This window comes from Oncorhynchus mykiss, chromosome 23 (genome assembly GCF_013265735.2).
Source record: "Oncorhynchus mykiss isolate Arlee chromosome 23, USDA_OmykA_1.1, whole genome shotgun sequence".
Lineage (NCBI taxonomy): Eukaryota > Metazoa > Chordata > Actinopteri > Salmoniformes > Salmonidae > Oncorhynchus > Oncorhynchus mykiss.
The window spans coordinates 31,494,181-31,636,265 of record NC_048587.1 but is presented as its reverse complement, the minus strand read 5'-3'; the positions used below and the strand labels follow the sequence as shown (position 1 = coordinate 31,636,265).

Sequence of the window (142,085 nt, the reverse complement as noted above, 5' to 3'; positions counted from 1 at the left end):
TCTGCAGCAAGAGTCTTATGTGCCAGCAATACTTTCCCTGTTTCCACAAATATGCATAGGTAGATACACTATAGATACAGTACATACAAGTATGTGTTGACTCCTTCAAATTAGTCGATTTGGCTATTTCAGCCACACCTGTTGCTGACAGGTGTATACAATCGGGCACACCGCCATGCAATCTCCACAGACAAACATTGGCAGTAGAATGGACTTACTGAAGAGCTCAGTGACATAGGATGCCACCTTTCCAACAAGTCAGTTCGTAAAATTTCTACCCTGTTAGAGCTGCCCTGGATAACTGGAAGTGATGTTATTGTGAAGTGGAAATGTCTGGGAGCGCAAATGGCTCAGCCGCGAAGTGGTAGGCCACACAAGCACACAGAAAGGGACAGCCAAGTGCTGAAGTGCGTAGTGCGTAAAAATCATCTGTCCTCGGTTGCAACACTCACGAATGAGTTCCAAACTGCCTCTGGAAGCAACGTCAGCACAATAACTGTTTGTCGGGAGCTTAACAGGTTTCCATGGCCGAGCAGCCACACACAAGCCTAAGATTATCATGCGCAATGCCAAGCGTCGTCTGGAATGGTGTAAAGCTCGCCGCCACTGGACTCTGGAGCAGTGGCAACGCGTTCTCTGAAGTGATGAATCACGCTTCATCATCTGGCAGTCGGACGAATCTGGGTTTGGAGGATACCAGGAGAATGCTACCTGCCCCAATGCATAGTGCCAAATGTAAAGTTTGGTGTAGGAGGAATAATGGTCTGGGGCTGTTTTTAATGGTTCGGGCTAGGCCCCTTATTCCCAATGAAGGGAAATCTTAACACTACAGCATACAATTACATTTTAAATTATTCTGTGGTTCCAACTTTGTCGCAACAGTTTGGGGAAGGCCCTTTCCTGTTTCAGCATGACAATAACCTTGTGCACGAAGTGAGGTCCATACAGAAATGGTTTGTCTAGATCGGTGTGGAAGAACCTGACTGGCCTGCACAGAGCCCTAACCTCAACCCCATCGAACACCTTTGGGATTAATTGGAACGCCGACTGCGAGCCAGGCCTAATCGCCCAACATCAGTGCCCAACCTCACTAATGCACTTGTGGCTGAATGGAATAAGTCAATGCAGCAATATTCAAACATCTAGTGGAAAGCCTTCCCAGAAGAGTGTTGTTATAGCAGCAAAGGGGGGACCAACTTCATTTGGGCACCTTTGCTACACAGAACCCTACTAATCCATCACGACTGGTCTGCCGACGGAACCGCACGAGGAGGCTCTTCACGAGGAGGCTACAACAGACTTCTTCCGTTGCGACGTACCTCTAAGACCCTTCTGCTAGCTGCTAGCTGCTAGCCCCGGCCCGCTAGCTGTCTGAATCGCTGTGTCTCCAGCCAGCTTAACAATTCACTGGACCCCTCGGCTACGCATGCCTCTCCCTAATGTCAATATGCCTTGTCCATTGCTGTTCTGGTTAGTGAATATTGTCTTATTTCACTGTAGAGCCTCTCGCCCTGCTCAATATGCCTTAGCTAACCCTTCAGTTCCACCTCCCACACATGTGGTGACATCACCTGGTTTAAATGATGTTTCTAGAGACAATTTATCTCTCATCGTCACTCTATGCCTAGGTTTACCTCCACTGTATTCACATCCTACCATACCTTTGTCTATACATTATGCCTTGAATCTATTATATCACGCACAGAAACCTGCTCATTTTACTCTCTGTTCTGAACGTACTAGACAACCAGTTCTTATAGCCTTTAGCCGTACCCTTATCCCACTCCTCCTCTGTTCCTCTGGTGATGTAGAGGTTAATCGAGGCCCAGCAATGCCTAGCTCCACTCCCATTCCCCAGGTGCTCTCATTTGTTGACTTCTGTAACCGTAAAAGCCTTGGTTTCATGCATGTTAACATTAGAAGCCTCCTCCCCAAGTTTGTTTTATTCACTGCCTTAGTACACTCTGCCAACCCAGATGTCCTAGCCGTGTCTGAATCCTGGTTTAGGAAGACCACCAAAAACCCTGAAATTTCCATCCCTAACTATAACATTTTCCGACAAGATATAACTGCCAAAGGGGGTGGAGTGGCAATCTACTACAGAGATAGTCTGCAGAGTTCTGTCATACTATCCAGGTCTGTACCCAAACAATTCAAACTTCTACTTCTAAAAATCCACCTTTCCAAAAACAAATCTCTCACTGTTGCCGCTTGCTATAGACCACCCTCTGCCCCCAGCTGTTCCCTGGACACCATATGTGAATTGATTGCCCCCCATCTATCTTCAGAGCTTGTGCTGCTAGGAGACCTAAACTGGGACATGCTTAACACCCCAGCCATCCTACAATCTAAGCTTGATGCCCTCAATCTCACACAAATTATCAATGAACCTACCAGGTACAACCCCAAATCCGTAAACACGGGCACCCTCATAGATATCATCCTACCCAACTTGCCTTCCAAATACACCTCTGCTGTCTTCAACCAAGATCTCAGTGATCACTGCCTCGTTGCCTACATCCGTAATGGGTCTGCGGTCAAACGACCACCCCTCATCACTGTCAAACGCTCCCTAAAACACTTCAGCGAGCAGGCCTTTCTAATTGACCTGACCCGGGTATCCTGGAAGGATATTGACTTCATCCTGTCAGTAGAGGATGCCTGGTTTTTCTTTAAAAGTGCCTTCCTCACCATCTTAAATAAGCATGCCCCATTCAAAAAATGTATAAACAGGAACAGATATAGCTCTTGGTTCACTCCAGACCTGACTGCCCTTGACCAGCACTAAAACATCCTGTTGCGTACTGCATTAGCATCAAATAGCCCCCGTGATATGCAACTTTTCAGGGAAGTTAGGAACCAATATAAACAAGCAGTTAGGAAAGCTAAGGCTAGCTTCTTCAAACAGAAGTTTGCATCCTGTAGCACAAACTCAAAAAAGTTCTGGGACACTGTAAATCCATGGAGAATAATAGCACCTCCTCCCAGCTGCCCACTGCACTGAGGCTGGGAAACACTGTCACCACCGATAAATCCACGATAATTGAGAATTTCAATAAGCATTTTTCTATGGCTGGCCGTGCTTTCCACCTGGCTACCACTACTCCGGTCAACTGCCCTGCACCCCCCACAGCAACTCGCCCAAGCCTCCCCCATTTCTCCTTCACCCAAATCCAGATAGCTGCTGTACTGAAAGAGCTGCAAAATCTGGACCCTACAAATCAGCCGGGCTAGACAATCTGGACCCTCTCTTTCTAAAGCTGCCGAAATTGTTGCAACCCCTATTTCTAGCCTGTTCAACCTCTCTTTCGTATCATCTGAGATCCCCAAAGATTGGAAAGCTGCCGCGGTCATCCCCCTCTTCAAAGGGGGAGACACTCTAGACCCAAACTGCTACAGACTTATCCCTACCCTGCCTTTCTAAGGTCTTTGAAAGCCAAGTTAACAAACAGACCACGGACCATTTTGTATCCCACCGTACCTTCTCCGCTATGCAATCTGGCTTCCGAGCTGGTCATGGGTGCACTTCAGCCACGCTCAAGGTCCTAAACGATATCATAACTGCCATCGATAAGAGACAATACCGTGCAGCCGTATTAATTGACCTGGCCAAGGCTTTCGACTCTGTCAATCACCACATTCTTATCGGCAGACTCAACAGCCTTGGTTTCTCAAATGACTGCCTCGCCTGGTTCACCAACTACTTCTCTGATAGAGTTCAGTGTGTCAAATCGGAGGGCCTGTTGTCCGGACCACTGGCAGTCTCTATGGGGGTGCCACAGGATTTAATTCTCGGGCCGACTCTCTTCTCTGTATACATCAATGATGTCGCTCTTGCTGCTGGTGACTCTCTGATCCACCTCTACGCTGACGACACCATTCTGTATACTTCTGGCCCTTCTTTGGACACTGTGCTAACTAACCTCCAGACGAGCTTCAATGCCATACAACTCTCCTTCCATGGCCTCCAACTGCTCTTAAATGCAAGTAAAACTAAATGCATGCTCTTCAACCGATCGCTACCCGCACCTGCCCGCCTGTCCAGCAACCATACTCTGGACGGTTCTGTCCTAGAATATGTGGACAACTACAAATACTTAGGTGTCTGGTTAGACTGTAAACTCTCCTTCCAGACCCACATTAAGCATCTCCAATCCAAAATTAAATCTAGAATCGGCTTCCTATTTCGCAACAAAGCATCCTTCGCTCATGCTGCCAAACATGCCCTCTTAAAACTGACTATCCTACCAATCCTCGACTTCGGTGATGTCATTTACAAAATATCCTCCAACACTCTACTAAACAAATTGGATGCGGTCTATCACAGTGCCACCCATTTTGTCACCAAATCCCCATATACTACCCACCACTGCGACCTGTACGCTCTCGTTGGCTGGCCCTCGCTTCATACTCGTCGCCAAACACACTAGCTCCAGTGTTTATTTACTATATTGTAATTACTTCGCCACTATGGCCTATTTTATTGCCTTACCTCCCTTATCCTGTCTAGGACTGGGGTTCCGCTAGAATCATGTAGTAACCAAAAAAGTGTTAAACAAATCAAAATATATGTTATATTTGAGATCCTTCAATGTAGCCACACTTTGCCTTGATGACAACTTTACACACTCTTGGCATTCTCTCAACCAGCTTCATGAGGAAGTCACATGGAATGCATTTATATTATCTTACCTCATTTGCACACACTGTATATATACTTTTTTCTACTGTATTATTGACTGTATGTTTGTTTGTTCCATGTGTTACTCTGTGTTGTTGTATGTGTTTCGAACTGCTTTGCTTTATCTTGGCCAAGTCGCAGTTGTAAATGAGAACTTGTTCTCAACTATCCTACCTGGTTAAATAAAGGTTAAAAAAAATAAAAATAAATGAATGCCCATGATTTTGGAATGAGATGTTCGACGAGCATGTTTCCACATACGTTTGGCCATGTAGTGGATGATGTGTGTGTCAGACCTTCAGGTTTGCCATGGCCTTATAGAGCAGTTTGACAGTCTGGAACCCAGCACCCAGAGACAACAGCCTATACAATTAGCCTGAAGAACAGTTTCATGAGGAATTCTTAACATTTAGAATTCTAAACATTTAGAATTCTAAACATTTAGAGGAATTCTCAACATGTTCCTCTGTAGTTTGGCTGAGGGGCCATTATGATCTACAGATCTTCCACTCTACTAGAACATTGGGGTAATGCTGGCTGTTTGGGTAATTCCGCTAGCCTGACAACCCATCCATATCGCTCCAGTCAAACGCCACGGCCATTAGTGTTTCTGAATTTCCTTTCCTCCCCAACGTCTTGTAGTGAACACAACCCTTCTGATTGGTCACAGAAACCGATGGGTTTGCCAGAGCCGGCCTAAACAAATCATGAATCACATTAAATACAGTACCCGCGAAGGGCCTCCCGAGTGGTGCAGCTGTCTTAGTTGTCACTACAGACCCAGGTTCGATCCCAGGCTGTGTCACAACTAGCTGTGATCGGGAGTCCCATAGGGCGGCGCACAATTGGCCCAGCATCATCTGGGTTAGGGGAGGGTTTGGCCGGGAGGGCTTTACTTTGGCCCATCGCACTCTAGCGACTCCTTGTGGCAGGCCGGGCACCTGCAGGCTGACATCGGGGGTAGGTTGAATGGTGTTTCCTCCAACACATTGGTGCGGTTGGCTTCCGGGTTAAGCGGGCAGGTGTTAAGAAGTGCAGTTTGGCAGTTCATGTTTTGGAGGACACATGACCTTTGACTCCCGAGCAAAATCTGAAATAAAGTCACTCATTAAAATCAAAATCACAGACAAATGGCAAAACGAATGGACAGAAGGGGGAAAAGGAAGGGATCTACACTCCACCCACCCACTGGTTTCAATCAGCAATAACTACAAAGGACTCTTAAGATGATCTGAAACCATAATCACCCATCTGCGAATAGAACACAATCGCCTCAATCTCTCTCTAAAGATAGGAAAACAGCAGCAGAAACTACAGATCACTTCCTTCTTCATTGTCAAACTTATGAACATCATATGCAAACACTCAGAAGAACAATCACATCCCTGGGAATAAGCTTCACCCTCTCCAATTTACTGAAACCCGGACAGAACAAACTGTAATCCATTTAAGCAGTAATTTCCTTCCTTCAGTCATGTAGACTAGTGCAGAATCTAGAACACCTCCATAGTCCCATCACACTCCAGTAGGTGGCGGTCATAAACCTAACACTGGTTTGCACACCGCCATAAAACTCTATGCAGAAGAACAAGACAGACAGTACAGTGTGACCAGAGGAAATCCCTTTTTTTTTGTTTTTTTGTATACATAATGTTTTTATTTAACAACAAATCAATACATAAAGCATATGAGGGAACACAAGCATACATAGATTACAAACAATGGACAATTGAGCTAGGAGGTACAATATCACATTACATTACACAAGGACCTTAAGGGACATACATATACTTACAATTCGAACAGCTTTTTTGATAGTAGAGCATTTAACCGTCTTAAAATACAGTTCAATTTATTTTTGTAGAGTAAGAAAATGTGGTTTTCTGTTTGTAAATTTACATTTGTGTATATGAAATTTGGCCAAAAGAATAATGAAATTAATTACATAAAAATGTTTCAGCTTATTTCTATCATATGTAAAGAATCCAAACAGTACATCTCAACACAATAGTGTAAAATCTTCATAAATGTGTTCAATTATAAACCTACTGATCTCTTGCCACAGTTTTCTTATATGCATACAATGCCAAAAAAGATGCAACACTGTTTCTGGGTGGTCATTACAAAAGGAGCAATTTGAGTTGATGTTTTCCCTAAACTTCTTCATATAGTGGTTGGCAGGATAATATTTATGAATAATTTTAAAGGAAACTTCCTTAATTTAGTTAACAAGTAGGTGTGGCAACATTCAAACTTTTTTCCAACAGATATTATCAATAAATCCATTCAAATAAGGCATGACATAAGGCATAGATAGATACAACATCCTGCTGAAACAAGGGTCGTATCCCTCTGTTGTTGAATGGACCAAAAGAGAAACAAATCTTTCCTCCTGATGAGTCAACCGGGTCAATAGAAGGTAGGCTCTGAGGGTCAGGTCTTGACACGTTCCTGAATAACATAGCAATACCCGAGGGAATGTTATCTAAAACAATTGCAAATTATTTAAGTGTTACAGGGACCTTGCAAAGTGATAAGAATTCCTTATAACTGAGTAAAAGACCCTCTGTGAGAGGAAATCCCTTATCACACTTGTAGGCGATGTCATGGCGTTGGCTAGCTAAAATCATGCTGTAGAAACACGTCATCGGATCTAACGTTCATCTCGCGCCGAAAGCCACTCCTTCGATATAAGGTCGTTTTTATGAAAATGAAATCGCGTCAGTTTGTCACTTTCACGAGGTTGGAGTAAAAACATGTTAAACTACTTAAGACCTTGTCTCGAATCTAGGTTGTGCCTTCAGATTTTGAGGTAAATTAACAACTAAGGAAGAACCTTTCACTCTCTCATTGACTTCTCAAACCGCCGGTGTTTGGTCTGTTTCCCAGCGTTCCCGGAGGTCTTGTGGTGTTGCAACTTTGGGTTTAGAAACGCTGTAATCACGTCATTGGCTTTCATCAAACTCTGTGCTTTCATACTCTGTTTAGAGATGGTCCAGTTGTTGATTAATTTGTTTTGTACAACGCCTCTCATTTAGGCAACCATTTAGCTACCTTTCTCTATTCTCTGCTTCTCTCTCAACCTCATATGTCTCAGAATGTGATGGTGAAACGCACACATCATTAATCACACACAGTGGTTGATGCACGTGTACAGACACAACCCGCCGGTTGGTGTATGATGGAGCTTTGGACGGTGTGACACTGATAAGGAGTGACTGACACCTGTCGCCCGGCCATATGTCACACAGCCAAAGGTCGATCCCATTACACGCTGTCACAAACATTATGTGGCAACACCGCTAGGCAAGAAACAGGAAGTGGGGTGGCCAGGAAGAAGTACTATCCCCCCTTGAAATCAGCAACCCCCCCCTCCCTTCCCCTGAGTCAAGACTGAATCACCACACACTGACCGTATCATTAGAGTGTAAAACTGGTCTAGGAAGAGTGGCCCAACATTCAGCTAAGTATTTACCAAGATATGTTGAGAGCATTCGAAGGGTACACTTATCAGGATGCCAGTCACATTGCGACTGAATATTTGTTTTCCCACATTGAGAAAGAAGTGGTTGGAGGGCTAGGTGGAAAGGCATAGGTACATACTGTAGACACACACTGTCCATTTGTCCATATCTGTAAGGATGGGTCGCTTTAGTGGTAGTGTTCCAATTACTGCCCGGAGCCAGTGAGAGCAGTCAGTTAGAGCTCAGAGTAAAAATGCTGGACCTGACCGTGCTTGAGCCTCTCTATTTTTACACCCAGGGGGCCTGCAGGGGCCATTAAGATCAACAGTAATGAGAGTTAATGAGTCTGGCCTCCACAAGGCAGAGAATAATGACATATCATTCGCTTTACACTGGGGAGTGGACACAAAAACACACATATGCACAGGCCAGTGGTGGCTGGTGACACTTTAAATGGGGAGGATGGAGTTCATAGTAATGGCTGGACCGGAATAAATTAAATGATCTCAAACACATTAAACACCTGGTTTACATGTGTTTGATACCATTCAATTTACTCTACTCCATTCATTATTATGACCCGTCCTTCCCTCATCAGCCTCCTCTGGTGCAGACACGCATACACACACATTATTTTACTTATTGGGGATTGATTGAATAGGGCACTAAGGTTGACCACCCGATTCAACTGAAAATGTTTTTGTCTTTGTTTGCTGTCCTTAGTCACCGCCATGGAGTTTTGCTTCACCCCAAGCACCGTAACGACGGGAATATGATGTGACAAATTGAGATGCATGGAGCCCAGAAGAAACTTTATCAGTGTAAAGTGTATTTGTTTGCCCTGCCTTCAGAAAACATGGTTGTTGGTGATACTGAAAGATGATGGAAAACAAAACCAACCAGTGCACAGCACTGCTGTATTTGATTTATAAGGACATTTGATAATCACAAAAGATAGGTATTGTCAAATTGTGCTTGAAACAGGTGCATGGTTACCACAGCAACGTGGTGAGAGGATAGTTTTGATAATGTGTTGGTCAAAGGAATCATCATGTGATTGTTTTCCATATCTACAATATGTGGATCCCTGTACATACTGTTGGAATTGTTGTTTCCTGGTAATTAAAAGCTTTGACATAGATGCAACTTGACAGTGATTTGAATGTATTTTCTCATTTTAGATCCCACATAAGTCCCTGCTAATAATGTCATTTCATTTGGACCCCCCCCCCCTCTCCCAGCGTATTGCTTATGACATTTATGAGTCAAATATCCTGTGCCATTTCGACACTTGTAAACACACTGAGTCATGACTTTTGTGGCATGTTTTCACACTGGCTTCGATGATTCCAACACAGTGAGTATTCATCCCAAAATAATGTAGTAAATGTGATTGTGTTTTTTGTTCATATGAGTGAAGAATTTAACATCACCATGTAAGAGGGTCAGTGAACACTTTTTTACTTTTCGATGAAGAAAGCACATTCTATTCAAAGAGGTAGGATAGTAGGTCTTATACCTGCCAGAAACTATACAGTGAACTAAGCATTGTACAATTAAGCAATAAGGCACGAGGGGATATGGTATATGGCCAATATACCACGGCTAAGGGATGTTCTTATGCACAACGCAACACAGAGTGCCTGGTACAGCCCTTAGCCGTGGTATATTGGCCATATACCATAAACCACCGAGGTGCCTTATTGCTATTATAAAATGGTTAATAACGTAATTGGAGCAGTAAAAATAAATGTTTTGTCATACTCATGGTATATGGTCTGATATACCATGGCTGTCAGCCAATTAGCATTCAGGGCTCGAACCACCCAGTTTATAATACATTATAGTCAATGACATGGATTGTTTACAGTCCTTTTCACACCCATGATTACACTTAGCTTGTTAGGAGGCCGAGGAGGCCATCAAAATAGCCCTGGCGGCTGGCACGGATTACGATAGTGATTCTACACAGGTTAACATACAGTGAGATGGACACACTACCATACCATATGCAGCCTACGCTGTATACATGCTGAGGCCAATGCATATTACAAAAACAATTTTACCTTGATCAATATGCTTACTATGTATCTGTAAATAACGACCAAAATACACTGCTCAAAAAAATAAAGGGAACACTTAAACAACACAATGTAACTCCAAGTCAATCACACTTCTGTGAAATTAAACTGTCCACTTAGGAAGCAACACTGATTGACAATACATTTCACATGCTGTTGTGCAAATGGAATAGACAACAGGTGGAAATTATAGGCATTTAGCAAGACACCCCCAATAAAGGAGTGGTTCTACTGGTGGGGACCACAGACCACTTCTCAGTTCCTATGCTTCCTGGCTGATGTTTTGGTCACTTTTGAATGCTGCCGGTGCTTTCACTCTAGTGGTAGCATGAGACGGAGTCTACAACCCACACAAGTGGCTCAGGTAGTGCAGCTCATCCAGGATGGCACATCAATGCGAGATGTGGCAAGAAGGTTTGCTGTGTCTGTCAGCGTAGTGTCCAGAGCATGGAGGCGCTACCAGGAGACAGGCCAGTACATCAGGAGACATGGAGGAGGCCGTAGGAGGGCAATAACCCAGCAGCAGGACCGTTACCTCCGCCTTTGTGCAAGGAGGAGCACTGCCAGAGCCCTGCAAAATGACCTCCAGCAGGCCACAAATGTGCATGTGTCTGCTCAAACGGTCAGAAACAGACTCCATGAGGGTGGTATGAGGGCCCGACGTTCACAGGTGGGGGTTGTGCTTACAGCCCAACACCGTGCAGGACATTTGGCATTTGCCAGAGAACACCAAGCCACTGGCTCCCTGTGCTCTTCACATATGAATGCAGGTTCACACTGAGCACATGTGACAGACTGGAGACGCCGTGGAGTACGATCTGCTGCCTGCAACATCCTCCAGCATGACCAGGTTTGGCGGTGGGTCAGTCATGGTGTGGGGTGGCATTTCTTTGGGGGGCCGCACAGCCCTCCATGTGCTCGCCAGAGGTAGCCTGACTGCCATTAGGTACCGAGATGAGATCCTCAGACCCCTTGTGAGACCATATGCTGGTGTGGTTGGCCCTGGGTTCCTCCTAATGCAAAACAATGCTAGACCTCATGTGGCTGGAGTGTGTCAGCAGTTCCTGCAAGAGGAAGGCATTGATGCTATGGACTGGCCCGCCCGTTCTCCAGACCTGAATCCAATTGAGCACATCTGGGACATCATGTCTCGCTCCATCCACCAACGCCACGTTGCACCACGGACTGTCCAGGAGTTGGCAGATGCTTTAGTCCAGGTCTGGGAGAAGATCCCTCAGGAGACCATCCGCCACCTCATCAGGAGCATGCCCAGGCATTGTAGGGAGGTCATACAGGCACGTGGAGGCCACACACACTACTGAGCCTCATTTTGACTTGTTTTAAGGACATTCATCAAAGTTGGATCAGCCTGTAGTGTGGTTTTCCACTTTAATTTTGAGTGTGACTCCAAATCCAGACCTCCATGGGTTGATAAATTTGATTTCCATTGATAATTGTTGTGTGATTTTGTTGTCAGCACATTCAACTATGTAAAGAAAAAAGTATTAAATAAGAATATTTCATTCATTCAGATCTAGGATGTGTTATTTTAGTGTTCCCTTTATTTTTTTGAGCAGTGTATATTTTTAAATAACTATCAAAATATGTCAATGCTTCATAATGCAAATTGGATATGGCCATTGTGATTGAGATTATACTTGTAGAAGTGAGATTAGAGGTGTACACAAATGTCACGTCTGTTCAGGTCCCATTTTTTAAAATATATATATATAAATTGCTCTATCAAAAAGTTAAATGTAGATGTAAAATCCAAGGCTATTCTTTGTTATTCATTATGCCAATTGAATCTTTCTATAATGGCAAGAAGAATCACACATAAAAACAATCGCACAAGTATAGCCTATGTCATTTTATTCATTGAATATATTCGGAGTTACATTCATTTAAAAAATGGAATAATTCTCGCTTTGTGGAAACAATCTTTCTCACAGTCCTCTCATAATTTTGATGATTAGAAGACAGCCTATGACTTATCTATGTCTGTTGAAATAAATCAATGTAAGTGTGTATCTGCTATGCTATTCTTTGTCTCATGTCTTTTGAAGGGAATAAATAAAAAAAATAAGATCCCTGCCAACCTTAATTGAGACACAAGGTAGTTGCTTTCAAGTCCTTCTCTATCTTTTGATGATTTGATCTGATAGCCAATATCATGCTTATTTAGCATGTGTGTTGTCATGAAACTGATCATTTCAAATGGTATGAAGTTGATATGCATGAAATCAAATGTAGTAGTCTTTGCTTACCATCTACATTCAGGTGAGCAGGTCATCAAAGCATGATGTTGAGTGCAACTATAAGTTTGTGGCGTAATTTGTCATTTTTTGCAATACTTTTTCACATGAAAAGAGATAATCAACATCAATATTTACTTACAAAATTACTCAGCTTTGAAAAATAAATGGACATCTTTTATTTGGATGCACGGTTTTACATAACTAAATGCTCTAGGTAAGTTTATGCACAAGGTATAGCATTGTTCCACATGGATATAACGTGATTATATGCATCAGTGTCACTCTAAATGTGGTCCTCTACTGTATGAGCTGATTATACTTTATACCAGTATAAAGTTTGTTTTAGGAATGCATTTATTGAACTACCATTTACAGTCCTGGTCAAAGCAAATCTATCTGATCCCAGGTGGACGTATATAGTATTTACTGTTGTCTACATCTTCAGACCAATATTTGTAGTTTCAGTATATCTTGTATACAATGTAAACATTTACTTTATACTGTAGAGATAACCACACTTGACTTTGAAACATGTCCATTGTTGAAGAACTTAAATATTTGTTTTGGATAGCAAATCGATGAGGTTGACTGATTGAGGTAATCGCACCAGCGGGTCTTCCTCAGAGTGGCTGAAAAAGACAGTTGGAGCAGAGGGAAAGAGTGAGGGAGAGAAAGGTCCAGATAATTGATTATTGATCAGAATAGTGAGAGAATCACAAGTACATGCAACAGAGTTTCAAATCATGGTATGAGAAGACGTGATAAGGGCTTTCATTTAGTAGAAACATCATACTCTACTGCTCATATGTTTTCAATAGCTGAGCTTCTGTAGTAAAATGAAAGTAGCCCTATGGCTATACAGTATGTTCTTAGCAGTACAATGTACTGGAAATGCAGCTACGTTTGTCCACTACAACTCCACTATACAGGTGTCAGGTCTTGCTGTCTCTATGCATAGCAGTGCGACCACATTGTGTTCCATACCTTCTCTATGCAATGACCACCACAGTAACAACCCAATTGAGATGGCGTTCAACTAAACTTAGAAATGAGAGTGGAGTGAAAGTGAATGGAGGAGGAGGAGGAGAGAGACTGAACCTACCAATTGGAAGTTATTGAGAAGGTGATCTACATCGACGTCATCATAGCTCTCTAGAAACGAGGGCTCACTTCTGGATTCTTCTTGCATGGGAGGGTCTTCTTGACTGAAAAGACAAGAAGGGTACATTTGACTTTCCTCACACTGTGGAGGCACACTGCAAAAATGCACATGCGGACATACACATGCATGCACACTGGCAAACACACAATCCATTATTGTGCTCTGTACTTGTTCTCACCTTCTCTTTCCTGTCAGAACTGAGTTAAGGTATTTCTTCACAGCCATCTGTTTGCGGAAGCGACTGTAGTTGTCTGTGAAAATGGCATCTGAGTGGCGCTTCACTGGTACCTGGTCCTCCATCATGTCATCACTGTGACAAATTAACCACAACACATTTTAGTCCATCATTTTTGAGACATTTGCTAACCTGTTTTGGCTTTTACTGAACTTATCCAATAAATAGTTTTTTTTAAAACCAGAAGTAAATCGTAATTGTGATGACAAATCTAATACAATTACAACAAATTCGATTATTAACCGTTTTCAAGGCAGATATGCTAATACAATTTTTTAAAGGATATCCTAATTTTTCAATAAGACTAAAATCACAGAAATAAGCATACAGGAAGACCATTTTGTGGAATATATATTTGTGTCATGCTTCCTGACTCTAAATGTTTTCAATAAACCTGAATGTTCCTGAAAATATGTTATGAATGTTATCATACTGCGCGCTAATCTGAAGGAAAAGCATAAACTACAGTCTACCTGACTCGCTTTCCAATCAAGGATTCCAGGTACCGCCGCGCCGACAGCTGTCCAAGAAGTTTGCTGTATCCACTTGTAAAGAGACCGTCTGCGTGTCTCGTCGGTCTGCCAACAGATTAAAACAGTTGTTAGTCACACTGTCTAGCATACATCTGAAAAGGTGGTTTAGGAGTCATTTATGGGCAGAGCGTTTCAATAGGCTAATATTGGGGTAAAACAAATATGGGCGTATGTGATTACTCTTAGACAATACCAAAACGACATTAAGTCACGAGGCAGACATTTTTTGTATCCTGACATTCAATATTCCATTGGAAGAAATGATTATTCATTATTATTCATTACTTTCTTAATCATCCAGAGAACACAATCAATATTCACTTATATGAAAGTAGCCTGTGGAAAATAATTACATAACATTTCTCAAGACTTAAATGCTATTGTTAGAAAGTACTATTGTTCTAGGATATAGTCGACGAATTAATTGTTGACTGTCTTGTTTATTGATGAACCCAGAGTTAGAATAAGTTAAAACACGTTAACACTATAGCCTATAATGTATTTGTCCATGATGATATAAATTCCTATTGATACACATAAAGTTATTGGTCGATATCCTATAATATAAAAAGTTAGTACATCGTTGCAGTTTTTGAACTCTTTGGCAAAAGTAACTAATGATGCTCTTTTAAACCTTTATGTCCGCATGCGTAATAGCGGTACTATTCCTACCTCATAGATGCATATGGCAAACACTGAGTCCGGGAATATAACACACTGCACAGGGCTATTAGGAAAAGGAGCTGGGAGCCGTTCCTTTGTAACATCGCTTTATACCTGTAAAAAGAGATATGGGTTTCATTCAATAATGTTTCTTTCAGATAGCCTACATTCTTATGGTCAATATGAAAACGACAAGAATTCTTAAAATGATTGCCTCGTCATTCGGTACCCAATAATTCTTTAAATGATTTCCTCGTCATTCGGTACGCCTTTATGCACAGAAAAACAAGTTTATCAACACTTTCTATTGTGCTTCCCAGTGCCACCAGAAAACAAACACGTTGAGAATGAAGACAAATGTGCAGTTGCGCACGTATCCAATTGGTTAGGACTTGTTTTCAACCTTTGTATGAACATTTGTTTATGTGATCAAATGCTATTGCCAATCAAAAATCATTCTTATATTTGGAATCAATAACTATTTACAGTTATTAATTTGCTGGAAGATGGATACAATGACAAAAACTTTAGAATGTAGAATGTGATGTGAAGCCTAACTGAAAAGAATATCTAACAAATATCATAATTATCAAAAACAAATAGCATCATCTGAAAAAAGTCTTACATTGTCTTTAGTAAATGATCTGCTGTTCCTCTTGGGTACCGGGTGCTGTCCAAGGTCCTGGAATGCTTTGTGTTTGTCTCTCCTAGAGAAGTCACGGAACACTGTTCAGTACCTCAGTTGCTTCTTCGCTGGTCAGCGTCTCTTACTATACCTTCAACCCTTCCCTCGTTTTATACATCTGAATACTTTTCATCAAGCAGGAAGGCAATCAGATTAGATCAGGGTTGATACGTCATATAAGTCCCATTGGGAGTGATGCATTCGTCATTGGCTTGTTGGCATGTTCATTCAAACCAACCTTATGGTAAAATTAGGTTTTGCTCATACAATAATTTCTTATTACATATCATGGGGGTTGACTCATCTTATATTATACACATTTTAAATGGTATAGGCCTAATAGTTATGAATAGGGGGAAACAAAGCACTTAGATACATAAACAGTGAAAATACCTTTTGACATTTGGTAAGCAAAGTAAATATAATGTTATACACAATGTAGACACAGTGGCGATTTCCATCTCCCCAGATTGTATTTCCGGTACATAACTTGAAATTGGTTTATGTCATTTTGTGATATCTTGGACTATAACTCCCTCTGAGTGGTTGTACAGTGTCTGCATGATAGTCATGAAGAATAAAACAATTATTGAAACCATGAATAGTCTTTATCAGTTTCAGCACCTACATCTCCTTCCCTTTCTCCTCTTCTACCTCACCTCTCCACCTCTCCCATCTCATCATCTTTCTAATCTATATCACTCTCTCCTCCTAACCACATTGTCTCTCCCAATATAACAACATTAAACATTGACATTCCTTTATACAATGCAGATAAAAGGCTCTGTTGACACAGATGTCAGATACTCTCATGGAATAACTTTGCACACTTCTATTACACAAGAACCAATCACATCCAAATCCCATCATCCCCTCATTAGGTTGAACTAAGTAAAGATGTGCACAGATGTTCTGATTGGAGAGAGTTTATTGAACAGAGTTTATCCCAGAGGGAATTAATACTATAGATTTTGTGATCTTATTTGTAGTCTGGTAGATGAAAGACCGTATGTATGGCTGTTGTGCTGGAATGTTGGTGGTTCCATGGGAAAATAGATCAATCATGTATATCTCTCAAGGCTCAAGTACTGACAAACGTGTTTCTATAACCCATAATGGTTTTTAACTTTAGTGAAATGCTTCAGGTTTGAACCATAGTGTTGCACTTCGGCATCTGGATTCAGTATCAGCATTGGACTCTAGTTTAGCTGTACTGATTCTCAGTGTTGGGTCCTATGTTTGCATCTCATGTCTTCAAGACTGGGTGACATTGTTGAATGCATCTCATATACTCAAGAATGGGTGGCTGTAGCCTTATCTCAACCAGCAGCCTTTGGAAGCCTAATCACAATTGTAATGTAATCATGCCAAACATCAAGTAGATTACAGACAAAGGACTGGGAAACATGCTCATTTAATTGACAGTGATGATTTAAAACAGAGTCTGGAAAGGACCCTGTCATACAGGAAACACATGCATTATTTTGTTGAAATGTGCAGAATTTGCAAGTTCCATTGGATGAGCAAGTTATAGATCCTCATAAACTACTGCGTTGCTGAAACCATACCTTTGGTGTTCTGATGCACAGTCCTCTCAGTCATCCAGCAATAATGTCAGCATCACGTCACATGAATATGGATAATACATTATGTGAGCTATAAATTGACCCTTTGTCATGCTCCAATACCTAATGGACAGAATACACAACAGAAAACACCTGGCCACGAGTCGGATGCTGGGGAATGCCACAGCTTGTTAGAGCCTTTTGTGGTTTAGATTATCTAGCCGCTGAATAATGGAGATGTGTTTGTTGTCAAATTGGCACTGACAGACTGTTTTACGGGTCAGGGTCTAATATGACAGGCAGCCACGCCCTCATGGTGAGTCAGTTTTACATAGTTTGCCTGAGGAACTCACTACCCAGTGGATTAACTTATCCCCATTTATGGGTTCCCTCACCAGGGTAAAGGTCCACCTGGATCTTATGAGTAATGGATCCCAAATAGAGGAAATTAGATGGCAAAACTAGGTCCAATAAATCAAGACTGAGGGAGAGGACTTTTCTCAGAGTGAAGACCATGAATGATACATATCATCTTCCCTTTTGCTGGCAAGCCAAGGGCAAGTTGAACATGGAAATTGAACATTTACAAACATAGATCATTGGTATGTTCTAAACCGTGTACTGAGTTTTATTTAAAGAACAAAATCCACATTTTATTCAAGATCTCGACTTTGCTAAGCTACTGCATTTGAGAAAATATTGAATTTAGGCAATAAAAAACAATAACTTTGAGCCCTGATGGACCCAAATAAAACACACTGTGGGCTGATAGTACACCTTATTTTGGGCCCATGGAGGACCTGTAATCATGGTCCTGTTTTAGGCTGAAATCCCTGCAATGGATCAATTAAGCAAAGTTCTTCTTCATTGCATCCCAACTAATTCTGTAAATACATTTGTGTCTCAAGCCATATGGAAAACATTATGACCAGTAATGGTCTCCGTGCTTCATTAGTCCAGTAATCAAAGCCACAAACCACCCTACAACACTCCTGGGACCACCAGTCATCAGATCCAATCACATTACAGCTTTGCCTCTCTGCACTGCTCTCGGAGGTAGAGCCATGCTTTACATTTCCTTCAATACTAACAAGATAAATAGTGAATTTAACTCTCTGAGGAGTTGGCTCTCTGGATATCATCTACATTGTATATAGTGCATTTGGAAAGTATTCAGACCTTTCCCTTTTTCCACATTTTGTTACGTTATAGCCTTATTCAAAACTGTATTAAATAAAAATGTTCCTCATCAATCTACACACAATACCCCATAATGACAAAAAACAGATATACCTTATTTACTTAAGTATTCATACCATTTGCTATGAGACTAGACATTGAGCTCAGGTGTATCCTGTTTCCATTGATCATCCTTGAGATGCTTCTACAAATTGATTGGAGTCCACCTGTGGTAAATTCAATGGATTGGACATGATTTGGAAAGTCACACACCTGTCTATTTAAGGTCCCACAGTTGGCAGTGCATGTCAGAGCAAAAACCAAGCCATGAGGTCGAAGGAATTGTCCGTAGAGCTCTGAGACAGGATTGTGTCGAGGGAAAGATCTGTGGAAGGGTAACAAAAAATATTTTGCAGCATTGAAGGTCCACAAGAACACAGTGGCCTCCATCAGTTTTAAATGTAAGAAGTTTGGAACTACCAAGACCCTTCCAAGAGCTGATCGCCTGGCCAAACTGAGCAATAGGGGCAGAAGGGCCTTGGTCAGGGAGGTGACCAAGAACCCATTGGTCACTCTGACAGAGCTCCTCTGCGGACCTTCCAGGACAACCATCTCTGCAGCACTCCACCAATCAGGCCTTTATAGTAGAGTGGCCAGACAGAAGCCACACCTCAGTAAAATACACAACAGCCCACTTGCCAAAAGGCACCTAAAGACTCTCAGGCCATGAGAAGCAAGATTCTCTGGTCTGATGAAACCAAGATTGAACTCTTTGACCTGAATGTCAAGCGTCACGTCTGGAGGAAACCTGGCACCAGCCCTACGGTGAAGCATGGTGGTGGCAGCATCATGCTATGGGGATTTCAGTGGCTGGGACTGGGAGACTAGTCAGGATCGAGGCAAAGATGAATGTAGCAATGTACAGAGAGAGATTCTTGATGAAAACTTTCTATATAGCGCTCAGGACCTCAGACTGGGGCGAAGGTTCACCTTCCAACAGGACAACGAACCTAAGAACACAGCCAAGAAGACACAGGATTGGCTTCAGGACAAGTCTCTGAATGTCCTTGAGTGGTCCAGCCAGAGCCCGGACTTTAACTCAATCTAACATCGCTGGAGAGACCTGAAAATAGCTGTGCAGCGACGCTTCCCATCCAACCTCATAGAGTTTCAGAGGATCTACAGAGAAGTATGGGAGAAATTCCCCAAAAACAGATGTGCCAAGCTTGTAGAATCTTATCTAAGAAGACTCGAGGCTGTAATCGCTGCCAAAGGTGCTTCAACAAATACTTATGTAAATGTGATATTTTCGTTTTTACATTTGTTAGACATTTGCAAAAATTTCTAAACACCTGTTTATGCTTTGTTATTATGGGGTATTTTGTGTAGATCGATGATAAAAAAATTATTTAATACATTTTAGAATAAGGCTGTAACATAACAAAATGTGGAAAAAGTCAAAGGTGTGAATACTTTCCGAATGCACTGTATGAAAAATCAATAACAGGTGTGGAGGCACCCTCTTTTGTGATGTACCTCGGGACAAACAGGATTATTGGCAGCGAGGTCTACCTAGTTTAGCAGGCACACTGTGGGAAGGAATAGCTTGCTAAATCTTTCTATTAAACTCATATTGATCAGTCACATCAGTCTCTAGTCCCTATGTCCCCTGCATTTGTGAACATCAATCACAATGAAAAATAATGGCGACAAATATAAGAATTTAGGCATGGCCTATATTAAAATCTCTACGGGATCGGTGTCCCCCCCGCCAGATGGTTGAGCTAACGTAGGCTAATGTGACTAGCATGAGGTTGTAAGTAAAAAAATAAAATCCCAGGACATAGACAAATCTGATATGGGCAGAAAGCTTAAATTCTTGTTAACCTAACTGCACTGTCCAATTTACAGTAGCCATTACAGTGAAATAATACCATGCTATTGTTTGAGGAGAGTGCACAATTATGTATTAACAAACCAATTAGGCACATTTGGGCAATCTTGATACAACATTTTAAACAGGTATGCAATGGTTCATTGGATCAGTCTAAAACTTTGCACATACACTGCTGTCATCTAGTGGGCAAAATCTAAATTGCGCCTGGGCTGGAATAATACATTATGGCCTTTCTCTTGCATTTCAAAGATGATGGTACAAAAAAACACATGTTTTTTCTTTGTATTATCTTTAACAAGATCTAATGTGTTATATTCTCCTACATTAATTTCACATTTCCACAAACTTCAAACTTTCCTTTCAAATGGTATCAAGAGTATGCATATCTTAGCTTCTGGATTTGAGCTACAGGCAGATACATTTGGGTATGTCATTTAAGACAAAATTTTAAATAAAGGGTAAATAAATAAAATAAAAGGTGGCATCCTATGATGGTGCCACGTTGAAAGTCAGTTAGCTCTTCAGTAAGGCCATTCTAATGCCAATGTTTGTCTATGGAGATTGCATGGCTGTGTGCTTGATTTTATACGCCTTTATACGCCTGCCGAATCCACTCATTTGAAGGGGTGTCCACATACTTTTGTATATATAGTGTATGTTCCACAGTCAAACAGGCTTCATATACTTTGTACATTCTCTCTGGCTACAATGTATCTATTGCTTAAACTATAAATATGGAAATATAACCAGTTGACACATCACTTTCCTTCTTCGTACTTGATTGGTTGATAAAGTGAGGAGAAGAATCCCGGGACAGCAAGATGTCCGCGCACATTTGAAAAACTGATGTAGCTAGCTGTATTCTTATTTTATGTGTTGCTTTAAGGTGTTTTTATGTTGACAACACTGACTAGGTGGTACTCGAGGAAGAGTCATATAAAGAAAAGACAAGGACTCCGAGACAAGAGCCAGACTATTCCTTTTTATCAGGTTCGCGCCTGTGCCACGGTAGTATGCTAGCTAGCTAACGTTAGCTAGCCAGCTAGACACTGCATGTATGACAGTATGCTAATCTAAACATGGTTGCTAGCTAGTTAGCCAGACACAAAGATGCGACACTCAACGTTATTTACATGTGTATTTGAAGTTTACGCAGCGTGTCCAGCTAATATTAGCATTCTGTTATAACGTGAATCTTTCATGCTGAACGTTTTGCTACTGAAATAGTTAACCGGCTAGCCTAGCTTCAAGCCAATGGATTGCTAGCAAGTTAGCTTAAGTCGTGATACAACAAAAATAATGATGACCACAGACAGTAGCTAGCTACAAATATTTTCTTACATTCAAGGCTATTGCTAGCTGCAGTATTTTAATAGTTATCTAGCTATTAAGTTGTTGTTATAGTTAGCTACGTGTCTGCCGTTGAGCATGTTCTACCTAAGTTAGCAGTTGAGTTGGCTACCAAAATAAACAACTCACAATGAGCTGCCCAACTAACGTTAGTATAACTTCTTGATTCTGACCAACGTGTTGTCATGTCATTTCACTCAAGTTTCCAGACCTGAGCATCCCTTCAGTCTGGTGAACACTCTGCCTCATCACTGGTCTCATTGGATTTTCGAAGTATTTCACAGCATTCTACAGGTGAAGTGTACCAGGATATCGCTAAGTGATGTACTGTCAGATGTTTATAATGTATTTGAATTCATGCAGTAACATACACTCTCTCTCTCTCTCGCTCAGAAATAATGCTGATATCTGGAACTCATGTCGAACGTCTATGAAGAGAGAGCCACAATGATAGCCGCAGGGGAATTGCAGTCGTTTGGCCCATTTGGCCGTGAGCACTGCAAGAACCACCCAAACGCTGTGAACCTGCAGCTCCGGCAGTTGCAGCCAGCCTCTGAGCTATGGTCCTCAGATGGAGCAGCCGGTCTGGTGGGCTCCCTCCAGGAGGTCACTCTACAGGAGAAGAAGAGGGTAAGACTGGGGGGGGGGGGACTCTTGGTCATCTTCTTTCAGATTTTCAGGGTGCTACTGATAAATATGTATAGCTATATCTGGGATAAATAACATGTTTGTCAGATAGCTTTGTTTTGGTTCAAGTAAGATCTCCTTACTCGGCTTATGGTTTCAGGTGCATACTTTTCTTTAAGGCGCTTTCTCTTGTGTGCTGGATCTGTTTGATACATAAGCCGAGTAAGGAGATTGTTTTCACTATTTTGTGTCTGTTTGCAGGAATGCTGGTTGCTGAGAAAGGGTTCCAGTGTGGACAGTGATGAGATGGAGTATGATGAGGAGCTCTATGCAGCAGGAAACATGGTCATATGGAGCAAAGGGAGCAAGAGTCAAGCCTCCCATGTCTATAAAGCTTTTACCGTGGACAGTCCAGTACAACAGGTAATCCTGTTCCAGATCAAACTAAACATGTCATATTAAACATACATGCATACCTACATATTCTGTGTGTACATTATATGGCATGTCTGTTGTCATCGTCAACATTAAGATATTAGTCAGCTTATCAATAAATACTTATTTTTCAGGATGTATATCCAGTAATATCTCTCTCCCTCCCTTTTCAGGCATTATGGTGTAACTTTGGTTTTCCACAAAAGAAGAAAGATGGTAAGTAGGCCGATGCCACATCCTCATCGTCACAATTTATTTCCATTAAATTCTAGAGCTCATTGATGTACACTACCAGTCAAAAGTTTGGACACACCTACTCATTCAACGTCGTTTCTTTATATTGACTATTTTCTACATTGTATAATAATAGCGAAGACATCAGAATAACACATGGAATCATGTAGCAACCAAAAAGTGTTAAACAAATCAAAATATATTTGAGATTTTTCAAAGTAGCCACCCTTTGCCTTTATGACAGCTTTGCACACTCAACCAGCTTTACCTGGAATGCTTTTCCAACAGTCTTGAAGGAGTTCCCACAAATGATGAGCACTTGTTGGCTGCTTTTCCTTCACTCTGCTGTCCAATTCATCCCAAACCATCTTAATTGGGTTGAGGTCGGGTGATTGTGGAGGCCAGGTCACCTGATGCATTACTCGCCTTCTTGGTGAAATAGCCCTTACACAGCCTCGGTGGAAACCACACATGCGGAGATAATCCGTTAACCTACTCTGCGGCTCACAAAATCTATAATTTGGCCTCATCAGACCAAATGACAGATTTCCACCGGTCTAATGTCCATTGCTCGTGTTTCTTGGCCCAAGCTAGTCTCTTCTTATTATTGGTGTCCTTTAGTAGTGGCTTCTTTGCAGCAATTGGACCATGAAGGCCTGATTCACACAGTCCCCTCTGAACAGTTGATGTTGGGATGTGTCTCTTACTTGAACTCTGAAGCATTTATTTGGGCTGCAATTTCTGAGTCTGGTAACTCGAATGAACATATCCTCTGCAGCAGAAGTAACTCTGGGTCTTCTGCTGGCTCTTGAATGAGTAGGTGTGTCCAAACTTTTGACTTGTACTGTATATTTAAAACACTTTGTTTTGATTTTTTTATGTCTCAGTAATGTTGTGAAGAGGTTAATTTGCTCTATTGTATTCCAGAGCAGGAGATTTTGGAGAAGACCGTGTGTATTGTCCAGAGCAGCTGCGTGAATGTGCACAGTGTGACAGGGAAGGACTTTATCTCCCCTCTACCCTTTCAGGTGAGTTCATCACTGATTGGTATGCTGTTACATTGTCTAAAATGTGTGCTATCATCGCTGGATGATCTGTCATTTGACGTTTCATGGTGTTCATTACGTGTTGAATTTGGTGATGTACTACTTGTGATGAAATGTGATTTACTTTGAACATTTGTTAGAAAAATCCTTATTTGTACATTTTGTAAAATATGTCTCCCAGACCTGGCTGTTTTAATTTCCTTGTTAGAATCCCTTAAGGAGAAGCAGCAGATATGGACAGTAATTATTGTTGCTTACACAGTTATTGATATTCTCCAGGACCAGTCAATTGTCTTTTTAACCAATGGTAATGGGGGATTTGGCTCACTGACAGCTGACAAGAGGCTTCAGATTACAATGAAAAACACCACCATGCAATTAACTGCCTCTGCATTTATGTGTGATTCTGTTTCACATCGAAGTCCTTGATATGATTTGAATTTGGTTTTGTTTTCTTGGTGATTTGCGGGAAAAACACTGCGTCAGTCTACGTTGTGACATGCAGGGTAAATTACGTTGCTTCTTGGTAGCTAATTTAGCTGATGTTGATTGGGTCCACATTTACAGACCAGATTTGTATTGGTGGATGCATTAAACAAAACGAAAAAACAACATTTTGTAACCAGTTCAGTTGTATTTGATAAGACATGACTCACTAGCTGCCGTCAGACTCCACCATTATTCTACTGTAAATAGGGACATGTTTCTTTTCCCACGAGATACAATGAAAATGCAAACTGCCTGTTTCTTTAGTGAGCCATTCAAGTGTTGACAAATCATGTTTATCAAATTTTTCTCCAACATCACCTTGATAGAATTTCATGAAATTAAGTCCTGTGACTCTCGCCTTTTACAGGTCTCTAATCTGTGGCCTACTAAGTTTGGTCTGCTATTAGAACGCAAAAACTCTGCACCTGATGCTTCTCAGAGTCCTCCCAGGTACACAGCAGAAACCTGTAATGCACACACCCTGCTGTTTCTGATATATTTTGGTTCATGCTAGTGTGTCAGTAGAGGTTGTTTTGAACATACCACTGTTTGTTTCTCTGTTTTCAGGGAACCTCTTCCCACAGTATTCAGCATGCTGCACCCTCTGGATGAGATTGCCCCAGTGGTGTGCAGGCCTACAGGTGAGACTCTCAAACACGCATACATAGAAATTGTCACAATTTGTTTGACATTGTGTTTACTAAGAGCACGGCGGAAACCACCATACAAATAAACTATAATGGATGTGGAAACCTGAATGTTGGAGCCAGCATATTGTTGGCCCTCTTGCACTCCTTGGCTGCCCTGTTAGCTGACTACCGGTACCTTAATTGCTGGCCCCATTATGGCTTGTTAATTGCTCATCTCCTGTGTCTCTGGCAGGTCTGTTCGAGGCTGCACGTGTGCAGTACGTCTCTGACAGCACCATGAAAATTGTCTTCTCCAACTGCGAGCCCTCCATAGTCATGACATACGACACCGTGCAGTGCATACACTCTGTGTGGGCGCTGCGCAAAGTCACTCCAGATGTAAGATAACATGCAAGAACTACTGTCCCATTACTGGTTCTTCAGTGGTAGAAAATGTAATGTTTATGGCATCAATGGAATTGGTAAATAATTCTCATCATAGCAAGAGTGATGACTCAAAGGCCTATCTACGACCCCTAAGGGTGGATTTAAATTGGTCCGACTCGGGCCAGGGATAATTACAAAATGACACATTGGTTTCCTTACACCAGTGGTTCCCAAACTTTTTATAGTCCCGTACCCCTTCAAACATTCAACCTCCAGCTGCATACCCCTTCTAGCACCAGGGTCAGCGCACTCTCAAATGTAGTTTTTTTTGCCATCATTGTAAGCCTGCCACACACTATACGATACATTTATTAAACATAATAATGAGTGTGAGTTTTTGTCACAACTCTGCTCGTGGGAAGTGACAAACAGCTCTTATAGGACCAGGGCACAAATACAGTTGAAGTCGGATGTTTACATACACCTTAGCCAAATACATTTAAACTCAGTTTTTCACAATTCCTGACATTTAATCCTAGTAAAAATTCCCTGTCTTAGGTCAGTTAGGATCACTACTTTATTTTAAGAATGTGAAATGTCAGAATAGTAGAGAGTGATTTCTTTCTTTCATCACATTCCCAGTGGGTCAGAAGTTTACATACACTCAATTAGTATTTGATAGCATTGCCTTTAAAATGTTTAACTTGTGTCAAACGTTTCGGGTAGCCTTCCACAAGCTTCTAGGATTGAGGTCAAGGCTTTGTGATAGCCACTCCAATACCTTGACTTTGTTGTCCTTAAAGCCATTTTGCCACAACTTTGGAAGTATGCTTGGGGTCATTGTCCATTTGGAAGACCCATTTGCGACCAAGCTTTAACTTCCTGACTGATGTCTTGAGATGTTGCTTCAATATATCTACATAATTTTACTTCCTCTTGATGCCATCTATTTTGTGAAGTGCACCAGTCCCTCCTGCAGCAAAGCACCCCCACAACATGATGCTGCCACCCCCGTGCTTCACGGTTGGGTTGGTGTTCTTCGGCTTGCAAGCCTCCACCTTTTTCCTCCAAACATAATGATGGTCATTATGGCCAAACAGTTCTATTTTTGTTTCATCATACCAGAGGACATTTCTCCAAAAAGTGCAGTCTTTGTCCCCATGTGCAGTTGCAAACTGTAGTCTGGCTTTTTTTATGGCTGTTTTAGAGCAGTGGCTTCTTCCTTGATGAGCGGCCTTTCAGGTTTTGTTGATATAGGACTTGTTTTACTGTGTATATAGATACTTTTGTACCGGTTTCCTCCAACATCTTCACAAGGTCCTTTGCTGCTGTTCTGGGATTGATTTGCACTTTTCGCACCAAAGTACGTTCATCTCTGAGACACAACACGTCTCCTTCCTGAGCGGTATGACGGCTGCCTGGTCCCATGGTGTTTATACTTGCGTTGAACAGATGAACGTGTTACCTTCAGGTGTTTGGAAATTGCTCCCAAGGATGAACCAGACTTGTGGAGGTCTACAATTTTTTTTCTGAGGTCTTGGCTGATTTCTTTTGATTTTCCCATGATGTCAAGCAAAGAAGCACTGAGTTTGAAGGTAGGCCTTGAAATACATCCACAGGTACACCTCCAATTGACTCAAATTATGTCAATTAGCCTATCAGAAGCTTCTAAAGCCATGAAATCATTTTCTGTAATTTTCCAAGCTATTTAGTGTATGTAAACTTCTGACCCACTGGAATTGTGATACAGTGAAATAATCTGTCTGTAAACAATTGTTTGAAAAATTACTTGTGCCATGCACAAAGTAGATGTCTTAACCGACTTGCCTAACTATAGCCCCTTCTTATTAATGGGATGTTGCTTTTATACTTGTCTTACTACTTGAAAGTCGTCTTAATTCTCGCTCAAAAAACTCCCGAGGCTTATTTTTCAAATTGGCATGTTTTGTTTCTAAATGTCTGCGCAAGCATGGAGGTTTCATTGAAGCACTACTCACAATACAAGTAAACCCCAAATCAATGTAGTTATATTTGCGCCTCTTCAATGGTCCAACGTCCCTGTCCGTTCGGTGCTTTACCGTGTAAGGGGGCAGTAGCTCTTTGGCTGCATCAGATTCACAACTGCCAGTGTCCATGTTAGCTGGGCTAACAACAAATTTAGAATTACTGATGCTAGCATTGGATGTGTGGTCGTGGAAGCAGAAGAACTTGTCGTTTGCAGGTGTAGTACTGCTGGTAGTAGCAGTACTACCAGTAGAGCTGTTATGTGTCTTTATGGACGTGGGCCTTACGTTTTTTTCACCATTTATCAATTTTTGAGCAAATGGAATGATCAGCAGCTACGTTTGGCTACAACAAATGGAATTTCCGCAAGAGAGTAACGGTTGCTGTGATTGGATGTTAATTATTTGACTAGGCTACCTGTATTTGACATTGTGTTGTTATTTCGCTGAACACTAGATGGTTTCATTTTATTTCTGGCAGTGAAACGAGGCTACTCAGGTGAGGGGGGCAAAAAAACCAAATGTATAGCCCCGTTGGAAAATATAAATGGACTGTTTGAAATTGTGACAAAAATCCTAATAATGAAAATTATATATATTTTTTTTTTTTACTTTCACCACCTATTAAAACACACTAATTCCCCTTATCTCAATGATTTGAGATGCTGACATGAATTGACCAGGTGGATGACCTCTTGCAAAGTAGTCACACATTTTTGTCTTAAACATTATTAGGCTACACAGCACACTCTGGATTGGGAGTAATAGATTAAGAGCTCAGTCACAGCAATTGTGTTTTCTGGCCGAGTGTATTTAGCACTTCTGAACCCAATTTAGCGAACCAAGTGAGCACCGATCTAACATTTTAGAATCGTATGAAAAAAGTTGGCAGCCATATGTCTACAGCGAGTAGTCCCTAAAACAAAGCACGATGAGTGGCAGACGAACGCTAGATCCACATTCCTGTGTGAGCCTTAAGTACTCTGAAAGCCAGCCTATGGAACAACCACCCTGGTCTCCCCTATTTACTGTTTATGTTGTTGGAAAACCAACAAAAGTAAAAATGTGACTATTGGGACACTCAGTCTAATCATGGAGTATAACATCATAGATGGATTTAAGGTGAGCATTTTTGTCCAATAAATTACTTGCATGTATACGTGATTTAGTTTAGTTATTTTGACAAAGGAAACCAACCGGACCAAATGGGGGTAAAAAATACAATGTAACAAATATTCCAACTCTGACCCAAACTATAGCAACCAAACTGTGTGAAAATGGCACCCGGACCCTGCCCCTTTTTGTTTGCGTACCATCGGGAGGACCACGTCAGACTGATCTAAATTGCTAGTTTGATCATAGGGTGGGGACGTTCTGATGAGTTGTGTCTGGGGGGGTTGGAACAGAATCTGTTGCTTGTATATCATTTGAGTTGAACCTTTCACCTTTAACTCTGTCCCACAGGAGCAGTCCACAGTGCTGAAGTGTCCGGAGCAGGTAGACACGCCCCAAGGCCTGATGCCGCCCAGCTTTCTGACCACACACCTGAGGAATGTCTCCAGGATGGACTCGCCTGGTTCACCCTTTCATTGCCACGCCCTGCACAACCAAAACAGGATGACCTCATCACCAGGCCTCCACTCACGGACACATTCACCCAGCATCTCCAGCATGGCTGCACTCAGGTGAGTTTATACCAGGCGTCTTCAGTTGTGGTTCTGGAACGCTACAGAGTGCCGGCTTTGAGTCAAATACCCAAAGAGGATGTAAATACAGTAAACAGGATCTCTGCCGTCCCACAGGGTTATACACAGTTTCTGTCAAACATTCACCCTCAAAAGCTCATGACTCATTTACAACCACCACACTATGGACCATAACCAACCATTCTTCTGCGCTCTTCTGACACGTCTGTAGCCGGTCCCACTCCCCTGGCATGGCGGCACCCTCCTTTTCGGTCGCGGCACGGTTTAACATGTCGTACCACTCATCGTCCCCCAGAGGGCACAGCTTCCTGCCCTCGCCCAACAGCACGGCCAACGAGTCTGTGCTGGTCCCGGAGATGGAGCCCATAGTGCCTGACCTATGCATCGAGCAGCTGTGGAGTGAGACTGCTTCCTCCCACAGGTCAGTGTCCGACATTCATGAATCCTGCTCTGTGGTCTAGTTGGTTGAACCACTCCTAGTTTATAATTAGGGCTGGGAATTGCCAGGGACCTGACGATACGATAGCACGATACTTAGGTGCTGATACAATATGTATTGCGATTTTCACTATTGCATATGTATTGAAATTCAATATTGCGATTTGATGTTTCAAACATGTTGCTCACTATATACAGTTGAAGTTGGAAGTTTACATACACTTAGGTTGGAGTCATTAAAACTCGATTTTTTGTTAACAAACTATAGTTTTAGCAAGTCGGTTAGGACATCTACTTCGTGCATGGCACAAGTACTTTTTCCAACAATTGTTTACAGACAGATTAATTCACTATCACAATTCCAGTGGGTCAGAAGTTGACATACACTAAGTTGACTGTGCCTTTAAATAGCTTGGAAAATTCCAGAAAATTTGGTCATGGTTTTAGAAGCTTCTGATATGCTAATTGACGTCAATTGGAGGTGTACCTGTGGATGTATTTCAAGGCCTACCTTCAAACGCAGTGCCTCTTTGCTTGACATCAAGGGAAAATCAAAAGAAATCAGCCATGACCTCAGAAAAACCATTGTAGACCTCCACAAGTCTGGTTCATCCTTTGGAGCAATTTCCAAATGCCTTAAGGTACCACGTTCACCTGTACAAACATTAATACGCAAGTATAAACACCATGCGACCACGCAGCCGTCATACCGCTCAGGAAGGAGACGCGTTCTGTCTCCTAGAGATGAACGTACTTTGGTGCGAAAAGTGCAAATCAATCCCAGAACAGCAGCAAAGGACCTTGTGAAGATGCTGGAGGAAACCGGTACAAAAGTATCTATATCCACAGTAAAACGAGTCTTATATCGACATATAGTGGGGCAAAAAAGTATTTAGTCAGCCACCAATTGTGCAAGTTCTCCCACTTAAAAAGATGAGAGGCCTGTAATTTTCATCATAGGTACACTTCAACTATGACAGACAAAATGAGAAAAAAAATCCAGAAAATCACATTGTAGGATTTTTTATGAATTTATTTGCAAATTATGGTGGAAAATAAGTATTTGGTCAATAACAAAAGTTTAACACCATCCCAACTGTGTAGCACGGGGGTGGCAGCATCAGGTTGTGGGGGTGCTTTGCTGCAGGAGGGACTGGTGCACTTCACAAAATAGATGGCATCATGAGGAAGTAAAATTATGTGGATATATTGAAGCAACATCTCAAGACATCAGTCAGGAAGTTAAAGCTTGGTCGCAAATGGGTCTTCCAAATGGACAATGACCCTAAGCATACTTCCAAAGTTGTGGCAAAATGGCTTAAGGACAACAGTCATGGCTTAAGGCCTACAAACCTGACTCAGTTACACCAGCTCTGTCAGGAGGAATGGGCCAAAATTCACCCAACTTATTGTGGGAAGCTTGTGGAAGGCTACCTGAAACATTTGACCCAAGTTAAACATTTTAAAGGCAATGCTACCAAATACTAATTGAGTGTATGTAAACTTCTGACCCACTGGGAATGTGATGAAATAAATATATCACTCTCTCTACTATTATTCTGACATTTCACATTCTTAAAATAAAGTGGTGATCCTAACTTACCTAAGACAGGGAATTTTTACTAGGATTAAATGTCAGGAATTGTGAAACTGAGTTTAAATGTATTTGGCAAAGGTGTATGTAAACTTGTGACTTCAACTGTATCTGCTGCAGAGAGACGAGCGCATGAAAATATGAGTTTTGATCAGTCTTGGAAATAAAAGAGCTGAACCATTTTGGCTCACTATTTGTAAAGAAGAGGAAGAACAAGCTCTAGGATGAAAAATACCAGATTTTGATTTTGAAGTCATATATATATATATATAGATAGATCGTCCCATAATAACATTGCGGGGAAAAAATAAATAATGTTAATCACTATTTATGTCAGTTAGACACTGCTGATCTTTCCATGTCACTGTGTTTTTGGGGTTGGGCTATATTATGATAACATTATCTATTGTCGATGATTGATTGCCATTGTCGAATATGACAATTGTGATGCATTTGCAGTCTTGCATTGCACAGCAGGGAAGCACAGAAGTGACATCCTCAGTAATTTGCCTATTCCTTTTTGCTATAGCCCATTTCAATAAATATGTTCTATACAGAACGCAAGAGCGGAATGTAGGCCAGACAGAGCAGAGAATTCCACCAAAGCAGCACAAAATGTCCAGAAAATATTGTTTGTCTTTCTCTGTCAGATGCATGGGCCTCAGGCTATATATAGCCTTATAGCCTAAACATTTTCATTGGTTTTTATAACGGACACTCCTTAACTATCTTGTCAAGTTGTTTAAAAAAAACGTAGCCTATGTTCCCTTCTCTCTCCATTTGATACGTTAGGAATGTGACTTTGGGCTATAGGCTATGCTTTCATTGTTTTATGCATGTCTTTCTCCTGCTCAAACAATGAACGTAACAGAGTTCCATGTCAAAAAGTTGTTTGAATAGCCTAAAAACGTAAGGTAGTCAGGATAATAACAATGAAAGGGATAAAATCGTATCAATAGCCTATGAATGACAGTTTCATCAAGTTAGAAATGTTCTATGCGGGCCCGGGAAAAAAATTCCCCCATGTCAAGTTGAAAACCAAATGGCCAATAACCTATCCTCCTCCTAGGCCTATCATAAAAGCTTTAAGACACATTAAAGTTATGAACAGTAGCATATTTCCCAAATAGTCTAGCCTGAGAAGGTGTTGTGCTGAAGTTGACTCTTTAAAAAATAACAAGAATGAAAGTGTTTAGCCTAGGCATAGGTTATTCTCAATCACAGCTTTGAGAGGGAGGACAAACAATATTAGTCATTCACCTTTATTTTGAGGCATATAAGGCAATTATTATCCAGTTTTGAAGACGGTAGACTCTATGATCTATAACCTAATCAGACTGTCACAACTCCGTCATGTGCGGCCATAATGGGGGTCGGCCAATAGGGGCCGATAACATTTTATATCACAATGTTTTATGGGTACATATTCACGATGGGACTATGGTTGACATCGCTCAACCCTACAGTGTTTACAATATGTTTTTGAAATTGTAATGCCATTTCTAGTACCATTGAATCCATAATTGTAGGGCATAATGTGATCATAGGTGTGAGAATGCAATTAAATAGATCTTTATTGTCCCTGTGGGACAATTCTTGTGCTGAATAAATGTACATACATATACACAGCAAATATCCATTTGACAAGGTGAAGATTAAAAATCATTGAACAGTAAATATATGGCTGTTATAATCAAAAACCATTTATTTATATAGCACTTCTTACATCAGCTGATATCTCAAAGTGCTGTACAGAAACCCAGCCTAAAACTCCAAACCGCAAGCAATGCAGGTGTAGAAGCAGGTTATGGTGTTTAAAGGTGATGCTGTGTGTCTGAGAGAGAGGTTAATAACACTCTGCTTCTACAGGGAGATGAGCTGCCAGGCCTCTAAGGTGTTCATCACCTCTGACTTGTGTGAGAACAAGTACCTGTGCTTCCTCGTGGAGTCCCACCAACAGCTCAGGTCAGGGAACACGTATCTTATCTTTGTAGCTTTCAGTGTCCTATCTCTGTCTTTCTTTCTCAGTCTCAGTCAATCACTCTCTCTCACATGTTGATTTGTTTATCTTCACAGATGTGTAAAATTCATTGAGAGCAACAATCCTTCCCAGCTTATCTTTGCATCTGTTGCCACTATCCCTGCAAAAGACGCAGCACCATTACAGGTAGAGTCAATTTGACTAATTGCTTTGCGTTTCCCTTAGCGGTGGCAACGATTCTACGTCTCTCAGGACCCAATTGAGCTATTTTAGGCTAGATCTTAATCCTATACTAATCAAAAGCATACTGTACTTTAAATTATGGTCAAGGTCCTATCTTATTGACTGCTTTATTCTGCATGTGTAAAATGGTGTGTTGCTGTGTCCATACAGTGTATTCAGAAAGTATACAGACCCCTTGACTTTTTCCACATTTTGTTACCTTACAGCCTTATTCTAAAATGTATTAAATAGTTTCCTTCCCCCTCAAGAATCTACACACACTACCCCATAATGACCCAAAAATTGTTTTTAGATTTTTTTTGCAAATGTATAAAATAAAAAATATCTGAAATCACATTTACATAAGTATTCAGACCCTTTACTCAGTACTTTGTTGACACAGCTTTTGGCAGTGATTAAAGCATAGATTCTTCTTGGGTTTTGATGCTGCAAACTTGGCACACCTTTTATTTGGGGAGTTTGTCCCATTCTTCTCTTGCGCATCCTCTCAAACTCTGTCAGGTTGGATGGGGAGCGTCGCTGCACAGCTATTTTCAGGTCTCTCCAGAGATGTTCGATCTTGTTAAAGTCCGAGCTCTGGCTGGGCCACACAAGGACATTGAGACTCGAAGCCACTCCTGCGTTGTCTTGGCTGTGTGCTTAGAGTTGTTGTCCTGTTGGAAGGTGAAACTTCGTCCCTGTCTGAGTTCCTGAGCGCTCTGGAGCAGGTTCATCAAGGATCTCTCTGTACTTTTCTCAGTTCATCTTTCCCTTGATCCCGACTAGTCTCCCAGTCCCTGCCACTGAAAAACATTCCCACAGCATGATGCTGCCACAACCATGCTTCACAGTAGGGATGGTTCCAGGTTTCCTCCAGATTTGACGCTTGACATTCAGCCCAAAGAGTTCAATCTTGGTTTTATCAGACCAGATGGAGTGCTGCAGAGATGGGAGAACCTTCCAGAAGGAAAACCATCTCCACAGAGGAACTCTGGAGCTCTGTCAGTGACCATCAGGTTCTTGGTCACCTCCCTGACCAAGGCCCTTCTCCCCTGATTGCTCTGAGTCTTAGTTCCAAACTTTTTCCATTTAAGAATGGAGGCCACTGTGTTCTTATGGACCTTCAATGCTGCAGACGTACCCTTCCCTAGATCTTTGCCTCGACACCATCCTGTGAGTCTCATAGCAAAGGGTCTGAAATACTAACTTAAATAAGGTATTTTAATTTTTTATACATTTGCAAAAAATGATATAAACTTGTTTTCGCTTTGTCATTAGGGGATTTTGTGTGTATATTGATAAAACATTTTTTAAATAAATTTTAGAATAAGGCTGTAATGTAACAAAATGTTGAAAAAGTCAAGGGGTCTGAATACTTTCCGAATACACTATGGGCTTGTGTACTGTTATTACATGATTACATCATTGGTTTGGTCTCATCTCAAACTGTTATTTTTCCTCTCAGGATATAGATGCCATGCTAGTTCTAGAAGCCAATGGAAGCTTGGTTCTGTACACTGGAGTGACAAGGGTAACTTGAAAGTAGTGCTCACACTGTTTAAATGTGTTTATTGGTGATGCAAGTTCAAATGGTAAAATGTGTTCTGTCCACAGGTGAGCAAGGTGTTTGTTCCTGGCCTCCTGTCTCCCACCTTCAGCCTGTCCAACCACGTAACCCACCTTAGTACCCCCATGGACAGTGTGAGCACTCCCGCCAAAGCCACAGGGAGACACATAGGAAGACTAGAGGAGGTACCACTGACACCTGAGACGGGTGTATATCTATTGGGTTGGTTATTAGAATGATAAGTGCAATTGCAATGAATGCATCAAAATAATTAAGCTGCTCTCATGGAAATTAAGTCAGATTGCTATGACAGAGTATAACTAACCACCAAACTGAAAGCAGGTAGTTACTGGTAATGGAAATGGTGCAATCTCAATATGAATTACAGTGAACTGCTGTCCCTCTGACGTCCCTCCATTGACAGTAGAGTGAAGCTGCAGTATTAGTCTGCAGTAGACCAGCCAGTAACTAATGGAGACTATATTATGGATCCTGATCAATACTCTAATTAGATTTAAACTTCAGACTGTGTGACGTCTGTTTTTTAAGGAAATAGATTGGGAGAAACGAACAGTAGATTAATCAATTTAATATATGTTGCATTCATTGCAGAATTGCTTTAGAAGGTAGAGCTGAAGTGTATGGATTATTTCCCCTAACATGCCACAAATTATCTTGATTGTGTCTATTCATCCCGGGTAGCTGAGTTCTTCTTTGTCCCTCCTCCACTCCCTTCCTGTTGGCCAGGTGGCCATGCCCTCCCCTGTGTCAGAGCTGAGGGGCTCCACCAAGCACCACGAAACCTCCTGGCTGGGCGACTACACCTTTCAACAGTCTGTACCCTACATCCACGCCCTCAGAGACCCCGTCAGCAGCAGAGTCACCCTGGTGTGTGTGTGGGGGTTGTGGGTGGTTGGGTGTGGGGTGGTTGGTGGGTGGTTGGGGGTGTGTGTGTGTGGAGGTCGGTGGGTGGTTGTGTGTGGAGGTCGGTGGGTGCTTGGGTGTGTGGGGGTCGGTGGGTGGTTGGGTGTGTGTGTGGCTCGGTGGGTGGTTGGGTGTGTAGGTCGGTTGGTGGTTGGGTGGGTGGGTCGGTGTGTGTGTGGGTGGGTCGGTGGTTGGGTGTGTGTGGGTGGTTGGGTATGTGTGTGGGTCGGTGGGTGGTTGTGTGTGTTGATATGAATGAAAGGTGGAGTTTATAATGAGTTTGAGTCTGGCTGGTTGGTATGTGAGTACTTAGACCTCCAGGGGTGAATGTTTTTTAAACAGACACTAATTGAACAGCTTAATTTGATGAATTGGAATGGAGAAAAGCTCAGCCTGTGTACAGAACTGAGCACCAGAGGCCTGTCAGTATGTTTACTGGGTCCAATAAGGTTACAATTCTCTTGGTGGACATCGCTACCTGCAGGGGCAGTTTTGTCAAGACCGGTGAAGACATGCCGCTCAGCCAAGGGACCTTTTTCTCTCAGACCTGTCAGTCATTTTCAAGCCCTTTTGAGAGAGCCCCTCTTGAGATGTTTTTATTTGATTTTTTAAAAGATTTTAAATGTCAAAGTCCAACTGCATATGTTATGACGTCATATTGATTAGATTTTTTTTTATCCCTTGATGTCATCTATTTGAAATGATTTAATTGATCAAAGCTTTCAAGAGTTGACTGAAAGGTAGCGCGTAAACATTTCTAACTTATGGTGAAATGATCTATATCCCTATGATTCATATGTTTGTTTTTTTGTAGGAGCTAAGCAACGGCACAATGCTGAGGATAACTATCCCTGAAATTGCTACCTCAGAGATGGGTAAGTTTTAACACAACAATGTGCAAAACCAATGTGTGTGACAAGATATTGTGTTTTGGATTTGGTGTCTCACACAGCTGAGTCATCCAGCGTTGATGGCCTGAAAATTGGGTTTAAGTGCTGCCAGCCTCCCGCTGTCACATTGACGTAAACCTAAGGGGACCCCACCCCACTGTTCCTCGCTCGTACTTACACACTCGCCATTCCCCTACACACACTTGACATCCCCCACCCCACCCACTCTCATTTCTCCTGGCATGCCACATGACGTACACACACAGAATGGAATGTATATAGTCACTATCTGGGTAAGCCACAGCATTACGAAAGCATCACCACAGCAGCTACTCCACGCTAGGCAGTTGTAGTTGCTGTTTGTTATGGTGGGATTCCCATTCCCTTATTCAGCCAAAGATTCGATTGGGCCCTGGAGTGTCGATTCTCCAGCTCATTTGGTAGGGTGGTGATCTGGGACATGTTGATGAGGGTGGGAAGGGGGAATAGATGAGCGAGAGATGATTCTGCTCCGTTCCTATCCTGCCCAATGACATGCTCTGTGGTGCTGATATATATTGGAAGTCTGTGTTCAGGTAAATTAATGCTTAAGCATAAGACCATTTCTGTACCAGTCAGTAAGTGGGTATATTAACCTTGGTTCCTTGCGTTTGTGCGTGAAGAGTCTGTGACAGTAATATCTAAAGATGGGTACTTTTTTTTTGTAAATGACTTCATGTATGGCGACCTATACTGAAGCCATGCATGATTCACACGTCTTTCCGGTGGCGACATTTGAGCCTCTGCTGAAGCAGCCTTCTCCACCAGTACATGCATGTACTGTAAAACATGCTGTGGCTCATCTTTCTACCCAGCTGTAGATAAGTGTAATAGCGTATCATTTTACACTGTAATTGAGGAAATGGAGCACTCGGGTGTACCGGTATTTGCCTTACAACCCTAATTGGCTTTTTGTACGTTTTTTAAGGTCTTTGTTTAAACCATGAACTTTCGACTCTTTGACCCCACATCTTTTGTTTTGTGAAACCATTACTGATTACAGCGTAGTGTTGTTCCCAGTTCCCACATATTAGTGCCTAATTGATCCAAAAGCCAGGACTTCTCAGTCTAATGAAATGGCATTTCTCCTGCTCTGCCTTGACCTTTTTGGAGTTTGTTGTCCAATTAGAGATTGCGGGTGGAGTTAATTACCTGTCTGATTGGGTGGACCTGGGAGAGGACACGGACACTAATCAGACTTTCGTGTAATTTGATGTCAATGTAGGCACAATGAATATATGTACTGAACAAAAATATAAACACAACATGCAACAAGTTAATCAGTCACTTAAAATAAATTCATTTGGACCTAATCTATGGATTTCACATGACTGGGAATACAGATATGCATCTGTTGGTCACAGATGCCTTTAAAAATAAAAAGGGGGCATAGATTAGAAAAACAGCCGTATCTGGTGTGACCTCCATTTGCCTCATGCAGAATGACACATCTCCTTCGCGTAGAGTTGATTGTGGCCTGTGGAATGTTGTCCCACTCCTCTTCAATGGCTGTGTGAAGTTCCTGGATATTGGCGGGAACTGGAACATGCTGTCATACTTGTTAATTCCGAGCACCGCAAACAAGCTCAATGGGTGACATTTCTGGTGAGTATGCAGGCCATGGGAAGAACTGGGACATTTTCAGCTTCCAGGAATTGTGTATGGATCCTTGCGACATGGAGCCGTGCATGAACATGCTGAAACATGAGGTGATGGCGGCGGATGAATGGCACAACAATGGGCCTCAGGAACCTTGTTACGGTATCTCTGTTTGAAATTGCCATCGATAAAATACAATTGTGTTCGTTGTCCGTAGCTTATGCCTGCCTGCCCATACCATAACTCCACCATTGGGCACTCTGTTCACTACGTTGACATCCGCAAACCGCTCGTTCACATGACGCCGTACACATGGTCTGTAGTTGTGAGGCCAGTTGGACATACTGACAAATTCTCGAAAAGCGATATTGGAGGAGACCGCTTATGGTAGAGAAATTAACATTACATTCTCTGGTAACAGCTCTGGTGGACATTCCTGCAGCCAGCATGCACGCTCCTTCAAAACTTGAGACATCTGTTGTGTTGTTTGACAAACCGGCACATTTTCAAGTGGCCTTTTATGAAGATCCTTTCTGTGTTTGCAAACATTGCTGCACAAGACATTGCTCAAACATTGCTGCACGAGACGCGCACAAGGTGGTGGCAGAACACAGGGGAGTTCTTATAGAACGCCAGCAACAACAACAACAAAAGTATTGAGTGCATTTCACATTACTTTAGGATTCTAATAGGATTTTAAGGCTTGTATGAATGTCCTGCCTGAAATAATGTTTGTCATCGCAAATTAATTGCATTATACTGAAACACTTCAACCAGTAAAATGGCTCTTTGGCTGGCTTTTGCTACAGCCTATGTCAATGACCGTTAGCATTCTAGCTAACAACTGCTGCATCCTAAATAGTTATTTAACAAAGATCACAACCAAATACAGTCTTAGCGACTGTTAAAGAAAGAATCAAAGCATAATTTGTAAGCGTGTGAGAACCCCAAAAATATGTTTTGAAGTAATAAAAAAGGTAAATCTAGGATATGTTGAATGGGCTCAGATGGTGATTGCTTTCTCACTGCAGCCAAGAGTCGCGCGCATCTGTGCGTGACATCAGTGTGTTGTGAACTGTAAAGGGGTCAATCCACCCTAGCACAAGGTGGCTGCTGTTTAAGCTGCTTCTAGATATGCCACAGGTGTCCGGTGGCTGGATTGTCTTGGCTAAAGAGAAATGCTCACTAACAGGGATGTAAACAAATTTGTACACAACATTTGAGAGAAATAAGCCTTTTTTTGCATATGGAACTTTTATGTGAAATGTTATTTCAGCTCATGAAACATGGGACCAACACTTTACATGTTGCGTTTTATATTTTTGTTCAGTGTAGATCTTTTTTTTTTAACCACGCCACTTTAAAAAAACAAAATAAAAGTTATACAAATCAGCACAAGTTTGATACATATAAATGTCAATTTTCTGTGTGAAATGGATGTAATTGTGCACCGTCTTACATATGCTTCCTCGTGTCCGTAGTGAGGAAGTGCCTCCAGGCTGTGCGCTTCATCCTGCCCAAGGAAACGGCCATGAAGGTGCTGATAAAGTGGTACAACATCTACAACGCCCCCGGGGGGCCCAGCGCACACCTGGAGTGGAACCTGTTTGTCACCTGCTTCATGACTCTCATGGGCTACAACACAGAGCGGCTGGGTTGGACACGCAACGTGAGTCGCCTTGGCAACGGTGCTGTCATTCCCAGGAGAGAGAGTGACTTAAAGTAGACAGTGCAGAGCCCGTGCAGGATGGTCACAGTGCAGGATAGTCTTACTGAATGTACAGTCTATACCCAAGTACATAGAAGTGCCTCAATCTAGGTCATACCGATGTCACCAAAGCTTGCACATCTCTGAAATCCAGACATAGAGACTAAGCCACAAATGGTAGGTTGGCAAGGCAACACAGGAAGGACCTATGTAGTTTATCAGATGGTTATTTGGTCTGTAGCCCTACCATGCTCTTGACCTTTGTTCCCCCCACAGCTCCATTTTGAAGTGCCCCTCTCTCCTGTGATTGCACCAAAGAAGGCCCGGCCTTCGGACACAGGGTCTGATGAGGTAGGTAGGGGTTACCCCCGTAGACCATGCTTTATGTGGAAAGCACAAGACTATTCATGTTACTCTCAAGCTCTGAATTCAGACAGAGGCTAAAAGGAGGTAGCGATGAGGTCAACTTATGCGTGAATTTGCTTTTCTGTCATGCATAATAAGAATTTCAGTAATATGTTGAATTCATAGACAGACCACTACTTTGAAATGGTTGAAATCTGCTCCAAGTGCACTGTGATGTATAGATGTATAAAAAAACAAAAGTATTGAAGATTAGGGTTAGGTTAGTCTTTCTTTCCTTCATCTGTTTGCCCTGTGCCTTATAAATTCATGTAGAATGTTAGTGGTGTTGTGGAGGGAAAGTGGCGCTGTGCTGTAGCATGGAATCCTGGAAGGGGTCATGGCCCAGGGATAAGGGTGCACAGTTGAACTGGGGAGGTGTCGTGTAGAGTTCACCCTCTGGCTGAGAGCTGTTACTTAAGAAAGGAAGTGCATGTTGGGAAACTGCTGATTCAGACCAGGCACAAATATTGTTCCTTAATCCACTGACCTTTTTGTATGTGTGGCTTTGGGCCCTGTTTCTGTGTATGCATTTAATTTAAGTGTGAGTGTTTCTGTGTGGCTTTGTGCGTGTGTCTATGCATATAATCCACAAGGACTGGGACTACATGTGGTGCTCAGACTACCACAGACAAGTGGTGTTCAGGCATGCTTGTGGTGCTGTGAGTCTGGAGTCCACCGACACCTCTGGCTGTGAAGAGTCTCTGTCTTCCACCCCTGCCCTGCATCTGGACCCCTCTGCCCCACTCTTCCCCCACATCCCAGCCCTGTTCTACGTGCTGCACTTGCTCTATGAGGAGCTGAAGCTGGACGAGCTGCAGAGGAGCGGGGGGCGATCACTGGTGGGCCTTCTGCAACAGTTGGCCAGGTACTGGTGCTCTGTCTTCACAATCTAGGTTAACGCTCTTAAATAATCTTGGAAACCCATAAATTAAACCTTGCGTAATTGCGTCAGATGCTCGATTTGGTTCTGGGGAGATGAGAAAAGAAAATATACTAATGAGACTAGTGAAGGTCCCCCCCTAAACGTAAACTCTCAGCCGAAGTATGCGCCAAATGTCCCCCCTCCCTCCGAAATTCAAGAGATGTGAAATTGTAGTTTGTCCAAATAATAATTGAAGAAATCTGCACACCAGAGCCAAGTTCCTCGTTAGTTGTTACATCCCACAGTCTATTGACGGACACCTGGACAACATCCTGTCCACGAGAGAATTACTTTCAAATGACTCCAGTTAAATGTTGTGGATTTATTATTGTCACTCGGATAGCGATGGACATTCAGAGGCGAACTAAAGCGACAGGTCGCAGGTGCATCTTTTCAATTCAGAACGAACACAACAATTTCATGAAGCTGTTAAACATTTAAATGGAGAAGTATGTCCGATGAGTCACTGCTCAATAAAACCTGATGAGTTTGGTCTCTCCTAAAACGTTAATATTACCAGGATAAGAAAATGGCATTAAAACGGTTTCAAGTGTGTCAGGTGGCCTCGTCAACAGTCCCATTTTACGTTTAAAAGAAGAGCTGAAGTGGGAGAATCAACTGCCGCTTGAATTGCTTAGTGCTTATTTGGCCTTGTTTTATTGTCCTGGTCATTTAGTATTACCAGGCTGGTTGACACAACAGTTGGTGTTTCAGCCAATTAATAATTGTGTTCACTGTCATTGCCATACATACTGTGCAAAGAGATACAGTAGCTAAAGCGCAGACCAATCTGGCAACCCGGCTAGGCCTGTACCGTAATGACCTCACTACATCTAACCCAGCCTGAAACCCCCACGTTAGTACTAGAAGTTTACGTGGGTGTTCGCTTAGCCATAGTTCTGATTGGTTTATCTGCTTCTGGTTGTGTTTAGCTGTCTGTGTAAGTGCTTCACGGTGAGGGTAGAGCAGCTTGGATATTAAAAGTATTGATTCAATGGCTCAGGTTAGATTAACAGCTCCTCTTATGACCTGCTAATTGTTGTACTGTTTATTAAAAGGGATCTGCAGCTGGAGGAGTATATCGATCTGTACTGGCGAGATTACCCCTCATTCATCACCACGTTCAAGGAGTCCTGCATCATAGATCAGGGTAAGAGGCAAATCAACCTCTAAAGCATGTGTAGTCCCCTCTGCTCACATAGAAGAGAGGGCATGTCTACTACCACTTTGGCTTTTCATTTTCCTAATATTGATTGAAAGGATGGTCTGACTGTGTGATAAGGGCAGGTGTGTCTGTAGTCGCAGAGCCTGTTGTGACACTTTGAATGACAGTCTCTGTGGCCCCTCCCTCTCCTGCAGCCCAGATGGAGCAGATGCAGCGTCCATCCTTCCTGAGGGCGGAGCCTCCGTGTGTGTTCAGCTGGCTCAGCAGCTGTCTGAGGGGTGAGGAGGTAGCACCCTTCCCCTATCTGCCCGGCATCTGTGAGAGAACGAAACTACTGGTGCTGGTATGCTATCATCGTCTTATCTTTTCTATCTTTTCCTCAAGATGACAAGGGCAATTGATGGAACCATCTATCGCTGGGGTTATGTATATAAGGTGGGAGTTTTAGAGTTGGGTTGCGATATAGACATCTCCAATAGGGGGTGCCACAGACGAATGAAAACCCTACTAGGGAATTACTATTTACGTTGTCCTTGGTTTTGGTGTGAGGAAAGTAGATTTCCCATCACCTTGGTTAGCTACAGCATGTGTGCCCAGCTAGATGACCTCACCACCTGACTGACATGTTATGTAAATACACTGTTGGACAACAAATAATTCCTGAATATTTTGAGTGACCAATGTCAACACGTAGCCATTTGTGTTCTAAATAAACATTCTACTCCCTGGGTTGGTTTGCGGGCCCTAGCCCCTGTGTTGCCAATGGCATTTTCTGTTCAAACATGATTTCCCAATTAAAAGGGGTCATCAAGCATCGACACACACACTCGCACGCACACACACACACACGCGCACACACACACACACACACACACACACACACACTGCTTAAATGTCAAAGGGCTATGATATAGGGCTTCATGCCAATCAGAGAGAGGGGGAGAGAGAGAGAGGCATTTTGCCTATTCGTAAAGACTAGGGAAGTGCATCTCTCCTTTCCTTCGATTTGACGGGCATCTACATACAGTTGAAGTTGGAAGTTTACATACACTTAGGTTGGAGTCATTAACTCATTTTTCAACCACTCCACAAATGTCTTGTTAACAAACTATATTTTTGGCAAGTCGGTTAGGACATGTACTTCGTGCATGACACAAGCCATTTTTCCAACAATTGTTTACAGACTTATAATTCACTGTATCACAATTCCAGTGGGTCAGAAGTTTACATACACTAAGTTGACTGTGCCTTTTAAACAGCTTGGAAAATTCCAGAAAATGATGTCATGGCTTTAGAAGCTTCTGATCAGCTAATTGACATCATTTGAGTCAATTGGAGGTGTACCTGTGGATGTATTTCAAGGCCTACCTTCAAACTCAGTGCCTCTTTGCTTGATATCATGGGAAAATCAAAAGAAATCAGCCAAGACCTCAGAAAAAAATGTAGACCTCCACAGGTCTGGTTCATCCTTGGGAGCAATTTCCAAACGCATGGAGGTACCACGTTCAAATCAAATCAAAGTTTATTTGTCACGTCCGCTGAATACAACAGGTGTAGTAGACCTTACAGTGAAATGCTTACTTACAAGCTCTAAACAATAGTGCAACAAAGGTGTTTGGTGAACAGTAGGTAAGTATAGAAATTAAACAACAGTAAAAAGACATGCTATAAAAGTAGCGAGGCTACATACAGACACCGGTTAGTCGGGCTGATTGAGGTAGTATGTAAAGTGACTGCAGATATGATGAACAGAGAGTAGCAGTAGCGTAAAAGAGGGGTTGGTGGGTAGCGGGACACAATGCAGATAGCCTGGTTAGCCAATGTGCGGGAGCACTGTTTGGTCGGCCCAATTGAGGTAATATGTACATGACTATAGTTAAAGTGACTATGTATATATGATAAACAGAGTAGCAGCAGCGTAAAAAGTGGGGTTGGGTGGGGCACACAATGCAAACAGTCCGGGTAGCCATTTGATTACCTGTTCAGGAGTCTTATGACTTGGGGGTAAAAACTGTTGAGAAGCCTTTTTGTCCTATACTTGGCACTCCGGTACCGCTGGGGTGGCTGACTGGGGTGGCTGGGGTCTTTGACAATTTTTAGGGCCTTCCTCTGACACTGCCTGTTATATAGGTCCTGGATGGCAGGCAGCTTAGCCCCAGTGATGTACTGGGCCATACGTACTACGCTCTGTAGTGCCTTGCCGAGGCCGAGCAATTGCCGTACCAGGCAGTGATGCAACCAGCTCTTGATGTTGGAGCTGTAGAAACTGTTGAGGATCTGAGGACTCATGCCAAATCTTTTTAGTTTCCTGAGGGGGAATAGGCTTTGTGGTGCCCTCTTCACGATTGTCTTTGTGTGTTTGGACCATTCTAGTTTGTTGTTGATGTGGACACCAAGTAAGTTGAACTTTCATCTGGACAAACAATAGTGCGCAAATATAAACACCATGGGACCACGCAGCCGCCATACCGCTCAGGAAGAAGAACATCGTCCCAACCGGCAGCATCATGTTGTGGGGGTGCTTTGCTGCAGGAGGGACTGGTGCACTTCACAAAATAGATGGCATCATGAGGGAGGAACATTATGTGGATATATTGAAGCAACATCTCAAGACATCAGTGAGGAAGTTAAAGCTTCGTCGCAAATGGGTCTTCCAAATGGACATTGACCCCAAGCATACTTCCAAAGTTGTTGCAAAATGGCTTAAGGACAACAAAGTCAAGGTATTGGAGTGGCCATCACAAAGCCCTGACCTTAATCCTATAGAAATTTTGTGGGCAGAACTGGAAAAAGCGTGTATGAGCAAGGAGGCCTACAAACCTGACTCAGTTACACCATCTCTGTCAGGAGGAATGGGCCAAAATTCACCCAACTTATTGTGGGAGGCTTGTGGAAGGCTCCCTGAAATGGTTGACCCAAGTTAAGCAATTTAAAGGCAATGCTACCAAATATTGAGTGTAAACTTCTGACCCACTGGGAATGTGCTGAAGTTTTTTTAAGCTCTACTATTATTCTGACATTTCACATTCTTAAAATAAAGTGGTGATCCTAACTGACCTAAAACAGGGAATTTTTACTAGGATTAAATGTCAGGAATTGTGAAAAACTGAGTTCAAATGTATTTGGCTAAGGTGTGTGTAAACTTCTGACTTCAACTGTAAATGGTCTCAGAAACGATAGTTTTAGTTTGAAATGATTGATGTGAATCGAGACACTACATTTTTTGCATGAACACATCCATTTTAAATTTAATATCTGTTCCTGATGGAGCTCATGAGCTGGGCCTCTGAGCTGGATCTGTCTGAGAGTACTTTTTTTAGATGAGTGGCCCTCCGTTAGTTTTTGTGTGTATGTGTCTGGTGTGTTTTAATGGTATGTGTAGGCACCTGAGCTGAGCCATAGGGCAGACTAAGCATCTACCACCCCACTATCAGATTAGGGGTGAGGGAAATGTATGCTTTTTGTCAGCTCCACTTTTTTTATGTGAAATCACCATCACCCACTGATTTAAGTTGTACATTTTGCAGATAAAAAATGTTTTGAGCTAGTCCTGTCAATATTTATCTTCAGACATTAGCAATGGCATTTATACAAATTAATATAATGCTACTTTGGATTTTACCCCCGTCTCAAAAGTTAATTGTTTAGACCGATAGGAATTTTAGAGAGCTTATCGCACTCTGACCAATGAATGCAACCATGCACAGCTCGCAAATATTGTTGCTGTCCTTTATGAAATTACTCTGTTCATGTAAAAATGAACAAATACACCGACTGTTTAAAGCAAAACTTCCAAAAGGATTTCTTATTGTGAACCTGAACAATGTACATTAAATCGGAATGATCGAAAACCCCTATCAGAAGTTGATGTAAGTTTCATCCAGTCTGGTAGATTACACAACCATTTTCTACAGCGCATTTGGTAACAATGACCCAGAAAATTACACTGAACAAAAATATAAACGCAACATGTAAAGTGTTGGTCCAATGTTTCATGAGCTGAAATAAAAGATCCCAGAAATGTTCTGTAAACACAGTTTATTTCTCTCACATTTTGTGCACAAATGTGTTTATATCCCTGTTAGTGAGCATTTCTCCTTTGCCAATATAATCCATCCACCTGACAGGTTGCATATCAAAAAGCTGATTAAACAGCAGCAGCATTACACAGGTGCACCTTGTGCGGGGGACAATAAAATACCACTCTAAAATGTGCAGTTTTGTCACACAACACAATGCCACAGAGCTCTCAAGTTGAGGGAGCGTGTAATTTTAGGAATGTCCACCAGAGCTGTTGCCAGAGAATTCAATGTTAATTTCTCTACCATAAACCGCCTCCAACGTTGTTTTAGAACATTTGTCAGTACGTCCAACCGGCCTCACAACCGCAGACCATACGTAACCACGCCAGCCCGGGACCTCCACATCTGGCTTTTTCACCAGCAGGCATCGTCTGAGACCAGCCACCCGGACAGCTGATGAAACTGGATTTGCACTACCAAAGAATTTCTGAACAAACTGTCAGAAACCGTCTCAGGGAAGCTTATCTGCGTGCTCGTCATCCTCGCAAGGGTCTTGACCCGACTGCAGTTCAGTGTCATTTCTGAGTTCACTGGGCAAATGCTCACCTTCAATGGCCACTGGCACACTGGAGAAGTGTGCCCTTCACGGATGAATCCCGGGTTTCAACTGTACCGAGCAGGTGGCAGACAGCGTGTATGGGCGAGCGGTTTGCTGATGTAAACGTTGTGAGCAGTGTGCCCCATGGTAGCGGTGTGGTTATGGTGTGTGCATGTATAAGCTACGGACAACTAACACAATTGCATTTTATCGACAGTGATACCTGAAGAGATCCTGAGGCCATTGTTGTGCCATTCATCCGCCGCCATCAACTCATGTTTCCTCATGCTTTGCCACATTTTCTGCAGTATTATTTTAGTGCCTTGTTGCAAACGGGATTCATGTTTTGGAGTTTGTTTGTGTACAGGCTTCCTTCTTTTCAAAGTCAATTAGGTTAGTATTGTGGAGTAACTACAATTTTGTTGATCCATCCTCGGTTTTCTCCCTTCACAGCCGTTAAACTCTAACTATTCTAAAGCCACCATTGGCCTCATGTCGAAATCCCTGAGCGGTTTCCTTCCTCTCTGGCAACTGAGTTAAGAAGGAGGCTTGTATCTTTGTAGTGACTGGGTGTATTGATACACCATCCAAAGTGTAATTAATGATTAACTTCACCACACTCAAAGGGATATTCAATGTTTGCTTTTTTACTTTCCCCCTTCTACTAATAGGTGCCTATCTTTGTGAGGCATTGGAAAACCGTTCTGGTCATTGTGGCTAATCACTGCTTGACTCAGGGGCCTTATAGATAATTGTATGTGTGGGGTACAGAGATGAGGTAGTACATTTTTTACAAATAAATGTGAAACACTATTATTGGGGGCCTTCTGAGTGGCCTCTAGCTTAGACCACTGCGCGTCACTACAGACCTTGGTTTGAGCCCAGGCTGTGTCACAGCCTGCTGCGACAGGGAGACCCATGAATCGGCGCACCATCGGCCCAGCGTCATTCGGGTTATGGGAGTGTTTGGCTGCCCGGGATGTTCTTGTCCCATCGCGCTCTAGCGACTCCTTGTGGCGGTCCCGGGCGCATCCATGCTGACTTCAGTCACCAGTTGTACAGTGTATCCTCTGACACTTTGGTGCGGCTGGCTTCCGGGTTAAGTGAGCATTGTGTCAAGAAGCAGTGCGGCTTAGCAGGGTTGTGTTTTGGGGGATTCATGGCTCTCATGGCTCTTTGCCTCTCTCCGTGCGGGAGTTGCAGCGATGGGACAAGACTAACTACCAATAGGATATCACTAAATTGGGGAGAATAAGGGGTAAAAAAATATATTAAAAATACATTTATTGCACACAGTGAGTCCATACAACTTATGTGACTTGTTAAGCACATGTTTACTCTTGACCTTATTTAGGATTGCCGTAACAAAGGGGTTGAATACTTATTGACTGAAGACATTTCAGCTTTTCATTTTTAATTAATATGTAAACATTTCTAAAAACATAATTTCACTTTGTGTAGGCCAGTGACGACAAAATCTAAATGTTTATTGATTTTAAATTTGGGCTGTTAACAACAAAATGTAGAAAAAGTCTAGGGGTGTTAATGCTTTCTGAAGGCACTGTACCTCACGAACAGCTGCCTCCTGCACTGTGCACAACTCTTATGACTGTCATATCCTTTGCATGCATAGAAGTCACAACACACAGATGTATTTTTTTAAATAAAACATGAGTAAAAAACAGTGAACCAGCAATTCATAACATTTTAATCGGTTTTCTGACCATGCATGCTTAATTTGGATTGGTTTGGGCTCCGACCAGCCAGTTGACACACTTGTATGCGTATTGGTGAATCGTTACGTCCCCTATGTCTTTACAAGGGATGTACAGTGCATTTGGAAAGTTCAGACCCCTTAACTTCCACATTTTGTTACATACGTATTTGTTACTTATTCCAAAATGTAGTAAATTATTTATTTTCATCTACACACAATACCCCATAATGACAAAGGGAAAACAGGTTATTTAGACATTTTTGCAAATGTATTAAAAATAAATATTTATGTAAGTATTCAGACCCTTTGCTATGAGACTCGAAATTGAGCTCAGGTGCATCATGTTTCCATTTATCATCCTTGATGTTTCTACAACTGGATTGGAGTCCACCTGTGGTAAATTCAATTTATTGATTGCACATGATCTGGAAAGGCACACACCTATCTACAGTTGAAGTCAGAAGTTTACATACACCTTACATTTAAACTCAGTTTTTCACAATTCCTGACATTTTAAACATAGTCAAAATTCCCTGTCTTTAGTCAGTTAGGATCACCACTTTATTTTAAGAGTGTGAAATGTCAGAATAATAGTAGTGATTTATTTCAGCTTTTATTTCTTTCATCACATCCCAGTGGGTCAGAAGTTTACATGCACTCAAATAGTATTTGCTAGCATCGTTTAACTTGGGTCAAACGTTTCGGGTAGCCTTCCACAAGCTTCTCACAATAAGTTGGGTGAATTTTGGTCCATTCCTCCTGACAGAGCTGGTGTAACTGAGTCAGGTTTGTAGGCCTCTTTGCTCGCACACACTTTTTCAGTTCTGCCCACAACATTTCTATGGGATTGAGGTCAGAGCTTTGTGATGGCCACTCCAATACCTTGACTTTGTTGTCTTTAAGCCATTTTGCCACAACTTTGGAAGTATGCTTGGGGTTATTGTTCATTTGGAAGACCCATTTGCGACGAAGCTTTAACTTCCTGACTGATGTCTTCAGATGTTGCTTCAATATATCCACATAATGTTCCTCCCTCATGATGCCATCTATTTTGTGAAGTGCACCAGTCCCTCCTGCAGCAAAGCACCCCCACAACATGATGCTGCCACCCACGTGCTTCTCACAGTTGAGATGGTGTTCTTCGGCTTGCAAGCATCCCTTGTTTTCCTCCAAACATAACGATTGTCATTATGGCCAAACAGTTCTATTTTTGTTTCATCAGACCAGAGGACATTTCTCCAAAAAGTACGATGTTTGTCCCCATGTGCCGTTGTCCCTAAACCGTTGTCTGGCTTTTTAATTGCGGTTTTGAAGCAGTGGCTTCTTCCTTGATGAGCAGCCTTTCAGGTTATGTCGATATAGGACTCATTTTACTGTGGATATAGATACTTTTGTACCTGTTTCCTCAAGCATCTTCACAAGGTCCTTTTGCTTCTGTTCTGGGTTTGATTTGCACTTTTCACACCAAAGTACGTTCATCTCTAGGAATGCGTCTCTTACCTGAGCGGTATGACGGCTGCGTGGTCCCATGGTGTTTATACTTGCGTACTATTGTTTGTACAGATGGACATGGTACCTTAAGGCGTTTGGAAATTGCTAGTCTGTAAACAATTGTTGGAAAAATTACTTGTCTTGCACAAAGTAGATGTCCTAACTGACTTGCCAAAAGTTTAGTTTGTTAACAAGCATTTTGTGGAGTGGTTGAAAATTGAGTTATAATGTCTCCAAACTAAGTCTATGCAAACTTCCGACTTCAACTGTGTATGAGGTTGATGGAATTGTCCGTAGAGCTCTGAGACAGGATTTTGTCGAGGCACAGATCTGAGGAAGGGCACCAAAAAATGTCTTGAATGTCCTCAAGAACACAGGTGCCTCCATCGGTCTTAAATGGAGGAAGTTTGGAACCACCAAGACTCTTCCTAGAGCTGGCCGCCCGGCCAAACTGAGCCATTGGGGGAGAAGGGCCTTTGTCAGGGATGTGACCAATAACCTGATGGTCACTCGGACAGAGCTCCAGAGTTCCTCTGGAAATGGGAGAACCTCCCAGAAGGACAACCATCTCTGCAGCACTCCACCAACCAGGCCTTTATTTCTAGAGTGGCCAGACGGAAGCCATTCCTCAGTTAAGGGCACATGACAGCCCACTTGGGGTTTGCCAAAAGGCACCTGAAGGACTCTCAGACCATGAGAAACAAGATTATCTTATCTGATGAAACCAAGATTAAATTCTGGCCTGAATGTCAAACATCACATATGGAGGAAACCTGGCACCATCCCTACGGTGAAGCATGGTGTTGGCAGCATCATGCTGTGGGGATGATTTTCAGTGATAGGGACTGGAAGACTAGTCAGCATTGAGGAAAGATGAACGGAGCAAAGTACAGAGAGATCCTTGACAATAACCTGCTCCAGAGCGCCGAAGACGTCAATGTCGATTATGGCAGCCCCCCGCACCTCTCTGATTCAGAGGGGTTGGGTTAAATGCGGAAGACGTATTGTTGTACAACTGACTAGGTATCCCCCTTCCAACAAAGTACTGAGGAAAGGGTCTGAATACTTATGTAAATGTGATATTTCAGTTTTAAAAAAAATGCCTAAACCTGTTTTGGCTTAGTCATTATGGGGTATTGTGTGTGTGTGTGTGTAGATTGAGGGGGAAAAAACTATTTAATTAATTAGAATAAGACTGTAATGTAACAAAACGTGGAAAAATTCAAGGGCTATTTTCCAAATGCACTGTACATGTGTGAGAGTAAGAGACTGTGTGTGTGGGCGCACGCTTGTGTATGTGTGTGTTTTTGTCTGTGTACTCTGCCATAATTAAGCCCTGGTCGGATGGAGGGCTGAATCACTAGCGGTTTAGGTGTAGGTGGATCAGGGGGACTGTGCTGATGACCAGGCCTTGTGCGTCTCCTTCCATCAGGCTAAGTGAGGTGACGTACGTCACCGATGAGAGACTGACAGCCTGTCATGCAATTACAGATTCTCTTTACCCCATCACTGTCTCGTTCTCTCTCTCTCGCTCTCTTTCTCTCACTCTCGTTGACCCTCTCTCACTCTCGTTTACCCTCTCTCTCTTGTTGACTCTTACTTGCACACTCACCCTTTCGTTCTCTGCCCCTGTCTCTCACTCTCTCTTGCACACTAAGCATCTCTCTGTCTCTGTTTCAATAGGCCAGACACTGACGTTTGTTTCTCTGTCCTACCTCTCCCTCAGAGCTACGCCCTGTACATCATTGGAGATGACAACGCAACTTCAGTTGATGTGTCAAAGTATCTGGCCAAGCTCTCTGCAGGTGGGTTTGTGTGTGTCTGATTACTGAGCAGTGTGTGCCCAAGATAACGAACAACAATCCCTGGGACATGCCTCCCACGTGCCTTACGCGTGCCCACATGCATGTCACAGCGGTCAGTCATTTCCGCACATGAGTGAAGAGGTTGTAAGGTGGTACTGCCATGCTGTCTCTGTCCTGTTTCTTTGTTTAAAGAGAGACTGAGAGATTCTGGCATTTAAGGCCTTGTTCTACTTACCAAGAGTTAGATGAACGGCGTACCTATTGGCTCCCGAGTGGCGCATCGGTCTAAGGCACTTCATCTCCGTGCAAGAAGCATCATTACAGTCCCTGGTTCGAATCCAGGCTGTATCACAGCCGGCCGTGATTGGGAGTCGCATAGGCCGGTGCACAATTGGCCCAGCATCGTCCGGGTTTGGCTGGGGTAGGCTGTCATTGTAAATAAGAATTTGTTCTGAACTGACTTGCCTAGGTAAATTAAGGTTAAAATAAATCAAATGTTCAGTCATTGTGCTAATGCTAGTTAGCATTAAATGCCATGCTAGTTAGCATTAGCTCGCAAACCAACCGCTAACTTCCTTCATACTGCACACAGATACAAATGGTATCCACGAGTTCATCTGACTCTGGCAGGGTAGCCTAGTGGTTAGAGCGTTGGACTAGTAACCGGAAGGTTGCAAGTTCAAACCCCTGAGCTGACAAGGTACAAATCTGTCGTTCTGCCCCTGAACAGGCAGTTAACCCACTGTTCCTAGGCTGTCATTGTAAATAAGAAATTGTTCTTAACTGACTTGCCTAGTTAAATAAAGGTAAAATAAAAAAATTAATATTTAAACAAGCTTATTTTTTGGGTACAACTAAGCTCATGAGGCATTTATCATTTATATTCTTCAAGAATCAATGGGTACATGGCATTTTAAATTGTCAGTCCAAAAATGTGTGTAGCAATTGCAGATTGCCCTTTTAATGAAGTTTCCAAAGAAATGTCCTTTAAAGTAGCCCTGTAAATGTAAAGCTTCATTATTTGCAAGCATGATGATCTGAATGGCATTTTGGAATCGAGTATGGGCATTATGGTGACGATTGTGAGGCTTTGTCATTCTCCTGTTTTCTCTGACCCATTTCACAATTCCTTTATTGTGACAACTGAACTACAGCACTCGTGTGGCGTCTCTCTCTCTCACAGGCCAGAAGAAGACTGTCATTGAATCAGCTTTGAGGAGGTAAAAACTTACCAGGAGCACATCCTGAATCAATTCCTCCTTATAGACTCTTTATTCCCCATAAAGCATTTTCCCATAAAGCCAAAAGAAGGGTTCACTCCATTTTATTAACTGGTTAGTTTGTGTCCTGGATGCTGATTTGCTGAAATCCATGGTATTTCAGACAATATACAATGGGTAGGACTCAAAAATACTTGTTTACTGTTATATTTATGTTGGTAACCAGTTTATAATGGCAGTAAGGCACCTCTCGAGTTTGTGATATATGGCCCAATATACCACAGCTAAGGACTGTATCCAGGCACTCCACGAGGCGTCGGGCATAAGAACAGCCCTTAGCTGTGGTATATTGCTTAAATATACCTCTAGTAATAGTAACAGCTATAAACTAGACTCTTGTCCTAACATTTTAACCATGATTTTCCAACTTGAGACGGAGAAATGTAATCCCTGTTTCTCTTCCAGACCGAGCTGTATGAAGCCTGATGCTCCAAATGAAAGTTTGGCTGTAAAGCTTGTGGTTTGGCTAACATCAGAAGGTAAGACTTTACATCAGGCCTAGATACATCTCCACAGCCTGTCTGTTATTGCTATGCTATGGAGTATTTACTGGTGTGAGACTCTTTTTACATTCATGTGTTGTATTTAGGTTTCACATTGAAAGATCTGGAATCTGTGCCCTTTGGTGTGGCTCTGCCCATCAGAGATGCTATCTACCAGTGTCGAGAGCAACCCTGCTCTGACTGGTCAGAGGACGTCTGCCTATTGATTGGGCGACAGGATCTCACCAAACAAGCACACAAAGTGACCGTGGCCAAAGGCAAAGCTGTAAGTGTGAGTTTCTGGGGTTATTGGATGGTTTGAGCTTCATCCTTTACAACCTTGTGGATTTAGAGTTAATGTTTCGTGTTTGTTTATGTGCGTGTGTGTACTCAGACGGTGGGTCTGGGGCTGATGCTGGAGGCCCCAGCCACCACAGAGGCAGAGGAGGAGGAGGATGGTATGACAGATCTGAACCAGGACGTAATTAGTCTTATCTGGAGCCAGGACCTGCGCGTCCATGAGGCCAGACGTCTACTCCAGAGCTCCCGACCAGTCAGGGTCAGTGTGGTTCACCTGCCTGAGGTCAGCGACCACGAGTACATAGAGGAGAAGGAGAACAAGTGAGTAATATCGTTCAAGTGATTGCAGCTATCGTAGTCTCATTCAAAAGCAGTCTGGGCCCACGTTACAGGCTATATCCAAATTCTGCTTAGTTTCAACCTTGCTTTTTACATTTATTTTTTATTTTTTTGGTGTGCTCTGTAGTTAGCGGTTGGTATGTACACTGCTCCAAAAAATAAAGGGAACACTTAAACAACACAATGTAACTCAAAATCAATCACACTTCTGTGAAATCAAACTGTCCACTTAGGAAGCAACACTGATTGACAAATTTCACATGCTGTTGTGCAAATTGAATAGACAACAGGTGGAAATTATAGGCAATTAGCAAGACGCCCCCAATAAAGGAGTGGTTCTGCAGGTGGTGACCACAGACCACTTCTCAGTTCCTATGCTTCCTGGCTGATGTTTTGGTCACTTTTGAATGCTGGCGGTGTTTTCACTCTAGTGGTAGCATGAGACGGAGTCTACAACCCACACAAGTGGCTCAGGTAGTGCAGCTCATCCAGGATAGGACATCAATGCGAGCTGTGGCAAGAAGGTTTGCTGTGTCTGTCAGTGTAGTGTCCAGAGCATGGAGGCGCTACCAGGAGACAGGCCAGTACATCAGGAGACGTGGAGGAGGTCGTAGGAGGGCAATAACCCAGCAGCAGGACCGTTACCTCCGCCTTTCTGCAAGGAGGAGCAGGAGGAGCACTGCCAGACCCCTGCAAAATGACCTCCAGCAGGCCACAAATGTGCATGTGTCTGCTCAAACGGTCAGAAACAGACTCCATGAGGGTGGTATGAGGGCCCGACGTCCACAGGTGGGGGTTGTGCTTACAGCCCAACACCGTGCAGGATGTTTGGCATTTGCCAGAGAACACCAAGATTGGCAAATTCGCCACTGGCGCCTTGTGCTCTTCACAGATGAAAGATGACCGCTGCTCTGTTCACACAGAGCACATGTGACAGACGTGACAGTCTGGAGACGCCGTGGAGAATGTTCTGCTGCCTGCAACATCCTCCAGCATGACCGGTTTGGCGGTGGGTCAGTCATGGTGTGGGGTGGCATTTCTTTGGGGGGCTGCACAGCCCTCCATGTGCTCGCCAGAGGTAGCCTGACTGCCATTAGGTACCGAGATGAGATCGTCAGACCCCTTGTGAGACCATATGCTGGTGCGGTTGGCCCTGGGTTCCTCCTAATGCAAGACAATGCTAGACCTCATGTGGCTGGAGTGTGTCAGCAGTTTCTGCAAGAAGAAGGCATTGATTCTATGGACAGGCCCACCTGTTCCCCAGACCTGAATCCAATTGAGCACATCTGGGTCATCATGTCTCGCTCCATCCACCAGACATTACATCAAAGTTGGATCAGCCTGTAGTTAATTTTGTGTGTGACTCCAAATCCAGACCTCCATGGGTTGATAAATTTGATTTCCATTGATAATTTGTGTGATTTTGTTGTCAGCACATTCAACTATGTAAAGAAAAAAGTATTTCATAAGAATATTTCATTCATTCAGATCTAGGATGTTATTTTAGTGTTCCCTTTATTTTTTTGAGTGGTGTAGTTGTGTTGGCTATTGTTCTGATGCCTTTCTCTCTCCATCCCTCTCTCTGCTATCTCTCTGGGCAGATTGTTGCAGCTTTGCCAGCGTACCATGGCTCTGCCAGTCGGCAGAGGCCTGTTTACCCTCTTCTCCTACCACCCTGTGCCAACGGAGCCCCTACCAGTGCCCAAACTCAACCTTACTGGTACTGTATCCCTTAGGCCTTTCTCATACCTGTGTGTGTCTGAGAGATCGTGACTGTCTTCAAACTAGTACTGGCCAATATATCAAATTCATTTGAATATATGTTTTTGCATGATATTTCAAATGCCTGTATCGCAAGAATGACTTTTTTTTGTATTTTTGGTGCACCTTCTCATTTACACCAGAGAGCTGAATATAATGACAAGATGCCCCTACAATGGGAGTCGTTGTCCCAAAACCGGGAAGGCAGGCGACAAGCTTAGGTCCAAAATGAACCTTTAGAAACGCATTGGGCTTTGCCTTTTCCTCTCTGTTTACACACACCAAGCCCCTGCCACTCACACCAACAAAGTTGAGAGATCACATCTTCTTCTCTGACAAGTGGTTTCAACTCGCTATTTGCATTTGAGGTTTGGTCCAACAGAATTGGTAATATGGCCACTGAAACACATGGAGACATTATTTTACTGTAACAGAGAAGATAAGCCTTCTAACGAGACCCTTTTTTATGTCTCAACTACACAAATTGTGCCCAGAGCAGACACTACTAAAACAGGAGTATCAATGAATGTTGATTCTGGAAAATGAATGCTCATTTTAGCCAAAGACTGTTATACTAGCTGTCTAGTCTGTGTTTTCTAAATGTCTAATAAGCATAAAACACAATTTTATAAGGAATGGGCAACTCGTTCTCATTCTGAGGAATAAGGTAGGCCACTTGATTTCAACATCTGAACAAAGTGGACAGGCTAGCATGCTGGTCAAACAGTTGGAGACGGACAGAAGGGTGTGTTCATAACGATTCAACTGTTCTACCTTGTTAGCTAGCAAATAGATCCAAATTGGCATATATAAAGATCAGCAAGCTACTCACTAGCACGTTGACTTGTGCTTGAGAGATTGTTTGAGACATGTTTTGAATTTTCTATAATGCCTGCTACAAGAAGTTAGTCATTACATTTGTAACAAAAAGGGCATTTTCATAGAACGACTTGAAAGCCAGATCAGGGATTATTGCAAAAAAGCAGGTTAAACTATTTTGATAAAATAATTGAATTGTTAGTGGGGCTTATATTTAGCCTTCATTTCACACGCCCTCGATTTTTGAAATGCAGTGTATTTGACATTTACTTGTACATGAAGCTTATTTAGAGAGAACATCGAAATCGTGAATCTTAAGTTTGAAGAGAAAAAAATATATATTTTTAGGCCATATTGCCCAACCCTACTTCAAACACGTTTACAGAAATAGTTATGACAAAACATCAAGGACAGGAATATGTTGTTTTTCCTTTGAAGATCTGAGTAAAAAGGCTTTTCTCAGTCTGTCTATGCAAGTTCAATCTCTGGGTGCGTTTTTAACAGCAGCCCACAAGAAAGCTCACAAAGCTCACTTTAGTCAGTCTGGATCTGTAATTACAGCTGGTGCTTCAGTGTGTTGCATTTTAGGACAAGGGAAAGAATGCAATGTGTGTGATCACTGTGATGAGAAGCAGAAACTTATTTTGAACCCGGCAGGCCATGTTTACATTGCTCCTTGGTGCTAATGTGATTCTGGCCTAAATGTCGAGCATGCATGCGTGTGGAGTTGGTCAGAATCCGATATGGAGTCCTGTGTTTCTGGTGACAGGTCGTGCGCCCCCTCAGAACACCATGGTAGATCTGAACAGCGGGAACATTGACGTTCCTCCCAACATGACGAGCTGGTCCAGCTTTCACAATGGGGTGGCTGCGGGCCTGAAAATCGCTCCGGCCTCCCAGGTGGACTCTGCCTGGATCGCCTACAACAAACCCAAGAGCCCCGAGCTGGCCAACGAGTATGCAGGCTTCCTCATGGCTCTGGGCCTCAACGGACACCTCACCAAGCTGGCCACACTCAACATACATGACTACTTAACCAAGGTGAGCATGCATGCAAACACAGGTTCTGCGGTTGAGTTTAGTCGTGTACCTTTTCTCATTACATGTTTTGAAGCTTCTCTAGATTGCACGTTGGTTTTAGCAGAAATTGTCTCTCGGCATCCTGTTATTTTTCTCACATGAAAGTGGGAAGGCCTCAGCGCGCTGAGAGCAGAGTTTCACTTTGACTTTTCCCTGGCAGTGACGCATAGCAACTTTCTCATTTCCAGTTAGGCCTGCCATAGAAGGCTGTGTGGTCATATCTTTCACATCTCTCAGCTCAGGAAAGATCAGTGGTTATTTACTACAGTATACGATTTTACTACTATTCTCATTCTTGCTAGCTTATCACCTGTGCCAGGACAGATGAGCCTACATTGGAGCACAACATGTGAACTTTTAAAGGTCTGCTGCTGTACTGTTAATTAGGATATAGTACAGCAGTCTTTGATGGCTGAAAATTAATATTGAATTATTTAAGTATGAAAGGGATCAGGTGATTTACGCAAAATTAGTAAATTAGTATTTTGTTACGTAGCGTAATTCTGTGATGAAGGAGAAAATAACTTATTTTAGACTGAACTACAGTGTAGTTTGGTTCCCCCAAAAAGAGGAAGAGGGCAAAAAATGACCTCACTCAACACATGTTGAGCAAAGAGCTGTGATCTGTTATAACCTCGTTGTTTTATACTAGCTCCCCATTCAGCCCTACACAGTAACTCATAATCTCTCTATTTGTTAATAAACAAGTGAACCCCTCTGTGTATAAAGTCCATGGGGGACTAATGAAAATGGCTGCCTGTGTGTCCTCAGGGCCACGAGATGACAAGCATCGGGCTGCTCCTGGGTGTGTCTGCAGCCAAGCTGAGCACCATGGACATGTCAATCACCCGCCTGCTGAGCATTCACATTCCCGCACTGCTCCCGCCCACCTCCACTGAGCTGGATGTACCGCACAATGTTCAGGTGGCGGCCGTGGTGGGCATCGGCCTGGTCTACCAGGGCACAGGACACCGCCACAACGCGGAGGTGCTGCTCGCTGAGATCGGTCAGTGATAGATACATCCCTAATGAAGTAAATGTTTTGTTGTCCCGTGGGGATATTTGCAGGGAGGAGGGCATACAACACTAAATACAATACAAGAAACAAACTGTTTTGACATGGAACTGCTGGTCCCACTTAAAACAAACAACTTATAAATGCTTTATAATTGCATATGTAGACTTCAGATGCAACAGATGCGTCACATATCATTTATAAGCTTATGTCATGTTGTAAAGGGTGACATAACAGCACCCAACGTATGATGCATTGCACAACCTAATTTCTTATGAGATTTTAGGATGGTTGCGCAAATTGTTGCGTTTAATTCTTGAAGTTTTACTGGGAAATGTCCATACAGCATCTGCATGCCAACCATTTAATTTCATGGGGATATTAATTTCGATCTTTAGTTAACAACAGTGTTGTTTTTGAATTATGTACGCTGAGCAAATTTTAGCGCAGATGGTGTTAGCAAATCGCACATATTTTGCCTAGTGGTGCGCGCTGTTGTTTTGGCCGCATGAGAGAGAGAGATTCGACCATTTGTACAATCATCCAGTAAGAAATTAGATGTTTTTTTGTCTTACAGTAACTTTCTATGCTATTCGGTTCTGTTATGTAGAGTAATATCATGTGATCTTGCAGACATTGATTCGCTCATGCGCAGAATCATCTGAACTTTAGCTGTCGGAAGCAGGGTTTCTGAGAACTCTGATCCGCAGCCTTGCCCTTTTATTTATTCACCGTCTTGATTTAACCTGGTCAGTTTACTCCGAGCATGTGTCATTGGCTTAGCATCACACTGTAGGCCTCACATGACAGTTACCCCTGACCTGCTCCAGGCCAGAACACAAGGTTTTCACCAGGTATGGCAGTTGCATCACATCAATACAGTTTCACACTGTTTCGATGGGGCAAGTCATTTCAGGTGGAATCTCACACTTCATATCAGCATCTTAATTTGCATGGGTTATGTCAGCCTTTTATAAAGCACATTCTTTTTGTAGGAAATGTACATAGTGTGTTATCACATTTAGCAGTGCACCCTACATAAGGAGCTGTTATGTCACCCTTTAATAGTCCCTTTAGCTACAGTATGCTTAAGCCAGATGGTTTGTGAAGCGTCTATGTTGTGCCTGGATATTGAATAGATTATAGGTGCTGGTGCTCCAGCCATGATTTAAAAAATTGTCTGGACTGCTGAAGGGGGCTCAGTCCTTAGAATGTACAACTGAAATGTCTAAGGAAGGTTCAGCACGACAGCCTTATTCTCTGCAATGATATGTATTGCTGTCACGTTTCGGAGCAAGCTTTGTTGTCAAGGCAGAACTTTCTCTAAGATGCGTCAGCAAAAAAATATATAATTGAAGTAAAATGTATTCCTTCAAATCTGGTGCTTTGATGATGGAGCTTATTCCAAAACTGCTGCTTCCTGCAGGTCGACCCCCTGGTCCTGAGATGGAGTACTGTACAGACCGCGAGTCCTACTCCCTTGCCGCTGGGCTGGCCTTGGGCATGGTCTGTCTGGGGGTAAGTCTAGTAGTACACACTGCAATTACACTACTGGATCAGCTCTGAAGTAAGTTACTTACTGTACTCCTGTGTATGTAGAGAGGTAATAGAAAGAGGAAAAGTTCTTACATGGAAAGCACTCTTCATACGTCAAAAGGCTGAGAAATCATAAAAGGGTGCTGAATGAAAAAGGTGACTAAATGCATCACTAGCGTTCACTCAGGATGTGGATCATCTAAAAAAAACAGAAGAGGAGAGTTTCTCAGTCACTGAATGACCCCTTCCCCTCCCACCCTCTCTCTCTCTCCATAGCATGGCAGTAACCTAATAGGTATGTCTGACCTGAACGTCCCTGAGCAGCTCTACCAGTACATGGTGGGGGGGCATCGACGCACCCACGCCGGCATCAACAGAGAAAAACACAAGTCCCCCAGCTACCAGATCAAGGTAAAGGGGGAAAAAAAGCAAACGGCGAGACAACTTTCCTCACTTGTAGGCTGTTAGGTTCTAAATAAACGGAGTAAAAACTCACAGATGACTAGTAAAGCTCAAACCAAGTTTATTCACCCACTGGGTCACACAGCTGCATAAGACAAAAACATGTTCCCACATGCACAAATATGTATACCCCCCCCTTTAGACGGAGTCTCCTCCTTTCCTCTAAACATTACATCTTTGCAGGAAGTTAAGTGATGTGGGTAATAAACTGTTCCTTCTCCCTTCATGTGACCTGACCTCAGCCCACATTCCTCACTAATCCACAGCTATCCACCCTTATCAGTGACTGCAACCATGTGATTGCCTTTTCCCTTAGTAACATTCCAAGCCCCTGGCTCATATCCAAAGTCCATTGACCCCACCATATACATTCCTCCTATATATAAACATTAACTTATGGTGTAGCAAGTATTTCAAATTACAACCCAACAAAGCCTACTGTCCAGTTCATCCCCATCTAACATATTAACATTTTTCCTGATGGCACAAAACCAAGGTCTGACAGAATACACTGCCCATATACTTTGTCCCAACTGTGAGGGTTTCTGGTTATTGTCTCGGGTTGAAAAAAAAAAGTTAACTAATGCCCCTGTTCTTTGTGACAGGAGGGTGACACCATCAACGTGGACGTCACCTGTCCTGGAGCGACCCTAGCGCTCGCCATGATCTACCTGAAAACCAACAACAGGTGAGAATGGATTCCACCACCACCACTCTTATTCTCATATTAGATTAGCCTTCAACGAGACGCAATGTCCTATTCTCTTATACTTGACTCCACTCAGCATGCTCCCTGTAAGTAATGGACTCCATCTAATCTTACACGGTGCATCACAGCACATCTTGTCCCCAGCGCTCCAACACATACAAAATTACTTCTTCAGTTATAAGCTATCACCTGGTTCTGGCTGTCATTAACACCTATTGTCACCCCTTCACAGGTCTATCGCTGATTGGCTGAAAGCTCCAGACACCATGTTTCTCCTGGATTTCATCAAACCAGAGTTTCTGCTTCTCAGGGTGAGTCAGTGCAGAGAAGCTCAGCTACTGTAGCCACTGTGTACTGGCCACTACGGACCTGCCTTATTCACTATGCCAGACCCCAGAGTGTGCAAAGCTGTCAAGGCAAAGGGTGGCTACTTTGCAGAATCTAAAATATATTTTAGCTTTCTACTTGATTCCATATGTGTTATTTCAGAGTTTTGATGTCTTCACTAATATTCTACAATGTAGAAAATAGTAAAAAAATAAAGAAAAACCCTGGAATGAGTAGTTGTGTCCAAACTTTTGACTGGTACTGTATATAATTCAAAATGTCTGATCCACTACTCTTACACATTGTCACTGTCTCCTCTCCCTCCTCAGACACTGGCCAGGTGTATCATCATGTGGGATGAGATTCTACCCAACTCGGAGTGGGTGAGCAGCAATGTGCCTCAGGTAACTGCCCTGAATATGCACACACGCACGAACACCTCAGCTCATTAGACACAAGTCACTGCCAGCACAAACCTCTACTCCGGACAAGTGGTAATATCATTTCGGCCTCGGGTTCTTGGGGTGAACAGTGCAGAAGGCCCAGTCCATAGACATTAGAGGTTCAATCTGAGGCTCTTAATGTGGTTAGTTAGTCATGCTGTGTGATTAACTTGTTAATTAATGACATCAGTGCTAATAAGGAAACTAAGTTTCAGTCCTCAAATGACTCTTTACTGCCAAGCGCGCACGACTGAGGCAACAAGGCTCAATGGCATTTCCTCCATCTGGACCCATTTACACGTCAACAAGATCAAATTAGTTAATATCCCCAAAACAATGATAACAATGATTATAGAATCAAAGATCGGTTTGTTTTGTTTTGAATCCAGATAATCCAAGAGAACATTGGGAACCCAGTGGTTTCAGAGGATTTGAACATGGAAACTTTAGCGTGAGTACAAACTGACTTTACGTAAAGTTTCCTTAGCTCTCTCCGCATGGCTGGATTTGAGTTGGTGTGTTTAGTCTCATAATGATGTGTGTGACAACTCCTGTCCTCAGCCAAGCCCATGACTACATAATTGCTGGAGCATGCATGGCGGTGGGATTTCGCTTCGCTGGCTCGGCCAACTCGGACGCATTCGACTGCTTGGTAAGAAGACCGAACTTCAAAAGAAGTTAATTATTTGGCTAGTTTGTCTCTAACCCTTCTGTTTCTCGCACAGTACAAGTTTGCAAGGAGTTTCATGCAGTGTTTGACATCAGCGACCGCGACGGTTGTAAGTTTCACTGCTTTCATATTTCTCCCAACCATAATGTCCATTTACGCCAATAGAATACACTCAAGCTCCAAATCACCACAACCAAATTTTCTCACCTTGACACTTTCTGTCTGTGTCTCTGTCTCTCCTATGCTAGACGGGCCACTATAACCTGCAGACATGTCTGAGCATGGTGCTGCTGGCCCTGTCCATGGTGATGGCTGGCTCTGGTAACCTGAAGGTGCTGCAGCTCTGCCGCTTCCTCCACAAGAGGACCAGTGGAGAGATGAACTATGGCTTCCACATGGCCCACCACATGGCCCTGGGCCTGCTCTTCCTGGGAGGAGGGAGGTGAGACATGTTTCAGCCAGCCTCTCCAATGGTCTCCAATGGCTCTCCAATGGTCATAGCTGACATAAATATTTATTGTACTGTCTTTTGCATTGAAAGTAAATCAAACATAATCTAGTCAAGGGATGTTTTACTTTTCACCAGTCATTTGTATCCGTATCAATATTGATGGAATGTTTTGCTACAACACGTGTATAATGAGTTCATGAGAGGTGTCCTGTTCTGTGAGTGTTCTTTATAACAAATAGCTCAAATATCCCAGGGCTATGCAAACAGTGACTATGGGGTATCTAGTTTTATGTAACAATACTCATTACTGATGCTAAATCTGTCTCCTTATCAACATTTACTGGACAAACCCTTTGATTTTAGACTTGCTGTTTTTAGACTTGCTTATTTTAGGGCTGACAATTGCAGGCCCACAACTTCAAGGTTGCAATTTGAATGCCCTTATTGTAGTATTCTCAGTCTATTCCGGCCTTGAACATACGCCTGCGTAAGGATTGATTGTAGTGGGGAGCAGACATATGGCGTCTTTCTTTTAATCTTTTCTTGCACTCACTCTATCTTTTTTCTCTCTCTGGATGTGGTCTGTGGAGAATTATTTCATCCTGCATAGTAACCAATCACCATACAGCCCTGCCAATCTGGCTTTCATCATAGAACCTGAAGTGAAACATTTATCTTCTCATTTTGTGTAGCTACAGAGTTCCACAATGAGCCTAGTCTCAGCATAGGGAATGGGTCAATTCAAACATAGTAATATTGCTCAGGGACAAGTTTCTGAAAATGTATTTGAGAAGCGCTAAATGAACAGCCATTCTCAGTGAATATGTTACTCTACAGTTCAAGATGAGATCAGTGTTGAGCAAACATAAGTTGACTGTTGCTCTGTATGTTTGTGGGCCTTGTTATCAAGCTGACTTGTGTAGTAAATAGTGCTGTTTTTTTCACCTCTGTCTGTAATACACTTTGTAAAAACAGGAACATCCCAGCCAGTTCTCTTTATCCGTTGCCATGGAGAGTGGATGAGTGGCAGCTCGTGGGTTGAGAATTAATCTCTTCAGTTGGTATTTTAAGAGGATGCGAGGCAACCCCTCACCTACACTAACCCGAACAAGTGATTTTTCTCTCCAAGCCGACACAATGGTTTGAACCAGCCTAAGCACACACTTCAGTGCAGTCATTTAAAAAACTTTTTTTTTTTTAAAGTAGGGCTTTTATGAGCACAAATTACGTCAGGTGCCTAGCAATTCAAAACTGTTTTGCCCAGGCCAAATTCCTCATTTGTTCTTTGGACCTATTCGCCAAAAAAGGATTCTATTGTAATATGTGCCAACATCAACACTGATGTGATGTGCCTGTTTGTTTACATTTATGTCTGTATCCATGATGTAGTAGTCTGATGTTATCCCATTGTCCTCTCACAGGTACACTCTCAGCACCTCCAACTCGGCCATCGCTGCCTTGCTTTGTGCTCTCTACCCCCATTTCCCTGCCCACAGCACAGACAACCGGTAAGACACAACCTCAGGGAATACAAACAATAGGTACAGCTTATCAGAGCTCTAAAATGTCAGGATAGACAGAGCTCTAACGTAACGGCATAGACTTTCAATGACCATAATGAATGTGGTGTGTACTGTTTGAAAGTATTGCTGTTTTGAGCTGTAGATTTTAAGAATAACAAAATGGGCTGTGTTACATGAGGCGAGATAAGAAAGTCATCAGAACTTCTACTGACAGAGCCAAGTCAAGCGCTCTAAGTCCATGACCATAATTAAGAGTAGTTAAAGAATACCATATAGACGAGGGCTATTCAAGTATTGCATATTTTTCGTTTCTACCTGGTAGGTGGTTTATCAATTGATTTTTTAAATGATTAGACAATGTTCACTCATCTGGTCAGTTCCGGCCGGGTCTGACTCAGTTGTTGATTAAATTTAATCAAGTTGATTTGATTTAGAAGGAAAGGGTGAAAAGCAGCAATGCTGTGGCCCTCCAGGTCCTTAATGTAAAATGTTTGTGTGTGTGATCTCTGTGCTTCAGGTACCACCTGCAGGCTTTGCGTCACCTGGGTGTCCTGGCGGCTGAGCCTCGTCTGCTGGTCCCAGTTGATGTGGACACACTGAAACCCTGCTACGCCCTGCTGGATGTCACATACAAGGTATTCAACTCAATGAGTTAGTCCCCAGTCAAAATACAACCTGTTGAGACCAATGCATGGTCATAACGCCCATTTAGTGTCAACCTAGCTGTGTCTGCTATGACCTTCATATGTGATACCTTCAAGATGAGTCTGACTCATTCATTCAGAATTAAAGCCACGTGTTAAAACAATCACTGGAGACCCATGAACTTGAAAATGATGAAACTAAACAGGTGTTAATAGAGGGAAGTTAACATTTTGGAATGCACTTCCCAGTTTCAGTTTTACATGTACTCATCTGAACCCTCACTATAGAGTTGATTGGTACAGTGCGCACTTGTATTAGTAAGAGGCAATAGCAGAAGTGTAAGCTACATGCAATTCCTTAGAATTTGGCCCTGCTAATAGTAGTAGCAAGCAACTGTTGACTTCCCTATTTAATAGTGATCTTGTTACACAGGAGAACTCAAGTTGAACCTTTTCACTCTCATTTACTGAGGTGTCCGACTGGGCGCTCTCTTGCGTCATAAATGTTCCTGTGAACATAGCCGTAGTTGTCACTTCCTCTATTTAGCCTTATTTGAGGAGGCTTTGGTACGGTGTGTCTGTCATTTCATTATTAGCCTAAAATTACATGCGCACAATTTTTTTTGCTGCCTTTATTTAACGATTTAAGAACAAATTCTTATTTATAATGATGGCCTACCAAAAGACCTCCTGCCGGGATGGGGGATTAAAAATACAAAAAACGTTAATAGAAATATAGGACAAAACACACATCACAACAAGAAAGCCAACACAACATTACATAGAGACTGAAGATGACATAGCAAGGCAGCAACCCATGACAACACAGCATGGTAGCAACACAGCATGACAAAAACATGGCAGCAGCACAACATGGTAGCAGCACAAAACATGGTACAAACATTGTTGGGCACAAACAACAACACAAAGGGCAATAAGGTAGGGACAACAATACATCACGCAAAGCAGTCACAACTGTCAGTAAGAGTTTCCATGATTGATTCTTTGAATGAACAGATTGAGATAAAACTGTCCAGTTTGAGTATTTGTTGCAGCTCGTTCCAGTTGCTAGCTGCAGCAAACTGAAAAGGCGAGCGACCCAGGGATGTGGGGACCTTTAACAGAATGTGACTGGCAGAACAGGTGTTCTATGTGCTCAATATATTGTTCTTGGGCACAGGGACATACAACAAGGTAACCTGCCTAAATTACTACCGACCCGTAGCATTCACGTCTGTAGCCATGAAGTTATTTGAAAGGCTGGTCATGGCTCACATCAACGCCATTATCCCAGAAACCCTAGAACCACTCCAATTTGCATACCACCCCAACAGATCCACAGATGATGCAATCTCTATTGCACTCCACACTGCCCTTTCACACCTGGACAAAAGGAACATGTGAGAATGCTATTCATTGACTACAGCTCAGCGTTCAACACCATAATGCCCTCGAAGCTCATCACTAAGCTAAGGACCCTGGGACTAAATAACTCCCTCTGCAACTTGATCCTAGACTTCCTGATGGGCCGCCCCCAGGTGATAAGGGTAGATAACAACACATCCGCAACCCTGATCCTCAACACGGGGGCCCCTCAGGGGTGCGTGCTCAGTCCCCTTCTGTACTCCCTCTACACTCATGACTGCACGGCCAGACACGACTCCAACACCATTAAGTTTGCAGATGACACAACAGTTGTAGGTCTGATCATCACAAAGACGAGACCGCCTATAGGGAGGAGGTGTGAGACCTGGCCGTGTGGTGCCAGGACAACAACCTCTCCCTCAACGTGATCAAGATAAAGGAGATGATTGTGGACTACAGGAAAAGGAGGACCGAGCACACACCCATTCTCATTGACGGGGCTGTAGTGGAGCAGGTTGAGAGCTTCAAGTTCCTTGGTGTCCACATCAACAACAAACTATCATGGTCCAAACACACCAAAGGTCGTGAAGAGCGCACGACACAACCTATTCCCCCTCAGGAGACTGAAAAGATTTGTCATGGGTCCTCAGATCCTCAAAAAGTTTACAGTTGCACAATCGAGAGCATCCGGTCTGGTTGCATCACTGCCTGGTATGGCAACTGCTTGACCTCCGACCACAAGACACTTCAGAGGGTAGTGTGTACGGCCCAGTGTAACACTGGGGCCAAGCTTCCTGCCATCCAGGACCTCTATACCAGGTGGTGTCAGAGGAAGAACCTAACAATTGTCACTCCAGCCACCCAAGTCATAGACTGTTCTCTCTGCTCCCGCACGGCAAGCAGTACCGGAGCGCCAAGTCTAGGTCCTAGAGGCTTCTAAACAGCTTCTACCCCCAAGTCATAAGACTCCTGAACATCTAATCAAATGGCTACCCAGACTATTTCCATTGCCCGCCCATATCTTTTTCGATGCTGCTAGTCTCTTATCTATGCATATTCACTTTAACTCTACCTACATGTACAAATTACCTCGACTAACCGGCGCCCCCTGCACATTGACTCTGTACCGGTAACCCCTTTATATAGCCTCGCTCTTGTTATTTTACTGCTGCTCTTTAATTATTTTTTACTTTTTTATTTCTTTAGGTATTTTTCTTGACTTTATTGTTAGTTAAGGGCTTGTAAGTAAGCATTTCACTGTAAGGTCTATAGACCTGTTGTATTCGGTGCATGTGACAAATAACATGTGATTTCATATGGAGGATGAGGGCTGCAGTTAATATCTCAGATAGGGGGGAGTGAGGCCTGAGATGATGATGTGGCCGGGGACACTTTGCTTCTTCAAAGTCCAATATCTTGAAAACATGACTTCTGACATGCAACTGATTTTGGGACTGTATCAACAGTGGACTAATTTAAAAAATCACAAAATATAATTTTCGTCTGGAGTTTTCCTTGAAGGTCTGCTGAAGGTTGGGTTTGCGGGTTCACCATGAAGTGCTCCTTATTTCAATTACTCTGGAACAGCAGAGGGATAGACATGCTGCGCACATCAATTATAATGACACCCCCTGCATATGTGCAATCACACACTTCACCTCTGCACGTACACACACACACTGCATATTTCGATGTTCACTATGATGTTGCATGCAGCACACGTGTACATGATTTGAATGTGTACATGGTGAATTTACATTTTCATTTTTTTGCGCACAGAGCTTTAGTCCGTTTCAGTTCATGTTACGTATGATGGCTGTGTGTTTCTGTGTTCATTTCTTCTTGAACGTCTTCAGAGCATTTTTTTTTTCTTTTTTTTTCTCCGTATCAGGAGACTCCATGGTATGAGGAGACTACAGTGGAGCTGATGGCCCCCACCATGTTGCCTGAGCTGCAGCTCCTCAAAAAGGTAGAAGGAAATGTAGTACTTTGTGCAGCCTGACTATCAGACAAATGTAATCTTTCTGTTTATTCTTGTCAAGCAGGATGGTTGATGTCAACATTAAGATTTACAAAATGTTTGTTTGGAAATGAGTAATGCGATTTGGACTTTTATAAGCTTTTTTTACTTTTTATAATACAATACAGGGAAGAAAGGTCACTTAGTATGGTCAAACTCGGCTATTACAAGAAAATAATATGATATTTCCACAGTGTTCTCAAAATAAAGTTGAAAAAAGTATTGTCTGACCTACTTCTTTTAATGTGCTTACAGGTGAAAGTAAAAGGACCAAGATACTGGGAGCTGTCCATAGACATGAGTAAAGGGACTCAACATCTAGAGTAAGTCAATATACAGATTCATTTCACAATATTTCTGTGGGTGAGAAGTTACCAGGTCTATGTCCAGTGATGTCTTTACGATACAGAGAGTTTGTGATGTGCTGCTGTAATGGTTGATAATGGCCGCAAATGTTTTGTCCATACACACATTTTGGGTCGCTCGTTAGTATTTGACTATATAAACTCAGCAAAAAAAGAAACGTCCCTTTCAAAGATAATTTGTAAAAATCCAAATAACTTCACAGATCTTCATTGTAAAGGGTTTAAACTGTTTCCCATGCTTGTTCAATGAACCATAAACAATTAATGAACATGCGCCTGTGGAACGGTCGTTAAGACACTAACAGCTTACAGATGGTAGGCAATTAAGGTCACAGTTATGAAAACTTAGGACACTGAAAAGGCCTTTCTACTGACTCTGAAAAACACCAAAAGAAAGATGCCCCGAGGCCTGTACTCTGGAGCAGGATCGATTTGAGGTGGCAGGTCCGTCATGGTCTGGGGCGGTGTCACAGCATCATCAAACTGAGCTTGTTGTCATTGCAGGCAACCTCAATGCTGTGCGTTACAGGGAAGACATCCTCCTCCATCATGTGGTACCCTTCCTGCAGGCTCATCCTGACATGACCCTCCAGCATGACAATGCCACCAGCCATACTGCTCGTTCAGACAGAAATGTCAGTGTTCTGCCATGGCCAGCGAAGAGCCCGGATCTCAATCCCATTGAGCACATCTGGGACCTGTTGGATCGGAGGGTGAGGGCCAGGGCCATTCCCCCCCAGAAATGTCTGGGAACTTACAAGTGCCTTGGTGGAAGTGTGGGGTAACATCTCACAGCAAGAACTGGCAAATCTGGTGCAGTCCATGAGGAGGAGATGCACTGCAGTACTTAATGCAGCTGGTGGCCACACCAGATACTGACTTACTTTTGATTTTGACCCCCACTTTGTTCAGGGACACATTATTCAATTTCTGTTTGTCACATGTCTGTGGAACTTGCTCAGTTTATTTTGGTGGTTGAATCTTATGTTCATACAAATATTTACACATGTTTGATGAAAATAAACGCAGTTGACAGTGAGAGGACGTTTCTTTTTTTTTGCTGAGTAAACTTCTCTCTATATATGTGTTGCAGGTCCATTCTTTCCAGAGATGGGGTTCTGTATGTGAAGCTGCGTGCGGGGCAGCTGCCCTATAAGGACGACCCTCGGGGTTGGAAGAGTCTATTAGCGCCCAACGTCAACAACAGGAACTCAGAAGTCCGCACATTCAAGGTACAAACATCCTGGCTCTCCGCTTACAATCCAATCCTTTTATGGTGCGAAAGAGGCACAACATGTTTCTACGTTAATGCTACTTTAGCACTATAGTAATATTGTATACATAGAAGGTTCAGTCATACTTTACCATGCAGGTCTTATTTGAGAAGGTCTGGTCACAAATTTCCTAGGTGGCAAAGTCCTGTTGGGTATGGCTTGCATACAGTATTTTTTAATTTAACCTTTATTTAACTAGGCAAGTCAGTTTTAAGAACAAATTATTATTTACAATGACGGCCAACCGAGACAGAGGGTTAACTGCCTTGTTCAGGGGCAGAACGACAGATTTGTACCTTGTCAGCTCGGGGATTCGATCCAGTATCCTTTCGGTTACTGGCCCAACGCTCTAACCACTGGGCTATCTGCTAGACCAGTACACACATGTATTTCATTAGTATGTCAAGGTTGAGGAAATTGAATAGCTGAAATCAGTATAATAGACCTAGTATAATGAGTCAGAAAGGGTAAAAATAGGTCATATTGATGCTCATATAATCCCAGTATAACAAGGAGTAGTGACATCACTCTGGAGTGGCAAAACGAAATCAATATGTCTTGACAGTATGTGTGACCACTTATTTCCCTGTTCACTCAATGTCAACCTCCATACCTGTCTATTGCCCAATAGCCTTCTCAGTCAATATGTCCCACTAGGTGCAATACATCATCCCTTATTGGAAACCTCCCAGAGCCCTTCAGTGTGCGTGCCTCCCTTAGGCACGATCAGGAGACCTTATTGTAGCAGTTTTTTTTTCTCCCACAGCCCGAGGCCATCTCAACCTTCACCTCCGACGCTGCCTTGGTCTCCTTTGCTGAGTACTTTTGTAAATCCTCGGAGAGCGTGAAACATGTGAGTTGATTAGGAAAGTATGGTATATGGTGCAGCAGGGGGCACGTTTCAGCGATAGGTTAACATTCAAACACAGAGGATACATTTGACTTAGACTGCCTATGTCTCTCCCCTTGTGAATGCACTTGTTAATCACTTGAATCCTATTTACACTAGTTACATATTATATCCGTATATGTAATTGGAGACACTGTGAAATTGAAGGAGATTGGTGATAACCTTTTGTTCATGATTTTATTTAAATGATTGAAACACCCTTCACTGTCCTATTTTATAATTCCAGTTTTTTTCTGATTGTTCAATTGATAAGCTCGCACTGAATGGCGCTTATATTTACTGTTGTCTTTGTCCAGAAACGGGACACTTTGGCCTTATTCTCTGCCATTCTATATGAGTGTGTCACTCAGGAGAACCCTGAGATGCTGCCGACATACATCGCTATTGATCAGGTACGAAACATAGAAATTACCCATACAATAGCAACAGTGGTCTCTCCAACCCTGTTCCTGGAGAGCTAACCTTTAGGATCTCGCTCCAACCCCAGTTGTAACTAACCTGATTCAGTTTGTCAACATGCTAATTATTAGAATAATGTGCACTAGATTATGGTTGGAGTAAAAACCTACAGAATGGTAGTTCTCCAGGAACAGGGTTGGATAGCCCTGATGTACATGCTCCCACTCATAGAATGCAACTGTATTACTGTTAGTTAAAAAGATTCACTTTGCAGAAATTGCTCTGCCATTTACTGGTTGCTAAAGTTCTAATAGTTCTAATTTCTGTTTATGTGATGAAACAAGCAAGTATAGTGTAGAGAATCATTCACCATCTAAACCACTGTGAAATATACTTTCCGTAACCAAAAGTAAAAGACACAAAAAACAAAACTTAAGCACGGGAAGCATAGAAATAGAGTACATGGAACAGATCTACCGCTTCTTAGACTTGCTTTCAATGAGAATGACAGATCTATAATACGTTTTCATAGATTGACTTTTCACACTGCAAACTGATGCCACTTCAATGTGCTCTCGATTGTATTTCTCCAATGTCTCCTCTCTCTCTTGTGTGTGTGTGTGTGTGTGTGTGTGTGTGTGTGTGTGTGTGTGTGTGTGTGTGTTGACTGTTTTCTCCCCCAGGCGGTACGGACCCTGGAGCAGACGGAGATGTGTGAGACGTTTGCTCTGTGGCAAATGAGACTGGTGTTGGAGCTGTGTGAGAGCAGGGTGCTGCAGCACAGACTGAGGGAGGGGGCACAGGGCAGGGGGCTGCTGCTCAGCTCTGAGTTCTTGCCTGTCATGAAAAACTCTGCTGATGGCACCCTGGACCGCTGGCTCACTGGTGAGCAGTCTCAACACAGGGGGAGAGGCACAGAGGATAGACTATTAACACATCAACTATTAACACATTGAATAAACTGTACATTTGAATGTACACAGTACAGTTTGTACCAGTGTGTACCTGTACTGTGACACACAGTTCCCATCAATGGGACTGTACGTGCCAGAACATGTCTTTGGGTGTGACAACTAAAGACGTGGGAAACGTGGGAGGTGATTATGCCAGGCTTTCTTTCTCATGAAATATTGGCAAGTGGCAACCATCAATAGAAAACGGATTGTGATTAGTCTTAAATTAGGAATAAATCAAATAAAATGTTATTTGTCACATGCGCCGAACACAACAGGTGTAGACAATACCGTGAAATGCTTACTTACAAGCACTTAACCAACAATGCAGTTTTAAGAAAATATTTACTAAATAAACTAAAGTAATTTTTATTTTATTTTTTAAGTAAGATAATAAACGAACAATAACGAGGCTAAATAAAGGGGGTACCAGTACCGAGTCAATGTGCGGGGGTACAGGTTAGTCGAGGTAATTAGTAGGGGTAAAGTGACTATGCATAGATAATAAACAGCGAGTAGCAGCAGTGTAAAAACAAAGGGGGCGGGAGCTTTATGGGCCTAGACTTGGTACGCCGGTAATGCTTGCCATGCGGTAGCACTGAGAAAAGTCTAACTTGGGTGACTGGAGTCTCTGACAATTTTTTTGGGCCTTCCTCTGACACCGCCTAGTATACAGTGCCTTGCGAAAGTATTCGCCCCCCTTGAACTTTGCGACCTTTTGCCACATTTCAGGCTTCAAACATAAAGATATAAAACTGTATTTTTTTGTGAAGAATCAACAACAAGTGGGACACAATCATGAAGTGGAACGCCATTTATTGGATATTTCAAACTTTTTTAACAAATCAAAAACTGAAAAATTGGGCGTGCATACCAGGCGGTGATGCAACCGGTCAGGATGCTTTCAAGGGTGCAGTTGTAAACTTTTTGAGGATCTGAGGACCCATGCCAAATATTTTCAGTCTCCTGAGGGGGAAAAGGTGTTGTTGTGCCCTCTTCACGACTGTCTTAGTGTGTTTGGACCATGATAGTTTGTTGGTGATGTGGACACCAAGGAACTTGAAGCTCTCAACCTGCTCCAGTACAGCCCTGTCTATGTGAATGGGGGTGTGTTCAGCCCTCCTTTTCCTGTAGTCCACGATCAGCTCCTTTGTCTTGCTCACGTTGAGGGAGAGGTTGTTGTCCATGCACCACACTGACAGGTCTCTGACCTCCCTACAGGCTGTCTCGTCGGCCTAACGCTGTTGTGTTGTCAGCAAACTTAATGATGGTGTTTGAGTCGTATTAGGCCACGCAGTCGTGGGTGAACAGGGAGTACAGGAGGGGACTGAGCACACACTCCTGAGGTACCCCTGTGTTGAGGATCAGCTTGGCAGATGTGTTGTTGTCTACCCTTACCACCTGGGGGCGGCCCGTCAGGAAGTCCACGATTCAGTTGCAGAGGGAGATGTTTGGTCCCAGGGTCCTTAGCTTAGTGATAAGCTTTGCGGATGTAGCCTGTAATCAATGGCTTCTGGTTGGGATATGTATGTACGGTCACTGTGGGGACGATGTCGTCGATGCACTTATTGATGAAGCCGGTGACTGAGGTGGTGTACTTCTCAATGCCAATGGATGAATCCTGGAACATGTTCCAGTCTGTGCTAGCAAAACAGTCCTGTAGCTAAGCATCTGCGTCATCTGACCACTTCCGTATTGAGTGCGTAACTGGTGTTTCTTGCTTTAGTTTTCACTTGTAATCGGAATCGGGAGGATAGAATTATGGTCAGATTTGCCAAATGGAGGGCGGTGGAGAGATTTGTATGCGTCTGTGTGTGGAGTAAAGGTGGTCTAGAGTCTTTTTAATTGTTTTTATAAACCTCTGGTTGCACATGTGACATGGTAGAAATAAGGTAAAACAGATTTAAGTTTGCCTGCATTAAAGTCCCCGGCCAGCTAGGAGCGCCGCTTCCGGATTAGCATTTTTTTGTTTGCTTATGGCCTTATACAGCTCCTTGAGTATGTCTTAGTTCCCGCATCGGTTTGTGTTGGTAAATGGACGGCTATGAAAAATATAGATGAAAATTCTCTTGGTAGGTAGTGTGGTTTACTGCTTATGAGGTGCTCTACCTCAGGCCAGCAATACCTCAATACTTTTTTAATATTAGACATTGCGCACCAGCTGTTATTGTCAAACAATCAGGTCCATTACATGAGTGCATGTAACCTCTTTACATCTGACCTGTGTGTGTGAAACCCCTCCCCCGTCTCCACAGATAACAGCCATGTATTGAGGTCATACATGAGTGGCCAGTCCCTTACTGAGGACATGCTGTCCAACATGCTGGCGTGCTTCCTGGTTTACCACTCCATCCCCTGCCTCAGTAAGCTGTCTGCCACACACCTGGAAGGTAAACAACTGTTAGCTGAATGTTGTGGTTAGATTTACGTTTAGTTTGAACCTAACATGTTTGACACTGGTGGTCTCTTATTTGGCTGACTGCTGGATTCTTATATCTGACTTTTGTCTCGTGTGGAGAAGTCGTCATGTCTCTGCTGGTCTCATGTTTCTACCAATCCACTCACTTATTTCCACAGGAAGTACATCGTTCCCTGAGCTCCTGTTGAAGTTCAGTCAGCTGGGCATACCTGTACGCGCCCTGCTGCGTTTGGGCCCTCTGCTCCTAGGGACTGCGGGCTTCTGGACCGGACAACTGGCCTGTTGATATTACCCTGACCTTTGACCACTAACCTTGGTCTCTGACTTTACCCTGGTCTTGACCCACAAGGGTCACTCTGCAATGCTTGTTGCAGCTCGCAAGAAATGGATATGATATAAAATTTAATTGTAAAGGCTTTCTTGATACAGATTGTATGTCAAATGTTTGTACTGTACTTGTTTGTTTTCAATATATAATAATACAGTAAATAAAATGTGATTTGAGACTAATGTTAGTGTAAGTGACAAGAATTTGCACTGAATGTATTTAAAAGGTAAAGCTGTTAACTAACGTGGATGTGGACGACCAAGAACTTTAAGCATTGTACATGTTATTTTGGCCAACTCTGTGTGGTTACAGTATTGCCATTTTGTATTTTCCATTTCGGCACGGGATATAGTCTAGACTGTTACCTTGAATTATCAGAAAATTTGATCCGGAAAAGTTGTTCAGATATTAGTTCAGTCTCTGCAGTATGTTTTGGGAAGTAGTGCGTGGGCTGTGGTGCAACAGAATGCATTGGCCAGAGCTGTGATCTAACAACATAACTGCTCTGGGAACATTCCACAGTATAATGGAAAACATCCTGCAACAAATACCACACCCGCCTCACCCCATATAAATCTCTGTTTTCTTTTGGCCTTGTACAGTGCATTCGGAAAGTATTCAGACCCCTTCCATGCAGTAAATAACTTTTGCCTCATGTAAATTAGGTATTTGTTTTTTGTTTGTAATGTGCAAACATTTCTAAACCTATTTTCACTTTTTCATAATGGGGTATTGTGTGTAGATTGAGGGGAAAATAAATAAATTGATTACATTTAGAATAAGGCTGTAACGCAACAAAATGTGGAAAAAGTCAAGGGGTCTGAATACTTTCCGGATGCTCTGTATAGCCAAATAGCTTTGTCTTCATCTTGAATTATTAAGCATGGCCTAGCTGTTTATCAGTCTCCCCATGGTATACATTCAAACTCTTAAAAAAAACTGACTATAGCTCTTTTGTGGCATCTTTAGGACCAACTGGCATGAAAGGCACACAGAGCTGTGGCAGATGGATTGCATACATACCACATTCGTAGAAGTGCTGTCATGTGGTTCAGTGAACATTAGACACACAGGAAAGTATTTGATTTTGTGAGGGAGAAGCATCAGAGAATGTAAGGAATTTAAAGGCCCAGTGCAGTCAAAAATGTTATTTCCTGTTTTTATATACATTTCCATACATAAGGTTAGAATAATACTGTGAAATTGTGAAAATGATAATGTCCTTTCAGTGTAAGAGCTGTTTGAAAAGAACGCCTGCTATTTCAGCCTGTTATGGTGGGATGGAGTTTTGGCATTCCATGGTGATGTCACCATGCTGTAAATTAATTAATAGACCAATATGAGTCCCAAACCCCTCTCCCAATAACAGCACATTTTTCAGTTTTCCCTTCCCAACTCATACCACTCAGACAGTCCTAGCCAAATTCTTGCTTGAGAAATTGCTCCTTTCTAAGAAGCTATTTTTGTTTATTTTTGACCTTTCTAATTGAAAACAATCACCGTAAGGAGATAAAAACTGCTGCATTGGACCTTTTTAAATTGTGCGGTGCAACTTTTCTCTGTTAACTAATTGGAAGGGAAGTACAATGTGGGTAACTAATTCTCTTGTAGTTTCGATACAGTATAATTGAATACTGTTTTGGAACATTGTGGAAACCAGCCAAGTGTAGTGAGTAATAGTGCAAATCCTCTGGGGAGGCAGCAACTAGTTCCAAATCTGGTACAGAGAGGCAGTGATGCTGTATTTTTTTCCTCTGTAGGAAGTATGACATGGCCATTTGGTTTGTTCTTCTATGGACATCCAGGAAATGTGTAACAGGATCTACAACTTCATATTCCAAAAATGTAATGGGATTTTACAGGTCAATAGCCAACCAGAACTGTAGTCAGAGTGGGTTTATTCATGAGTTTATGACCTTCAAAGGTGATTCCTTTAACAAGCTGTGGGAACCAGTGCCCCTGGGAGAGGGCTGTTTACACAAAACATTCTATGTATGTCATACTGGTACACACCCTGTGGTCCTGGAGGTTCTCACTTACAAAGTCAACATTGAAACAAGGCCATAAAAATAACAAAAACAAATTAGAAATGCCTCTTGGTCCTTAATCTTTAAAACATCATTTTCATAAATTGCAGAAAGAATCGAATGTCCAGTTGAAATAGGCTATATTTTTTTATGATTCTAGTCAGGTGTTTACTGGCATTTCGGGCACATGCCAGATGGGCTGGTCTAGATTTAGCCTAGTGGCCCTGACAAACTTGGATATTTGGCACAAAATTATATTTAAATTGCAAATACTGGTAGCCTCAAGAGAAACAATTAGCCGATACTGGGACCTTGAGGGAAAAAATGGTCCGTTTGGGGGCATCAAAGGAGAAACATTGTTCCGTGTGTTCCAAATGTCTGGGACGATTTTTGGTACCCTTCTGCCCCAAATTAAATTGTTTTAAAAGTGCCTACTTATGTGCACAAACAGACATTGATTTAATTCAGACAACGTTTGAATGGAAAAAATGTCAGTTCGTGGAGGGAGGTGGGTGTGACCAATTACGAAGAAAAGTGTCACAGTTCAACTCCAAAGCTATGAATGACTACAGAACTACAAACGCCCAGTGTTACTATACATGAAAAGGCAGGACTTCGATCAGTTAGGTTGTTAACGTTACACTGCTTAGTCCGGTTCAGAATGACTTTTGCCAACATCGAAATAACTTGGTCAAAATGTATTATCCACCTAACTCGTTCCTGAATTGGGGCAAACCAGAAATATTCTGCACTACTTTTAATAATGGGTAAGTAGTAATTACATACGAAATAACTTATTTGATACATTTTTGTTAGTGAGACACGAAGACCGAACGAATATTTGACATCTTAAATAATATTTTGTAGTTTGAGGAAGCCATACAGTGATACTTGAATGGAAATATAAGTACTGTACACGTAAGGGCCAACTAGGGTGCAGTTAAATGGATGCAATAAGAGTAATTATTTACATATCTATAGATACATTTGAACGATAACTTCCCTCTGAAATTGACGTTTCGGGAAGTAAAGCACGAATGACGCTGGCTGATAAATTAAAAAAATGTGTGGACTACAGAGCACTCGTGTAGAGGGCGGTTTGCAGAGATAAAAGGAAGCATGCAATGTCAGCGTGAGAATGAAGTCTAGCTTCCTGTTCCTTTTTGTATTTTTAAAAACGAAGTGTACAACTGTTTCAAATCCAATAGTCTTTGAACCGTTGGCAATCTTACAAAGCCCTTTGGAGAACTGCCCATCCAAAATATGAACGGAATGCATACTCAATATATTATTTATCTACATTTCTATAGGGCCCAGGTTTGTGATGAGACTAGAGTGCCGAGTCATATACTTTCATTTCTGAGTGACAAGAAGATAGGGGGGCGTGAGCTATCCAGAATGCAGCACCTGTTTCATGGACATTATCCCAAGTGCACTGGTTCAGTTTACATTGCATTTCTTTGTTACCACAAACATAAAACGACTGGAAGAGGTGAATGCAAACACCCATTTATCCAATTCAGCTCAGATGGGACAGGAGAGAAGGAGAGGTTCTCTCTACATAACAACACATTTCCAAAATATTTAAGCCCTAGTGTTCCATATACTCTACAACCAAAAAGCTATGTCTTTTCCCTGGCCTGAATGAAACATTTTTTCTGTCTCAGAATGAGTACTCTGGGACTTCCCTCTCTCTCTCTCATATCCATTCATGTGGTTTATGTTTGGCTCAGTTAGCTGGCTACATTCATCAGATAAGCTGTGAATAGAACAGTCATTTTCATATTGCTCTTCAGAAACCACAAAGGTGACCTTAATCTAAAGTTCCTCCCTCCCTGTATTCTGTGTTTTAGCTTAGGTAGACTGAAAGAGAGGTCCCACCCAAATCAGTTTACATTTAAGATGGACAGAAAACCAACTGTATTTACATGCACGGGACACACAGTTGACAGAATTACCATCCTTAGGAAACTGAGCGAGGTCATCTCCTCTTCCCATGATTGATGGGAGTGGAACTAGAACACATTCTGGTGATTCTCATTTAGAATGAACTTCCCCCCTCGTATTAGCTTCATCAACAGGAGCTGCATCACAGGATGGAGGTAATGGTAATTCTCCAGAATATTGTATGTCTTTCTGTACTTGTGGAGCTCTCGTCACTGCATACTGAAAACGCTAAACAGAAATAGTTGATGGTGGTTGGAGCTTGTGGCACTATATGGTTAACAGTTGTGAAGGTTCACACGCAAAACCTAGTTCTGTAACGATATGTCAGTTTACAACGGCACCCCAGTCTGTTTTTAGTCAGTGGGACTGGTTTCCAGTAAAAACCTGCCATTGTTGAGTAGAAGAGAAAAGGAAGTGGTGGCCTTGAAACTTGCATTCATAAAACAACGTGTGTAGTGTTGAAATGGCAGTCTGAGTCTGAACACGTTTGGTTTTAGTATTGTACTCCAAACTGGTGTCAGTACTAGTGGTGCAATAGTCTAATATTCACAACTTGAATAAAGCTAATGTTGAGTATATTGCGTTTAATATCTACAGTTATGGAGAAGAGCAATAAAAGAGGAATTGGCCAATAGGTAATCAGAACAGTTGATGAAGTGATAGCAAATTGAAATCCTTAAAATCATACTTCAGAATAAATTGAAATCTTTTTGGTGTTTAGTATTTTATCAGCATCTTCATTAGCTGTTGCAAAGGCAGCATATACTCTTCCTGGGGTCCATACAAAACATGAAACATGACATAATACAGAACATTCGTAGAAAAGAACGGCTCAAGGACAGAACTACAAACATTTTAAAATGGCACGCATACATACACACAAAATGTCTAGGTCAAATAGCGGAGAGGCATTGTGCTGTGAGGTGTTGCTTTATCAGTTTTTTAAAACCAGGTGTGCTGTTAATTTGAGCAATATGAGATAGAGCCATGCATTGAACTCCCTTCTATCTATATAATATTGTACGCTTTCTTTAATTTGTTCTGGATTTGGAGATTGTGAAAAGACTCCTGGTGGCATGTCTGGTGGGATAAGTGTGTGTTCAGAGCTGTGTGTAAGTTGACTATGCAAACAATTTGAAATTTTCAACACATGAATGTTTCTTAGTAAAAGAAGAAGTGGCGCAGTCAGCCTCTCCTCAACTCTTAACCAAGAGAGACTGGCATGCACAGCATTAATATCGGTGGATAATAATGTCTGGAATGGAGCGAATGAAATGGCATCAAACACATGGAAACCATGTGTTTAATGTTGTTGATACCTTTCCACTTATTCCGCTCCAGCCATTACCACGTGTCCGTCGTCCCCAATTAAGGTGCCACCAACCTCCTGTGATTTATATTAGCCCTCTGATTACAACGAAGAGAAAGACCTGCCACTCTGTTCTGGGCCAGCTGCAGCTTAATGAAGTCTTTCTTTGTAGCACTTGACCACATGACTGGACAATAATCAATATAAGACAAAACTAGAGCCTGCAGGACTTGCTCTTTGGAGTGTGGTGTCAAAGGAGCAGGCCTCTCCCTGTCTTTACAACCATTGAATCTATATGTTTTGACCATGCCTGTTTACACTTGAAGGTAACACCAATTATTTTGGTCTCTTTAACTTGTTCAACAGCCACATCACTCATTACCAGATTCAGCTGAGGTCTAGAGCTTAGGGAATGATTTGTACCAAATACAATACTCTTAGTTTTAGAGAACTTCAGAACCAGTTTATTACTGGCCACCCAGCCCAAAACTGACTGCAACTCTTTGTTAAGGGTTTCAGTGACTTCATTAGCTGCTGATATTGAACAAGCTTTGTTTAATACCAGTGGCAGGTCATTGGTAAAAATACTAAAGAGTAGAAGGCCTAGAGAGCTGCCCTGCAGTACACCACACCCTAAATGTTTGACATAAGAGAGGCTTCTATTAAGGAAAACCCTTTGAGTTCTGTTAGATACAGTTGAAGTTGGAAGTTTACATACACTTAGGTTGGAGTCATTAAAACTTATCAACCACTCCACAAATTTCTTGTTAACAAACTATCGTTTTGGCAAGTCGGTTAGGACATCTACTTTGTGCATGACACAAGTCATTTTTCCATCAATTGTTTGCAGACCGATTATTTCACTTATTATTCACTGTATCACAATTCCAGTGGGTCAGAAGTTTACATACACTGAGTTGACTGTGCCTTTAAACAGCTTGGAAAATTCCAGAAAATGATGTCATGGCTTTAGAAGCTTCTGATAGGCTAATTGACATAATTTGAGTCAATTAGAGGTGTACCTGTGGACCTTTAAACTCTGTGCCTCTTTGCTTGACATCATGGGAAAATCAAAAAGAAATCAGCCAAGACCTCAGAAAGAAAATTGTAGACCACAAGTCTGGTTCATCCTTGGGAGCAATTTCCAAACACCTGAAGGTAACACGTTCATCTGTACAAACAATAGTACGCAAGAATAAACACCATGGGACCACGCAGCTGTCATACTGCTCAGGAAGGAGACGCGTTCTGTCTCCTAGAGATTAATGTACTTTGGTGCGAAAAGTGCAAATCAATCCCAGAACAACAGCAAAGGACCTTGTGAAGATGTTGGAGGAAACAGGTACAAAAGTATCTATATATACAGTAAAACAAGTCCTATATCAACAAAACCTGAAAGGTCGCTCATCAAGGAAGAAGCCACTGCTCCAAAACAGCCCTAAAAAAGCTAGACTACAGTTTGCAACTGCACATGGGGACAAAGACTGTACTTTTTGGAGAAATGTCCTCTGGTCTGATGAAACAAAAATAGAACTGTTTGGCCATAATGACCATTGTTATGTTTGGAGGAAAAAGGAGGAGGCCTACAAACCTGACTCAGTTACACCAGCTCTGTCAGGAGGAATGGACCAAAATTCACCCAATTTATTGTGGGAAGCTTGTGGAAGGTTAACCAAAATGTTTGACCCAAGTTAAACAATGTAAAAGCAATGCTACCAAATACTAATTGGGTGTATGTAAACTTCTAACCCACTGGGAATGTGATGAAATAAATAAAAGCTGTAATAAATCTCTCTATTCTGACATTTCACATTCTTAAAATAAAGTGCTGATCCTAACTGATCTAAAACAGGGAATTGTTACTAGGATTAAATGTCAGGAATTGTGAAAAACTGAGTTTAAATGTATTTGGCTAAGGTGTATGTAAACTTCCGACTTTGATGTTGAAAAGCCATAAAACACACAGTACCAGTTTGGATGCACCTACTCATTCAAGGGTTTTTCTTTATTTTTACTATTTTCTACATTGTAGAATATTAGTGAAGACATCCAAACTATGAAATAACACATGCAGTTTAAGTCGGAAGTTTACGTTTATATTTGAGATCCTTCAAAGGAGCCACTCCCTTTTCCTTGATGACAGCTTTGCACACTCTTGGCATTCTCTCAACCAGCCTCACCTGGACTGCTTTTCCAACAGTCTTGAAGGAGTTCCCACATATGCAGAGCACTTGTTGGCTGCTTTTCCTTCACTCTGGGGTCCAACACATCCCAATCCATCTCAATCGGGTTGAGGTCGGGTGATTGTGGAGGCCAGGTCATCTGATGCAGCACTCCATCAGTGTCTTTCTAGGTAAAATAGCTCTTACACAGCCTGGAGGTGTGTTGGGTCATTGTCCTGTTGAAAAACAAATGATAGTCCTACTAAGCGCAAACCAGATGGGATGGCGTATCGCTGCATAATGATGTTGTAGTCATGCTGGTAAAATGTGCCTTGAATTCTAAATAAATCACTGATAGTGTCACCAGCAAAGCACCCCCAAACCATCACTCCTCCTCCATGCTTCACGGTTGGAACTACACATGCAGAGATCATCCGTTCACCTACTCTGCATCTCACAAAGACACGGGGGTTGGATCCAAAAACCTACATTTGGCCTCATCAGACCAAAGGAGAGATTTCCACCGGTCTAATGTTCATTGCACATGTTTCTTGTCCCAAGCAAGTCTCTTCTTATTATTGGTGTTATTTAGTAGTGGTTTCTTTGCAGGAATTCCACCATGAAGGCCTGATTCACGCAATCGTCTCTGAACAGTTGATGTTGAGATGTGTCTGTAACCTGAACTCTGTGAAGCATTTATTTGGGCTGCCGCCTTAGGTGCAGTTAACTCTAATGAACTTCTCCTTTGCCGCATTGGTAACTCCTTTACTGTGGCGGTCCTCATGAGAGCCAGTTTCATCATAGTGCTTGATGGTTTTTGCAACTGCTTTTGAAGAAACTTTCCAAATTCTTGAAATTTTCCAGATTGACTAACCTTCATGTCTTAAACTAATGATGGCCTGTCTTTGCTCATTTGAGCTGTTCTTACCATAATATGGACTTGGTCTGTATACCACCCCTAACTTTTCACAACACAACTGATTGGCTCAAACACATTAAGAAGGAAAGGAATTCCACAAAAAAAAAAAATCTCCCAAATTTCGTGGTATCCAATTGTTTTTAGTAGCTACTATCTTGTCTCATCGCTATTACTCCTGTAAGGGCTCGGGAGAGACGAAAGGTTGAAAGCCATGCGTCCTCCGATACACAACCCAACCAAGCCGCACTGCTTCTTAACACAGCATGCATCCAACCCGGAAGCCAGCCGCACCAATGTGTCGGAGGAAACACAGTGCACCTGGCCCGCCACAGGAGTCGCTGGTGCGCGATGAGACAAGGACATCCCTACCAACCAAGCCCTCCCTAACCCGGACGACACGCTAGGCCAATTGTGCGTCGCCCCACGGACCTCCCGGTCACGGCCGGTTACGACAGAAACTGGCGCTGCGCCACCCGAGAGGCCCACAAATTAACTTTTAACAAGGCACATCTGTTAATTGAAATGCATTCTTGGTGATTACCTCATGAAGCTGGTTGAGAGAATATCAAGAGTGTGCAAAGCTGTCATCAAGGCAAATGGTGGCTAGTTTGAAGAATCTCAAATATTAAATATATTTTGATTTAACAATACTTTTTTGGGGTTACTACATGATTCTATATGTTTTATTTCATAGTTTTGATGTATTCACCTATTATTTTACATAGTAGAAAATAGTAAAAATAAAGAAAAACCCTTGAATGAGTCGGTGTGTCCAAACTTTTGACTGGTACTGTTTGTTTCCTCAGCATCAGGTTATGGTCAATAATATCAAAGGCTGACTGAAATCTAACAGTACAGGTCCCACAATGTTCTTGCTATCAATTTATTTCAACCAATCATCAGTAATTTGTGTCATTGCAGTACATATTTGAATCTAATGTGAATGTATTCACCTCAATAAAGCAGTGAAGAGCTGTTCTCCTTCTGCTCCTGGTGATGGCTTGTGGTATGCAATATCAGATACATTAGGTTTTAGTGCCATCTAGTGAACCTTTTTCGAGACTGGCTTTTACCTTTCCACTTGGTAGGGTTATGTCTCTGTCTCAAGGTGGCACTGTTTTCACAGTAACCTTGGAAGAGTTTTTCCAATAATGATGTGAGCACCTCACAATGGTCAAATCATAATGGATAATGATGCACATTGTTGTTCTCACTAACACAAACGTTTGCTCAGTTGCTTACTAAAAAGTACATTGATGGATTTGTCCTTTATCACGACTGTTGATACACTGTAGGTGAAAATGTAATTCTGCTTTGATAACATGATAACCTAGTCTCTTTTATATGTACCGAGCCCTGTAACATTGTGTTGCATGTCTAGTTACTAGTATACCAGTATCAAAATGGTAAATGGGAAACACCAGAGTATGTTCTGTACTGTAGTGGAGGTCAAAGGTCATCCATCAGATGTTGACTGGCTCTCATTCAATAGAATGTGGGAATGTGTTATCATGGTGTCTGTGATAGATCTCAGAATATTGACTTCCTCATGAAATCACACCCAACATCATTGTCTGTCTGAATGCTTCCTGCCCGCCTGCCTGGGCTGGGCTGGTGAGCTGCTCTATTCTCTCTGTCCCCTCTAGGATTGGAGGATATTGATTGGTTGTTTTGTGTCAGGTAGATTTATTGACAGGCATATTCTAAGCAGTGGGGAAGGAGGGGATGAGCAGTGAGAAAGTGTACAAACCAGTTTCACACTGTAGATTATTATAATGAGGACAGGGACACAGCTGTTGGCCTACACTGGCCTACTGTTCCTGACAAAGACATTGTGTGTGGGGTGTGTGTGTCTGTTCAGTATGCACGTGAGGGATTTCAGTTCCCACTTATTGTGTAACATGGATCAAACTAAAACATATAAGACATACAAATCTTCATGCCCAGTAATTTTGTTGGCAGGTGTGGGGCTCTATTTTTTTTTGCTACAAACTATAGTGATTTGTAGAATGTGTTATGAGAGACTAATGTAGTCAGATGGTAGACTAGGGCTGTGATGATTATGGATTTTTGGCGGACAATTAATTCTCATACAAATGACCGGTTATTGTCATAAAAGTATTTGTATTTGTTTTGCTTGTAATGCTTGTAAATTAGCTACAGTACATAACTAATGAATAAAGCACAGCTTTGGTGACACCCCCGTCTCAAAAACAAATGGTTTTGACCAGCTGGAACTTTTGGAAATTAAGGTTTTCCTCCCTACCATGCCGTTCTACTCGTAAAATAATTAGCAATTTTACCCTCTTCATGTGAAAATAAAAAAAGGTTTTATTTTTCATGGTTATTGTGCCAGCCCGATGGTCGACATCACTCCCTGTACTAAGATAATACTAACATCCTGCTATTAACAACTCTGGGTGTCTCAGAACAGGCTTTACTCCTCCACTCTACCTCCCACAAATTAATTTTATTCCCACCTGTGGTGTCTCATCGTTGGTGGTCAGACACACTGTGAATCACCCACACAGTACAGTAGTTTTTTTTGTCTGGAGTTGGAACTGAGGGGTAGGAAAGGAAATGTTGTGCATGCAGTCTCACCCCCGCATATCTGACATGGTAGTGTAATTAAGCACACACAATGAAGAATATGTCTGTGACCTGGCTGAAAGCTAACTCTGTTAATCCTAGTCCAGTCCTGACTCAGTTCCTCTTCTCCCCCGATTTAACCCAGACCTCCTGTAGGGCTGTAGAACTGTCCTCAGCCACGAGTTTGAAATGTCTCTACATTTCATGTAGTTGCCAAGTGGGCAAACATACTCCATTCTTAGTTCCTACTCTCACATCAAGGTCATACTGTAATTCCAGTATTTTTTGTTTCCCATTGCGGACTGGCTCAGTGCCTGTGTGGGTGTGTGACAGAGTGTGGGAATGTCTGTTTTTGTAGCATCATGACTGACTCATTTCTCTCAGTTGCAAAAGGCCCTTCCTGTGTACCAGATGACAAGCTCATGTACAGAAATATATCCTTCTCAGGCCACGAAAAGGATCTTACTTAAAGATGCACTATACAGAAATCGCTCCGCCGTTTTGTGGTTACAAAAATTACAATTGTTTGCCTAATTTCAGTTTGTGACAAAACAAGCAAGTATAGTGTAGAGAATAATTTTTGCGTCTAAACCACTGTTAAATATCTTTTCCAGAAACAAACATATTTTGTGATGTGAAACATAGAAATAGAGCATACAGAACACATCTACCGCTTCTTAGACTTGCTTTCAATGTGAATGACAGAGCTTTACTGTTAACAGTTTTTATTGTTTTTCAGCATAGAAACAACACGAATGACAGTACATGCAGTACAGAACAAAAAACAGGGGAAGGGAAATGCATCAAATAAGAGTTACAAGGTTTCTACTTCGTACAAATGATCTTGGCAGATATTCAAGTATGGACTACAGGATTAAAACTTGAATGTGTACAGTTCCAGAGTCCAACCGTACATATGACTGTCTTAAGCTGTAGGTATCGCTCAAACCTAAATCTGCCTTCACTTGGGAAAAGTGTAGAATATCATCTTTAACTATCTGACCAATAGATGAAATACCGTGGCTATGCCAGAGTCTATTATTCAAAGTGTTTTCCCCAGCTGTAAACAGGGGGTTATGCCACATGGGACAGGATGGAAGAGAAAGACCTTTTACACCAAACCTTCTGCGCATCATCTTAACAATGCTACATGAGAACCTGATAATTACACTGTCAAGGGCAGTAGGGGGTTTGGGGCAGTACCACATTGATGCCAGGGAAACAGACCTGTGTTCAGACATTATCCTCTCCTCTAACCACTCCCAGCTGCCAATCTTATAGATTTATAAACCCATGTAAATGGATATCTTGAATTATGTGACAACTAGTAGATTAATACAACTGAGACACCCAGTAATACAACTGAGACACCCACCTTTGAATCTAGGTGCAGCCAGTTTCCTATACCCTATCCTGGGTTTCTGATTGTTCTATAAGGACTGTGAGGAGAGAGTTTGTACCTCCTTAAACCATGACTGGAACTGGCCAGGGATGGAAGAAATATCACAGGCTAGCCTAGGTAGTACATTCATCTTCAAAATATCAGCTCTGCCCCATACAGATAGTTATCCATCTCTTAATATCATCACTGATGACCTGGACAACTCTAGGTCCATTTAGACTGAATATCTTGGTTATGGGGAATACTATATTAACTCCTAGATACTTCATGCCACTAGTCTTCCAAACAAATGGGGAACCCACTAAGTCAGCCTGAAATGTGTGTGGGTTGAGAGGCATAGCCTCACTCTTACTCCAGTTGATATTGTATCTTGAGAGGGAGCCAAATGAGTCAGTCAGCTTTAAGACTGCTGGTAGGGAGATTGGAGGGTTACTAAGGGTGAGTAGGATGTCGTCAGCATATAGATTTAATTTGAACTCATGTTCATAAATGCGCACACACCTGAGATGGTCTTTTCAGCACGTATCGCACATGTCAGGGGATCTAAGACTCAAATAAATAGGACTAGCGGGGAAACCCTGTCTCACCTCGTGGAGACAAAATTAGTCAGACACTATTTCATACGTTTTGACGGATGAGACCCAATTAATGAACATGGGACCAAAGCCAAACTTGGTGAGTGTATGAAACAGGTATGAGAATGACAGAACTATAACTTACATTTGTATGTGAAGTTTGTCAGGTCGCCCAAAAAGTGACATTTTGCAGCTTTAAGAAACCTCTTAGAAATAGCATGCCTGTCCAGTGTTCCAGATTTTTAGGAAATATGACCTAAAATGAATTACAATATGAATTTAAATAGATGTCCTTCCTAAAAAGTATAATTAAACATGTTAAAAAGCAGATTTTCTCTGTGACCCTGATTGGCCTGCTTGGAAACAACAGGGTTGTTTGGTGTATATTGGTAAAAAAAAAAAAAAAGGATTTGACCGCAAAGCCAATGAAACGCCCATACACTTTGATATTCAAATTAGCTCCCACGTGGGGCTGCACCAAGTCAAGTGATGGATTCAGGATGCACAATGGAACTACTAGGGCACTTTAACAGCAGTAAATGTAGACTGATTATTTCATATAATTGAGTAATTTCTGTCCTTTGCTTTGTCACTATATTCCTGATATTTATTTTGTTAGTTACCTAACTAGCAAGCCGTGAAGCTAGCTAGCTACTGCTAGTACCTACAGTACCAGTCAAAGGTTTGGACGCAGCTACTCATTCCAGGGTTTTTCTTTATTTTTAATATTTTCTACATTGTAGAAACTATGAAATAACACATATTGAATCATGTAGTAACCAAAAAAGTGTAAAACAAATTAGATTCTTCAAAGTAGCCACCCTTTGCCTTAATGGCCTTCTTTGCACACTTTTGGCATTCTCTCAACCAACTTCATGAGGTAGTCACCTGAAATGCATTTCAATTGGCAGGTGTGACTTATTACAAGTTCATTTTCATTTGACAATGACCCAACACACCTACAATCTGTGTAAGGGATATTTGACCAAGAAGGAGAGTGATTGAGTTCTGTATCAGATGACCTGGCCTCCACAATCACCTGACCTCAACCCGATTGAGATGGTTTGGGATGAGTGGGACCGCAGAGTGAAGGAAAAGCAGCCAACATGTGCTCTGCATATGTGGGAACTCCTTCAAGACTGTTGGAAAAGCATTCCAGGTGAAGCTGGTTGAGAGAATGCCAAGAGTGTGTAAAGTTGTCATCAAGGCAAAGGGTGGCTACTTTGAAGAATCTAAAATCGAAATATATTTGTATTTGTTTAAAATGTTTTGATTACTACATGGTGGTTTTTCATAGTTTTGATGTCTTCACTATTATTCTACAATATAGAAAATAGTAAAAAAAATTAAGAAAAAACAAACTTTTGACTGGTACTGTATATCAGTCAACAATAGCTAACTAGGTTGCCTCTTGACATAACATTTTAGCTACAAACGATAGGATTTAAGATAGAATGGAATGGCGAGGTGATTGTTGTGTGGAGGATCTGCTTTGACTTGCTTTCTTGTTGGCTAGCCAGCTAGCTAAGTTACCCGCGATAGCTAACTGCTTCCAAACAGCCAGCGGGCCAACTGTTACAAACCACATAATTTGAAATAGAAGTGACTGACGAGATAGTTGTTGCATAGGCTTTGTCCTGTATGCTAACACCAGCTGTGTATTGCTTGGCTTGCTAGCTAGCTTGCTTGTATGCAGTGAATGTGCACTCCTGAGCCCGTGTCTCCCATAGTCTCGAGAAGCATACTTACCCCAACCTGAGAATTTGGAAAACAGCAAAAAGCTGCTGTACTAATCACATACGGACCTGTCTTGGCAAAAGAGGATGATGTCATTATCCCAGAAAATTTCAAGCATTTTTTACAAGCATTTTTTACAAAACAAGTTTGAGATGGGGTTTTACGGAGTGTTTTTTTCTCTAATTTATGCTTTGGCCACAACTACAAGTAAAGGACGAGTCAACAATATTATTTGGGTATGAGCAAACAGAATATGAGCTTTTAAAATGTTCACTGGACAGTTACTAATTAAAGACATCTAGCATTGCAAAGACCAAAAACAGTCTTAAAAACACCCTTTATCTTGTGAACTGATGGATATACCGTCTATGTAACTTTACATATAGTATGAGCTCCTCCATGACAGAGCAATATCTAGTGAAAAAAGGATTCACAATGCACAAATCTGTAGAGACCAGCAACAACAGGGCTATGAGTCAGAAGTTAGATTCAGTGGTGAAATGACTGTGTAGTGACATGCTGGATATCTGTGTGTTCTGAGATACCAAGCAAATAGGCATGGACAGGGGTGCAACTTTCAATGGGGACAGGGGGGATATGTCCCCCCCCCCCCACGTTCTGAAATTGCATTTTTTTGTCCCTGCCAGTATTATCATTGGAATGGGATACAAAACGAGGCAACGTTGTGCTTTAGGACCATTCAGATGCCTCCGAGTGGTCGGGTAGGCTGTTTGAAGTGTTTAAAATAATAATAATTATTATGTCCCCCCCACTTCTAAAACCAAAGTTGCGCCCCTGGGCATGGATATTAGTTAGGGACCAAAATCACGTAGGACAAATGTCCATCCTATCTGCTTGTGGTAGAATGCTAAATACAGAATATTTTTATGAGTTGTCTTCCCTTTTAGAACAATTTTAGGGTAAGGTGAATAGTGCAAGAGCAGCAATCAGAGCACAACCCTTTATTTTCTTTTTGATAAGAAGTTAGCATTCTTCACAGTTCACATTGACTTGAGTGGAGAGAGCCAAACCCCCCTATCCTCCTACACGCAGTTACACTGAGCAAGCATTTCCAAGTCATAATGTCTCTACAGTTTTTATTTGATGTGTATAACATACTTTGTTTCTTATTAAAACAAGCCGTGGCAGCATTCTATACGATGTACTAACATACTGTAGCCTGTGCGTGTGTTGTATGGAATGGGACGTCCACCAGCGTGGGAACTGCAGCAGAGGAAGGTTCTATTTACAGAAGAGCTCCTAGGTTCACATGGAAACCTCTGGAGAATAGGAGAGCCTATTTCATTTAGTTTGTATTTATTATGTATTTATTCAGGGGAAACCCATTGAGACCAGTGTCTCATTTTTAAGGGAGCCCTGATCACAGTAATAAAACAATCAAATACAATGTGAAGCAAAACCGCAATCAATACAATGTGAAGCAAAACCGCAATCAATACAATGTGAAGCAAAACCGCAATCAATACAATGTGAAGCAAAACCGCAATCAAATACAATGTGAAGCAAAACCGCAATCAAATACAATGTGAAGCAAAACCGCAATCAATACAATGTGAAGCAAAACCGCAATCAATACAATGTGAAGCAAAACCGCAATCAAATACAATGTGAAGCAAAACCGCAATCAATACAATGTGAAGCAAAACCGCAATCAATACAATGTGAAGCAAAACCGCAATCAATACAGTGTGAAGCAAAACCGCAATCAATACAATGTGAAGCAAAACCGCAATCAATACAATGTCAAAAAAAGTATAATATTACAGGACAACACAAAATGTAAGAAAAACAGTTACATTCCTCAGCTACTAGGTCCTTAATCATCACTTTAAATTAGCCGAACAGCACCAGAAGGTGAGGTGCATTAAAACAAAAAGGGGATTTACCTAATTTGGCGGAGACCCGAGGAACCTCAAGAGTTAACCAACCCTGTGAACAGGATGCAGTATCAAAAGGTTGGCTGGTCGTCATTAAAGTCCCGTAGATCACGTCACTATTCCCTTTTTGTTGTCAAAGCTTTACTACACAAGCTTCCGATTTACCTAAGTTTGTTGGTGTAGTATAAAAACACGAGTTACCAAACCTGTTCCTAGTGGGCTGCTCAGCTACAAAGGCCTGGGATACTGATGTATAACATGATAATGGCCATAGAATCTCCTCCTGTACTCTACTATCATCACACAAAAGTGTGAGGTCATCGCTATGACGGAGGCATGGTATGCATTTGTCCAACTGAGACAGTTGTGCATGCATGCGCACACTCATATACAGTGCCTTCGGAAAGTATTCAGACCCCTTGACTTTTTCCACATTTTGTTACAGCCTTATTCTAAAATGTATGAAATATTTTTTTTCATCAGCAATCTACACACAATACCCCATAATGACAAAGCGAAAAGAGGTTTTTAGAAATGTTTGCAAATTTATTACAAATAAAAACCAGAAATACCTTATTTACAAAAGAATTCGGACCCTTCGCTATGAGACTTGAAATTGAGCATCCTGTTTCCGTTGATCATCCTTGAGATGTTTCCACAACTTGATTGGCGTCCACCTGTGATACATTTAGTTTATTGGACATGATTTGGAAAGGCACACACCTGTCTATATAAGGTCACACAGTTGACCGTTGTCAGAGCAAAATGACAGAATCCGATGGTCACTCTGACAGAGCTCTAGAGTTCTTCTGTGAAGATGGGAGAACCTTCCAGAAGGACAACCATCTTTGCAGCACTCCACCAATCCAGCCTTTATGGTAGAGTGGCCAGACGGAAACCACTACTCAGTAAAAGGCACATGACAGCCCGCTTGGAGTTTGCCAAAAGGCATCTAAAGACTCTCAGACCATGAGAAACAAGATTCTCTGGTCTGATGAAACCAAGATTGAACTCTTTGGCCTGAATGCTGAGCGTCACATCTGGAGGAAACCTGGAACCATCCCTATGGTGAAGCATGGTGGCGGCAGAATCATGCTGTGGGGATGTTTTTCAGCGGCCGGGACTGGGAGACTAGTCAGGATCAAGACAAAGATGAACAGAGCAACGTACAGAGAGATCCTTGATAAAAACCTGCTCAGGACCTCAGACTGGGGCGAATTTTCACCTTCCAACAGGACAACGACCCTAAGCACACAGCCAAGACAACGCAGGAGTGGCTTCGGGACAAGTCTCTGAATGTCCTTGAGTGGCCCAGCCAGATCCCAGAGGTGAACCCGATCTAACATCTCTGGAGAGACCTGGAAATAGCTGTGCACCAACGCTCTCCATCCAACCTGACAGAGCTTGAGAGGATCTGCAGTGAGGAATGGGAGAAACTCCCCAAATTCAGACGTGCAAAGCTTGTAGTGTCATACCCAAGAAGACTAATCGCTGCCAAAGGTGCTTCAACAAAGTATTGAGCAAAGGGTCTGAATACTTATGTAAATGTTATTTCAGTTTTTTATTTGTAGAAATACCTGTTTTTGCTTTGTTCCTTATGGGGTATCATGTGTAGCTTGATGAGAAAAAAAAACGTTTTAATCTATTTTAGAATTAGGCTGTTGCGTAACAAAATGTGGACGAAGTCAAGGGGTCTGAATACTTTCCAAATGCACTGTACACACACACAAAGTGTATGTCCAACTCAGAGGTCAATTTAATTTACCCCCCAACCCCCTCAATCTGGTTCAGGAACACACACTGTCCTACATCCAGTCTTCCCATGGTTCAGTTTGGATTCCTGAGAACTCGACCAGTCATTAGGGGAGTTATGACAGGCATGCAAAGATAGGAAGTGGTAATTTTGATGACTCAGCTAAGGCATGAGTGATTGTGTTCTGTTAGCTGCTCACTCTGTTTTTGCTCTCTCTGACTCATATGGATATCTGTAATCTTCTTGGGTGGGGGTGCTGTTTGAGTGGGTCATTCAGCTATATGTGTGGGCAGGGAACCGGTCTCACTCATTGTGATGAAACTGACCCATTTCAGATGGATGGAGTCTGACTGTTGTTCTTTGTGTTCAGAGGGTCTGGGTTCTTAAGAGGACCAGGAGGGAGTGAGTGAATGGTAAGCATATGCTGGGTCATCCATGTTTGAGTGTCGTTTGTGTTGTCAATTTCTTTGGTGTTTGACGATGTTCCTACTATTAGGTTAAATGATATAGAGATCAGATGGATGTCCGCAGGCGTATTACTACTTCAAATGATTGACATAATGATTTCTGTCTGCGTAGTAATATATATGCTGCCTGCCAAACTTAACCACAAATTGTATTCATTTGGCACACCAACATGGCATAATGCATTAATTGCAGCTGACTTTCAATTGAGAATTCAGTTTTTCTCACAGTCATTTGTTTTATGTAAGCTACAGGACTCAAATTTTTTGTAAGTTGCACATCACTCTACATTTAAAAAGTTCACAACTTTCAGGTAATTTCATTTCTAAACGATGTTATGTGCACTTCTTGTAAATATATAGTCAGCATAATGTACTGTATGCACAATTAATCTGTAATTGGCATATTCAAAGTAGAAGTGGAATCCATTTTATTTAACACTTGACAAGTTCACCTAAATGTGTCCAAAGACCAGATACGGTTCCCCTTCTACTCAGTCAGTTTTTTTTTTATCATCAAGAACACGTCCAAACATGGACAATCTTTAAACAGATGCATCTCATTGGTTGTTTGCTAGATTGATTAACCAAATGTTTTCTGTAAGGCATGGTATAAGAAAAGTCCCAGTCATGTACAGTACACATGTAATTTATAATGGAAAAAGGAGTAGTGTAATGAAGTGTATAATAAAGGAGTCACTCTCTAACCCAAATCAGATGTTTAAGCTTGTAGTTGAAGTGGGAATGAATTTGGGGTGAGGTGTTTTCTGTGATATATGGGTCTCTATGGGTTACAGAATCCCCCATGCTCATTCTGCTTCTACTGCACCCATTTACTGTAAATGGAGTGTCTGTTGTGTTGTGGGCGTCTGTTAAGTGCTGGTAGTTTTGGTATTATTACCAGGGTGCAGACCAAGACCAGTGTAGCGTGGGTAGTTGCGAGTGGGAGGCTATGACTGAGATTACTCAGCATTCTGTTACTGGGCAGAAAAAGGAAGCCTCCATGACATCTGCTACCTAAATTGTATCATTTTTATGTATCAGATAAATGCTGCACAAATGTTCAATTTTGTATTGGCACTGTGCCCCTTATACTGTACCTTCCTCTCTAATATCTTATTACTTGTTTATTTTTTGATTAGTTCTAATATTTTGATTATGAAAACTGCACTGCTGGGTAGGGCTTGCAAGTCAAGCGTTTCACTGTACTCGTGCATGTGACAAATAAAACTTGTTTGGACAGAATGGAGTTGAGTAGTTTTAGCAATAAGGATTGGTCTTGAAATGTAAGCATGTAGGCTAGTCTATTTTTGGAGATTAGATTTCAAACGGCATAAGTATTGATAGTGAAGGTTAAATACAGTATTATTTTAGCAACCTTAGCAGATGTAAAAGGTCTCTGTGTAATGTGCATGTTAACATAACTTAAAAGCTTTCTTCATACGGTGCAGTACTTGTCAAGTATCACATTGTGTGGGTTGTGTTTACAATTTGAATCTTCTTTCAGAGTGGGAGGTTTATGATTCCCTGTATAGATGATGTCAAATAGAAAATGTATAAATGTCAAGTTAATGTCACGGATGTATGTATATGAGTAGTAGTAGCGTAGTGTCAGCGTCCTGAGTGAAATGGAAGTCGTCATGTGTTCTGGTCAGAACTCAATGATTAATACCTAAACAATGAGTAATGATGACCTTTTCATTACATCAGATGTGTGTATCTAGTAAGACACAGCAGATTTTTTTCAAAGAACACAGGCCTAATGTGTGTGTGAGGCTTTCGGTGTGTGTCAAGTGATTCAACAGGATTGATTGTGGTTGAGCTCTTACAGAAAAACCACATGATTTCACGTGGAAAATCACATGATTTCACATGAAATTTCATGTGAAATCATGTGAACCTGGTTTTGCAACTTCACGTGATCACAGGTTATGACAAGTTATCACGTTGCTTTACATGTTGTAACCTGTTATCACATTAACTTCACATAAGATCACATGAAAACATGTGTTTTTGGAACACTTCACATGTGAAATTCATGTGTTTTTTCCATAATGGTGGTTTAAGCCCTCTGGCCTTGATTCAAAAGAAACAAAACAACTTTTTTTCCCTATAGCTTTGAAATCTAGATTTACCAGTAGTTAAACTACTAAAATATTTAGTTGTATATGTCACATTTTGAATAACTGTTTTGGACTCAGCAGTTTTTAAACTACAGTATGCTTGCAATATGGACTATGGGATTCAATTGTTTTCACAGTGGCACTATATTTTTAGCATGAAACAAAGGAATAGGAAAACACAACGACATGCCTATTCAACAGTTTATTTTGACTAATACATCAACACAAATCAAATCAAAATGTATTGGTCGCGTACACAGTTTATCAGAGGTTGTAGTGGGTCCAGTGAAATGCTTCCGTGTTAAGCCTCACAATTAAACGAGCCCTGTGTCATTATCTGATAAAGATGTACAGTTGAAGTCGTAAGTTTACATACACTTAGGTTGGAGTCATTAAAACTAGTTTTTCAACCACTCCACAGAGCAGCAAAAATGTCAAACAAGTACACAAATAAACAAAAACAACAAATCACGAATGTCAGAACGAACCCAGTTTACCCAAATAACATTTAGTAAGTAATCCAAATGCAATCTATGTGTGTATATACACAAAAAAGATAAACTAAGAAGGATATGTACAGCAGTAGATATATTACAGTGAGCTATGTTGAGAATCCAGTGTAGAAACAGTGTAACTAAATGCAATGTACAGTAGTAGATATATTAAAATGAGCAATGTGAAGAATACAGTGTGAAAAACAGTATAAAAGAAACGGTCCAGTATTTAATGTCTCTAGGCTAAGTACACGGGACAGCAGTGTTGGGTGTGTGTGTGTGTGTGTGTGTGTGTACGTGTGTACGTGTGTGTGTGTGTGTGTGTGTGTGTGTGTGTACACGTGTGTGTGTGTGTGTATACACGTGTGTGTGTGTGTGTGTACTTGTGTTTGTGTACTTGTGTGTGTGTACTTGTGTGTGTGTGTGTGTTTTCTGTAAGTGAGTCTATCTTTGTCTCTTACTACAGGAGATGGTGCGATGGCTTTTCAACAGTCTGATGGCCTGGAGATAGAAGCTGTACTGTCTTTGTCTGCTAGATGGTAGCAGAGTGAACAGACCATGACTTGGGTGGCTGAGGTCCTTGATGATCATCTTGGCCTTCGTGATACAGTGGCTTGCGAAACTATTCACCCCCCTTGGCATTTTTCCTATTTTGTTGCCTTACAACCTGGAATTAAAATAGATTTTTTTGGGGGGTGTATAATTTGATTTACACAACATGCCTACCACTTTAAAGATGCAAAATATATTTTATTGTGAAACAAACAAGAAATAAGGCAAAAAAAACTGAACTGAGCCTGCATAACTATTCACTCCCCCCCCAAAAGTCAATACTTTGTAGAGCCTCCTTTTGTAGCAATTACAGCTGCAAGTCTCTTGGGGTATGTCTCTATAAGCTTGGCACATCTAGCCACTGGGATTTTTGCCCATTCTTCAAGGCAAAACTCCTCCAGCTCCTTCAAGTTGGATGGGTTCTGCTGGTGTACAGCAATCTTTGTCATACCACAAATTCTCAATTGGATAAAGGTCTGGGCTTTGACTATGCCATTCCAAGACATTTAAATGTTTCCTCTTAAACCATTCAAGTGTTGCTTTAGCAGTATGCTTAGGGTCATTGTCCTGCTGGAAGGTGAACCTCTGTCCCAGTCTCAAATCTCTGGAAGACTGAAACAGGTTTCCCCTCTAGAATTTCCATGTATTTAGCACCATCCATCATTCCTGACCAGTTTCCCAGTCCCTGCCGATGAAAAACATCCCCACAGGTGTTCTCGGGATAGGTGTTGATAGGTGTTGGGTTTGCGCCCTCCTTGCCTGGTCCATGAGTTTTGGCGTGCAGCCCTCTCTTGGCAGGTTTGTTGTGTTGCCATATTCTTTCCATTTTCTAATAATGGATTTAATGGTGCTCCATGGGATGTTCAAAGTTTCTGATATTTTTTTTATAACACAACCCTAATGTACTTCTCCAGAACTTTGTTCCTGACCTGGTTGGAGAGCTCCTTGGTCTCATGGTGCAGCTTGTTTGGTGGTGCCCCTTGCTTAGTGGTTTTGCAGACTCTGGGGCCTTTCAGAACAGGTGTGTGTGTGAATATATATATATATATATATATATATATATATATATATATACACACACACACATACACACACACACACACACATACACATACATACATATATATATACATATATACATATATATACATATATATATACTGAGATCATGTCACAGATCTTGTGACACTTAGATTGCACACAGGTGGACTTTATTTAACTAATTATGTGAGTTCTGAAGGTAATTGGTTGTACCAGATCTTATTTAGGGGCTTCATAGCAAAGGGGGTGAATACATATGCACACACCACTTTTCTGTTTTTAAAAAATATTTTATTTATTGAAATAAGTTATTTTTCCAGTTTCACTTCACCAATTTAAACTTTTGTGTATGTCCATTACATTAAATCCAAATAAAATCAATTTAAATTACAGGTTGTAATGCAACAAAATAGGAAAAATGCCACGGTGAATGAATACTTTTGCAAGGCACTGTATGGTCCTTGACTAGCCTCTAAAAGCACTTCATGATGACAGAGGTGAGTGCTACGGGGCGGTAGTAATTTAGTTCAGTTACCTTAGCTACCTATGTAGTTAGATTTGTGTGGACTGCTTGTTGAGGCACGGTTGACAGTTTTATAGATAGAGAAGCATCATCATCATCTCTGTCTCTCTCTCTCTCTCTCTCTCTCTCTCTCTCTCTCTCTCTCTCTCTCTCTCTCTCTCTCTCTCGCTCTCTCTCTCTGACAGATAATGTATCATGGGTGGGAATAGGAGATTGGTGCAGGGATTATGTGGGTTTTTTGGAAACTGAAACAGTGTGTTGCTAATAATTTGATTCACAGTAATAGTGACATTTGGTACATGAAAGTGTGGTTGTGCTTCAATATAATGGCATAGCCTCATAGGCCTACTGCAGTTGTCTACAGCTTTAACTAGTGGCATCAAACAGTGTACCGATGATATATCTATTGTATTGAATTTTCTTCTCTTTGTAAGCAACATGACACATGAGTCACTTCTCAGAAATAAGGGGTGTCTTGTCCTTCCAGAACTGATTGGCAGGTTATAGCCAGTAGATGGCGTTATAGTCCCAGGAAAGCCTCTGAGCTCACTTAATGCAAAGAAAATGGCAATTGGACATTTTACAACACTTCATTCTACTTTTTTTCGTTTCAACATGGACTTGAAACGCAACGTTAAACCGAGTAAAATATATGGTTTCATATATGAGTAACGTTTTATATAGGTATGTATATATCACATTAGAATAGGCCTATATTGAGTGTAGTGCAATAAAGCAGTGGTTCTAGAACACAGTTTGCGCATATACCTGCTGTTCATCCGCATTGCGGTTTATACAGTCTACATATACATACATTATTAGCCTGCAGTATCTGTAGTGTTATTGTTGACAAAACCACAGGCAAATGTGGCAACAACATTGATTCAACCAGTGTGTGGGGAAATACTATTTTCATGGTACTTCGATACCGAAGTGACGTTTTCGTAGCAGGTTAGGAGTCTGAAGTTAAGGTTAGGAAAAGAGTTAGGTTTAGCGAAAACGCTATCCTAACCTGCTACTAAAATCACTTTGTATCGAAGTGCGGCGAAAAGAGTGTGTCCCACATTGTGTGCGCAGTGGGTTACTTTCGTAAATTGCTCACTCAGAAAACGCCAAGTCAACTTCTTCAGAATGTTTTGCTAAAGAGATTTCAAATAACAATAAGGATGGTAGATATTATATAAATCACATTACAGTCTCATACTAATGTTCTATATTTGTGTCAGTCTATTTAATTTGGTTATTCGCGATAACAATAGCTTACACAACATCTTATTTCAACGTTTTGAAATTCAGAATAGATGTGGAAATTATTGCTGGATCTTATTCAACTAAGCTATTCAAATATCTTGCTTAACAATGTTGGCCTAATTGTAAAGAATCGTATAACCGAAAATTAAACGTAATGTTTGAATGAATCGAAATGTCATAGATCTACAACTCTTATGTGCCTTTTTGTTTTGAGAAAACGGGTTGATATGCACAGTAGCCTAAAGCTAGTGAATGAACCAAAGGCATTTTTATTTTTTAATTGATAGCAAAACGTATAATAGAAAACTATGCAAGGCAAGCTACCAATTGGTTATCAAATCATATTTGTCACATGCGCTGAATACAACGGGTGTAGACTAACGTGAAATGCTTGCTTACCAGCACTTCCCAGCCTTGCAGAGTTAACAACTAGTTACACACGAGGAATATAATGCACAACAATGAAGTGATAAGGGCTACAGAAAGCACCAGTACCAGATCAATGTGCAGGGAGGGCTACCAGGTATTTGAGGTAGATTAACATGAAGACAGGGTAAAGTATGTTGTGAATTTATGCAAGCCCTTTTTATTTGGTAAAAAAAAGTTAAACGTAATATAAGCCTAGTTGCAAATAACCTACTAGTGTAGATACAATCCTGGCTAGGCCTATATATCAACTCAGAAATAACTGTTATTTTTTGTTATGATTAGGTTATTTGCATCCATAACATCAGTTGTGCAGGTGTAGACACAAACACTGAAACTATGAGTTTGTTTATTTATAGTCCTCCTGCTTTCTGAACCAACAAATCGATCAAATGTCACAAACAGTGCTGAGACTGATAAGAAGTTGATAAGAATAGACCTTACCTGACATTTAGCTGAATCGGTGGAGGTTTGGATATGACTATTTGGTGTAAATATATGCAGCTTGCAGCACTGTCGGGAGACGTAGCCTCGAGGTCAATATGAAACACCTACAATATCTATTTTTTTTTAAAACATCAATACATATTTTACTGGTGAATATATATCAAATAGAAAGATTTTGAAAATTATCATCGGGATAATGAAATACTGATTTAAAAGAGCACATTATTTCCCTGTAAGCAAACGTCAATATCAAAGATTGAATGAAGCATTGAAATACAAATGAGATACACATTTATTCCGTAATAGGCCCATTTTAACACTTGTACACATTTATTCCGTAATAGGCCCATTTTAACACTTGTACACATTTATTCCGTAATAGGCCCATTTTAACACTTGTACACATTTATTCCGTAATAGGCCCATTTTAACACTTGTACACATTTATTCCGTAACTAAAATAGGTAAGATTTTGTGGCTATGATAACCAGGCTTGATTTGGGAAAACTCAATGACATGGTCTCTCACAGATCTGTAGTCACTAAATGGGTGTTAAAAGATGTGTGTTAAATGTCACATAAATTGAATTTGTTGCCTTCAGTAAAAAAGTCTTATATTGATCTCTAGAGTTCTTGAGAATTGTACACAGCTAGAAGCCTATTTTGTCAAAGGAAAGTTGTGACTGGCCCTTTTCTGAGTCAAACACCTCCAGTCTGTGGTTATGGCAATTCACGATGCTCATCCTTTAAGTCTTTTTCACTTTCAGTCACTGGAAAAAAAATATGAGAAAGTTGTCATAACTTTAAAGGACTCTATCCGCAAGATAGGACCTACTGCTTTATAAATCAAGTAATACCTTTTGATTTTCTGCCACACTCTCCCTCTCTCCAACCAAGCAAAATGGTTCCCTTCTGCATGAAGAAAGTACAAGGGGTTTTGGTAAATATACACAAATTATTTCAGTCTATGGATTCTCTCATTTGTAGTAATTATGAGGTTTGCTATTTTCATGAGAGCCTTTTGGCATTGAACAGTTACATCCTTGATTAGGCACTGTGTCTCTCTTTGTGGACAGTGTGTGTGTGTGTGTGTGTGTGTGTGTGGGCGCTCGCACATTGAGCTCTGACCATCATCCAGTACCTGACAGTGGTGTTTTGACATGTGCCTTACCTGTACTGATTGTTTTGGCATTGCTAGTCAGTGTGAGCGTGCAGCGTAGAGCGACTGTGGGATCCAAGTAATAGACAGCAGAGCTTTAGAATGAGCTGTGTCTAACTAGAAGACCACTTCATCGAAATCACTTTGTGAAAATCGGTCTTCATGACAAAGGAGATGTTAAGAAAAGATGACAACAGAGGCACTGAGCATTTAGGTTGAAATAATACAAGGTAGCATAACACGATGAATCTATTTGTGATGTGTCTATCCCATTGTCCTACCTCCCAGCATCTATTTGTGATGTGTCTATCCCATTGTCCTACCTCCCAGCATCTATTTGTGATGTGTCTATCCCATTGTCCTACCTCCCAGCATCTATTTGTGATGTGTCTATCCCATTGTCCTACCTCCCAGCATCTATTTGTGATGTGTCTATCCCATTGTCCTACCCCCCAGCATCTATTTGTGATGTGTCTATCCCATTGTCCTACCTCCCAGCATCTATTTGTGATGTGTCTATCCCATTGTCCTACCTCCCAGCATCTATTTGTCTGTGTGGTGTTATAATCTTCCAGTATTATTATGGTCACTTGTATGTAGATGTGCGGTAATAACTATTTCACACATCATAAAGATGCACATGACATATAGCTCGGCTAGATTTGCATTAGGTTTATAGGAACAAAGTATATATATTTTTAGTTAACACAATTTAAGGTAACGCGTGTGTAACATGAAGCCATCTTATTAGTCTTACTGTCTGTTTTTTGTTGCTGTTGATAGTCACATTGTAATATTGTCCTTGGGTACTGTATCTGACAGATAAATTGTGTCAGTCAGCAAGTGAAAATAAGAGATGACACAACTGGTGATTTGAAGCAGATTGCATCTATGAAACCCTATTCTCTGAAAAGGTATTGTAGGCCTACAATATACCAACCTGAAACGGAGTGAAACTTCAGTGGACTTCCATGACATAACAATTTGAATGCTGTTTGACTGTGCAATTGTTGCAATTGTTGTCCTCTGAAAAAGACAATTGAGCCAGGGTCCGGTTTTGAAGACCATGTCATAGCAGTTTGAGATGTGACATACCCTTAGGTGCTCCAGTTTCACTGTTACAAAACATGCTGTGTATAGAGTAGGCTTACGTGGCCGTGAGGAAACACAACAAACTCATATTATAAAAGCAGACAAGATTTTGAGGCTCAATAGTGGGTCATTCATGTTCTTCAGAGCAACATATTTGTTTTAATTAAAGACATACTCAGATAAGTGAGGGTTGATTTTATCCACACAGACAAAAGTCATGTACTGTAATGTACTTCAATACAATAACCTTCCCAAACTATACCATCATTTTTTTTTTAAATGTCATTGTTGACCTTTCTAATTAGTGTGTCTGATGTTCATTTGAGTTGGAGTGCATTATCTAGAGGCTTATGCATTATTGCCGTGGCATTTAAAAAGAGAACTGAGGGGAGATATGTGACCCCTGACCTTTCAAGGTCATGTTAGTCAAGTCAAACGTTATACACATGGCTAAGCATTTGCATGTTGATAGCAATTATACATCTCTAGTACAGTGTAATATAAACATCCAAATTACAGTTCATGCATTTCAGGTTAAAAGAACGAATACACAAAGGTCAGCGCTGTCTAGACAGTCCAGATATGGTCCAGGCAGACATTTCAGAGATGATTATTTATAACACCCTAAAGCTGGACTTACTCAAACAGGTTTCAGAGTTAGGCAGTCTTCAGTGTGTATATATGTACCATATCATAATACTGCATTCAACATGGAATCTGATGTGTATCAATTTACCAATAATACAGGGCAGTGTGAATAAAGCAACAAAACTTATAACCATCAATATGACATTGTGTTTGTGTGAGAGAATGTGTAAGGCTCCCACAAAAGAGGGGAGATTTGAGCACTGAGCAGTGAGTCAAGGTGCGCGTGGGCTTGTTTTGAATGCACAGATGGCACCAACCAAACACATAGGATGTTGAAATGTCACCCAGAAATACCAAATCCTCCACAAAATATCTGTCTGAGCTTTTTCTGAAAACCACAAGCCTTTCTCAGTTTTGTTTTCAGGTGTAATTTGTTTAACCTGGAAGTTGGTTTGTTTTTGTTCATGTAAAAGTTAAATTCACATTCTTGGAACTACCTGGAAGTTGGTTATATTGTTCATGTCACAGTAAAATTCTGCCTGGTATCTTGCTTGTTATTTTGTTAAACTTAATGTTATCAAATTAGGTGCTCCAGTTTCACTGTATTTTGGTACACAAATGGTATGAGAGGAATTATGTTACAATGATATGGTCTATCACTAACAACAAGAGAATACAGTTGATGATATGTAACAAATTAATGAATGTCCTCTATAGACATTTACCTGTAGAATTTTGAGGACACTTTCGTGTAGGATCTTAATTTGATCACCCCGTTGCAGGAGAATGTTCCTGCAATGCAGGACATTTAAAACGTGTAGTTTATTTGAGGTTTAAAAAGGCTTCTGAAGTTTGTAATTTCCCCTTTAAAATGTCACTTGATTTTCCCTTACGAAAAATGTATCAACCCCTACAAAAATATCCATTAATTATAATCCACATAATAATTCACATTTCCTGCTAACAAAGAGGGAGCCTATTGTGTGTGTGTGTGTGTGTGTGTGTGTGTGTGTGTGTGTGTGTGTGTGTGTGTGTGTGTGTGAAGACTCCCACCTGTGGTTGTGTGTGACATTCGGTTTGCTCCTAGCTAGACTGTGGGAGGCCTGCAGACTCTTAACGGCTTTCACACGGGCACAAAATGTCTGCTGCACATGATGAACACCTCAGTCCATCTGATGTGGAGTCTGTTACTCTACGGTGTTCAGAAAATAGAAGATTAATTCACTGATTTTTTATGTAAAGAAAATGCTACATGTTTATGGCACATACATGTATACATTCCTTTATGAGTTTGTACAACTTACCCCATCATTTATAAACAAGCAATACAAAGCAAAATATGTAACTTTCTCATGGCCTTTCAGTCCTTGAATCCATAGCTTTGCCAGTGTCAAGTTGTTGAAATTGCGTATTGTGCTTCCATGGTGTCATGGTTTTCACCTTTAGGCAACTGCATTTTATTTTCAGTTTACAGTCAAACTATTATGTTCAGTCATTTCTACATTTGAGGTACATGTCAGATGAGGCTAATGTGCTTTCAGATGGAGGAAGGAGCTGTCTTTTGTTTACATCCCAACGGTGGCTATAGTTGTCCTTCTGAAAAGTAATCTGTGGTAAATCTACTCCCATTCTTTTCTTATTTGTGTGAGTTTCAGTATTGATCGTTGAGGTTCGTTATTACGTAGGAATGATTGGTCTTTGTCTCCAGTGCCCAATGTCAACCTTCTCTCTAAGATCGTTTGAAGAGACCTAAATTTAACTTCAGTCTATATAGCTTTCATCATTTTACAGATCATGGTAATGTCATGCTTCACGATTCAGCTTAAAATGGGTGGTGCTTTTTTGAGAACATTGCTGTCTTTCCTCCATTTGTTCTCTCAGCCTCTCTTCTGTGGGAATTCCATATGGTACAGTAACTCCATTAAGTATCATGTTTTAAAGCTGTAAGTTTATCATAATTCAGCGGTCCTTTCTCTCTCTTTATTTCTCTTTCTCTGTCTCTGTCTGTGACAAATAAAAAGGTGGGAAAATACTCGGCAAGTCTGCCCACGGCTCTGAAATCCTCTGTTTAACCACGGAACGCATCAAAGAAATGCTCTCAAAACCTCTTCTGTGTCATCTGACTAATTTTGATAGTGAAAATGCACAGTAAACCCTATATTTAGTATTTTTTACAATACAAGCATGCTGTCATGTTTGCTGTTAAATAAAGAAATGGGTCAAATGATCTGTTTACTGTAAGAGTTGTTTATTTGATTTGGAAACAAATTCACACTTTACAAACCCAGTACAAATTGTTGACCTAAATCATTACTTTTTTAAAAATGTATATTTCTTCATGAATAACAGCTAATTGTATTCTATGAAAAACTGAAGTGTTTGTTATTTTTTTTGAAGGCCTCAAAGTTTTTGTTAGGCCTTAACTTTGAGTATTTATTAATAAGTCAAAAGTTGACAAGATCAGCATTCATTAAGAAATGGTGTAATAAACTGTAGTAGCTCATTAATATTGTAACCTATTTGTGTTAGACTTGTTTTTATATAAATACATCCAGAAGTCATTCTGAAACTATGATGGCTGGGGTGATAATATTACAGGCGCTCAGGGGAAATTTGCCTCATGAAATGTTCTTTCACAACCCACTCAGTTTCGATAGGAAAAATCGTTAACCTTTTCAGCAACAACAAATGCCTATCAAAAAAACAAGTGCAACATATTTTAAGGCTCAATTTATTTTTTTTACCAGAGACACAGACTACTGGTAGAAATGATTGGTTCACAAAATAATGCATGGTAATCTAAAGTATACATCTACCATCCAAACGCACACTTAGTTCATCACAAATTAGTTTAAGGCAATTGTTGTACATTTCCAATATTTTTTTCCTTGCTTTAGCCGGTAGTTTGATGAAGTTTAGACAGTTTGTGTATTTCCTGTATAATGTTGGTACAGTATGTTGAAGTGTGTTATTGTTATCATGTAGACTACTGTATGTGTTGGTTTCCTGTAATATTTAGATTACTCCACGGTATAATTTAATTGTAGGTAGTTATAGTTTTCTGGATTAGTTTAAAGTGTACGTAGAATCTGGACTCCCTGCTTTCATGACCATAAAGAAGGCACATTACACATTTAGTTGTAAGTGTTTTTGTTGTTGTTGTTGTCATGAGTAAAGTGTATACAGTATCCTGCATTATTGTGACGGCTGTCAGTTTAGTGTACAGTGTAATGTTAGTGAGTGGCAGATATTTCCACAGTGCGTTTGTTTTAAAGCTTAGTCATGTCACTCGATTCACCTGTCCAGGCCTCTTTATCTCCTCAGATTTCCATTAGTCGGAGTGTGTGATTATTTCTGTGTGAGAAATACTTCTTAAACTCCTGTTACCCCAACTGTAATATTTTGCAAATCAAATCAGAAATATGCATTATTTGCATAGCTATAACCTCTTCATTTAGCTTGCTGCTGTATATCTTCACTGCTGTCCTGTGTGTGGGAATGTGTTTCTCTGCAAATGGACACTGGTAATTTGTATCTGTTGTATATGGTTTTGATGGGGATATGACGTCTAAGTCTCATATTGGAAATCCTTGTAAATCACGGGCCCGGTGTAATATGCCCTAAATAATAGACAGACACAGGGCACCATGGTTAATCAATGTGTGTGTATATGTTAGGACTTGCTATATGCTTTCTTACAAAGGAAAGGTATGTTGAAAATGGAAACATTACAGGATTTGGACTTGTTCTTTAGCTGTTCTTGACCAATGCAGATATTAGCATCTCACTTCCTGTTTGAAGCTGTTTTGTTTACATTGATGTTGCTATTTTTAAATGGTTTAGGCGTACAACTTATAAAAAAAATTGTATTGGTTTGTTTTGTTGTTTTTCCTCGTCCTCTTTTTGAGTATACTACAAAACCCCAAATAATACAGTGTGACTCTGTTAATGAATAGAATCTGACCACAACCCAGGAACCTCGCGTATATGTTTTTCTTTGTCAGTTGAAGCAGAATTAAATGTGTGTTTGCTCATAGTCTGTGTGTGTGTTTACACACATACACCTATACTTAGATGACTGTCCACCGGAATTGCTTTGTAAAAACAAATGCTATTTTCTATATATGTATTGTATCTCTGTCACTACATTATCTTCATTCTGACATGTATTTGATTAATGCCCATGCGATGGCTTTTCTCTGACACACTCCCAACTGACAATCTCCCAGACTGCCTTAGCCATGTAATTTACACCTCAAATTCAGCTCCACAAAGTTATTGACCTTCAGTGAATCACCTTTGTGTCTGACTAATTCCAATAGCACTTTGCGTTCAGTAAATACAGACATAGGGCTAATTTGAGTTTCTGTCCTCTTGTTTCAGTGTCTGTTTACAACGTGTGTTGGAGAAAAGAAGAGGAGAAGATCGGAGAGAAGTATAGTGGCGGAACGGTCACTCTCTCCTGCAGGGCATGTAGGGTAAAGTAACTACACCTGTTAATGATGAACGGAGACCTGAAACCTCAAAGAGAAATGTTCAGATCAGTGTGTGATTAAAAAATGTTTGCAAGTTTAGTCAACCTCCTGCCTGCCCCCGCAAAGCCACTCTGAGTTGGCCTGCCGCATGTGTGAGTCGTTCAGACAATGTACAGGAGACATTTACTAATCACCCCGCAAACCATCCCAACCACATAATGGATGGAAGCATGTCTGGGTTTTTCCCCTCTTTCTCTTCGAGATTAATTCACTTAAGTGGAGCTTATCCATTAAGTAGCCATGGATGATCAATAGCTGTCATCCATAGCAGAGTGAACAAAGTACTGGCTGCCATGATCTCTTAGCCTGGGTGCTGGTGTCAATGCTGTGCTCCTATACGTTGTCTCACTCACCACATCTGTCTGTCGGGCTAAATAACAAGACAGAGAGAGAGTGTACACTTCAAAGATGGGCCAGTGACATTGTTAGTGACCTTGTTATACTGTAGAGTGAATCTGCTACATGTGCTATATGTGACCCTGTTTTGGAAACAGGGTCACAACAGTTCCTAGTCAATGTACTGTAACTGCTTTCAAAGCCATAAAATGGTCATTGGGCAGAAATCGGCCTGAGAAAATGTGCATTTCAGGCAGTTAAACACTGCTGTTAGACTGGTTGTTTTTCGTGGCTTATTATGACAAGCGTGTGTGAGTGCATGCAAATCACTTTTTTTGTGGTGCATCTTTTCTGGAAGGTTAACTGGTGGTTCTTAGAACAATTTAAATAATGCACACTTTTTGTTGTTGTAATGAGAGATGCTTTAGATAAAAACACTGTGTTTTTGATGAAGAGAGGGAGCTTGCAAAGTGTGGTTTGCTTTTATTGTTGTGGGTGGGTTTCTCTTCATTTGATCAAAGATAGCGAAACAAAAGATGAGTGAATCACCTAAAACCTTTTGTTTTACCATCTGCTCTCATTCTCTCTCTCTCTCCCTTTGCTGGTCTTTCATACAACAACGTGTGTTTAGAAATTGGATCAATTGTGTGGTATAGTCATTCTTTAATTAGATAATATCTGATCATGTATTTCTAAGGTTATTCATATTTTATATTATATATGAATATTTTCCTCTAGTAGATTTTTATGAAGTTTCACATTTTAGTCGTATGTATGGGATATATATAGTATACGGCGTCCAACTAAATGCTCACTTGCCGGTTCCTTCTCGACAATGCAACAACAATAAGAAATAATAAAAGATAAGAATACAAACATGAAGTAAATGCCTCAGTAGAATATAAATCAACATTGTAGCATAAGTATAATACAGAAAGGCACAATTTATAATCCAATATTTATACCTGTTTTGGTGAAAGGGGGATTGGGATGCAAGTGTTTAAATTGTGCAGTATTTAGCAATAATAATAAGAGTCTGGTAGCAGCATTTGTCGTGTGTGTGTGTGTGTGTGTGTGTGTGTGTGTACCAGTCAAAAGTTTGGACACACCTTCTCCTTCAGTAGTTTTTCTTTATTTTGACAATTTTCTACATTGCAGAATAATACATCAAAACAATGAAATAACACAGATGGAATCATGTAGAAACCAAAAAAGTGTTATAAATAAATAAATAAAGATTTTAGATTCTTCAAAGTAACCACCCATTGCCTTGATGGCAGCTTTGCACTCTTGACATTCTGGTGAAGATGGCTCAGTACATCACTGGGACCGTGCTTCCACCCATCCAGGACATCTTCTCAAAACGGTGCCTGGGGAAGGCCAGCAGTATCATCAAGGACCACACACACCACAGCCACTCCCTTATCGTCGGGCAGACGGTATCAGAGCATGAGGTCTGATACCAACAGGCTCAAAGAGAGTTTCTATATACATGCCATCAGACTGCTGAGCACTTGAACTGGACTGACCACCTGCAATGACTCTCAGCACCTTGGCACACATTTTTTTTTTTTTTTACCTTTATTTAACCAGGCAAGTCAGTTAAGAACAAATTCTTATTTTCAATGACGGCCTGGGAACAGTGGGTTAACTGCCTGTTCAGGGGCAGAACGACAGATTTGTACCTTGTCAGCTCGGGGGTTTGAACTCACAACCTTCCGGTTACTAGTCCAACGCTCTAACCACTAGGCTACCCTGCCGCCACATGATGCTTTTGCGCCCTTTTGACAAGAGTGGTGATGTTGCTGGTCCATGACAATACCCTGATGATGTGGACGCTGAGGAACTTAAAACTGCTGACTCTCTCTACTGCAGTCCCATTGATGTGGATTGGGGCATGTTCCCTCCTCTGCTTTATGAAGTCAACAATCAACTCCTTTGTTTAGCTGACATTGAGGGAGAGGTTGTTGTCCTAGCACCACAATGCCAGTTAATTTACCTCCTCCCTATAGGCTGACTCGTCGTTGTTGGTTATCAGGCCTACAACCGTGGTGTCGTCAACAAACTTGATGATGGAGTTGGTGTAGTCGTGGGTGGCCGGGGGTTGAGGACACAACCCAGGGGGCCCCTGTGTTAAAGCCTTCCACATGTTTTGGTCCAGCTGGCACCTAGCTGAACATAGGTGCACTGAGCGAGTATGCTTGCATACTCCCTTAAAATACATTCACTTGAATACACCAGTATACATTTCTTCATAATAGTCCAAATGAATGTAAGATAACTCGAAAAATCGGTCATTAATTTCGAAAAAAAATTGTCGAAGGGATCTTAGTTGGGCATTTTTACAATTGACACATTTTGCAAGTGAAACATTTTGCATGAAAATGATTTGTCTCTCTTTTGAATGACAACAAACACTTAATTGAAGAATCGCTACTGTTGACCAATCATCGACGAAGGGGTGTAGACTTCGGCTACTGAATTTGGCTTGCCTCCAGCTTGTGCACAAACTGGAAAAACCCTTGCCGAAGACCAAACCTAACAAAATCTTCACAAAATGTCGTCAGAATATATGCACAAACTGTTCTGAACTGTTTCGGAAGCATGGGAAGCATGCAGATTAATAATCAGTGTGGAGGGGGTGTTGTTGAAAGGGGGTTTTCTGTGAAAGGCAGCCCTTCCAATGACTTAATTCAGTGCAGAAAATGTTGTCGTCACCTTCGATCCTGAACCAGTTAATACATCAGTGTGAAAAGTAGGTCTCTAACATGCTAAATTATAAGATGCATTGTATCAAACTGGACGACAAAGCTCTCTAGTCGTTAATCAATCTTTGTGATATAGTGTCTGTACAATAAATAATTCATGACACTTTCTCTGTCCTGAGGAATGTGGTCATGATGAATGACTGCTCTTGTTGTGGAAAATGTCTCTGACATCCATTTTAAAGTATACAAATCCCTCTTTCCATGGCAGGATGATAAACAGCACACTGAAAACACGTTTAAAACTCTAAATCTCTGTGTTCTAATTTTTGCAGTGTATAGCGACACATTGGGTTATAAATTGAGTTTTTTAATTTATTGTTGACTTTTTAAGGCCTCTTTAATCATAACGTCCACCTGCGATGTGTTTAGGCGCCCTGATAAATGTGTCTTGTGTAGGAGAGCCTGTCGTCAGTTGGGGTTACGTGGCAGTGAATGGGACTACTCTCTGTCTATGACACACACTAAGTAATGTTGCTATTTTTCACTTTGGGCCGGCCATTTTAAGCGTGTCTATGTGGGACTTGACATTATTATTGTGTGCTGCAGCATCTTTCTGGATGCTTTGTAATGAACACAGGAAACAGCAACACGAATGCTCATGTATTTCTGTGTTTTACTCTATAAGATTAGCGCAGTAAGGAATAGATCACGAGTTGCAAAACTGCTAATCTAAAATGTAAAGCAGTAGTGTATTTCCCTCAAACTTGAAGGGACGGTTTCACAGACATAGATAAGCCTGTGTTTTAACTAAATTACACTTCAATCCAGACCACTGAAATGTGGTTGCATGAACATGATTTAAATGCACTCCTACTCACTGGTCCTCAATCTACTAAATTAGGGGGGGGGGGAAATCCAATCTATGACTGAAACAAACCCAAAATGTCTTAGGTCTCTGAGCAGAGTGTGGTGGCCCACCAGTGTTTGTGGCACAGTGAATAGCCATCTCAGGTTTCATCCTCATAGACCGTGCCTTCCTATCTGTTTAGTCACAGTCAACCCTCACGGTCCAGTTAAAACCAGAGCACCCAACCACAGCTCCTCTGACCAGTGTTTCAAACAAAGTCAAAGTACATTTTAAACCAACAGGAGATTCTCTTTGGGATGGAAATCCAGGTGTTTTCTTTTTACTTGAAATCATAGCTTGTATTCCCTTTGTAAACATTTTCCCATACAGTGAGAGAACTGACATTTAAATCTAAAATACAAACCCAATTGCCCTGGAAAGGATGTATTATCCTGTTCAGCAATACAATTATTTTCTAAAATGCCTTTATTAGTATGGCATGTTCAATAGAAACAAAGTTTTTTAAAAACGACGCATTTCGGCTGCATGGCCTTCGTCAGGGAGTACCAAAAAAAAGGAATACAATGTCCTCTTTTGAACAGCTTTTCAATAAAAAAAAAACTTTGTTTCTATTGAACATGCCGTACTAATAAAGGCATTTTAATCAATTATATGAAGAGTGTCTTGGTCCTCCTTTCTTTTTGATAACCAATTCACCCCTTTTACCAAAGAGCACCTTCTGTCTACCAAAATGTACTATTGTGTACCTTAGTAGCGCTTCCCTTCCTCCTCTTTCTACTAATACAATTATTTTATTTGAAAAGATAAATAAGAAATTTAGATTAAGCTTCAAGCTTCTTTTTATATTTTATGAAAGGTTGTGCTTTCCATCTAATCTGAGGTTTTGCTCAAGTCTCTGTTTACACGCGTTTACAATACTTGACTGAGGATGTGGGTTTTCAGACAACTTTCTGTCAATAGCTAATAAGAGCATGGTGATAGTAGGTGGTGCTTGGGAGCAACAAATAACACCCTGTGGTGTATGAGCAAGTCAAGAAGCAGTAACGGATCATGAAAATACATGACACATAAACTTGGATTTTTTTTTTCAATGGTGTAATGCAAATAATATTGTTTAGAATCTATGAGAATTATATACACTATTTTCTGCTAAATGTAAGGATTGATTTAGTTATATAAATATTGTTGTTTGGTAATAACACAAAAAGTAGAGAGTGGGACATAGTTATCGTATAAGTAGAGATTAAGTACCAACTTGAGTGAAGCTAGATCAAAACATGTTACACATGAAAAATAACACAATCATATTATTGCGTCATATAAACAACACAAGGCCTTTTTTATAGGATAATGATATCAAGGTTGGATTTTCTGTTTACAGTATTTATTTACCCCTGGAAACAATGTGTCTATCATCTATTTATTTGCCCTTATTTCTCTCTTCCACTTTAGATTGAGATGGATGAGACAGAGGTGAGATGAACTACTCTGTTTGAAATGATCTTGTGAGGACACTGAGACAGAAGCCAGACTTCTTAGTTAGATCCCACCGGCTCAGCCTGTCTCATACTGTACCTTGGCAGGTGGGAACCCAATAATTTAGTTTGAACTATAATATGTATTACTGTATGTACATTTCACTTTTCAGGCCTTATAAAAACAGATCATGTCTGGGTATCACAAGGATATGATATCATTCATTGACAAGTGAATTTTGGTTTAGAAAAATATTTGATTGAAAGGATCCACTCAGAGGACCCCAAAGCATTGAAATCAAATACCTAAATTCTATATTTTTAAAACACTTTTTTTTAATGTATTCCCTGGTTTACTGTACTTATTGCCTTTATCCTATATGTAATATGATGGACTGTATATATCCCTTCCATACATAGACCAAAATCCCAAAAATGTACCATGCCAGATTTTTCATAGATCTGAAAGGCGTAGGATGTACAAAAACATGGTCAATTAAAATCCACCTAAAGACCTAGTCATGGGGTGGCAGGTAGTTTAGTGGTTAGAGCGTTGGACTAGTAACCGAAAGGTTGCTAGATCGAATCCCCAAGCTGACAAGGTAAAACTCTGGGTTAACTGCCTTGTTCAGGGGCAGAATGACACTGTTCCTAGGCCATCATTGTAAATAAGAATTTGTTCTTACCTGGCTTGCCTAGTAAAATAAGACAGACCCTGTAACCGAAATACAGGTATTAGTTATGTGTGAATGGTCCCTGCTTTTTGTAAGTAAATTCATCAACACTTCTATTGTTTAACACCTCCCTAATTTGAAATACAAAACAGCCCCCATGGTTTAAGAACATCCCCCGACCCTCCCAATTTGCCAGTTACCCACTGATATGTATAATACAGTGGAGGCTGCTGAGGGGAGGACAGCTCATAATAATGGCTGGAAGGGAGCGAATGGAATGGCATCAAACACGTTTGATGTTTTTGACACCATTCCACTAATTCCGCTTCTGCCGCTACCACAAGCCCGTCCTCCCCAATTAAGGTGCCACCAACCTCCTGTGGTATAATAGCGGAATACCTGCAAATAAGTTATAAATAAGGGGCTGTTTGAATGGGGGTCACATAAACATGGCCTTATATTTTTTACAGGTTGGTGTTTTTGTTTGTTATTTCCTGTGTGATCGTGTCATGTGGCTCTTCATAACTTGTCCTTTCCTGACACTCTGGGGACCCTGTCAATTAGCTGTATTCTGTTTATATTTCCTCCCGCTAGAACACCTGGCAAACAATTACTCTACTGTTAAAGCAGGAGGGCGTTTTTGGACAAAGCACCTCATAGCTCCCAAGTGATGACATGGGTCTGTTAAATGGCTCTAAAGCTGTTTTTGTGTTAAAAAGAGAGCCTCTTTGCAGACTTTTGTCTTTGAAAGGCATTGCCTGAGGCTCAAATACTACGAGGCTGCCTGTTAATGACTTGTCAAGAGAGGGAGGGGAATAGCTGGAGACAGGAGATCATGCTAAGCTCTGCTGGGTTTTCCTAATTGCAGTTGTGATTCCTTGTTAAGGGCGATTTGTTGAAGTTTAGTCCTTGATGTCTCAAAATGGTTCTGTACCTTTGACATAACAACAATAAATGATTTGAAACTAAGGACGTTGTCTGACTTGAGTTTTTTGTTTTATATGGACAAATATAAATGTTTTAAATAATTGGAAGAAGCATAAATTCACCCTGAAGTGCCAAAAGGGCAAATACATTTTCCTCATGAAAGGTGTCTAAAGGCTAAAGTCTTCTGTAGTTGACAGGGAATCACTCTTGACTTTGAGCTCAGTTCTGAAGTCCTTTGAAGTCTTTGAAACAGAATGATTAGTGATCCCATGTCCACTCAAATTACTCAAAATAAACACTCTTCCAATGAAGATACTGTCATCTTCTGTCACAAGCTGCACACTGGGGTGTTTGAGGTCATGAAGGTCAGCAACTGGGGTTATCTGTGGTCACAAAATGTGTCTTTAAGTCATGAAAAGGGTTAGTCTGATTCAGGGTGAATTAGATAGGGTGTTAAAAGTGAATCTGACAGTGGTAGACAAGGGTAGTTGAGGTCATGGACAGGGGTTCCCCAGGGGGTGAGATTGGGTCATGACCAAGGTTGTGATTGGGTGAGGTAGGGACAGCCACAGCTGGCTCTAGTATAATGTGGGGTAAGCAGTTATCTATCTATCCCAGGCTATAAATGGGTTATCTCCAGTACAGCAGAGTAGAGTGTCTTATCAGGCACCTGGTAATGCCCGACTCCTATACAGTTTGTCTATGATATGATGCTGAAGACAGCCTTATACAATAGACTCACAGCTATCACCAGGTATAACTGATGTTTTATAGCCTAAGTTCATTCTTATTAGGACTGTTTTATGGCTAATTTGTGTCATGACATGTTTCAATGTTTATGGCCAAAGTCCAGAATTGAATCAAAACTGGTTTATCGGGTAAGGCAATACAACATTATCACGTAGGATTTTGGGTGTTGTCATTGGTCAGGCCTCAGAATGTTAATCAATCAGTGAACTTTCAGACAGAACATACCCTGGATACACCTGGCTCCACATAACGTCACAGAGGGTGATGAACAAGCACAATTGCCCAATAAAATACTGTGTGGTTGCCTTATTCAGTACGTGTTCATTTGGATTCAATTGAGATGCTTCTACACAGCTTTTTAAACTGATGTTTCTCATGTTTCTTGAATATGGTATTAGGTTATTAGTGTTGCCGTATAATCGGGGATTCAAGAGAATTTGTGACTTTTTTGTTACTCATTATACTTTATGGTCAGGATGATGAAGAAAATGCTAGTTGTCAAGACAATGTATCTTTGGCATGACACAGTTTTCTTTTTACATGATTACATCTGTCTGTGTTCCCTCTAACAACTCTGGTGACTCAGCGAAAATGCAGGAAGTTGTGGTACTTCCATAATTATGTACTGTATGTCTCTGAGATTTCTGTACAGCTTAGTTTCTACCCTTCCTTGCCCCTCTCCTTCCTTGCAATGGACACTCACCAAATTACCAACTTCTATCAGTTAACTGCTTACTTAGCTACATTCATTTGCATCATATACCTTTTTGTATAAATCCCCAAACTAATATTACATGTAATAAAAAAATTGCTTTTATTGTGTTGAATGCTTGTCGACAATAGTGTGTCAAGATCAACAGAGCGTAGAGCGACAGTCTGGAGCGACACACACCGACCTGCAGGAGCCACAGGGCGCACGTGATGCACGTCGGATGAATATCTGTTTACAAGCCACTGAAAGCCGCCACACAAAGGCTGGAGTGACTCATGGCAATCAGAGACACAGGCTGTTATACTAGCTCCTTTTCTGCCAATGTTATTGTCGCCTTACTTGGGCTCACTCAGGGGCGCTAGTCTGAAGGTACACATGGTACAGTTGCAATGGGGAAGTAGCACATTTAACTTATTTATTTATGTGAGCATGTATGTACTGAGTGTTTACTCTGTGTGCCTGTGTGTTTTTTGCCTGTGTGTTTTCCGTTTAATTTGTTACTATATTCCTTTCTGAAATACTAACTATATCCCCAGGTCATCACTCTGAGACAGCCCGTCTGCCTTTTGTTCCTTCATGTCCGAACTAGCTACAGTTACAGTGGCAGGCAGATAGAGTGAGCGTCTGAACAGTTTCTGTCTGACACTCGTGAGCATGCTCAGTAGTGCCTCAGGGTGCAAGCTCTACAATGTACAGACAGGGTTACGCCCAGACATGTTGAGCAGTCGGTAGCTCACTCCCCCGGTTTACTGCTCTGTCCAGCAATATAAACACAGCCTTGTTGCGATCTGGGCCAATTGCTGCTCAGCTATAATGTTCCTTATTGAACCATTTGTTCTGTATAGCCAGTTACTTAATTTACTTCCAGTCAGCACCCATTAACCACACTGACCCTTCATTCATCCACTTATCATAACCTTATGACACAGTCCCCCACACCCTAATCAACAGGCATCCTATTATGTAGAAATCTGCTAATAGTCTGTTACAGAATGTAGTCTATATTCACTCATAGGCCTGTTTAGCCTCACTATTACCCAGTGCAGCATAGCCTCTTGTACATAATTCAGTGTTACTTCAACACCTCCCCTTCACCCCTGTACCCCTCCAACACTGGCCCTTAACACTGTATTTTCTACCACATGTATTTTTTTAAAGGCTTCTCTTTAACAAGTTGTAAGGAATCGAAATAAAAAGGAGATGCTAACAGAACTGTTTGACAACTGATGACATATACTCATATCCTTTATTCTCAGCACTGTACCAATACATCGATGATCCTTCTTGGACCCCAAGATTATATCCCTCCAATAAATACTATATACCCAATGTGATAATATTAGTCTGTTCAAAACGGTTTGGTTCCTGCTTGCCTAGGACAACTCCATAGCAGTGAACGCAGCCATGACCTCTTCCCCACAACCGCTAACTCATCATTATTCCACCATTAGAACTCTGGGTGGTAACACATGTTGCCCACTGATTACTTTTGCTTGACAACAAGTGCTTTGACAGTAAGGTATATAACAGAGGCTTTAACATTGAACTTGGGATCAAACACTGATTAGAAATCAGATTTGAACCATGCTGAGTGTCAGGAGAACATAGTCTCATACAGGTGTCTGGGGAGTTCAACTTGATAAGAACTCTGGCAGTGGTTCCCTTGTTTGGATAAATTGTTAGATAGTCTAGTCTCATTTCAGGGATGTGACTTTGAACAGGGTTGGGTTGTCAGGACTGGGTTGTGATAGTCAGATTCAAGGTGCGGGTAACTGGGGGGGGGGGGGGGGGTGAGATGCTGACTAGACTCTTTTGTTTTGCCAAAGTGCTCCTCGGCTGTTGGAAGACATGGTGGTGAGAGCAGATAGAAGATAGCAGAGTGGAGCTCCTGGCTGTCTGTCTCTTACCCCAGCATGGAAGACAGCATGATCCCTCATTACCAGTCAACCAACACCACACCAACTCTTTCACTTTGTGGCTGAGCAACACCTGAGGAGGCATCTACTGTAGTTTTGTTTTTGTTTCTTGCTTGTTAGAATAGAAGGAAGAGTTGATGGAATCTAAGTAGATTCTCACTCTCATTGGATTTAAAAATAAGCAGTGTATTGTAATCCTAAAATGAAACAAAAAAGCAGAAGTTTGTAACCACTGGAACTTGAAATGTCCACCAGTATGACATTGCTGTTTACATGGATTACAGTCCATTAAGTACACCATTGCACCATCCACAGGAGCATTTGTACTACAATCATGGCATTTTGAAATAGATGCACAGATAAATCGGACATATCTAATTCAAGAATTCTTAGAACAGTCTAATATTCTTCAAACAGCATATGAAAGGTTCGTTACGTGTTCTCTCTGGTTAAAAGGAGAAGCTCTGTGTTGCTGAGAGGAGAGGAGGCACACAACCTCAGTCAACTAGTTTCAGTGACAGGGCCTGTTGACTTATGGGAGGACTCTTTCCTGTTCAGATGGCAGTCATTTTGATTGTGCACTCACAGGGAAAAATGCAGAGTCATGTAACAAAATAAACTCATTTAACAAATAAAGTCTAATTAGGAAATTTACAATGAATTTTTTTTTTTAAATTCAGATTCAGCAAAGCAGGCAACATTAAATATTACAGAAGGCCTATTTCATATCATAAATATGTTTGAATTTATAAGAAAACAGAAAGCAGATATATGAGATTGAGATGGTAGACTTTCATCCCTGAGCTCAGCTACAGAAACAAACTACCACAGGATCTGACCAACTCTCATTATATACCTGCATTGAAATAGCCCAGCCAATCACAGGTGAGAGGACTGACAGGTAAGATGACTCACCACAGCAAGAATAACTCACAATGACAAAAGCATAGTGTTCTGAGAGACTTTCCAATGGGAAACAAATACAATACAAGGATATCAGATAAGGTGCTGAATTGGAAGATTAATGAGAAGCATTCCAAATGTCTTTGTCAAACAAGCTGAAACATTCATCTTATCAAAGCAAAGCATTCAAATCCCAAACTAGACATTAGTCAGTTTTTTTGAAGCAGGATGTTCATGTGAGAGCTCCCTGATGGGAGGGATGTGTGTTGAGAGAGTGAAGCACCATGTTTAGTGACTAATATCTCAGCAAAGTACTGAGGACTGTAAGACTGATGACTTAGAGCCTTGGGGCAGGAGAGGCTTTCTGTGGTTAGAGGTGTAAGGCTGTAAGGATCTGACAGCGGTGGGAAATCTGCCTTTACCATCGGTCCTATTAGCCAATGTACAATCATTGGATAAAAAAATAGATGAGTTACGAGCACGTATATCCTACCAACGGGACATTAAAAACTGTAATGTCTTATGTTTCACCGACTCATGGCTGAACAACGACATGAATAACATACAGCTGGCGGGTTTTACACTTTTTCGGCAGGATAGAACAGATGCCGCTGGTAAGACAAGGGGTGGCGGTCTGTGTATATTTGTAAACAACAGCTGGTGCACGAAATCTAAGGAAGTCTTGAGGTTTTCTTCACCTGAGTTAGAGTATCTCATGATAAGCTGTAGACCACACTATTTACCAAGAGAGTTTTCATCTATATTCTTCGTAGCTGTCTATTTACCACCACAAACCGATGCTGGCACTAAGACCGCACTCAATGAGCTGTATACGGCCATAAGCAAACAGGAAAACGTTCATCCAGAGGCGCCACTCCGAGGGGCCAGGGACTTTAATGCAGGGAAACTTATTGTTTTACCTAATTTCTACCAGCATGTTAAATGTGCAACCTGAGGGAAAAAACTCTAGACCACCTGTACTCCACACACAGAGCTCTCACAAAGCTTTCCCTCGCCCTCCATTTGGCAAATCTGACCATAATTCTATCCTCCTGATTCTTGCTTACAAGAAAAAACTAAAGAAGGAAGCACCAGTGACTCGGTCAATGAAAAAGTGGTCAGATGAAGCAGCTGCTAAGCTACAGGCCCTTTTTGCTAACATAGACTGGAATATGTTCTATACTCGCTTTGAGACAAGTAACTCTGAAACATGAATGAGAGCATCAGCTGTTCCGGATGACTGTGTGATCATGCTTTCCGTAGCTGATGAGAGAAAGACCTTTAAACAGGTCAACATTCACAAGGCCGCAGGGCCAGATTACCAGGACTGTACTCCGAGCATGCCCTGACCAACTGGGAAGTTTCTTCACTGACATTTTCAACCTCTCCCTGTGTGAGTCTGTAATACCAACATGTTTCAAGCAGACCACCATAGTCCCTGTGCCCTAAGGTAACCTGCCTAAATTACTACCGACCTGTAGCACTCACATCTGTAGCCATGAAGTGCATTGAAAGGCGGGTCATTGCTCACATCAACACCATTATCCCAGAAACCCTAGACCCACTCCAATTTGCATACCGCCCCAACAGATCCACAGATGATGCAATACCTATTGCACTCCACACTGCCCTTTCCCAACAGGACAAAAATAATACCTATGTGAGAATGCTATTCATTGACTACAGCTCAGCGTTCAACACTATAGCGCCCTCAAAGCTCATCACTAAACTAAGGATCCTGGGACTAAACACCTCCCTCAGCAACTGGATCCTGGACTTCCTGACGGGCCGCCCCCCAGGTAGTAAGGGTGGATAACAGCACATCCGCCACGCTGATCCTCAACATGGGGGGCCCCTCAGGGGTGCATGCTCAGTCCCCTCCTGTACTCCCTGTTCAATAATGACTGCATGGCCAGGCCTATAGGGAGGAGGTCAGAGACCTGGTCGTGTGGTGCCAGGACAACAACCTCTCCCTCAACGTGATCAAGACAAGGGAGATGATTGTGGACTGCAGGAAAATGAGGACTGAGCACGCCCCCATTCTCATCAAAGGTGCTGTAGTGGAGCAGGTTGAGAGCTTCAAGTTCCTTGGTGTCCACATCACCAACAAACTATCATGGTTCAAACACACTAAGACAGTTGCGAAGAGGGCACGACAAAGCCTATTCCCCCTAAGGAGACTAAAAAGATTTGTCAATGGTCCTCAGATCCTCAATAAGACAGCTGCACCATCGAAAGCATCCCAACTGTTTGCATCACTTCCTGGTATGGCAACTGCTCAGCCTCCAACTGCAAGGCCCTACAGAGGGTAGTGCGTACGGCCCAGTACATCACTGGGGCCAAGCTTCCTGCCATCCAGGACCTCTATATCAGAGGAAGGCCCTAAAAATTGTCAAAGACTCCAGCCACCCAAGTCATAGACTGTTCTCTCAGCTACAGCATGGCAAGCGGTACCGGACCGCCAAGTCTAGGACAAAAAGGCTTCTCAACAGCTTCTACCCCCAAGCCATAAGACTCCTGAACATCTAATCAATTGGCCACCCAGACTATTTGCATTGCCCCCTTTTTTTATGCTGCTCCTACACTCTGTTTATAACATATGCACAGTCATTTTAACTCTACCTACATGTACATATTACATAAATTACCTCGACTAACCGGTGCCCCAGCACATTGACTCCGTACCTGTACCCCCTGTATATAGCCTTGCTATTGTTATTTAACTGCTGCACTTTAATTACTTTTTACTTTCTTTTTTTTTACTTATCTATTTTTTACTTAACACTTGTAAGTAAGCACGCAAGTAAGTAAGTAAGCAAGTAAGTAAGCAAGTAAGCATTTCACTGTAAGGTGAAACCTGTTGTAACCTGTTGTATTCAGCGCATGTGACAAATACAATTGTATTTTATTTTACGAGAGCTCTTAAGGTTACTACAATGCCATTGCATGAATGACTTGTCCTGCAGAAATGTTGAAAATCCTGCACAAACATGACAATTCTTGCAGGAATCCTGCAGGACCAAAACTTGCAGGAATTGTCATGTTTGTGCAGACTTTTCAACAGCATCAGGGACTTTTCCTGCAGGATTTTGTCAAGCCTACAGGATTCCTGCCGGACACCTGCGCAATTCCTTCACAAAAGGTTGAATTCATGCAGGATTCCTCCAGGACTTTTTTGAAAGGGCATGCTCAACCAAGACAGCAATCTTGAAGTTGAAGTGATTTTGAAGTCTGATTTAAAATGAAATAATATGCTCTGGCAAATATTTATGTACTTGCCATTGTAACCTACAACGTTATCCCAGTTTGATATGATGCTTGGAAAAGAACATATCTCGCAGCAGATTTTACCAGTAGCCTTGAATCACTGGTTATGATTTCTAAACAAGATACTTTTGTGGGAGGGGGGATTCTAATATGGCTACAATGTTGGTTTATTGTTTGAATAGTAGCTGAGATTACATGTGTTCATCAATGCAAAATTAGCTACTTTGATGCACAGCATATAGACTATAGATCAGATCAAGAAACAAAGCAAGCTTCATCGCCTACACAGCACTGCCCCCACGTCTACGGAAGGGACAATAAGCCGCATTAAAATGTTAATGTGGCATCGGAGTACGGAGTATGAGTAGGGAGTATGTTGACTGTCGGAGCCCACTACAAGGAGCAGCCCCTTTTGTAAAGAAAAACAACATTGCTACACTGTGCTACGCTCTGTCATGTAGTTTGCATAGTATGTGTAGACCCCTTTATGGGCCAATTCAAGCGTAGGAAATGTACAGTGGGGCAAAAAAGTATTTAGTCAGCCACCAATTGTGCAAGTTCTCCCACTTAAAAAGATGAGAGAGGCCTGTAATTTTCATCATAGGTACACTTCAACTATGACAGACAAAATGAGAAAAATAATCAAGAAAATGACATTGTAGGATTTGTTAGGAATTTATTTGCAAATTATGGTGGAAAATAAGTATTTGGTCAATAACAAAAGTTTCTCAATACTTTGTTATCTACCCTTTGTTGGCAATGACAGAGGTCAAACGTAAGTCTTCACAAGGTTTTCACACACTGTTGCTGGTATTTTGGTCCATTCTTCCATGCAGATCTCCTCTAGAGCAGTGATGTTTTGGGGCTGTTGCTGGGCAACATGGACTTTCAACTCCCTCCAAAGATTTTCTATGTGGTTGAGATCTGGAGACTGGCTAGGCCACTCCAGGGCCTTGAAATGCTTCCCACGGGTTGAGATCTTGCGTGGAGCCCCAGATCGAGGGAGATTATCAGTGGTCTTGTATGTCTTCCATTTCCTAATAATTGCTCCCACAGTTGATTTCTTTAAACCAAGCTGCTTACCCATTGCAGATTCAGTCTTCCCAGCCTGGTGCAGGTCTACAATTTTGTTTCTGGTGTCCTTTGACAGCTCTTTGGTCTTGGCCATAGTGGAGTTTGGAGTGTGACTGTTTGAGGTTGTGGACAGGTATTTTATACTGATATCAAGTTCAAACAGGTGCCATTAATACAGGTAACGAGTGGAGGACAGAAGAGCCTCTTAAAGAAGAAGTTACAGGTCTGTGAGAGCCAGAAATCTTGCTTGTTTGTAGGTGACCAAATACTTATTTTCCACCATAATTTGCAAATAAATTCATAAGAAATCCTACAATGTCATTTTCGTGAATTTTTTTTCTCATTTTGTCTGTCATAGTTGAAGTGTACCTATGATGAAAATTACAGGCCTCTCTCATCTTTTTAAGTGGGAGAACTTGCACAATTGGTGGCTGACTAAATACTTTTTTGCCCCACTGTACCTACCTCATCCCCATACTGTTTTTATTTATTTACTTTTCTGCTCTTTTGCACACAGTATCTCTACCTGCACATGACCATCTGATCATTTATCACTCCAGTGTTAATCTGCTAAATTGTAATTTTTCACTCCTATGGCCTATTTATTGCCTACCTCCTCATGCCTTTTGCACACAATGTATATAGACTCTTTTTTTCTCTACTCTGTAATTGACTTGTTTATTGTTTACTCCATGTGTAACTCTGTGTTGTTGTATGTTCACACTGCTATGCTTTATCTTAGCCAGGTTGCAGTTGTAAATGAGAACTTGTTCTCAACTAGCCTACCTGGTTAAATAAAGGTGAAATAAAAAAATTACAAATCTCAGTGCAAGAGGCATTACTACAGACACCCTGGTTCAATTCCAGGCTGTATTACAACTGGCCGTGATTGGGAGTCCCACAAAGGTGGCACACAATTGGCCCCGGGTTTGGCCAGTGTAGGCTGTCATTGTAAATAATTATTGGTTCTTAACTGACTTGCCTAGTTAAATAATGGTTAAATAAAATAAATAAATAAATTGGACAGAAAAAAATAACTGTTGATGAGACATTGTAAGAATCCTGTCAGATAAGTGTTTAGTGATAAAATGTAGCAAGAAGTGGAGGGGCAAGGTGCACAAACAAGTCAAATGGATGTGAAACTCTAACATAATATTAGCTAACGAGCCAGCCAGCTAGTTAAACAACAATGAACACAGTGCCAAATCATGTCATTACTACCCTGCATGAATACGGCTCTAGGATACAACTAATAGCGTCAGCTGGGGAGCCAGCCAGCTAACGCTACACTTTAGCTTGAAATTAAAAAACTTTGTCAAAATTAGAAATGTGTAATATCTGAAAATGCAGCTAGCTAACGCTAGACTATCTTACCTGGATTCATCATCATGCATGATGAACGCGTCTCCCTGTATGGAATGCCATACCATGGTTGCCCTTAGTTTGAAAATGTAATACAGAGACAGGTTTTTTTCTCCATCTCTTTAGCTATCATACTCTAATTCCACTGATTCCACTGATTTCAACTTGATCCTCCAGAAAGTGGAGAGCAACACTTATGCAGCTCCACTACACAATCCATTTTTTTTAAATCCGCGTTCGACAGGATTACCAAAACAGACTGACGAGCTTGAATAGACAGAAGCCTTCTAGATGGCAGACCAATCCGAACTCATCTCTCGGCATGTCCAGCCCACTCATTATCTCAGCCAATCATGGCTAGTGGGAAGGTTGCTGACTTTTTCTGTGGCTTAACCTACAAGGTTCTTAATTTAACTTTTTTATTTATATTTACAGATGGCATACCCACATGAATATTTATTGACAAGACATTTCAGCTTCTAATTTTGTATTAATTAGAAAAAAAATTGAAAAGCATAATTCCACTTAGACATTATAGGGTATTGTGTGTAGGCCAGTGACCAAAAATCCATTAAAATCCATTTTAAATTCAAACTGGAACACAACAAAATGTGAAAAAAGTAAAGGGGAGTGAAACCTTCTGAAGGCACTGTATTTTGATATGTAAAGGCTCTCCAAACTCGTTTTTTATTTTTTACTAACAAATACTTTCCTAACCCTAAATAATATAGATCCGAGTATTGAATGAAAACTCCAGGAGAAAATATGTTGGCCAGCAAGTGGGAGGGTTTTCAGCAGTTTAATTAATTAATTAGTTTAATTAAATGTATTCAGCATGCGCAAAGGAACCACGCCTCACAAAGTCCGTTATGCAACTGAATAAAGTAAGTCTGAATATCAACTACTGAGAAGTGCATAGCAAAGGCATAGTATATTGGGTGGGCTATTTACCGATGGACTATGTACAGCTGCAGCGATCGGATAGCTGCTCAGCTAGCAGATGTTTAAAGTTGGTGAGGGAGATAAAAGTCTCCAACTTCAGCAATTTTTGCAATTTGTTCCAGTCACAGGCAGCAGAGAACTGGAAGGAAAGGCGGCCAAATGAGGTGTTGGCTTTAGGGATGATCAGTGAGATACACCTGCTGGAGCACGTGCTATGGGTGGATGTTGCCATCGTGACCAGTGAACGGAGCTTTACCTAGCATGGACTTGTAGATGACCTGGAGCCAGTGGGTCTGGCGACGAATATGTAGCGAGGGCCAGCCGACTAGAGCATACAGGTCGCAGTGGTGGGTGGTATAAGGTGCTTTAGTAACAAAACGGATGGCACTGTGATAAACTGCATCCAGTTTGCTGAGAAGAGTATTGGAAGCTATTTTGTAGATGACATCGCCAAAGTCGAGGATCGGTAGGATAGTCAGTTTTACTAGGGTAAGTTTGGCGGCGTGAGTGAAGGAAGCTTTGTTGCGAAATAGAAAGCCGACTCTAGATTTGATTTTAGATTGGAGATGTTTGATATGAGTCTGGAAGGAGAGTTTACAGTCTAGCCAGACACCTAGGTACTTATAGATGTCCACATATTCTAGGTCGGAACCATCCAGGGTGGTGATGCTAGTCGGGCGTGCAGGTGCAGGCAGCGAACGGTTGAAAAGCATGCATTTGGTTTTACTAGCGTTTAAGAGCAGTTGGAGGCCACGGAAGGAGTGTTGTATGGCATTGAAGCTCGTTTGGAGGTTAGATAGCACAGTGTCCAAGGAAGGGCCAGAAGTATACAGAATGGTGTCGTCTGCGTAGAGGTGGATCAGGGAATCGCCCGCAGCAAGAGCAACATCATTGATATATACAGAGAAAAGAGTCGGCCCGAGAATTGAACCCTGTGGCACCCCCATGGAGACTGCCAGAGGACCGGACAACATACCCTCCGATTTGACACGCTGAACTCTGTCTGCAAAGTAGAAGGTGAACCAGGCAAGGCAGTCATTAGAAAAACACAGGCTACTGAGTCTGCCAATAAGAATATGGTGATTGACAGAGTCGAAAGCCTTGGCCAGGTCGATGAAGACGGCTGCACAGTACTGTCTTTTATCGTTTGCAGTTATGATATTGTTTAGTACCTTGAGCGTGGCTGAGGTGCACCCGTGATCGGCTCGGAAACCGGATTGCACAGCGGAGAAGGTACGGTGGGATTCGAGATGGTTGGTGATCTGTTTGTTAACTTGGCCTTCGAAGACCTTAGATAGGCAGGGCAGGATGGATATAGGTCTGTAACAGTTTAGGTCCAGGGTGTCTCCCCCTGATACAGTGTCTTAGACCGCTGCGCCACTCAGACTAAATAAGGACTGAAAATGCATTCTGGTTTCTGCAGTTGCCTAAATAAAACCGTTCAACTAAAACCATTAAACTAAAAATATTGATCATTATCATAACTCAAACCTTAACTCTAACCCTAATCCGAACCCTAGGGCAAGCTGTTTCATTTTTGTTGAAGGTTTGTTGATAGTATGCATCTATTGACAATCTGTAAGGGACTATCTAATTAAAATGGGACCAAAAAGCTTTATTTTTTAATTCAACCCACCTCTGCTGTTTTGGGACTTGCACAAGTATGCCCTCAGTGACCTGTGTCTTTTAAACATAATTCCAAAATACTCAACAGACCAGCAGCTCAGCAACCTTGATATGCAGACCAGACCAGACAGTATTTATTTGTCATCTCTCACAACGTGACACACAGTTTCCATGACCCTCCAGATGTGGTTGTCCTCCTTGGTCACACTCTGAAGGGCTCAGAGTCGTGCCAAAGCCCCTTTCCTGGAAACAGCTGCTATCAGAGAAAAGGGCAAGGCAATAAAAGAGCAGGGTGCATGTAAGTATTTGTTCTAGTTCAGTATTACCAGAAGCCCGTGGTTTCTCTTCCTCATCTTCTGGGACATGGGGATTCTTCAACCTGAGTCACTGACACTCACAGCCTGAGGTGTCTGTCCCTGTTATGGGCGCACTTTACAGTTTTTGTCTGGTGATTTTTCATTTAATACAGTATCTGTCACACAGTGTGTTAAATACAGTCCATTCCACATCTCCATGGTTTAGGTTTATTTGAAGATCTTGGTACATATGGTAGTAGCAGGTAGCCTAGTGGTTAGAGTGTTGGGCCAGTAACCAAAAGGTTGCTAGATTGAATCCCTGAGCTGACAAGGTCAAATCTGTTGTTCTGCCTCTGAACAAGGCAGTTAACCCCCTGTTCCTAGGCCGTCATTGTAAATAAGAATTTGTTCTAGTTAAATAAAGTAAAAAATATGCAGAAACATACATAAAATACAATGTCATACAATATATACTGAACAAAAATATAAACTAAACATTTTACAGAGTTACAGTTCAAGTAAGGAAAAGGCCCTAGTCTATAGATTTCACATTACAGATACCTTAAAAAAAGGTAGAGGCGTGGAGTAGAAATCCAGTCGGTATCTGGTGTGACCTCATGCAGCGCGACATCTCCTTTGCATAGAGTTGGCTGTTGATTGTGGCCTGTGGAATGTTGTCCAACTCCTCTTCAATGGCTTTAGGAAGTTGCTGGATATTGTCGGGAACTGAAACACACTGTCGTACACGTCAATCCAGAACATCCCAAACATGCTCAGTGGGTGACATGTCTGGTGAGTATGCATACCATGAAAGAACTGGAACATTTTCATCTTCCAGGAATTGTGTACAGATCCTTGCGACATGGGGCCGTGTATTATCATGCTGAAACATGAATCTCGTCAGGGTATCTCTGAGCATTCAATTTGCCATCGATAAAATGCAATTGTGTTTGTTGTCTGTAGCTTATGCTTTCCCATAGCATAACCCCACCACCACATGGGGTACTTTGTTCACAACGTTGACATCAGCAGATTGCTCGCCCACACCACCCCATATACGTGGTCTGCGGTTGTGAGGCTGGTTGGACGTACTGCTACATTTTCTAAAACAATGTTGGAGGCGGTTTTTGGTAGAAAAATTAACATTACATTTTCTGGCAACAGCTCTGGGGGGACATTCCTACAGTCAGCATGCCAGTTGAACTCTCCCTCACAACTTTAGACATCTGTGGCATTGTGTTGTGTGACAAAACTGCACATTTTAAGAGTGGCCTTTTATTGTCCCCAGCACAAGGTCCACCTGTGTAATAATCATGCTGTTTAATCAGCTTCTTGATATGCTACACCTGTCAGGTGGATGTATTATTTTGGCAAAGGAGAAATACTCACTAACAGGCATGTAAACAAATGTGTGCACAAAATTTGAGAGAAATAAGCTTTTTGTGCAAATGGAACATTTCTGGGATCTTTTTCAGTTCTGCCCACAAATTGTCTATAGGATTGAGGTCAGGGCTTTGTGTTGGCCACTCCAATACCTTGACTTTGTTGTCCTTAAGCCATTTTTGCAACAACTTTGGAAGTATGTTTGGGGTTATTGTCCATTTGGAAGACCCATTTGCAACCAAGATTTAACTTCTTGAATGAAGTTTGTGAGCAGAACTAAAAAAGAGTGTGCAAGCAAGGAAGCCTACTAACCTGACTCAGTTACACCAGCTCTGTCAGGAGGAATGGGCCAAAATGCACCCAACTTATTGTGGGAAGCTTGTGGAAGGCTACCCAAAACGTTTGACCCAAGTTAAACAATTTAAAGGCATTGCTACCAAATAATAATTGAGTGTATGTAATCTTCTGACCCACTGGGAATGTGATGAAAGAAATAAAAGCTGAAACAAATCACTCTCTCTACTATTTATTCTGACATTTCACATTCTTAAAATAAAGTGGTGATCCTAACTGACCTAAGACAGGGAATTTTTACTAGGATTAAATGTCAGGAATTGTGAAAAACGTGAGTTTAAACGTATTTGGCTAAGGTGTATGTAAACTTCTGACTTCAACTGTAAATAGTAGATCCTGGGTTGAACCTCTTTTAGAATGTACCTGATGTGTTCATCCCAGGTCAAGCCAGCTGACACCATTATACCCAGTCGACTGAAAGACTCCACGTGCTCAACTGGATGGGCGTTTACAGCAGCTGATGCTGGAAAGGCCTTGTCAGTAGACCTGAAGCAGATGACCATATCCTTGGTTTTCTTTTCTTTCACTTACAGGCAGTTGGTTTTTCCACACAAGTTCAAGTTTGTTTATTCGTCATATACACATGACATACATTGGGTAAACAGTGCAATGAAATGCTTACTTGCAGTTTCACCTCTCGACAATGCAACAACAATACGAAAAGTAAGTAAGCGAATAAAAGAGTAATAGAAACATAAAAAGCTCAATGAATAAACATTTGATAAAAATATAAGAAAAATGAAATACAAGAAGGCACTCAAACAAATTTAAGTAGGTATTGTCACTGCATTGACTGCTGCTTGTGTTTGGCCAGGTAGCTTGCCATGGCACAACTCAGTGAATGTAAGGTCATCAGCGTACATAACAGGGTGGATGCTGCCTTAGGAGGCTGGAGTCTAGGGTGTTCGTGCATAGCACAAACAGTAGGGGAGAGAGCCCTCCACCCTGGGGAACTCCAGCTGGGACTGGCTGTGGGTTAGAAAGGCATGTTTTCCACCTCACCCTACACTTGCGGTTTTCTAGGTCGCTCTTGATAGTAAGCCATTGTGAGCGGGACACCTCATGCTCTTGATAGTAAACCATTGTGAGTGGGACACTTCATGCTCTTGATAGTAAACCATTGTGAGCGGGACACCTCATGCTCTTGATAGTAAACCATTGTGAGTGGGACACTTCATGCTCTTGATAGTAAACCATTGTGAGCGGGACACCTCATGCTCTTGATAGTAAACCATTGTGAGTGGGACACTTCATGCTCTTGATAGTAAACCATTGTGAGTGGGACACTTCATGCTCTTGATAGTAAACCATTGTGAGCGGGACACCTCATGCTCTTGATAGTAAACCATTGTGAGCGGGACACCTCATGCTCTTGATAGTAAACCATTGTGAGTGGGACACCTCATGCTCTTGATAATAAACCTGTAGTGGCTTCCTTTCGTCTTTACCATAGCCACTGCCCAAGCCTGAAGCGGGGTTGTTTGGTACGCATACAGTCCACACTCAAGGTTTCCAAACGGCCAAACATTCAATGACATCCAGGGATATGGTGCAACAAAAATGTTTATTCTTCTTATATCTAACAAATAAATGATTCTCCAATCAACTTAAAGCATAGAATACTTGATATGGAAAATACATATTATGACCTGTATGTATGTCTGTATGGTCAAAAAACTATGCAAGGACTCCCTCTCCCGAAGGCCCAACTTCCTGCCTTTATCCTAACACACTTACCACAATAAATGAATAGGCAAGAGGGGTGGGGCAAAAACTGAGTTACACTAACAACAAATGAATATATCTCAATCAGGTAAATATAAATCATAAAGGTACGTACCTAATATTTCATCATGTACATTAATATTTCATATATTTACACAAATATACATGGAGCTCCGTATGTTCAGTCTTTTATACAAATATGTCCAAATCGGCTCTAACAAAACCATTGTGTCTGGGACACCTCATGCTCTGCTAGACTGAGTAGGAGCTAGCCATGGTCTAGTGTCAAATGCTCTGGAAAAGTCTGTAAAGGTTACATGAACATCCTGCTTTTGCACTTTGTTTGTTGTAAGGTTTGGTTCAGTTCGGTTCACCTTAGGTCAAAAGTTCAGGAGGATTTAGTTGCCAAAGGTAAGTAACATTTGATGTATTTGTTTTGAAGATGCACTTCGATTCCAAAACCTGTGGTGTAAATTACTGCAATAACCACAGATGTTATAATCTTAGGTTTAAACAAACCCTTTGTGCACTCTATGCAGATTACCAATGTTTCAGTACTTGTTTCTCTGGCAGTGATTCAAGGTCTGGTGAAACAGCACGAGGGGAATACTGACAGGGTAACCACTCATAGTGAATCACTGAGAATCACAACCTGTTTGTTCAGTCACAGAACACAACTCAGGATTATAGTGAGGAACAACCTATCATTACCGCATGACGCTAGTGGTACATACATAGTATAAAATAGAAATTCAATTATATTTTGGTGTGTTCTCTCTGTTGAGCTGTTATTTCAGTGAAAGTGTTCTACTACATTTACTGTATAATTAAATACTCTGTCGTTTTAAGTGTCACTGAGCTCTTGACCACAGGATGTGGTTGCAGTGGGTCGTACTCATCTGAATTTTACACAACTGAACACAAAATGGATCCAAACCTGTGAAATCCATTGTGCCACCAAAAACCATTGATTTTACTGTAGGCTTTTGTTGAGTGTAATGGATACAGAACTGGTTACTTATGCACGGTTACATGCACACAATAATAGGATTATTGTGAATAGTAAGATTAATATAATAACTTGTTTAAAATGCTTACATGCTTTGCAAGAATAATGATTTCCCTAATAGGGTCTTTCTATAAACTAGGGTACCAGTGAGCATTTATTGTAGTGGACTTTTTTTTATGTGTAACAGTATTTTTTATTGGAATTTCACAATTTTCACTTTCATTTTTAAGAGACACAACAACAGAGACAAAGCAACAAACAAAACAGCACTCACTTACACATACCTACGTATATATATACATATATACATGCATATACATATATATATATATACACACATACATACATACATACACACACACACACACACACACACACACACACACACACACACACACACACACACACACACACACACACACACACACACACACACACACACACATACACACATACATACATACATACATACATACATACATACATACATACATACATACACACACCCATACATACACCATTTTCCTCTTCCCGCTCGGTGCTTCTCTCACCCCATCCCCATCATTGCGTCTCTCAATACATACGTTTTAAATAAACTTACAAACAGAAATTAAACAAAAAAGCTTAAAGTTTAAACCAAGAAGTTAGGTTCCACACATGGAACGTACAGTGTAGTTCTGAAATACATAGATCCCCGCCATTCTAAGAGAATCCTTGCAGCATAATAGCTGATACCTCAGGTTCTAGGTAATTTAGATAAGGTTCCCATACTTTGTAGAACTGGTCTCTTTTAGAATGCAATGTACATGTCAGATATTCCAGAGGCACCCATTCAAATAGTATCTTATGCGAATCTTTAATAGAAGGAACCTTATCACTAATCCACTGTAAAAGGATGTTTTTCCTCGCTGCGAAGGTAAGGATGTTGTAAAGCCTCCTCTTCCTCCTCAGAAGTAACATGCCTACTAGGGAGACCCAACAGTAAAGAAACTGGGTCCAATTCTAGATCAACCCCTAGGATCTTTTCAATTTCTTGCAGAACACCAGACCAGTATCTTTCTATTTTGGTACATGACCATAAACAATGTGTTAGGGTGCCTGTATCAGTTTTGCATTTAAGACACTGAGGAGAGGAGGAAGTGGGGCTAAAAGCATGTCTGCGATTTGGGGATATATGCAATCTGTTTATTATTCTTAATTGGATTGCTCTAGTACGATTACATATAGATATTGTTTTTGCATATCTCCAAATGTCCTCCCACATCTCTTCGTCAATAGTAACAGACAATTCTTTCTCCCACACTTGTTTCATCCTCTGTGTGTTGACAGCAGAAAAGGACCTTAAAGTATCATAAAACAGACTTACAGACATTTTCCTTTGTGGGAAAAAAAGCATTATTTAAATGATAGACACATCAGGGTTACCAATTAAGGTGGTGCTCTTCAGAATATAATGTCTTACTTGTAGGAAGCGGAAAAAGTCCTGCTTTGGGAGTCGATATTTCTCGACCATCTGCTCAAATGACAATAAAATCTTATCAGCAAATTAGTCATTTAGTCAACTTTTTTTTATGTGAATACATTAAGATATAAAGGGGGGACATAGATACATTCAACATAATTCATGAGTTGAATCAATACCTATGTTTAAACCCTTTCACATGCTTGGAGTCTTCACAGATTTGGCAAAAAATTGTGTGACATAAAACACTACATTTATTTTCTTACATTCATGATACACTTGTTTGTTGTTAGATCATATATTAAGCATTTAATAATTGAATTACTCATTGACCTTGAACCTGTGACATTCCTGGATATTGCTGTTGGATTCTTTTTTGTATGGCGATCTCTTAAGAGTACTGTAACCTTGTAACATTTCGTATCTTCATATCAGTACCCATTATGAGATGGCTACAACCTAGCCTATGAATGAAAGTTTACAATGTAAGTGCACAGGTAGAGAAAAACATTTGAGTAATCAAGGTGACAGACAGTGACACATTCAATACCGCCTTGCACACTCTTATCTGCATCTAGCTGATCTAGGGTGTAATCATTAGTACATCAGTTGCAAAGTAGAGTTTCAATTGGACAATTCAGGTATGTTTATCCCTGTTCCATTTGCTTCCGTTTAAGAAACATTTCCAACGGAATTGGCGGAATGAATACACCACTGATCACACGCAAACAGAGTTCACTTTCATAGCAGCCACATACAAACAGAATGATCAATTTGCTCGTTGTATAATTCCTTCTCGCATTTATGTGCTCTTCCTCTCACATTTTCCCTTCGCTTGTGGACTTCAGTGCACAACACATCAGCTGTCCGTGACATGGCTAAAAAAACTTTCCAAGCAAAACCTTCATATCATAACCACTAACTGCTACAAACAGCCTACGTCGTTGTCGCCATATTAGCTAACGTCCTAGTCAACATAGCTACTAGAAGTAATGCATCATTAAACCTGCTACAATCATGCAGTACAGTGTACAGTCAGCAAGCAGTTTAGCAGTTACACCGGCAGACCCCGGTGGCAATACATTTATAAAACCAAAAGCTTACCTTGACTTGGAAGAGTTCCAGTATTGGATAGCCATAACCAGCTAGCTAACATAGCATCCCTCTCAGTTTGAGATGGTCATTTGAGTAGGCTAAACTAGCTAGCTGCATTCGCTAGCTAAGTGAAAGTGAAAAACAATACAACGAAACATAGCTCTCTCTCACTCTTGCTCTCTTGTTTCTCCTTCATTTTTAAATAAATTAATTTGTTCAAACTGTTCAACTTTTGCCTTTCCCTCTCTTTGAGTCAACCTCTCACCACATTTTATGCACTGCAGGGCTAGCTAGCTGTGGTTTATGCTTTCAATATTAGATTCATTCTCTGACCTTTTGATTGGGCGGATAACATCTCAGTTCATGCTGCAAGAGCTCTGATAGGTTGGAGGACGTCCTCCGGAAGTTGTCATAATTACTGTGTAAGTCTATGGAAGGGGGTGAGAAGCATGAGCCTCCTAGGTTTTGTATTGAAGTCACTATACACAGAGGAGGACGGAAACTAGCTGTCCTCCAGCTACACCATGGTGCTACCCTGCAGAGTGCTGTTGAGGCTACTGTAGACCTTGCAAAACAGTGTCTTTTAATCAATTATTTGGTGACATTAAATATTTAGTATAGTTTTATTTTTATGAAATTCACTGAGGAGGATGGTCCCCCCTTCCTTCTCCGAGGAGCCTTCACTGCTCCCTATGTTACGGTGTGAAAAGAGTTTTCATGCGCCCACATATCCAAAATAATGTATGTGATTGCAAAAGCCAATGCTTCAAACAGAAAGTGTAAATTTAATATGATTAATAAAACAAAATGTGATACTGTCATTAACAGGGTCCTTCAATAATTACTCATAATAGTTGTTTGATATGCGTTTTATGTCTAGCTGTTTAGTTAATTGGGGACATTATCGCACAACATCAGCTGATTCAGGAAAGTATTTTCAGAATGACTGTCAAGTGATAAAGAGGTTGTGTGATATTGCACACAGTTTAACAACAGCTAAAGTGCGGGAATTAATGTTTATCTTGAGGATTGACAGAACATTTTGGTGTCTATGTTGTTAAGGTGGTCTAAATAATTAGCCTACTTCTTCAACAACATTATATCAAGATTCGATAAGATTGAGGGAAGATTATGGTCTGTATGTTTTGATCGTTTGTTTTCCGAGTTAAAACGGAGCAACGTGAAAACAGCCTGTTTATTCATTTTTTAATTGCTTTTTGAATTTGTTTTATTTTTGCATATAAAACCAAAAAACAACTTGATATTTCAATGTTAAAATGTGGTTATCCTTTCAAAGCAGGTCACCCTTCTAACTCCATTCTTCAAATCTATTCATCTACTATCTATTCATTAATTGATAATAGCTGTCCATACCTGCCACAGTGCCAAAATAAGATACGATTTCTCAATTTCTGCATACAATTTAGTGTATATTGACTTATTAATATATTGATATATCCTAGATACCTAGCTAACCATTGGTAATCTTACTGAATGATGCTATACAGCCAAACCAACAGTATCAATTGCTAGACTAGAGATATGCACTAGCTATAGTTAGTCAGTGGTTGCACATCTAACTAGCTGGAATGAAGCAAGGGTGTGAACAGTAGACATGTAAATATATCCTTTCACTGTTTACAGCAGGTCTTCAGCTACCCAGACCTGTCTGATCAGCCTGGTAGGGTGCCGTGGGTGTGTCCAGTTCCCACCTGTGCAAATCTATGTGTGTATAGCAATGGAAGTAAATATCCAATGCCTCAAATGTCATGCTGTAGGCCCACCACACACCTGAAGGGTTGTGGGGTCCTGCCTAGAAACAACCCCTAGCCATTACCCCTTACCCCTAGTGGAGATCTGAGATAATTGGACTGGTGTAAGCAATACTGCCAAAATTCCACCTTGCCTATCAGAGGGTTAGGTGGAGCTCTCAGCATGTCACCACCCATCAATCCCTCTCAGATCTCCACTCGTGTCTAGAATCTGGGCATTAGGGGGGAAGGGGTTGTTTCTAGAAAGTCCATGAATATTATGGTAGCTCAGTCAGTCAGTCTGGCACTTTCAAAAAATGGGAATAGCTGTCAAATACTTGCTTCCTCTATCCTTGGGAGAATGTCAATTACATTTCCTTGGTTTGTTGAATCCTCTTTCCTCATCTCCTTCTCAAAACCCATTGGATGAGAAGATCAGAGGGCCCTCACCTCTCACCTTCTTATCCAATGGGCTTTGAGAAGGAGGCGAGGAGAGAGGAAGTGAGGAATGAAGGAAATGCAATTAACACTCTCTTCTTGTTTCCTCCTCAAGGAGGTGAGGTGAGGAAGGTTCCTCCCCTCAGGTTCCAATGCACTTTCAAGGAGACGCAAGGAGTGGAGGAAACAAGGACAGAGGAAGCAAGAAAGTGATGTCTAGTTCACACACACACACACACACACACACACACACACACACACACACACACACACACGCACACATGCACACACGCACACACAGGGTGTGTCTTTGTTTGACTGTTTTCTACATTGTATAACACATATGGAAACATGTAGTAAGCAAAAAAAGTGTTAAACAAATCAAAATATATTCATATTTGAGATTCTTCAAATAGCCACCCTTTGCCTTGATGACAGCTTTGCACACTTGGCATTCTCTCAACGAGCTTCACAAGGTAGTCACCTGGAATGCATTTCAATTAACATGTGTGCCTTCTTAAAAGTAAATTAGTGTAATTTCTTTCCTTCTTAATGTGTTTGAGCCAATCAGTTGTGTTCTGACATGGTAGGGGTGTCACACAGAAGATAGCCCTATTCGGTAAGAGACCAAGTCTATATTATGGAAATAACAGCTCAAATAAGCAAAGAGAAGACTGTTGGAAAAACATTCCAGGTGAAGCTGGTAGAGAGAGAATGTCAATAGTGTGCAAAGCTGTCATTAAGACAAAGGGTGGCTATTTGAAGAATCTCAAATATAAAATATATTTGGACACTTTTTTGGTTACTACATGATTCCATATGTGTTATTTCATCATTTTTATGTCTTCACTATTATTCTACAATGTAGTAAATTGTCAAAATAAAAATAAACCTTGAATGAGTAAGTGTTCAAAAACTTTTGACAGGTAGTGTATATCACACCATTTTGACCCTGACCCCTTTATTTATAGAAGGACCCAATAATCTTGTTGATTACATCTGAAATCAGGCTACCTGATGGGACTTTGATGAATGCAGAAAATCGGCAATAAACATAAACGTTCTAACACAATGACCATGTTACTTTTTCAGGGATTATTTGATTCTGATTTCGGACATATAAAGTTTATGTGAAAACTATTTCTAAGATGCATACTTTTTCTGAGCATTACAGCCTATTAAAAGTAAATTTATGCTTGATCCAGTAATGTGCGTCACACACTCCTTACAGAGGGTGTGACGCACCCTCCGGAGGCTTGCAGAGGCCAAATAAAGATCCGTATGGTGATGCCATGCGCCTCCCATATTTTGTAACAATGCCGAGGGCTCCGCATTGCTCCGTATATGATTGGTTGACAGTCGGTGGGGGTGGTACATCCTGTATAAACACAAACTCACTTCCTTGACAACAAACATAAAGAACAAATCAAAAACATCGTAATGATACCTCTTGTAGGGATTTCAAAGACAAGAAAATGGGTTTGAACTGCTGGAAAGCGATCAGGGAGGTAATGGTGATAGATTCGGTAAAGAGGTCAGTGGAATGCAAGGAAGGGATAGAAGTACGCTGGATAAGCGCACATTCATCAAATCTGATCTAACAAAGTGGATATTTGTCAAATCCGTCACGATTGATGTATTGTAACAGGCTCACAATGTGGTTACTAAAACCCGATTTGGATATATTTTACAGTTCTTTCACTGTACAACATTTAGAAGTTGTCCCTTTTCAGCTTTAGAAAAAGTGCCGGCTGAATGCTAACTCCTGTTCATATAAGCTGGTAGCATAGCTAGCATACAGAAATAGGTGGTGGTAGTCAGTAGTTTTTAACTGTAATGCAGTTGACTGATGACGATGACATGAACATGTATTAGGGTTGACATCCATTAAAGCATTATACTCAGATTTTTTACCTTAACATAGTGAGAAATACACATTAACAATAGCCTAAATGTAGGCACATTTTGCTGGGGGACAATGGGGAGATTCGGGATGGATTGCAGGTGGGAAAACGGTGCAGTCTTAACTCCTGTCATGCCTGCTCACGCTCTCAGGCCTGGAGGGCGCCAGGCTCCCCATCATTACGCACACCTGCCTTTCCCTGTCACGCGCATCAGCGTATTATTGGTCTCACCTGTACTCAATCACCTGTTTATTACCTCCCCTATATTTGTCAGTTCCCCAGCTCTGTTCCCCGCTGCTGCATTGATTGACAAATGTTGTTTTGCCCGTGTGCCAACACTGTGCCTGTCTTGTTTCATGTCTGTTCTTTATTAAATGTTGACTTCCCGTACTTGCTTCTCATCTCCGGCGTCGGCCCTTACAGAATACAGCAGCCACCAAACAAAGTATCAGGGATGGGCTGGCTTTCTGGTTGGTATTGAAGTCGGGTCTGGGGGCCGCCACCGATGAAACCGGGGGTGCCCAAGCCAGCTCGTCGAGCTGTCACTCCCTAACCTTGCCCAGGTTGACTCGGAAGGTGCTCATCCCACATCAGGCCTAAGCCGGATCATCAGGTTTTAACGCCCACCCAGCTCGTCAGGCTGCTACACCTCCGCCGGATCATTGGGCTCCCACACCTCAGCGGGATCGTCAGGCCTTCATACCTCAGCCAGATCGTCAGGCTCCTATGCCTCAGCCAGCTTGTCAGGCTCTCATGCCTCTGTCGGTTCATCGGGGTTTCCCGCCTACCCGGTTGTCCAGCGCCTGTGCCTCGGCCGGCCCGTCAGGCTTGCCCAGGTGGGACACCGGGTGGTGCCCTGGGAGGGGGGTACTGTCACGCCTACTCTTGCTCTTCCCCCCTGGCGCTCGGAGGCACCAGGTTCCCCATCATTACGCACACATGCCTTTCCCTGTTATGCACATCAGCATATTATTGGACTCACCTGTTAATTACCTCCCCTATATTTGTCAGTTCCCCATCTCTGTTCCCCGCTGCTGCATTGATTGTCGAATATCGTTGTTTTGCCCGTGTGCGGATGCTGTGCCTCTCTTGTTTCATGTCTGTTCTTTATTAACATCTCAGAAGAGGCAAGATCGTATCTTTTCGTATAGCCAGCTGCTTGTAATTAGCTGGATGGCTATAGCGATGAGTGGTGTGCTGCAGACCAATTTATTGGAATGTGCATGACAGCTCCCCGAAGCGTAATATGTATGAATGCTCTGACTTCTGTGGAGGCCGCATCACAGTAAGTGCTATATTGCCACAGCAGATTTCGTATTGACGATGCAGAGTGTTTTATGCTTGATCCACATTGCTGTCTGGAGGTTTTGACGCAATTGCTGAGCAGTAGGCCAGCCTCCCAAATGTTGTAACAATGTGGAGGGCTCAGTATAGCTCTGCATTGACATCAAGTCAAACTTTATTTGTCACATGCGCAGAATACAAGTGTAGACCTTACCGTGAAATGCCTACTTACAAGCCCTTAACCAACAGTGCAGTTCAAGAAGAGTTAAGATAATATTTACCAAATAAACTAAAGTAGAAAATAATAAAAAGTAACACAATAAAATAACAATAACGAGGTTATATACAGGGTACCGAGTTAATGTGCTGGGGCACAGGTTAGTCGAGGTAATTTGTACATGTAGGTAAGGGAGAAGTGACCCTCTTCACGACTGTCTTGGTGTGTTTGGACCATGATAGCTTTTTGGTGATGAGGACAACAAGGAACTTGAAACTCTGGACCCGCTCCACTACAGCCCCGTCGATGAAAATGGGGGCTTGTTCGGCCCGCCAGCTCCTTTGT

At 41.5% G+C, this 142,085-nt stretch overlaps 2 protein-coding genes and 1 long non-coding RNA gene across 4 annotated transcripts; 2 read left to right on the top strand and 1 right to left on the bottom strand.

Annotated features, from left to right (window-relative positions):
• Window positions 1-12,081: 12,081 nt before the first annotated feature.
• LOC110502584 (VIP peptides) lies at window positions 12,082-15,868 on the bottom strand. The gene is made up of 6 exons (XM_021580727.2): window positions 15,703-15,868; window positions 15,087-15,191; window positions 14,355-14,459; window positions 13,825-13,956; window positions 13,587-13,689; window positions 12,082-13,113 (listed from the first exon to the last, which is right to left on the bottom strand). Coding segments are annotated over exons 1-6 (456 nt in total). The 5' UTR covers window positions 15,705-15,868; the 3' UTR covers window positions 12,082-13,104.
• Window positions 15,869-21,121: 5,253 nt separating this feature from the next.
• LOC110502583 (anaphase-promoting complex subunit 1) lies at window positions 21,122-76,452 on the top strand. 2 transcript variants are annotated; one of them, XM_036960176.1, is made up of 49 exons: window positions 21,122-21,393; window positions 21,956-22,047; window positions 22,147-22,383; window positions 22,642-22,803; window positions 22,989-23,031; window positions 23,977-24,077; window positions 24,952-25,034; window positions 25,152-25,225; window positions 25,467-25,612; window positions 29,068-29,288; window positions 29,521-29,730; window positions 33,211-33,306; window positions 33,418-33,508; window positions 35,010-35,075; window positions 35,159-35,296; window positions 35,859-35,999; window positions 36,850-36,910; window positions 40,045-40,232; window positions 40,548-40,622; window positions 41,270-41,541; window positions 42,657-42,748; window positions 42,958-43,106; window positions 52,318-52,396; window positions 53,580-53,616; window positions 54,082-54,155; window positions 54,266-54,450; window positions 54,553-54,779; window positions 56,399-56,517; window positions 58,147-58,418; window positions 59,229-59,463; window positions 60,899-60,990; window positions 61,285-61,419; window positions 62,076-62,158; window positions 62,412-62,490; window positions 62,836-62,910; window positions 63,339-63,400; window positions 63,511-63,601; window positions 63,675-63,728; window positions 63,868-64,061; window positions 65,492-65,578; window positions 66,111-66,228; window positions 69,494-69,571; window positions 69,878-69,945; window positions 71,081-71,219; window positions 72,028-72,114; window positions 72,468-72,563; window positions 73,254-73,455; window positions 75,779-75,913; window positions 76,101-76,452. In XM_036960176.1, the coding sequence occupies exons 3-49, from the start codon at window positions 22,171-22,173 to the stop codon at window positions 76,226-76,228; spliced, it is 5,853 nt and encodes a 1,950-aa protein (XP_036816071.1). In that variant the 5' UTR covers window positions 21,122-21,393; window positions 21,956-22,047; window positions 22,147-22,170; the 3' UTR covers window positions 76,229-76,452. The 2 variants fall into 2 exon arrangements, with proteins under 2 accessions (XP_036816071.1, XP_036816072.1); XM_036960177.1 differs by having other exon boundaries at window positions 21,123-21,393; window positions 54,266-54,444.
• A 2,363-nt stretch (window positions 76,453-78,815) lies between these two features.
• LOC110502582 lies at window positions 78,816-116,312 on the top strand. Its single transcript, XR_002470352.2, has 3 exons — window positions 78,816-79,064; window positions 109,131-109,225; window positions 114,647-116,312. It is a non-coding gene; the product is annotated as an uncharacterized LOC110502582 (long non-coding RNA).
• The last annotated feature ends 25,773 nt before the right edge of the window (window positions 116,313-142,085 follow it).

What these genes read in the sequence shown, in the direction of transcription:
- LOC110502584 (XM_021580727.2), bottom strand. An exon ending in TTGATTGGAAAGCGAGTCAG is followed by an intron (nt 13,957 to 14,354) that starts GTAGACTGTAGT and finishes AATTTGTCACAG; the next exon opens with TGATGACATGATGGAGGACC. An exon ending in GTTCTGACAGGAAAGAGAAG is followed by an intron (nt 13,690 to 13,824) that starts GTGAGAACAAGT and finishes TTGTCTTTTCAG; the next exon opens with TCAAGAAGACCCTCCCATGC.
- LOC110502583 (XM_036960176.1), top strand. Translation starts at nt 22,171, where the DNA reads ATGTCGAACGTCTATGAAGAGAGAGCCACAATGATAGCCGCAGGGGAA. An exon ending in AAGACGCAGCACCATTACAG is followed by an intron (nt 33,509 to 35,009) that starts GTAGAGTCAATT and finishes TTTTCCTCTCAG; the next exon opens with GATATAGATGCCATGCTAGT. An exon ending in GGCTGGGTTGGACACGCAAC is followed by an intron (nt 40,233 to 40,547) that starts GTGAGTCGCCTT and finishes TTCCCCCCACAG; the next exon opens with CTCCATTTTGAAGTGCCCCT.